At 41.4% G+C, this 144,179-nt stretch overlaps 2 protein-coding genes across 19 annotated transcripts; one reads left to right on the top strand and one right to left on the bottom strand.

The window, feature by feature from the left end:
* Positions 1-5,816: 5,816 nt before the first annotated feature.
* CCNQ (cyclin Q) lies at positions 5,817-14,190 on the top strand. 3 transcript variants are annotated; one of them, XM_081316197.1, is made up of 6 exons: positions 5,817-6,145; positions 7,528-7,640; positions 8,286-8,469; positions 10,393-10,525; positions 10,724-10,951; positions 13,730-14,190. In XM_081316197.1, exons 2-6 carry the CDS (start codon positions 7,553-7,555, stop codon positions 13,814-13,816), a joined length of 720 nt encoding a protein of 239 aa, XP_081172323.1. In that variant the 5' UTR covers positions 5,817-6,145; positions 7,528-7,552; the 3' UTR covers positions 13,817-14,190. The 3 variants fall into 3 exon arrangements, with proteins under 3 accessions (XP_081172323.1, XP_081172321.1, XP_081172322.1); XM_081316195.1 differs by having other exon boundaries at positions 5,817-6,182; XM_081316196.1 differs by having other exon boundaries at positions 5,817-6,228.
* A 13,647-nt stretch (positions 14,191-27,837) lies between these two features.
* Positions 27,838-115,775, bottom strand: ATP2B3 (ATPase plasma membrane Ca2+ transporting 3; the record flags this gene model as incomplete). Of its 16 annotated transcripts, XM_081321600.1 has the most annotated exons (21): positions 27,838-28,161; positions 38,920-39,006; positions 47,221-47,403; positions 47,996-48,103; positions 49,291-49,502; positions 50,712-50,925; positions 57,094-57,285; positions 65,125-65,231; positions 65,449-65,536; positions 66,783-66,962; positions 71,059-71,293; positions 73,358-73,599; positions 76,462-76,704; positions 78,140-78,354; positions 80,506-80,670; positions 84,154-84,195; positions 92,309-92,434; positions 96,853-96,978; positions 97,433-97,690; positions 100,830-101,027; positions 115,571-115,775. In XM_081321600.1, the coding sequence occupies 21 exons, from the start codon at positions 115,773-115,775 to the stop codon at positions 27,838-27,840; spliced, it is 3,750 nt and encodes a 1,249-aa protein (XP_081177726.1). The 16 variants fall into 16 exon arrangements, with proteins under 16 accessions (XP_081177726.1, XP_081177735.1, XP_081177734.1 ...); XM_081321609.1 differs by lacking the exon at positions 38,920-39,006; XM_081321608.1 differs by lacking the exons at positions 38,920-39,006; positions 84,154-84,195 and having other exon boundaries at positions 80,506-80,710; positions 92,286-92,434.
* Between the last annotated feature and the right edge of the window lie 28,404 nt (positions 115,776-144,179).

The following is a 144,179-nucleotide window of genomic DNA, read 5'->3' as shown; positions in this document are numbered from 1 at the left end:
TTAAGCATAACTTTACTAGCATGAGAAATGAGTGCAATGGTGCGATAGTTTGAACATTCTTTGGCACTGCCTTTCTTTGGAATTGGAATGTAAACTGATCTTTTCCAATCCTGTGGCCACTGTTGAGTTTTCCAAATTTGCTGGCAAATTGAGTGTAGCACTTTTACTGCATCGTCTTTTAAGATTTTGAATAGCTCAGCTGGAATACTGTCACCTCCACTAGCTTTGTTGTTGCTCAGCTTTTCTAAGGCCCACTTCACTTCACATTCTAGGATGTCTGGCTCGAGGTCAGTGACCACCTCATTGTGATTATCAGGGACGTTAAGCTCATTCTTGTATAGTTCTTCTGTGTAATTTTGCCATCTCTTCTTAATCTTTTCTGCCTCTGTTAGGTCCCTGCCATTTTGGTCCTTTATCATGCCCATTTTTGCATCTCTCCAATTTTCTTGAAAAGATCTCTGGTCCTCCCTATTCTATTGTTTTCTTCTATTTCTTTGCACTGTTCATTTAAGAAGGCATTTTTATCTCTTCTAGCTATTCTCTGGAATTCTGCATTCAATTGGGCGTATCTTTCTTTTTCTCCCTTGCCTTTTGCTTCCCTCCTTTCCTCAGCTATTTGCAAAGCTTCCTCAGACAGCCATTTTGCTTTCTTGCATTTCTTTTTCTTTGGGATGGTTTTGGTTGCTACCTCTTGTACAATGTTGCGAACCTCTGTCCATAGTTCTTCAGACACCCTGTCTATCAGATCTAATTCCTTAAATCTATTTGTCACCTCTACTGTATATTCAACAGGGATATGATTTAATTCATACCTGACTGGCCTGGTGCTTTTCCCTACTTTCTTCAGTTTAAGCCTAAACTTTGCAAGGAGAAGCTCATGATCTGAGCCACAGTCAGCTCCTGGTCTTGTTTTTACTGACTGTATAGAGCTTCTCCATCTTTGGCTGCAGAGCATATAGTCAATCTGATTTCTGTGTTGACCGTCTGGTGATGTCCATGTGTAGAGCCGTCTCTTGGGTTGTTGGAAAAGAGTGTTTGCTATGACCATCGTATTCTCTTGACAAAATTCTATCAGCCTGTGCCCTGCTTCATTTTGTACTCCAAGGCCAAACTTGCCTGTTATTCCGGTTATCTTTTGGCTTCCTACTTTAGCATTCCAATCCCCCATGATGATAAGGACATCATTTTTTGGTGTTAGTTCTATAAGGTGCTGTAGGGCTTCATAGAACTGGTCAATTTCATCCTCTTCAGCACCGGTGGTTGGGGCATAGACTTGGACTACTGTGATATTGAATGGTTTGCCTTGGATTCGAACTGAGATCATTCTGTCATTTTGAGGATTGTATCCCAGTATTGCTTTTCCTACTCTTTTATTGACTATGAAGGCTACTCCATTTCTTCTGAGGGATTCTTGCCCGCAGTAGTATACCTGATGGTCATCTGAATTAAATTCACCCATTCCTGTCCATTTTAGTTCGCTGATACCTAAGATGTCGATGTTCAGTCTTGTCATCTCTTGTTTGAGCACGTCCAGCTTTCCTTGATTCATGGATCTTACATTCCAGGTTCCTATGGAGAAAAAATCTTTACAGCATCGGACTTTCCTTTCACCACCAGACATATCCACAGCTGAGCGTCCTTTCGGCTTTGGCCCAGTCGCTTCATTCTTTCTGGCGCTACTAGTACTAGCCCTCTGCTCTTCCCCAGTAGCATATTGGACGCCTTCCGACCTGAGGGGCTCAACTTCCAGCGTCATATCGTTTTGCCTTTTGGTACTGTCCATAGGGTTTTCATGGCAAAAATACTGGAGTGGGTTGCCATTTCCTTCTCCAGTGGATCACGTTTTGTCAGAACTCTCTGCTATGACCTGTCCGTCTTGGGTGGCCCTGCACGGCATAGCTCATAGCTTCATTGAATTACGCAAGCCCCTTCGCCACGACAAGGCAGTAATCCATGAAGGGGATTCATGTTCTACTTCCCAGCAATCGTGTCCCACCAGAAAGGAAATATTTTTCTGAGAACATTCATACATTTACAAGCATTTTCTTGCTAAAATCTTCAAAAACAACAATAAAACTTCTACAAATAATAAGGTGGTCGCTTAGTAAAGTTTTAGATGTGTACGTAGGAAGTAGAAATGGGATGTTAAATTTGGGGAATTATTTTTTGAGAGGGTTTGGGCTAAAACCTGGCTGTTTTAAAGTATTTTAAGGCTCTTTCTGAGATGTAATTTGCAGAGTACTGTAGTAACCTGATGCCTTTTTGCCTGAAGAAAACTCCTTAAACAGATAGGAGGGATATGGAAGAGGAGCTGTTACTAGTTAGCATCGAACAACAGAGCTGCCAGCACATCCAGGAGTTTGAAAAAAGTGAGTTAATTCTAGAAATCAAGTCATGACTATTGCCTCCTCTTTTCCCTTCAGTTGAATTGTTTATGTGCCATCAAGTTGGTATCAGCTTTTAGCAGTCACATACCGGCAGATAAATTTTCTCAGGATGATCTGCCCTCAAACTTGCCCTTCAGTAATGCCCATCATTACTCACTGAGTTTATCCACCTTGTTGTTAAAACTCTTTATTCTCTTTCCTTCCACCCTTCCAGCATTATGGACTCTGCAAGGAAGCTGGGCCATTATATAATTTGTCCAAAATATGATAACTTGGATCTTGTTATTTTTGCCTTGAGTGAGATTTCCAGGTTTATTTGTTCAATGACCCTTTTGTTTGTTTTCTTGGCTATGATATTCTCATAAGTCTTCTCTAACACTAAAGTTTAACAGTGTAAATACCCTTTCTATTCAGCTTTTTCAAAGTCCAACTTTCACTTCTATGAAGTGTCACAGGATCATCATTGCCTGCACAATCCAGATCTTTGTACATGGAGACACATCCCAGCATCTGAATATCTTTTCCAGGGTCTAACAAGTGCTTGTCTGCAGCATATTTTTTTTATTAAAAAGTTTTACAGTACATTTTATTTTTAACAAAACAAAACCCCTCCCAACCCCCTCCCCTCTCCCCAACCCTCCCCAACACCTCCCTCCCTCCCCCTCCCCCCTCCCCGACTTCCCAGAGCTAAATACAGGGTATAAAAATACAAACAATCATGATCTACCTTATGCAAACAACAATAAGCTATTAAATCTATCACACTTTAACTCTTATAAAATAACTACAAGCAATATAAATATCACATCAATACTTATTCAAATGCTAAATGAAACTTTTTAGTCCCATATTTGTTCTGGATGTAATCAATCCACTTTTTCCACTCCATAATATAACGTTGTTGCAAATGGTCTTTCAAATACGCTGAGATCTTTGCCATTTCCGCCAGGTTGGAAACTTTTAGAGTCCATTCTTCTATAGTCGGCAGTTTCTGCAGCATATTTTTTGACTACTACTTCATTTACTGTTGATAGTCCAATATAAAGGCAGAAACCACTTCATTTTTGCCAGTTCTACAACTGGTTGCCTTATCTATTATTAATTTGGTCTTCTTTAGTTTCACTGTGTTCCTTGACTTCCATTACTAGAACTTGCCAATCATCTGCATTTTAAGTTATTAGAGCAGGGTCTTCAGCATAGCACAAATTACTGAGGTTTCTTCCTCGTGCCCATCTTCTTGCAGTCTACTCTCTCTTCAACTCTGTCATTGATCTGGTATGAATGAAACGGATGGCTTGCCAAGACAGACCTTGGCTGCCATTTCTATTTCCTGAGATGCTGCATGCAAATGCCAAGGCGGTGTGTTGAAGGAGACAAAGTGGATGGAAAGCAAAAAGCAAAAGCAGAAAGCTGGCTCAGTGATTCCTCACAAACACCTGCTGGATACCAGAGGAAAGATCACAGGCTGCTGGGGTTGGGAAGGAGGTTATCTTATTACATACTTTCAACCAGTGCTTTTTTTGTAAAAGAAAAAGGTGCCGGAACTCCGTTTTGGGCGTTGTATGACAAAAAAAGCCCTGCTTTCAACCAAGGAGAAACATTTTTAGGTCTGTCTTGTGTCATATGTATAGTGATTTGATATATCACTAGCAGTATATATTCAGAAATCTTCCTGTACCTTTACCCGAGGTAGTAAACTATTTCAGTCAATGAGTGCTCACAAAAAATGTCCCCCTCTATAAATGATCTGAAAGCAGAAAAATAGTATTATATCACATCCAATGCAAAGCAGGATGAAATGTAACACGCAGGACTATCGATTCGGATAGCCCTTTGGTTGATTCCCTTTTATTTGGATGTAACCAACATTTTGTTGCAGAAAATGTAGTGTGAATATTCTGTCTATCTGTCCATAGGGCAAAGGGAGTTAACAATAAAAGAGAAATAAAAACATTACCACTTAAAAAATATAACTCTTCATTACATCTGCTCATCCCATCAGATCTAGCAAGTCATGCTATGGATCCACCTGCAGGAAATGGTAGGCCTTGTCTGCCCTGGTGCCCAACTTTTGGAATATTCTCCTCCCCTCTGCACCCCGAAAGTGAGGAAACCTCCATCCCTACTTAATTTTCCTGAAGTCCTCAAGATGTAGTTATGTCATCTGGCCAGTGGGTCTTTAAGAGGATTGGTGAAATGTTGGAAGTGGCTTTCTGCTAATCTAATCTCGTGCGTAGGTTATGCTTTTAAAAACTTATTAATTGAATGCCTTTGGTATGCTTATAGTTTTTTTATATTTTTTTGCTGTATACCCACTGTTGTGTACTGGGTTCATTGCGCAGGAATGAAGACGAGGCGAGTGAGTTCAGCAAAGACCATGGTTTATTGCTTGCAGGATCTGAACTAGAAAACTGGGCTGCAGATGCAGCAATTTATACCCTGGCCCCTAGGTGGCCGCCAATAGGTTTGAAGCAACCTATTGCTGCCCTAGAGGCAACCAATAGCAGTGCTGGAGACTGGTTGTCTGAGGAGCTGGGAGCTGTTAGCCAGCTTCTCTGCTCAACAGCCTCCCAGCAATACCACTTGATGTAAACAAACAAGCCCAATACATTACACCAAGTTACTTTTTGGGTGATGGGTGGCTATATAAATTTGATAAAATACATAAATAAGGAACCATTAAAACTAATTCAAACTGGGGTCTTGACAAATGGTTAAGTGTAACTCACTAAAGAGTACAATCCACAGCTTAGTAACTATATATTTATTATTTTTGAAACAAATGTTCCCTTTATTAATCTCCAGCTGGCTACATGCAAACCGTAAAATATTTATGTCCAGATTAATGTCTTTCTGCTATTTCTAGCATTACTGAACTCCTTGCCAGGGATGATCTTCCTGTGGAATTCAGGCCCTTGCACTTTGGTGAAAGTGCATTTTAATCACTAACAAAAGCTATAAAAATGCACTAGTTGTAAGTTGTATTCACATAGTTAGGCTGTATTCACATACATTCACGTTTGCTTAAACAAGGTTGACTGGATAAGCATGGATTTCCCCAACATCCCATTCCAACTGTAACGCTGTTTGCACCATAGTTTTAAACACAATCAAGTAATGGTTTTTACTTCAGCGCGCGTGTATGTGTGAAAGCAGCCAGTTTTTACAACGCTGTTTCTAAGGAAATATTTTTACAATACTATTTATTTCCAATGCCTATGCTGCGAAAAGGAAAAAGAAAAAGTCCCGGAAAACAACAAGACCAAAACCAGCTTCCTCCATTGCTCGATTCCCTAGGCATCACGCACGCGCGAGAGTAGCGCGCCGAACGCAAGCCTTCGTACGAAGGAGCAGCGCCGGCTGCAGCGCGCGCCCTCTCAGGCCTTTCTCACGTGATGGTCCACGTGGGCGTATGGCTCGCTCGGCCGCCGCTTGTCTGTCACGGCGGGGAGGGAGGCTCCGTTTGGCGCCGCGTCCCAGGGGTGTCGGGGGTGGCCGTGCAGGCCGGCCCAACGCGAGCACCGGGAGGGAATTCCCTGACTTGGTTCTCTCAAGCGAGTGAAAGGGTAGCGAACAAAGGGCGGGGCGACCATGCCCGAGGGTGGTCCGGGAGAGGCTGACGACCGGGCACGAGGCGCCTAGTTGCCCGGGCACAGACTGAGCAGGAAGGGGCTCGGCGCCTGCTCGTGCTCTCTTCTCTACTCGTGCCCGGGGCTTTTCCGGGTGTCAAATCGTCCGTCCTGGTGGGCCGAGCGTAGGTGAGATCAAATGCAACCATTTCCTGCAGGTGGAGAGGTGGGTTGCAGTCAAGTTCACGACGTCGCGAAAGTTTCGACTTTTGGTGTGTGCGCGTATTGTTCAGATGTTGGGGATGCTCTGGAAAGGGGTGTGTGTGTGTGTAAAACCCTAGGGTGCTGTTCAGATGTTGGGGAGGGCGATGCTGATGAGTTCTGGCCCAATTGACTGTTCATTCTGGCTGAGAGTCATGGTAGTAGTGCATTTCAAAGACACGTGGAGGACCCCAGATTGAAGAACACCTCCACAGGATTGTTATAATTAGGCATAATCTGCCCCCCCCTCCAATAATTCATTCTCAGGATTTTGTAAATAATTAAAACACAATTACCTTTGTAGTATATTTATTGGTCTTTGAGTATACCTTTTAGAAGAGGAACTTATTATCGCTTATTGTGTATAATGCCTATAGTGTTATAGAGCTCATTTGATATATTTACCTTTGCTACCTGTGAAACAGCTATTAAATGATATATTCTTTCTGTGTTTCTCTTTTCATCTTCTCAAATTGTTACTGTTGGGGACCTATCCCCTTAAAAATTAACACTGCAATTTTTGTGTGCAGAACTAATAGCACAGTTGCAGTAGCCTTTAAATAAATGAATTGACTGCATCAATTCAGCCATTTTCTGCAATTTAGTCTGTTCTCCCCGAAAGAACAGATTAAAACTCCATTGATGGACTACAGTCTTACTTTTAGCCCACTTCTGCCAAAGATCTGTGTAAAACATATTGATGTACTATACACCCTTTCCCTTAAATGTAGATTCAAAGGAATATTGGGAGGTTTTCAGAGTCAGTATTTAAGTTTTAATATTTCACAGCCACAGTAGTGTTGAGAATGCTAGCTTTACAGTCCTTCCATCTTGGACAGCAGTTCCCAACCTTCTCTATACCCTGCACCCCTAGAATGCTTCTGATATATTCTCGCACCCCTTACAAAAGTTTGAAATAACGGCAACAAATTATACACATGCACTAATTTTGAAACTTCTAAACCCAAGTTTTCACGCCCCCTGGAATATCGTCTTGCACCCTCGGTTGGGGTCCCCTGTTCTAGGAGTTCTGTAGTGCTCCTGTTCCTGATTTCTATTTGGTTCTATAAGGAGATGGAAAGCTATGATCTTTACAGCCGGCCTTCAGTACACAGAAAATGTAACTTTTCCTAGATTGTCTTCACCCTGGAGTAGAAAACATGGGTAGCTGTTTGAGTTTCAGTTAAAAAGTGGAACCAAATAGAATATGGTTAATAGCAACTTGTGAGAGTTTTGTTTGTAGAGAGAATAATAGAAGTTCTGTAAAGGAAGAATGTTTCCTAAATTACCTGTTTCTCTTGCTTATGCAGATCTTCTTGAGATTAACCAACATTCATGAATCCTACTAGACTGCAGGAAACCAGCCAGCTATCTGCAAATGTCAGAATTCACTTCAAAGTCTGCAGGTTCATCATGGAAACAGGTGAGTGAACAGTTGCTATTGCTGATTAAAATACCTGCCTTCCTTGGCTAGTAGTGCCCAAATCCTGTGGAAAAAAAAGTTGCTGTATTGGGAGGAAGTGCCAATCTGTGAGGCACTTGGAGTTAGGGGGTCTTACTGGATAGATCTAAAGTCAAAGACAATGCAAGTTATTAGATTGGTTGGCTTCATGAAGTAGTGTGGAATAGATATGACTTTTACTTAGTTTTAATTATGTCTTATACTTGAGACATGCAGAAATTTCCAGTGTGTTTGCATTTATTTGTGAGAATTCTAGATTTCTGATGGAGGAACTGGATAAAAAAACTTGGGTTTGAACCTCTACAAATCCCATTTCCCCAGAATGTTAACTGTGTTGTTGAGGTGTGTTATTTCATATCCCACTAGGCCTCATGTCTCCCATTCCTAAACAGTAATACAATGAGAGTTCTGCAAGTAGGACAGATCTTACCAACTTCCATTAATTTCAGGGAGGTTTGTGTAGATGAACTTCTTGATGGCTTTTACATTACATTCTCTGCTTGTGGTCAGGTCATCTCTGAGTCAAGAAGTCATGTCTCAATTCTTTCTTCCTTATTCTTTTGGAAGAGCTGGAAATTCCTTTCTATATCTCTTTTCTGCTAACAGGTGTGAAGTTAGGCCTGTGCTCTGTCCCTATTGCTACTGCGTGCACCATTTATCACCGATTTTTTATGGAGGTGCCTCTGGAGTCATATGATCCTTACTTGGTAGCTATGGCTGCACTGTATCTGGCTGGGAAGGTAGAAGAACAGCATTTGCGGATAAGAGACATCATCAATGTGAGCCACAGGTAATAAGCATCGGGATCAAAATATGTAGTTACAAAAGACAGGCTGGATGTATGAGGAATAAGTAGCTGCTTAGAATCAGCAAAACCAACTTCCTGCAGCTTGGCATTTCCCATTGTAAAGAGAGCCTATACTACAGTAAAAGTAACTGCTGAATCAAGGAATGGGTAGCCAGGTGGACCTGGCACTTTTCAAAATGTGGAATTCCCAGTATTTGGTCATACTATTGCATTCCCCACATATTTGAAAGAAGAGCAGATTGAAGAAGATTGGCTTAGATAATAGGTCCATTTGCTTTAAATTAAAATGCACTTTATCCCTGATGAATCTGATACTTTAGCTTCAACTGTGCTAAGTCATCGTAATACACAAGACTTCCTTGTAAGATTCAGGAACCCCAAAAGACCTTGTGGATTAGAAAAAGATCACATCCATTCTTATATTGGTGAGATTTTCTCAGGAAGTCCATAAATAGAACAGGAAGATAGCACATGCTTTTCCACTTTGGGTCCTCCTGAACAATTGTTATTCTTTGCCTCTGAGCCCAGAGATCTAAACTATGAATATCATGTAAGCCAACTGTCTTTTCTGTATCTGTGATGTGAATTCCATAAGCTGTTTCAGGCTGTAAAAATATATCTACATTATGGTCATTAGGTAAACCTAAGTTTTAATATAGAATTTAGTGGGATTTGGCAGAATCTCCTAAACCTGCAGAGAGCTCAGACTCCTATTTAAAAAAAAAGTTAAGCTTGGACAGCCAAGTTTATGTTCATGAAGTAGGAGGCAGGGGTAACTTCAGTTGAACTTTCCAGTAACAATAGTCCTGGGAAAAAGTAGAAATTTTATGAAGAACCTGAAGTTTATCTGTCCAATCCCTCTCCACCCAATTAACTTTCCTTACCTAGATTCTAGATAAGGAAAGCAGAATTGGGCAAAACATTCTACATTGCAGGGCCAGCTTCAAACCTCTACTCAGTCATTATAATGTTGGGGAGTTTTGAGTCCATTGATTTACTCAACTGTTCTGGGAAAGATACAGTATGAGGAGAGGATTGCTATGCATATATGTTCTTCCTGGAGATGAAGGGGGATCTGAACCAAATGATTATGTTTGTAAATAGCTTCGGAGCCTTTTATGAATTCATGGAATAACGTTGTATGTTGAACTATAAGGTGGTGTGGCAGAGATGTTTCTTCTCTAGTGATAAGTAAAGCTGACCTTGAAGGGAAATTCTTTCCTGGCTTTATGGCATTTTCTTTCTTCTTTCTAATACAGGTAGTCCTCAACATACAACCTTGATGGAGCCTGCCCACTGCAGTCATATGTTGTAATGGTTGTAAAATGGGTTGGGCCATCTAACCAACCGAATTTTACAACATTTTTTGTGGCATTATTAAGTGAATGCAGCAGTCAGAAATGTCAAATTACTGGATGTGTGTGCTTTTTTTTTTGGCAAAACCGTCATAGAACGTGACCATATTGCTCAGTGTCTACGGTTGGGGTCATGTTACCGTGGAGGGGACCCAACTGTCAGAACGTTGTATTTCGGGTTGTAACTCCTCTTTTTCTGGTCTGTTGTAACTTCAAAGGGGGTCACAAGGTCGCTTTTATGAATTAGCTAAATAATGGTGTATGTTGAACTGTAAGATAATGTGGGAGAGATCATAAATCGTAAGTCGAGGACTACCTGTAATTATATATTATAGCAACAACTTCAGATCCATGATAATTTTCAAAAATAAATACATTGCTCTGTCAAGTAAAATTTATTCCTGTTGAAAATATCCTTCATAAATGAGACAACCTGTCAGAAAGCCATAGAGGATTGTAAGTTCACCATTAACTTGAGAGCTCAGAGGAAGGCCCAAGTCAGCTTACTTGCAAACAGAAACATTTCAGCGTTTTTCTTTACTCCTCTCAGGTACTTGCATCCTCGGAGTGACCCCCTGGAGCTGGACACACATTTCTGGGAGCTGAGAGACAGCATTGTCCAGTGTGAGCTGCTCATGCTACGTGTGCTCTGCTTCCGTGTCTCCTTCCAGCAACCCCATAAGGTCCAGGCTACATAGGAGGGACATAGGGTAGAAATGGTGTGCATGAAGTACATGGGAGGCAAGGGGTTAAGTCTTTACTTCTCTGCCTTTAGGCACTGAATGAATAGTCCTGTTACAAGAGAAGTTGGTGCCAGGTTCTTTTCTTCTCCTCCGCCATGTTTTCAATTATCCCTGACAGATGTCTTTTTCTTTATGCAGTACCTTCTCCATTTTTTACTGTCCCTGAAGCACTGGATGAACCGGCATAGTTGGGAGCGGACCCCGGTGGCAGCAGCAGCTTGGGCTCTGTTGCGGGACAGTTACCATGGACCCCTGTGCCTCCAGCACTCTCCACAGCATATTGCTGTGACCGTCCTTTACCTTGCTCTGCAGTGTTATGGAGTGGAAGTACCTGCTGATGCTGAAGCAGAGCGACCGTGGTGGCAGGTAAGAGAGACGGGGTGGGAAGTGAGCTTCTGTGTCCTTCAGCTGTAACTGGGTCAGGTTTTGGAGCTTGCCTGCGTGGGATTTTGTTTATATGATTGTTTGCTTATTTATTTAGCATCCTTGCTTCACAGCCTCTGAACTTTAAACTTAAATGTGGTAGTGCAGTTTCTTAGATATTAAGTCACTGCTATCACCTGCCCTGCACCAGAAGTGGAAAACCTCCCACTGATCTTCCAGCTGCTTCTTTAATCAGTCTATGTACAACTTTCCATATTAAGAGAAACTTTTGAAGCAGTGTACTAATATATCAAAATCAAAGCAAATATTAAACTACATAAAATCCTTACCTTACATATTTTTAAATCAGGTCACTTAGTAAAAAACAAAACTGTGGTCCTGCCTCTGGTATCTCTCAACCCAAGCCAGCTTTATTTAGGTTTAGGAAAAGCACACATGGAAAGGTACAAATTCCTCAATCCTGGTCTGTGCATTCTGGCTGTGTTCATATATCATACTTAGCTGTAGGTGGTTTCAAGCAAGTTAGCTTGAACAAACCCTAGGTTGCACTTAATGTGTATAATTGTGACATGGTTAGCTGAGAATGGAGAGTAGACCCATCCGAGAATTATCCAGGGTTTCAGATATTTCGGGAACCACACATTGAAAGCCAGAGGGCAACAGTACTGACATGGGCCGATTGTGTTTTCTGAAACTGTTCTAGTAACAAGCTAGGGATTCTTCTGCCTTCCTAGACACCCTGCTGTCCAGCAATCTCCCTGAGTTTCTATATCTCATTGTGGGGCTATCGTTAAACTGGCTCTTATGCAGGATAATTCAATTTCCGTGCGCTGAGGATGGGATCAGGAATAACTTGGGAGTTCATGGCTTCAGTGGCAATGAGATAAATAGTGCTGTGTCATGCTCAGTTTGCAGCTAGTTTCCTTTAGAGACCTCAGCAAGGGTGAAGGATTGATTAAAATGATCTACCCTGGACATTTTATTGATCTGCTCTAGTTTCCATCTCATACCTGAGGATTTTGTCAGCATTTGTGAGTAGTTTTGTTGCAAGTCTTGTCATTCTTTGAAATGTGAAGCTAATGAGGGCTTTGGACATGAATCCCAGCAAGACAGAATTGCTTTTCTACATAAACATTCACTGGCTTTGGATAGTGTTGCATTCCCTCTGATGAAGTAGACTGCAGCTTGGGAGTTCTCCTTCGATTCATGGTTCCTCCTAGAAGGTTAGGAAGAGCCTTTGCCCAGTTCCGACTGTTTTGCCAATTAAGGTGTCTGATCCTTTTTAGAGTGAAACCTTAGCATCTGTTACTCATGCCCTCATTATGGCAACATTGGATTACTGGAACTGTTCTCTATTTGGAGCCGTCTTTGATGACTACCTGGAAATTGCAGTTGGTACAGATTGTGGCAGCCCACACGTTAGCAAGTGAGGGCTGCTGTAGCAGAGTTAAATCTGTACTGTAGGTACTGCGATGGTTGCCGGTATGGTTTTGAGGACTTTCAAGAAGCTTGCCTTAACCTATAAAGCCACTCTTGTGGCTTGGGATCAGATCACAGATAGAATCTGTCTGTCCTGTGTGATCAGTTTGCAGGGGATGCTCTGGTCCCTGCTCCTGGGCAGGCTGAGGAGACAGGTTCTTGGATGGAAACGGGGTATCTTGGTGGTCTTTTCCTAGGTCTAGATATTTCAGGAAAACAGTGAAAATCTGGTTTTACTGTTGAGCGTTTGAGACAAGGCGATGTTAGTTGAACATGATGTTATTTCTCATAATGTTTTGAAATATGGAGGTTTTAACCTTATGTCAGCCAACCAGAGTTGTTGAAGTAAGTGAATTATAAATTATATAAGTATATAACCATAAATCATTAAGACATAACCTATAGCTTACAAATCACAATAGCTAAATGTACACACTATGCTAAGTCAAAACTTCAAAAAAAATGCTCACAATTGGGCATGCTGTTAGTTGAATAATAAAATTTTGAGTTGTGAAATGAGTTGAGGTACCCATAGCTGGGTTACATGTTTTTGTTTTTAAATGGCTAATGCAGCCATGGTACCTTTGAACTGAATTAAAACATACATGTATTCTATGGAGCAAATAACATCTATATGAGATGCGGAGCAATTTCAGCTAGCTAAATAGCATTGGGCAGGAAAGCTAATCTTCATCCTTTTCAGTGGTCCTAATCCATTTGTTTGCAAAAAACGTGAGAGAATCAAGCATAGACCTGCTTTAATTAAGATAATTGGGGCATATCCTTGCTTAGACTTAGTCTTGCCCCTGTGAAAACTGTAGAATCTCACAGATACAGATGAAGATGAATGTTAAGTTGTAAAACATGGGAAAATTCTGGGAATCGTAATATAAAAAACCCCAAAATTTAGCTTTGCAGATCCACCTTATATTTCAGGCATTGGAACTTCTTTGCAGGATAAGAATAAAAGCCAGTGCTTTGGTGATCAGTACGGAAGTTGGAAATAAAATGCAGTTGTTAATGGAATGGGCATTAATTGAGAGAAGCATAATTTTATGTGCTGTATTTGTACCCATTTCTTCTGTCCTTTTGCCAGTTGTGGTCAGATTGGATTTTTGCATTCTTCAAACCTCTCTTAGTTAGGGAAAGTATGCAAAATATATTCATCCCAATTGTTTATAGAGTACTTTATTTTCTGGAAAAATATTTTGCCCACTTGATCCTGCCTGGATTTTTTCCTGCTTTGCTAAATTTTTCCCCTCATTTTAATTTATGTTTTAGGTGTTCAGTGAAGATCTGTCCAAACCTGTCATGGACCAGATAGTCTTGGAACTGATACGGGTCTACACATTGGATGCAGAGATCTAAGTATACTGTGAAGAGAAAGACTTCCAGCTGAGAGTCTATACTGAATTGTCATGTTTCAAGCTGGGGTAATGGTGAAAGTATTACTGGTACTTGAAGGGATTGACGCCAGAAGTACACTCTCTTCTGTTGAGGCATCCCACTGAACAGCACTGGAGTTGAACAAGCGAAGCACCTTGATAGCGCTGAGAATCTCCTAACAGAATCACTTTCCAGTGGGGAGTTCATCTGTAACTAATTTTCCATCACTCACAAAAGAACAATGTTCTGAATGGAAGATTGTGGAATGAGGAAATGTGTGAAAAAGATTCGTCACCTATTTCAAGTAAAATGTGCTGGCAAGATTTTAACTTGTGTTTCTGGAATAGTCTCCCGAGCCTCAGTGCAGTCATTGTTTTGTGTCGACCTTCTTGTGAAATTATTTATTTATTAGATTTGTGTGCTGCCCATCTCATCTAGATGCAACTCTAGGTGGCCTACAAACATTAAAGAACAATATATAACAACAATAAAAATTACAGTTAAAAGATGGGGAGGAGGGGAGCATGACATACCTGGTGAGAGGTGGGATCTTCTCTTAATCTGATCGCCACATCCAGTATGGTGCAATCCCATTGGGGCCCCATGCCAACTAGGAGAGCCAGGTCTTCGGGCTCTTTTGGAAGGTCAGTAGGTTGGTTGCACATCTTGCCTCTGGCTGTATGAGTTTCAAAGGGCAGGAGCCACAGCAGAAAAGGCTCTTCTGGATCCTGCCAGCAAATATTCCTTAACTGACGGGGTCTGCAACATGCCCCTTTTGCCAGCATAAGTGGGGCGGGCCAAACCCATTGGAGTGAGACAGTTCCGCAGATACCCCGGATCCGTGCCCTGAAGGGCTTTAAAGGTGATAACTGTATCCAGAAGCCAACCAGCAGTCAATGCAGCTCATGTAACGGTTGTATAATGTGGGCACCCTAGGGGCCCCAAGAAATGGCTGCGCCGCAGAATTCTGCACCAGTTGTAGAGATGGGATCAAGAGATTTATTTATTTTTAAGGAAGGGGCAAACCAGGGTCTCTTAAAAGGCCCCAGGACATCCCTCCTCCGGGCTGTTGGCTTTCCAGCTGACAAGCCCATCATCTTAACCGCTGAGCCATCACACTGCCCATATCTTATGAAATACCTTTACTTTTTGCTTAGTTTGTGTTGGAGAGAGAATTTTGAAGGAAACACATCTTCAGTCAGATCCTGCAAAGCAGTTCTTCCGTACACCTTGTGGCCTTTCCCCCCCCCACCCCTGCATATTTATAGAGCCACAGATCTTGTACCTCATGTTATTTATCAGTGCTTGAACTCACCTGGCAATTACCATTCTGGAGGCTTTCACCAACTGGGAGGGACAAGGATATAATTGACAGGTGGTTGCACTGACAGCATCAGGGACCTTGTCCACTTCATCAGGTCCAACAGGATCAAACTTCCCAGATAAATGGGCAAGACTTTTTCCCCAGGCGTCTCATGGAGCAGCACCAGACAGGTTCCAACTGGTAATGAATCCAAGCAATAATTTTGTCTGTCGTGTTGAACAAATTCCTCTGTGAGGCCCTGGAGATGGCCCTTTCACATGCCCTCCTGCCCCAGGAGAGGCCAAGTGTTTCATAAACAGGGCCGCAGGGCAACACTGCAGATGCAATAAAGGCAGAGAAATGAAATAATATTTCACTGCTCTTACTGCCACAAGATATGCCTTAATAGCAGCTCTAAGTTGTGTCTGGTTGGAATCATTTACTTATTTATTTATTTTAATTCCATTTATATCCCGCCCTTCTCTGAAGACTCAGGGCGGCTTACAAGCTTAGCAGTAGCCTTCATTCTATGTATATGCCTGCTTGTTAGGGCTTTCACACACACCCCAAGCGGCATTATTACAAAGTCAGCTTAACTGCCCCCAACAATCTGGGTCCTCATTTTACCTCCCTCGGAAGGATGGAAGGCTGAGTCAACCTTGAATCATCCCTTGTTTATCACCAGTGGTGCTCTAGGCATCTCAACCCTTTTCAGAACCCGCAACTTCTCTGAACTATAGGGAGGATTGGGAGCGATGGGTCAAGAGTGGCTGTACAGGCACGATCCTGTACAGCTTCAGCCACCCTTTGATTCCAGAATGTTACTGGACCTTTTGCAGAACTGTGCAACAAAGCCCACAGGATATCCCTCAGTTCCCTCTGGAACCCATTCAGGTCCATCAGTTGCTGGGGCAGATTGCTTGAATGGGTCCGGTCTCCTTTAAAGAGAAAGTTCCTAACAGGACAATTAACCAGTGGAACAGCTTGCCTTGAGAAATCGTGGGTGCTCCATCACTGGACGTTTTTAAAAAGAGACTGGACAGTCACTTGTCTGAGATGGTTTAGGTAGGTTCTCCTGCTTGAGCAGGGGGTTGGACTAGAAGACCTCCAAGGTCCCTTCCAGCTCTATTTTATTCCTTTAGGGGAATGGCATAAAAGAATCTGAAGGACAGCAGGGCTTGATCTGATCATGACAAGGGGGAAAGGACTGGTCCACCAGGTCACGTTGCCATTGTTCTGACAAGAAAATAATGTCCAGCATGTGGCCTCTCTACTGCCTTGAGTTGGACCCAAGATGATCTGGGATAGCCCCATGGCTGCCATGATAGTCACTGAACAGGGCTGCTTCTGAGGCCGAGCCTAGGGATGGCAGATTGAAGTCCTCCAGGACCAGAAGCCCTGAGGAATGCCTCTGCCATCACTGAGAGGGCCTCCAGCCACTCAAGCAGGGAGGATGCTATGCAGCAAGGAGGCTGGTACAGTAGCAACACTCCCATTTAATTCTGTGAGCCCAGCTTCAGGAACAGTGTCTCACAGCCAGAAACCTGGAGAACAAGTTCCCTGAAGGCTAAATGAGATTCTCCTCCCCACCCCCCACCCCCCGCCCTGGGGTCTTGGCTTGTGCCAAACCCTAAACCCCTGGGCACGTTTCCATGAGGGGAACACCCTCCGCTTCAGAGCCAGCCAAGTCTGGGGATGCATGCCAGGTTGGCTTGTTCCTTCTCAGTAAGGTCTTAGATGAGGTGAGCCTTATTATTGACCAACTTGGCAACCTCGGGGCCTCCAAGGGTAAAAACACCACCAGCTTATTACTTATTTTACTTAACACAATTAAGGCACACCGGCAGCCAACTTAAAACATTTAAGGCACACCCTGCCGTCTAATTCAGTTTAGTCCCAACTTCTTTCATCTTTTGCTAGCAGTCCTTGATCATCACACTGTATGACCCTTAAAGGGATATTTTCAATTAGGCGGATGTGTGGCATATTAAAACAACAGCTAAATCCCATGTGTGTTGCAGTGGTATCTGACGGACCGTCTGATTCCATTGTTGCATTTTCTTCAGGTGTAGATTTAAAAAAAAAAATGGAAGGTTCATTGGACTGCTGTATTTTTGTGTTTCTGGGTCAAATGATACTGCATGTCGAGAAGAAGTCTGAACTGTTTGTAATCTATAGTTATTGAAAGAAGGAATTGGGGTGAGAAGTTGAAGATAAAAATCATCTTCTCATTTTTCTAGCTAATTGTGCAGAGGAGGTATGATTCATTCCAATTCTGTCTTGGTTTTTGGTTCTTGAATTTTCTGATTTGTGTTAAAGGCCTCTTTCTGATTATAAATTGACTCCCGTCTTTATGTAGTGTGATTGGAATACAGTTGGCCTACATGCTTAATAAAGAATATTCAATATCTCCAGGAAGGGTAGACTTGTGGAAGTCCATTAATCCTATCTCCTAATTTAGAGAAAGACTGATAATGCCATCTGGTGTTTTTAAAGTGTTAAGCAGAAATTGTCTATGTCCTTTTTTATGCTTTTCTCTGCAATGATAAGGCCTAACTAACGACATGCTTTTATTGGAGCTACCCTATAGAAAATCCTATAGAATTAATGCTATGATTGGAATAACTATTGGATTGGCCTGACTCACATGACTAATGGAACTCATTGGGTTCCAGAGGGAGCTTGGTTATTCTGGACAACCTGCTACTCGGTTCCACTGAAGCCTTGGCTGCATAGAATAGCAAAGTGTCAGTGGCTTTAGATTGGATCACTTCTGAACAGCTTCTCTGTACCCATGGTTTTCACCATTTTCTGCAGTATATGATGGAATTAAGGGAATTTAAGCAGGGTAAGAGATGACCAAAGTGTCGCGGGCAAAAGACAGGGAGCAAAGACAATTGGACACAGCTAGAGCCACTATTAAGGCCTAAAGGTAAAGGTAAAGGTTCCCCCACACACGCGTGCTAGTCATTTCCAACTCTAGGGGCTGGTGCTCATCTCTGTTTCAAAGCTGAAGAGCCAGCGTTTGTCCGAGGACGTCTCTGTGGTCATGTGGCTGGCATGACTAGACACCAAAGGCGCATGGAACGCTGTTACCTTCCCACCGTAGTGGTCCCTATTTTTCTACTTGCATTTTTACGTGCTTTTGAACTGCTAGGTTGGCAGAAGCTGGGACGAGTAACAGGCGCTCACTCTGTTATGCGGCACTCGGGATTCGACCCGCCAAACTGCCGACCTTCTGATCGACAAGCTCAGCGTCCTAACCCACTGAGCCACGGCGTCCCCATTAAGGCCTGCCTTGTAGCAATAAGGGTGACAAAATGTAAATACTTCTCTGCCCTTATTGTGTCTGCCGATAGTCGCCCATTAGCCCTGTTTCAGGCGATTCAGTCTCTTGAAGGGAACAATGCCAAAGTCCACCTAAAGGGTTGCTGTGAAGTCTAGGCTGCACATATATCTAGCAGACAAATTTGGTCACATTCACTGTATGTTGGACCCTTACCTTAGAGTCAATGGACGTGGTGGGGACTATGTCTTGCAAGTGATCTGCGAAGGGTTTGAGCCCTTGGAACCTGAAGAAGTGGACAGCGCTCCCTCAGCTGCTACTTCAGCCAGTTGTGTGTCAGAGCTGAGGCTCTCCTGGCTAATTAAGGCCTTGTGGAGGGAACGTGAGTAGGTCTGGGCAATAGTTAACTCTTTGAGAGAGGGACTGGTCCTGCTCTTGAAGAGGCAATGGTGTACCTCCTCCTCAAAGGACCTCTGAGTGCCATTTGATCATGGTATCGTTCCTGGCCATCTCTGGGAATTGGAGGTGGGCAGCACAGTATTGTGTTGGTTCCCCTCCTTTCTCCAGGGCCAGTTCCAATAAGTGTTGATAGAGGGAGAGAGATCCAGGCCATGGCCCCTTTGTGGTTACCTCAGGGCTCTTTTTTCTTTCCTATTGTATTTAAGATTTACATGAGCCACTGGGTGAGGTGATCGGTTGGTCTGTTCGATTTTCGTAAGGCCCTAAAAACGTGGCCGTGTTCCCATGCCTGGGGTGCTAAGGACTCTATATCCTGACTATATTGCTAACTGGTCAAGTATCTTGCTCTTATGTATATTTAATCTGGATGTTTTTAGTGTTTTTATTGTTTCAAAATGTTTTTAGTATTTTTGTTATATATTTGTTCAATGCTATTCATTCATTCAATTTTTATAGTAGGACATCTCAGCCAATAACTCTGGGCAGTTTATATATAAAAGCTGCCCAGAGTTATTGGCTAAGCTTTCCTACTATAGAAATTGAATGAATGAATGAATAGCATTGAATAAATATACCTCTCTAAACTTATTTTTCATTTTACTTTCATCTTTTAGACTGTTAGGAATTCAGTGTAAAATGTGGAATTCCTTAGCTGTTCACCTTTGAGGGAATACCGTAAGGTGCCAGAGCAAACTCAGAGGGCTATGGGATATTTTAAATGTTTGAGAAAAATCGCAATGTGCAACATCTGTTGGACATTGCAACTAATAACTTGAGATACTTCACAGTTTTGCTTAGGGGTTCCTTGAAAATATTACTGAGACTTTAAAGGCACCATAAAATAGAACACTGAGAAAATTTGGAAGCCTCTGGCATACATATCACATGAGCAGAACATTTTGTTTAACTGACCATTTTAATGTCAGAGGCTTAGATTTAACACCAGACAGGTCGGACTTGTTTAAAGTAAAATAATTCCTGCAAATCAGTTGCATCGTCTAGATCAGGGATGTCCAACCTTAGCCACTTTAAGACCTGTGGACTTCAACTCCCAAATTTTCCCTGGCTGGGGAATTCTGGGAGTTAAAGTCCACAAATCTTTAAAAATGGGCAAGGTTGGGATTCCTGACCTAGATTGAATCATTATCTCTTCAATATTTTAAGTAGCATCTTACAGAGAAAAAAAAGGGAATTTGTCTAGAAATCCTGACTCTGGTTACAGTTTTCACTTATGTAATAGTAGTACGGTAGCATTTTTCAAATGTGTGTGCATGATTTCCTTGCTGCAGTTAAGTCAATCATCTGAGGTAAGGAACTCAGTTCTGTCATGGGGACACCACTCACAGTCATGAATTTTAAAAAATATCCTCAACTTGAAGGAAACAAATAATGGAGCCAGAAAGCAGGAGATAGCTGGCAATCTTTCAACATTTCTTTTGTAGCAGCTGGGAAGAGAGTATACAAATTGCTGGTGGATATGCTAGCCGAATGAAGCTGACTGGGACAAGGGATTATAGAGTTTTTTTATGTTGTGTGAATACAATCACTTAGTAATAAACTTAGGTTTGGTCTTGCCCTTTTGGCCTTTGTTTTAACCAGGAGCTTCCAAATAGTGTCTGAAGTCTATAATCATGAGATAGTGAAATAAGTCTTCAGTATTTTGGGGATAATGGACAAAATGTGAATAAGGTGTTCCATACAATACACTGCATACTGTCCAAGCAGTTTGTACTCCATGTTTGTACGAACCAAAGGGTTCAGATTCTATGCCAAAGAAAAAACACTGTTCACTGTTAAGTATATCTTCTTAACCACAAGGACTAGAAACTTTTGTCATTCTAAACCAACATTGGGATTTGGGGGAAGTGAAGTCCAGGGCCTCCTTTCTCTAGAGTTGTGAGCAGTTTTCAGTGCCAGCAGATTACGGTAAGTTGGAGGGATTTTGAGAGAGAACTTGGTTCATGGCTTACTTTTCTAATTTGTGTACAAAGAACATTGTAAGAGTAAAAAAGGAGGTGAACAGCAAGCATGTCTTCTGGAATTCTTTCTAAGCCTTTATTTCTTCCGGGTCACTTCTGTACTTGTGTATGTTTGTGTTTCTGCTGCACCTCTTTCTATGTTTGTCTATTTGCTTGGATGAGGAAGCATGTGCCATTATGGGTCATGTGATTGGGGGAGTATTGGAATTCAACTTTACATGCACCAGCTTTCCATAGTATTAAATGTATTAATCACTGGGGATTTGAGAGGGGGGAGAAGGAAGGAGGGAGAGGGAGGGAGGGAGGAGAGGGGAGAAGATGCTGCCAATTTGATATTTTTTTCTTCTCAAAAATACTTTGTTTACTTCTTTCCATGAGACATGCCTCCAGTTGTTAGGCTGTATTTCTCCATCACTTCCCTTCTCACTCAGTTTGTTACTTTCTTCTGACTGAGGAATGGGCAGTTCAAAGTAGCTCCAGATTTGCCTCGTCTAATGGAACAGAGAACATTCGAGATACTTTCCTGCAGCTAAATTTAAAGAATTTGGGTTTTCCCAAATAAAGGTTTTAATTTTTTTTAACAAAAGAAGAATGTTTCAGCACCACAAAAATTTCTCTGTTTATACTTTCGTTCCACTGCATAAATTTAGGTCTTTCGAAGTTTTTCTGGAGGGCCTGTGATGAGTAAAAGGATACTCAGTTCAATTGTTTTTGTAATGGTTACAGTTTTGAGGTTTTAGAATTTTACATATTTTAGCTCCTGCCATGGACATTTTATATAAATGTTTGGATTGCTTGAAATTACTGTAAACTGTGGAATGGCAGGAATAGAAATAAATATATAATCTGTATCCAACAGGGACAAGAGAGAGGAGTTTAACAAACTATGTCTCTCATCCATCTTTTTTTTTTCTCTCTCCCTGGAATGTTTTCCCTCTTATACCCTGACCAAGTTCAATCTATTTTCCAATCATTTTGTTGTCTTTCTCTGTCATGCCACATTTGGCTTCCTTCTGTTCGATTTTCAGAGAATTGGCTGATGGACAGAGAGGCATATGAACAGATTTCTGAGCCCCCTTTCATAATTTCTATTTGGCATTGCACTGACTTGGAAAGAAAAAAAAGACTGTTGCTGTAATAGTTTTCTACAGAGGTTTAAGAATTTAGCATTTCTATAGTGCAATCTTGTAGGTGTTGGTTCAGTCCCACTTTCATTCGAATGGATTTCAGATAGATCTGTTTAGGATTGCACCATTAGTTTAGAAAAATAGTAGCAGGATTAGAACTTTAGAAAAATGAGAGAAAAGCTTAAATAGAGGAAAAAATGGGTTATACTTTTGAAACATTGTGAAGCTTCAGTTTGATCCAGTTTGATACTGAATAGTGGTGGATTTAGGGTAGAGAAACCCTAAGTCATGATATGTAATAGTTACCACACATTTCAATGGAAGACAATGCAACTTTTAAAAAGAACTAGGTAAATTCTTAGAGGCCAATTATTTCAGTTATTAGTAATGATGGTAAAGGGATTTTCCATATTTAGGTATACATTTGAGCACTATTTCTTGGTGACAGCCATGGGGCATCTGTCTGACTGTATCTTACTATGGAAAGGAAAGGATCCCCTGTGGATTTTACTCTGCTAGTTGTAACAATTATAGGGGCTCATCTCTGTTTCAAGGGCCATTGAACCAGCACTGTCTGAACATGTTTCTGCAGTCGTGTGGCCATTATGATATCACAGAGCACTGTTATCTTCCCACTGAAGTGGTACCTATTTGTCTACTCATATTTGCATGCTTTCAAACTGCTAGGTGGGCAGGAACTAGGCGAAGATGGAAGTTCATCCTGTTACACGATGCTTGGGTCTTGAACCCCGGCTGTTGGCTTTCCAGCTGACAAGCCCAGCATTTTAACTGCTGAGCCATCACGTTGCCCATATCTTATTATAAAATATCTTTAATTTTTGCCTAATTTGTGTTGGCGAGAAAATTTTGAAGGAGACTCATCTTCAATCAGATCCTGCAAAACAGTTCTTGTATACACTTTGTAGCCTTTTTCCCCCAGCCCTCCAAACATCCATACAACAGATCTTGTAGCTCATGTAATTCAGTTGCTGCGTTCATATTTCTTCTCTTAACAGAATAGCCAGATCTAGTTACTATGACTGCTATTCTGCTGCAAAGAAGCAGAGAATGTGTTGGCAATCTGAGTAAAATTGACTCAACTTGTAAAGAAAATATTCTACAAGTCAGCAACTCTTTAATTTCACCTTCTCTCTAGGAGTTGGGTAACAATGTATTAATGTAAGTCGTCCAGAGTCACCTTGAAGTGAGATGGGTGACAAATCAATCTAATAAATAAATAAATTAGAGATAGATATTAATGGAATCCTAATTAGGCTGCAGCTTGTCTCCTTGGAGCATCAGCTGTTATTTAGACATGGCCCACTGTTTCTGGTGCTTGCTTGTCTGTGCCAGTTGGCCATTCATGAATTCTGAAGCCCTTTGTTCCATCCATTTCTAAATTGATGTTTGCTAGAGTACGTGCACAAATGCAAACACACAGACCATATACATACATCCGTGCAAGCCACCAACTAGACTAGAATTTGGTGCGGAATTCAAAAATTGAGTTGGGAATTTGTTCCAGATGCACGACAGAACTTAAATGGAACTTTTCAGTCTTTCCATGAAAAAATAATCTATTGCCCCAGATTCTATAGTGATGGAGAATCATTTTGTGTCTGGTGCTCTTAAGTAGCTGGAACTCAGAAATGTTTAGTAATCTATTTTGGATTATGCAGAGATTTACCAGCAGATCCTAACTGTTTTCTTTCTGGATCTAAGGAGCTATACATAAATACATCATGCATTGAAAGGAGGGAACAGAGACGAAGAGGCATGATAGGAACAGATTCAGGTAATTTGGTAACACCTACTAGTTCATTGTTTGGCAGTTCATTATGCTCCAGAATTTCTGGTGTTGATCTTTCCTAGTCCTTCCTTTTGATGCCAAGGACTATGCCTGAGATTTTCAGCTTCTAAAGCTTGGCTCCGATATTGAATTACAGATAATCTGCATAAAGATTGCTATATGGAAATAAGAATAGGATGGAGCTAAGTGCAACAAAAGAGTGTTTTAAAAACTACTATAAGAAGTGATAGATTTTGTTCATGTGAGGCTCTTTTACTGAATGAGGCTAGCTTCCCCAAGTAATCTGACGGCTTTTGTAATAACCACGTCGATTTTAATAAAACCATTTCCTGGCTACTTCCAGCTTTATGTTTGTGGATTTTTTGCACGGTCTCTTCCATTAGAACAAATGTACAAGCACTGTTTTTTAAACTTATTTATTATTATTATTTTTTTAAAAAACCCTTCATCCTCTTCCCATTAGAATATGGTTTAGAAAAGAAATGTCCCCAACAAGAATGGATTCTTCTCCCCTCTTCCCCTTTGGAGTGAACGTCCTTTCCCTTCCCAAGTTGTGAACAAAACTTACTTGTAAATGGCTGGCAAATTTACAGCGACAAAGTGACCTTTTCTCTGAATATTTTTTTTTTAAATATTTATAATTGTTTCTATCAATAATATCTACAATATTGAATGAAAAGAAGCCCAGGTTGAGACAAAAGTGTTCCTTGGCTCCATTCCCCTTCCCTGAAACTAAATTATTTTAAGATTTTGGATTTTTTTTTATGAACATTCAGATGAGAAAAAAGAAGAAAAAAGCTTGCTTTTGTTATTTTTGTTCTTAGAAAGAAAAGACGGCAACAAAGATTTACAGATGGGTTTGGCATTTGCCCTTCCGAAGGAGGGATGGCTTCTCTGATAGTGCTGTAGCTGGTATTTTCAAGCAGGCTTGCCCTAGGAAATACAAAACATGTAACATATTGAATCATGATGAAGGGTCAGCTGTAATGTCATGGGTGGAGGAAGATGACACTGCCAGAGTTCTAGAGGTCTCACCTGTGCAGCCTAAGTCAAGCAGTCTGAGGATGTGTGTCCCTCACCCCTCTGTGGCCTGATTTCTGCCCAATCCACTTTTAACCACCAAGTACTGCTTGGTCATCATATCTGACTGAGAACCAGGAACACCTTTCAGGTGGCAGCTGGTGCCACTCCATGTTTGAAAACTATTAGTACTGAAGATTTTAGCAAACTTTCAGGTTGAAAGGATCTGGACCCTCATATTCATTTAAGACCATACATAATTATTGTCCCTGGCTAGAGCAACCTTTTACCTCTCGTGCAGCATTCTATTACCTACCATGACATCAACTTTTACTGTTAGTGTAGTTATTTTAGATTTGTATTGTTGGGGGGGAAATGCTGAAATCATGTTTAACCCAGTGCCCTTTTGGGGATAAAAATAATTGTATAGTTCTGTGTGACAAAATCCAATAAACTGGTACTCTCTTGACTTTTGATCAGAATATGGCCTAGTTCAGGAGTAGGCAACCTAGTTCAGGAGTAGGCAACCTCGGCTCTTTTATGACTCATGGACTTCAACTCCCAGAAGTCAGCTATGCTGACTCAGGAATTCTGGGAGTTGAAGTCCATGAGTCATAAAAGAGCCGAGGTTGCCTACCCTTGGCCTAGTTGATGCTGTGTGGTAATTTTCAGTATGTCTCTCCTTAACTGGCCTTACTTATATTACTGAAGCTTTTAATTGTGGTGGTCTTTACTGAACCACAAGTGGCCTTAGACAACTTGCTAATTTCCTCTCAGGCAGTACAGGATTATTGTAAAGTTAACATGGAATAATGATCCATATCAGGCTACTCAGAGCTCCTGGGAGAATATAAGTGAAGGGTTAATCTACTCAGAGGATGAGTATAACATATTCAGGAGCTATTTCTGTTCTCTTCAAAGTTGTCTTGAGCATTTGATACAGGAGATATAGAGGACTCATAATATGCACTCTTCCACACATTAGTATTGGCACTGGAAATTTTCCAAGGCAGCTTCCCTGAAATGGAGTTTATTTCAGTATTGCCTATGGATCACTACATCTGTTTTCCATAATGTTCCTCCATACCCTCTGTGAATATTGACTGTTGTATTTTGTCTTATTGGCAGGGTTTCCTTTTTTCCCCCTCTCCAAGATGCAGTTTGAATTTGCTTGATTGAGAGAATTGCTAAGGCTGAGTTCAGTTCCCCATATATAAAGAATTGGACCCAAGGCAAGTTTTGTCATGAAAGTTTAGAATCTCTTTAGAATATCAGAATTAGCACATACTGGCTGAAGGGAAATATCCTCCCAATCAGTGCAAAGAAGGCATTTCAAAGTCGTAGTAACTTAACTAGTCTCTGGAATAAGATACAATATAAAAGTAATTTTTAAAGTGGTAAGGTCAAGCTGCAGTGTGGAGGTGAGTAGCCATAATAAGCCATGCAGTCTTATGCAATCACTGCATGTATATTTTTCTAGGTTTCCTCACAACCATGAGGGTAGAAATCTTTGTGATGGTTCATTGGTGTTTTGAAAATTAAATGATTTTCAGAAATATAATTTTCTGACAAATCTATCAAATAATGCATGCTCTAATTTAGTGATCTTATGCAACAGGAAAGATGTTCTGTTCTTTCTCAGGAAGTGTAAACTTAATCTTCTTTTTGCACCCTAAATTCTCTGTACTGTTCAGTTATTGGGTGTTTGGTTAAATCACTACCTATAGGAAGCATATGGATTGTGAGCACTGGTTGGGGGAGGAAGAGAAGTGCCCCCCCCGAAAAGGGACTTCACTTTTAGTCACTTTTTGTGAAATTAGTTGAAAAGGCGCAAATTTGTGTCACTGCAATCACACCCTATTTTCAGTCACACTATATCTGCACTATCCAACCCCCCTCCCCCAAAAAATTCATTTTGGTTACTCAGTCATTGTTCCACAGTCAATTCCCCTCCTAACAGAAAGGAATCTTTTTCTTTTTCCTGGCAAATCCTGATATAAAATACAAGCTCCAGCAAACAATGTATTTTTTTCTTTTTTTAAAAAACAAAATTGCCCCAAACTGAAATTCCATTGGGGGAGGGGGAAGAAGAAAGGAGAGTTTGATAACAGGCATGCGTTATGGTTAGAAAATCCGTTAATACATCTGTTGGTTGGTTTGTGTGTGTGTGTGTATGTGTGTGTATGTATATATGTGTGTGTGTGTATGTATATATATATATATATATATATATATATATATATATATATATATATATATATATATATATATATATATATATATATATATATATATATATATATATATATCTCCATTATATATATATATATATATATATATATATATATATATATATATATATATATATATATATATATATATATATATATATATATATATATATATATATATATATATATATATATATATATATATATATATATCTCCATTATATATATATATATATATATATATATATATATATATATATATATATATATATATGGATAATAGTTGCCTAGATTATTCCTCTTTTTTTCCTTTTTTGTTTTGTTTTTGTTCCTTTGTCTGGTGCAAATATAGTTTCTTTTTTAAACATTGGGGGGAGAGGAGAAAAAAGAGGTCCCACAAGAAAAATCAAAGCAACCCCCCCAATTGTAGGATCATTGTGGGTTTGGTGAGTGTGGTTGCGTCCAAAAATACCCCAAAGAACAGATTAGAGAAATGGGTGGTTTTCCTGTACACTCTCTGGGACTCAGCCCAAACCTCTCGAGTGATTGAAGAAAACTGTTCTCCCCCTCCGTGGTTTGCTTTCCTTGCATTAAGTCAGCATGTCTCTGGTTGTCTGAGCCATCCAATGGCAGAAACCTTGTCCTTTTCCACTCCACTGAGTCAAGAGGTGAAGGGTTATCTCCTGTCGGCTTTCATCCTTCCTTAGCTAGCCTACCTCCCAGGAGGAGGAAATGGACACCTCTGTTGTGGACAAAGTCAATTCAACTGGCTGCATGGTAGGGTTGTGTTAGAGGGAGGTTTCCATGCTGTGGAGTGGGCTAACTGGGCTGCATGAGGAGGTAGGTGTCTTGCTGACATCGGTGCTAAGGTAGATGCCACTGTCAATGGCATTGTTGTTCTTGTTGGGAGATGGTGGGGGGCTGGCCCTGAAGTGCTGTCTTAGGGGACCCTCGCTCTCCTCCACGTCTGTATCATCAATGAGAGGAATGTTGTGGATGTAGTCGTTGATCAAGAACTCAGGCGTTGTCATGAAATTATGGATGGAGGTCTTGGTATCTGGCTTCTCCAGCCCTTCATAGAGTGAACTACGGAACGCTTTCACTACGCGGATCTGCAGAGAAGGCCAAAAGGAAGAAAAAGAGAATGAATGAAAGGTTGACTTAGAGCTGCCCGATGACAGGCCACTTTTGTGGATCTTGCTAATTGTCATCCTTTGCCATCTCAGCTTGATCTAGGAGAAGGCTGAAGAGATGGGATAGGAACCATTAATCCTAAATATAATTTCCAGCCACTAGACATAAGGCAGTGCTGATCAAGTGCTATCAGTGTTTCTCCACTTTGTTGCAAATATCTTAGGAAAGGGATTTTCTGCTCTGAGGGCAGGCTGACAGTACAAATATGCGTTAAATCTGCATCATTTTAATTGTGACTTTTCTGATATAATCCTGCAGGATTGTAGCTTAGTGATGGGACTAAAAATTTGTTAGAATTGCCTTCCCCATTTAAAGCATTGCAATTCCCTTGGGATAAGGAAAGACTATTAACCCAATATAAATATTGTGTCAACATGTGTGAAAAACTTTTTACTAAGGCTGCCAGCAACTGAAGAAATACTTGAAAGCTCTAAGGTTACCTACCTTCCAAAGATTATTATGAGCGAAGCTAAAACTACTAAGATAAGCTTATGAAACAGCTGCTGAGCCACGGGTGACAATTTAATACTGCCATGCCAGATTCTCAATACTGTGTTGTTACCCAGCCCTTTTGCCTCCTCTCCCTATTCTTGATGTTTGTCCAGCACCCCCTTTTTTATTGTCCATAGTTTGTCTTGGGTTAATCAGTATTGGTCCTGTGACAAATTGCTTAACGTCTAGCTGAGGAGAGTGGAGCCTTTGTTGGTCACAAGGAATAAAATAAAAATGGGTGCAGAACTTAAATGAATGAGACATGAATGGTAAAAACAGGCATAGGAAATGAGAGGAATATGTGCGCAACTAAATATTATGCTTAGTGACAATCTAGGAATTGTAGAAAACTGTTTGTATATGTGTGGTATGTGCTGGCAGTGGTAGTAGACATGAATTCAATCTAAATAAAGCAATGGGAATGAAAAATGAAGGATTTAACCTCATTCAGGAAACGTTTATGTTCTGGCTGAAGGATTGGGAATGGTATTTCATACTTGCTTGTGGCTTATTGTAAGCTGGTCTTACTTCCTCCATGCTGGTTTCTTTACAGTGAGCTGAACCTTGCTTTAAAATGGATGCCAGCATTTTAAAACATAGAGAAAGATCTAACCAAATGGTCACTAAGAGTCAAGCCTGACTTTCTCTGGCTTCTTTCATCAAAAGAAATGTATCTGCTGCTTCTTTTAAGGAAATACTGGGAAAATTTCACCCTACCTCCATCCCCGTGAACCTGATTGCCAGCTTACATCTTAAGACATTGTGGCTGTAGTGCTTCGTGAATAAATATCTCTGGGTGCTTTGCATATAGCATGGGTGTCATTATCTTATAATTTATGGTGGATTTTGGTGTGGAGAAGGAGGGACTTCTCTCATGCTTCTTGGATAAGACTAGCCCATTTGACGAATGCCCAGAAGATTGATGATGAAGAGGAGATACATAAATGTTGATTGGGTTGCATGCTTAATGGGGAGGAGAAAGATTGAGGCAATCCTAAGCAATTGCATGCATTTGACTATCTTCTTGCCACATCATGCTTGGGGACCAGGATCCAGCTCCTTTACCAAAATGATGAGTTGGGGAGAATCAACCTGCGAGAGTCTAAAAGAGAAAGGCAAAGCCCTCGAAAATTAGGAAAACAAAACAAATTACACACAAAACCAAATGAGGAACGAAACTCCCAAACTAAAGCAATTTGGAAGCATGCAGTAATGGCAAAAATGTGGGGTCAGATTCCCAAAGGCAATTTATAAGATAAATAATGGAGCAAGAAGGAACATGATGATGGGAAGATCCTTAATTATATCTCCTATTGTTGGAGAGAAATATGTGAATGTGTGTGTGTGTGTGAGAGAGAGAGAGAGAGACTGAGAGAGAGAGATATGAGAAAAGAAGGGAATAAATATAACATTTAATTCTAAAAGTATTCAACTGGTTGGCATCTCTATATGTATGTATGTGTGCAGGAGCGGGATGTTGCAGAGAGGAAAGGAGGCAGATTGTTATGCAATCCTGTAAACTGGAGAGACATTACCTTCAAGCTGGAATTCAACAGAGACTTTGGATCTCAAAGCTCACATTCCCTCAGCTTTAGCCAAAGGATCTTAGGAAATGGAAAGATATTCAGTTTACTTTGCACCATATTTGGAATGACTGTTTTGGCCTTTAGAGCCAGTTTAGTGTAGTGGTTAAGGCACCAGGCTAGAAACTAAAAGATGGTGAGTTCTAATCCTGCCTTAAGTATGCAGCCCAGCAGAGTGATTGTGGGCTAGTGGTGCTGAGATGAAAGTGATAGCGTTACAAGAATTCCAGCAATGCAATTCTTAACCAAGATACAACCAATATGTCTCCTAACAGATATTATGGGGGAGCCAGTCTGATGTAGCGGTTAATGTGTCAGGATAGAAAATGGAAGACTATGATTCTAGTCCTCTTTAGACACAAAAATGGCTGTGTGACCTTGGGCCAGCCACACATCCTCAGCCTAGGAATGAGGCAAGGGCAAACCACTTATGAAATCTTGCCAGGAAAATTTCAGGGACTTATCCAGGTAGCCACAAAGAGTCAACTGTGACTTAAAGGCACAAATAAATAAATAATTGGCTTTTAGTCCAGGCCTCAAATTAATCACAGAAAATTATTTTGATACCAAAATCATGTCAGCTTTGAATCGTAAGTGTCTTGCTAACTTCATAATTCCTTAATAGAGATTGCTGCTTCTGACAATATCTGCTAAACCATATTTGCTTTAATTCAGTTCAGTGCCTTGACCAGGTAGACTTTATATTCCACATTGTGAAGCTGGAAATAATCTGCTCTGTGATCTATTCCCAGTTTTCTGCACAGATATCATTAAAGTAAATTAGGACACTGATTAGTAAATTGTTCATTTCAAGAGGATTGGTATGAAGCGTCCACTGTTAACCTCTGGAAGGGGAGCCATTTTGATTTTCTGCCTAAACTCAAAATGGCTTCTTCCAATTTTATTTACCCTAAATATTATTGTTTGGTTTCCTTAATATTTCTTGTTTTCAAAACTGCTGACAGTTCCTTTAATCATACAATCTCTTTGAGGATGATGGAGAAGGGGTTATTTTAAGTACAAAAGGAAAAAATAGCTGGATATGACTTGACATCAAGTGTATTTGGATCTACAACTCAGAGGGCAAAAGGAGAGAGAAGCATCTGTCAGTTATTAATGATATGCTTCAGTTCTTCATTTTCAAAATGGGAAAGAGAAGTGCATGCTATTTATTTTGCAGAGGTATCTTGGTTTGCGAACCTGCATATATGCCACCTCAGCTAGGCCAGTCTCCATTTGGGAGTGGCTTTGGTATGATCTTGTTATATATTCCTTACCAAACTCAATAGATGGTTGATAGGCTACCCATTTGGGCTAAACATCTCAGTGTTTAGAAGTTAAGCTGAACTGAAGGAAACATGAAAGAATGCCCTTTTTTCACCCTTAAAATGACTGGAAGCATGAAATAATTGTTATTCTGGGGAGGGAGGGAAGGAGAAGAAACCAACCAAAATCAGCATTCCCCAGGTATCTGTTTATTTTTTGTTGTTGACATCATCAGGCTTGATCCCTAATCAAGCCATGGACCCCATGGGCAAGCTGACCTCTTGGAAAGAAGCATATGGTGCTGTGCAATGGAAGTGCATAATGGTTGACAGCTGCTGACACATACAGCAAAAAGCCCTGTGGGAGACTTCAAGGTGCGTGTGGCAAAAGCAGAGATGGGTGGAAGAGGTGGCTTTCATGCTGCAAGAAAGTCAGGGCAGGAAGTCCCAGGGAGACTTCAGAAAAGCGGAACGGCACAGACACACAGTGAAAACGCCTCCAGTTACAGCCGCAGGAGAGGAAGAGAAAAGAAAGACCCATGCATTGTTGCAACAGTACAGTAAACATTCGAGTATTGAGGCCCATCCTTGCTGTTTGGGGGAGGAGACGAGGGAAGAGGGGATAATGAGTTCATGCTCGGCCATAGGGCTCTCTGTCCATGCCTCACAGGCTTCCCTCCTGTCCCTGCAGTGGCCAGAAGCAAGTGGTAGGACACAAGAGAAAAGATGAGCCAGCAGGTTGAGGTGAAAAAGCACAAGGTGGTGATGGGGAAACCCTTTCAGGACATCTAATCTTCAGGCGCTCTCTACAATTGGCATTCAGTTCTTCAATATTACCCAGCACTGATGCTTTTAGAAAAACTGAGTGGAAGTGTTACCTTCTTCTCCTCATGTTTATGTCTCTGCTATAGAGGTAAACTGGTTTAATAGGCATTCCTTTCCAGGAAAACTAGTTTGGAGCCACCAGCTTTGCTTAATGTTCCCAAAGGGACAAAGATGTGTGGTGAAAGATCTATCTGTGTCTGCGTTGTTAACTAGCTGAAATTATAGATCTGGGTTTAAACAATTATGGGACTTTTGCATGAAGTTATGGCCCTTTTCTTAACCAGGGAAAAAAAAATCCTGTTCCCATCTCTCATTAAAAGCCAAAGGTCAATCTGCCACATTTTAGCTGTTAGGATCTAACATGATTCAGAAGTAGAACTGTGGGCAAATTAAAGAACAGGACTGTTGCAAACAGAGGTTGATTAATTTTGAATTCCTGAACCCAAAATGCGTGAGCTCATATCTGAAATAACAATTTTTTGCAAGCAATTTTTGCCTCACTCCAATTGCATGAGTTCATATTTCTCCTTTAGCTCAGATTCAAAAATAGCTGCCATTCCTCAGGAATAAATCAAAACCTGCGTGTGTCCAGTTCTTCCTTAAAATCCCTAAATTATAGGCAAAGATCCCTAAATGATACAGCTTGTCACTATTTTGAAGTGATAACTAGACTGTAACGACTGGATCTAGCAAATCTCTGGAATGGAGATAAGCTGAACACACATTTTTAGGAGTTGTTACAAGGCACTTCACCACTGAGCCAAATTTTATAGGAGGCATACGGGACATAAATTTCAGAAAACAGATATTTCTTCTTTACTATTACAGTGCTACAATATTTACATGTTTCAACTCTTGAAAAATGAAAAGAAGGTAAAGCTATTTAAGTATGGGAATCTGGCATGTTATTGCTTAAATTCTCATTACGGTTTTATTACCACACTCATAAACTTATCAGTGGATAATAATTATCAGTGGTTAAAATGATTGAAGATTAAGTGAGCAATCTTTCAGTGACAGGAGCTATACAGGTAGTCCTCGATTTACATCCACAATTGAGCCTAACATTTCTGTTGTTATGTGTAACATTTGTTAAGTGAGTTTTGGCTCATTTGATGATCTTTCTTGCCACAGTTGTTAAGTGAATAAATGTAGTTGATGAGTTAGTAACCCAACTGATAAGTGAATCTGGCATCCCCACTGATTTTGCTTGTCAGAAAGTCACAAAAGGTGATCACATGACCTTGGGACATAGCAACAGTCATAAATATGAACCTGTTGCCAAGCATCTGAATTTGAGGATACTGCAAAAATCGTAAATAAGAAAAATGCTCATAAGTCATATTTTTCAGTGTTGTAACTTTGAATAGTCACTAAATGAACTGTTGTAAGTTGAGGACTACCTGCACTTCAAAAACACCAAGGGGGTGAGAATAGAATTTCCAAGTGGTTTATATAGTTGTAGCTTTTGGTTTTGTGTTTTTCTTTTTTCGAGAGGTGCTCCTTTGGGGCACATATTAAGGTGAAATAAAAACTCAAACCCCATATTCACTATACCACTAGAAACCACTAAGCAGTTTCATCCCAATTTCTTAACAGTTTGGCTGCACAATTTCTTAAACTTCTGGAACTGCAAAAAAAAGGGGGGGCAAGGGAGATAAATTAGATCACTTTCTTTGGTATGTATCTCCAAATGAGGCCCTGTTGTGGAAAATGTGGCCTTGTGTAGAGAGAAGATTTCACAAATTATAAATTAGGGGTTCTGTTCCTGATGGAATTTGGGGAAACTCTGCCTAGGCTAGATCCTTTTGGTGCATATAGTGCTCAAAACCCCATGAATAAGCAAAAAGCAGCAGTGATGGGATGACTTAGGAGAAGAGAAAATAAATAAAGGAATTGTGGGTGGGAGGGAGTGTTTTGTTTTGTTTTTATTAAACATTAAAGGAAATTTCCAACTGGTATAGAGGTGGTTCCATCCATGACATCTTGGAAGCTGAAAAGCAAAAAGGAAGGGGAACTTCATAAGGGGAGGGGACCCAGTACAGGGACTAAGACAGGAGATTCATTTCAGGCTCCAGAGGGAAAAGATATTTTAAAATTCTGGTTACTATTAGGACAGCAGCTGTTGTGTCAGGTCAAAATAGTACCTTAATTTGACAAAGCTATAAGCCAAGGCTGTAGGTCTTATGGCTGCCTTTTTATTTTTTTGAATAGGTTTATATCTGCAGTTTACATATTGCAGTTGCAGTCTTCCAACTGAACACTGCTAGAGAAATAGTTAGCTTCCCCCTAACCTTTCTATGTAATTCCTTCAATTTATAATAACTTGATACTGCTTATTGATTAAATGAAAATGAACTCTGAACAACAAACAAATGATAATTCCTGGGTTTTTTAAATATATTTTTTGAAGAGATGGGGGATTTATGCTTAAATCATTCTTTGATCTTGCCAGTAAAGTGAATGCAATGGGAGAGCTAAGTTATTTCACCTATGTACACTTAAAGTGTGTATAACTCAGTTAACAAATGAAATTTCTCTAATGAAAGATATATTTATTCATTTGGATAATTTATGTAGCTGCCCCTCTCACAATAGTGACTTTGTTCACTGTGTTGGTGTGACTCCTATCACAGTCCACAGTCTATATAGGATTTAAAAGAGGGGATTTACTCTGCAATGAATAGACTCGTGCTGCCTCTGCCTTTCAAATTCATGGCTTCTGAAGGTTTCCAATTAAAATAAATCAGGCTTATGTGTTAAAATCTATAAAGGCTATGAAATAAACAAAGTCTAAAATACTAAACGTCTGCTAGAACCTAGCCCTACCCAAACCTGTAGGGTTATCAAGATTAAAGCTATTTGCAAATAAGTTCTGATTTGAGAAGTCTTGCCTGCTTCTTTCAGCAAGGAAAAACAGGCTTCATCTGTACTCTCAAAGAAGACTCTCTTTAAAGAGAGCCTTAAACAAAATTTCAGCAGAAACTGAGGAAAAAAAAGAAGAGGGAGAGGGAGGAAGGGAAGTAGCTGGAAGTCAGACCAGATTCTGCTTAAGTGATAAGAGTTCATTTTTTTCCTTCAGTTTTTTTTAAAAAATGGACTGAAATATTCTCAGATCCACTGAATGAACTTGTTTCTTTCTAGCAGGGCATGAGCAGCATACAGTATATGTTAAATGTGGTTCTGTTTTTATTTGGGTGGAAAAAGCTGGGCTTCCTAAGCACCAACATAGATAGATGAGATGGATAGATGATAGATAGATGATAGATAGATAGATAAAACAGATATAGATACGATAGATGATAGATAGATAGATAGAGCTATAGATGATATAGATAAGATATAGATACACTAGATAGATAGAGCTGTAGATCAGGGGTGTCAAACTCAATTTCATTGAGGGCCGCATCAGCATTGCGGTTGCCCTCAGGAGGCCAGGTGGGTGTGGCCAGGGTGGGCGTGGCCTACTGGCTGGACGTGGCTAGAGTGCGTATGGCCTACTGGGTGGGCGTGGCCAGCTCTACATCATTGGCATCAAGGGTGCCTATGGGGGCCTGGGCAGGAGTGGGACAGATCTGGGGGTCTCTGGCAGAAGGAGGGTCTCTGGGCCAGGGCCAAGGCAGTGGGGGCCGTTCCCTCACTGTTTCCAGGATGGCTTTGCGGGCTGCATGAAACCACTTCGCGGGCTGGATCCAGCCCCCGGGCCTTGTGTTTGACATGTCTGCTGTAGATGATACATAAGCTATAGATATAGATAGATAGATAGAGCTATAGATGATAGATAAGATATAGATTAGATAGATAGATAGATAGATAGATAGATAGATAGATAGATAGATAATAATACAGAAAAAAACCCAGAAAGAGAAGCAGAGATCCAGCTCTTATGCTGTCAGATTATAGAGGGGGAATTTATATGTGAGGCTGATATGCTTTGGCTGAGAGATAAAGTCAGATCTTAGGTGCCAAAATAGTGTTACTAGATAGGCCTGCTGGAAAGCTCTTTTTTTTGCTGAAACTGCAATGAAATAAAGCATTACACGGGGTCTTTGGCCTCAGAGGGCTTTCTTGGGAGAACATATTAATAAGAGTGCATTTGGACAGCGGAAGCTGCTAATTGGGCTTTCTGTTTCACAGACCAGAAATGTTTCAATCTATTCTGTGAGCCTGAAAAGATAAGATTCCCCTGTGGAATATTTAGGGAGGAGAAACCCATTTGCCATCCATAACATGGATTCCTAAAAAAAGAAATATAATCATCAGAAACAAAAAGAAAAAGGAACAAAAACAGACAACGGCATTTCCAAGATGCAGAAGGTGGGGAAAGATTCCCAAGGACATTACAGTGATGGATATCAATTGCCCAAAGAGCGACAGCAGCTCGCTGGAAGGGAGGAAAAAAGTTTAATATAAAGGCAGCCTTTAGAGAGACAGTAAGAGAAAGAGAGAGAAAGAGAGAGAGAGAGAGAGAGAGAGAGAGAGAGAGAGAGAGAGAGAGAGAGAGAGAGAGAGCTGCTAAAAGTGCAGCAAAGATGACAAGGCCATACTCGAAGGTTTACATTGTAGGTTATGCCCCCATTGAAAAGCAAGATCAGTGCATGTCATACCAAAAGGCACCATGAATCTACCACACCACACCACAATGCCGGCATGACCACCAGCATGGCTTTGACCGGTTAAAAGAAAAACCAAAATAAAAGAAATAATTGAAATATTCTAAACAAACCAACTTGCCAAGAATACCTGGGACCGGCAGCTGGAGAACAGGTGGCTTACCTTTGTGGATCTTTCATTGTTGTGCCAAAAAAAATGAGAAATAACTCTTTTCAAGTAGGCAAGGAAGAATTGGTACAGTTCCTGATGAACGATGGGGTGGGTGAGGGAACAGAAAAGGAGGATAAAAGGAGCAGGGGAACCATTTCTTTTCACCGACATACAGGGGAACTGATCCATGACATCACAGAGGTGCCTTCAAGAAAGACATTCTTGTCTTTCACTGAAGAGGTCCACTTTCCTGACTACCCATCCCCAGAATTCTTCCCTGCACTTATATCAATATTTTAGCCTTTTCCACAGGCACTTTTTAAAACTCTCGGATGTCCCACCCAAGGCAGCATCTCCATCTACAGAGCAGGCATTCTTTTTCTCAGAAGGTGATTGTCCTTTGTTCAGAAACTTCCTACAATTAGCCCCTTTTGTTAGATGGCTAGTATCTCCTTTGCAATTTCTTCCACCCTATCTGCTATGTAGATTACGAATCTGAACCAGTTTTTTGAACCCATTTCACTGTCAAGCATCCATCAGGGACCTTAGAACGTATTTTCACTTTAAGGTTGAATTAATGCTATTTGAATTGTCATGGCTTCAGACCAGAATTCTTTTAGAGATCTGCACTTTCTACTACTAACCTTCATTACTTTAGTTCATCTGCTCCATCGGAATGAGGGAGAATGCTGTTTCAGTTGTCTCTAGCGAAGATGTGCCCAGAAGCAGAGATTTATTACAGCTCTCCTATTTTCATTCCCCTACTCCCCAGAAAAAAAAACATTTGGAGCAAAATTATATAACTCCAGAGATTCTTTGGAGGCATGCCTATCTCTAAACCTGTTTTCATGGCAATTTAATGTGAAGCGTGGATGGCAAACTATATTTGAACTCTTGGAGCTGTCTTCATGAGAATCTGTTTTGGAGCAATTTTGGTTTTATTCTAAAGGGTGTTGCGGTTGCCTCCAAATTTCATCTAGACCAGAACTGCCTTGACTTTACTATTAGATCATTTCATCAGATCATTTCAGATTGAGGCAGGATTGGAATATAAAAATCTACTCCAAATGTTTTGTGCCCTGATCTGAAAGTTGCCCTTTTGCTCTCTCTGTGCCTCCCTCCCCATCTCTTACATGCAACAGCAAGTGACACACACCAAACAACACAATAAACACCAATCACTGTCAAAGTGCGTGGCTAGATTAAAAAATGAAATAAAAATGAGGCTGGATCCCCAGCTGGAATTGTTTTCCCTTGCTCCCGCTGATCTGAGCACGCGGTCCCTCCCCTGGCCCAGCCCCACCTCACCAGCTGGGGATCTGACTCCTCCAATCCATTAAAAACCAGCAGCCACGGAGAGAGAAAGTGAACGAGACGAGCAAACCAAGGAGAGAAGGGGGGTGCAGGTGGTTAAAGAAGGAGAGGCAAAGCGCAGAAATTGTATGGCTTTATACAAGTTGGAAATCCGGCATGGCTGAGACCGGACAGAGTAAAAACTGAAATAAATAATATTGCAACGGTGGCTGCAGCAACGCGGGACTGAGGGACGGGGGTGGGTGGATAGAGAGAAGGGAAGGGATATTGTAGGAGGGGCAGAAATAGAATGGGGTGGGGTGTTTTTTTTGTCTTGTTTTGCTTTTTTTTTTAAATCACAAGCAGTAAGAGGAAATCAAGACTCACTCCCGGCACCGGCGCTGGCATTGGCGGCGGAGAGAATTACGTGAGTGGGGGTAGAAATATTGGTTACATCGTGCAGTTGACTGAGGACGGAAGAGCGGCGTCGGACAGCCCCCTGAAAGGAGCCGCTTCTCTTGAAGGTGCTAACTACCTCCATCTGCAGGAGAGAAAATGAGATAGAAAATTTGGGTGGCAGCGGACAGTGGCTGCAATGGAACAGCCCGTGCCAGCCAAAATTGGCCATGCTGGGTATTTGGCCTCCTGCCAAAGACTGTTGATGCATTATGTGCCAGAGACCAGCTGGTGGGAGTTGGCACCACCCTGATGTTCTTTGATGGAGAAAGCAAGTTGCACCAGCAGAAGATCGAGGAAACTGGTCACCTGAAGGCTCCATTTCTGGATCATTTACACAAAGTACAAACCCACCATACGTTACCCCAGAATTGTTCAGGGGAAAACCAATCACTTGATAAAAAGTTGCCAACCCTCCTATTAAGCACAGCATACAAGGCACACCTCAACTGTCAGACTCACTGCCGGCAAGATGTGCTGAAGGACTTTTAAGATGAACAATAAAAACAATAATTCCACCTCTGAGTATCACCGGACAGCTTCAGGCAAGGAGAAAAGGTTATAAAACATTTCCAAAAATCTCAAATTGCTGTGTTTGAATTACTTTATAATTTTGGTCTTCAGAAACCCTTTCCTCCCCTTTCACCGGTATCTTTTTTTTAGTATGACTAAGGAATTACGTATTGAAGAGCAAACAATACAGAGTAGGTAAAAGTAAATTCAAATAAAATCAGTCTGGATTCCTTATAAAAGGGATGGCCAAGGATAGGAAGAAGCTTGAGCATCAACTTGGTTGTATCTCAGAGGATCTCAGTTTATCCTATATTAGTGTTATTCCTTCCTGTTTTCAAATTCAAAAGAAAAATGAAAAGCTATCAAGACAGATCTGTGCCCAGGGTTCCAGTGATAAGTCTGCATGAGTTCAATAAGCATTAAGAAAGATTCAACATCCAGAAATCCTTGAATTTTACAATTTCTCCATTCACAGTGATAGACCCTTGGATGGTATTGTGTTTAATTGTCTGACTCTTTCCAAGCATGGATTACTACAGTATATAAAAGGCTACACTTACAATGTGCACAACACTCTAACTTTTCCTACTTGTGAAAATACACACTTGCTGAGTCCAGTACATATTTTCACTTAAATATGATTGAAACTTCTCCTGAGGCCATGAACTCCATCCTACATGTTCTTCCAGGTACAGCAATAGATTGAACTGGCAGTTGAATTCTAATTTGTGCCTGAAAATAAAACAAGGTCTTCCATAACTTGTCCTGAATAGCTTAGGACAAGCTGAGTAGCACTCCCAGCTCTCTCTTCCCTGCTCACTATCTCTTCACTTCTGCCCTCAAAGCACCAATTTACTCTGCCTAATGATAAGACCAGCCCTATAACTAAACACTGAGATCTACTTCCCATGTATAGGAAAATAAAATCTAATCCTTCTCTTTTGTGATGTTTCCACAGTGTTTTCAAATAAACGTTTAATTTCAAAATTACCTGAAATAAACCTGAATAAGCATGTTAACTCAGAAGGCCTACTAAATACACTACTTGGTAAATAGCACGAACCTTCTGGGATCCAAAAATCGTTGCAGTGCAAGCTTTGTATAGTGTACAGTTATACAGTCACTTAGAAAATAAATAAGAGAAAAGATGAGGAAATAATAGGCCATGGTGTTGATACAGTAGAAAAAATATTCGATCTTGGTTCAAAATTAGGTTATGCAAGTATGGTTGCAAGCTTGGAGGAAAAGCAAAGTATTGTAAAATTATCAATATGAATAATAGTTAACCTGATATAACTGAAATCTTTTGCAGCTGAGCCCATCTTTATTACAGAATTGCAGAACTGGGAAAAGCTTAATTTGCTCCTCTCAGTTTAAGAAACTACTCCTTAATCCCAGAAATAATTCTAATGGGAATCCTGTATATACATGTGGATAAGCCCATCCACAGTTAAACTGATCCTCAAATTTTTAACCAAACTATTTTGAAAAAATGTGCCACTATGGATAAGTCTATTGTGAAAATTAAACATACATAAATTTTGAGGGTCAGCTTATTCACAGATAGGCTTGTATATATATCGGTGAATATATACAAGATATACAGGTACTTTTTAAAAGTTGAAGGGAAAGCCTACTCTATATACTTGCAGATAAGTCCATCTGCAGATAAACTGAACCCAATTTTGGGGGTGTATTTTGGCACCATATATTCCTTATCTGCGAGTATCATGTTTTCCCGAAAATAAGACCCAACTGGAAAATAAGATCTAGCATGAAATTTAAAGATGCTCATAATATAAGCACCACCCAAAAAATAAGCCCCAATTAAGATCGTCAGTCAGACGGACACATCTAGTACTGTATTTCCCTGAAAATAAGACCTAACTGGAAAATAAGCCCTAATGTGTCTTTTGGAGCAAAAATTAATATAATACCCAGTCTTATTTTTGGGGAAACACGGTATATATGCTATGTGGCCCACTAAGCAAAATGTGTGGTTTGGGCTTAGTATGAAACTAGGCAACCTGGTTAGTAAGCCATGTCTTATGACTTAGTATGATAAGTGAACCAGACATCCCCACAAGCAGGAAGCCTGCCCTGTCTTTCCCTAAACCAGGAAGACCATTCTGTCTGGAAATTCTGGAAAGTCCCAACTTATCTGAAGTGTGACAGAGAGGGATGGCCACATTACATCAGATAGTGCACAAGAGAAACCTGCAAAGATTTCAATAAAAGCTTAAAAGAAAACAAACCATCATGTGTTTTTGAAACCCATGATGCATTTTGTGTAGTTTAAAAAAGAAACCCCACGTTTAAATCTAGCTATTATATCTAATTCACACAGATGCGTTGGTTGTAATGTATACATGAAGTGTGTAATTGAACTTTTGGGCTTCACCATACAGTACAGTGAAACATTGCATAGTATTATTGGTGATAATTTATGTATATAAATACTGAGACAAACATTCCTTCTTATGCTGTAATATCAATTGTGAAAAATGAATGGACCAATCCTTTTGGTGATGTTTCTCTCTTATTTATGTCTGTATGTCAGATTCTTGTTCTTGGGTGATGAAAAGGACCTACTGCATCACACTAGTTTGGTTCACTCATTGTTCTAAGCCAAAATCAAGAAACCTGAGGATGGCGTAGTATGATGTATAGTCCCAGCCATTGTATAAGCATAAGCTGATTGTAACTGGGAATAACTGAGGAGGATATTAAATGGGTGGGCTTCTCTGTTAGCATTATTATCGAGACAAAGGAAAGTATGAGATCTTGGCATGCTAAGAAAGGGTAAATAAACCTGAAATAGATTGGTTGGAAAGATATATGTTCCTGTATATGTTTGTATCCGTGTGAAAAGGAAATGTGAAGGGGAAGAAGGAATTTAGAATCCACCTTTGTCACCTTGAAGCATGTCCATTGTCAGACTCTACCTTAAATTCTAAGCATGAATTTACACCCGTTTATTACATGTCTTCCCTCACTCCCTGCAAAAAAAAAAGAAAGAAAGAAAGAAAAAAGGAAGAAAGAAAGAAAAAGAAGAAGCAAATTTATGCATTCAGGATATTGATATATTCAGTGGGATCAGCACATAAAACTACCCCTGGAACTGTTATATTGGAAGGGTGTGTGTTATGTGTATACATGTATCCTCCCCACCCCCCACCCAAAAAAATTAGAGTAGAAGATCAGCATGTCAGAGGGAATGGCTCAGGAAAAACTGTTTCTTAATGTGCAAGGAAATTTTGGTGATGTTTCACATGAAAAAAATCTTCCAATGTGAATATGTAAATATTACTTGCAAGGGGACATTATGTAGTTCATAGAAAAGCTTCTTCATGTGAATTCTATTGAATTTATAAACGGGATGTATTATATCAAGGAACCCCAACTTATTGTTTTTAACAATGATCAGGTATGTCACAGAGGAAGAAATAGCTGGGAAGGGGAAAAGGTCTTTTCTTAGGGAACCATGCTTGGGGAGGAATTATTATTACCATTTCTATTGTTGTTGTTATTTACACATTATTGTTAATCCAAGATCATAGAAGTTCTCAAAAAAGAAAAGCTTATACGATATATTCTGTTACAAACACAATTGTGCTTGAGGAGAATTGCAGTCTCCTCATTCCATATAATTCATGACTACCAATAGTATTTGGACAGTATCACAAAATCGGCATGGCCCAAAGGGAACCTAGTTGAGTGGAATGAATGTTCCCTCTGTAAGATATGGCCTGCATCTATCCATGGTACAAACATACATTGACAGTTTCTTTTTATTCCACTGTGTCCCCGTGTAGCTCATCTTATTCCCAGCCCATGTGTGAAGTAGGATTAAGGTATATTTATTCTGACACAGATAGCCTCAAGGTGTCTAAAATTCATTAAGCTTTCCCACCCCTTACCTTGGAAGAAAGTGAGGTAATGGCAGAGACTGGGAATAGAGATAAGATAGGAATTAACAAAGGGCTGAGCAAATATCATGCCAGTATTGTTGTCTGCTGACTGGTACTGTAGATGGCTGAATAGCACATCAGAAATGCGGAAAGACCCATGAACTTACCAGGATGGCTTTTGCCAAATCACTCTTTGAGCTTCATTGCCCCAATTTTGCAATAGGAAAAATGTCACTTATATTGGCATATCCCAAAACCTCTTTATGAGGTCACAAGATGGTTAAATTCAGGGCTTTTTTGTCATAGAACGCTCAGAACGGAGTTCTGGCACCTTTTTTGGATGGAACCTTGTAGGGTAGGCAAGGCGGGTTGTATGACATGTGTGAGTTCCGGCACCTTTTTCTTTTACAAAAAAAGCACTGGTTAAATTAGACATATAGATCCAGATAAATCAGTCAGCTTGGGTCGAATGGAGATATAATATAGGTACTAACCAGTTTTGAATTCTTGATCTCCTGCTGGTGCAAATAATATGAGCAGGCAGAAGCAGGAACATTTCCAATTTGATACCAGTAGGTTTGGTGCAAGGCATTTTGAACTACAGAAACCTCTCTGCTCCCCTCTGCTTTGGTTAATCAGCCTTCTTGTTTTGACTCATATGTTTCAGATGGGTGTGGCACTATTGCTACAATTTACATCTCAAGGGGATGAAGTTGATTAAGTAGGCTGATATGAGGGGTCTGCACTGAAGTTCTTAGAATTAAAGGAACTGGGGGTTAAGCTTGCCTGAAATTTCTACACTCCATCCTGGAAGCCCTGGTTCTTACCCCGAGGGGGAAGATTGGGAGGGGAGCCGGATTCCTGGGTTCTGTCATGAAAGATGGGGCACATAGGCATCAGCGGTGGGATTCAAATATGTGAACAACTGGTTCTCTGTGTGGCTGTCCGGTTTGCTTCCGGAAGTCCATTCTGGTCTTGGGCAACAAAAAATTAGCTACCGGTTCTGCCAAAGTGCTGTGAACTGGCTGAATCACACCACTGATGGGCACCCTTCATCAGTGTAAGTTGATTAAGAGCTGTTGTTGGGGAAGGGTTGGAAGACATGATGCTTGAGTAGCAGTCATTTCATTTTAATCATTCAGCAGCAATTTTGATACATCACATGCTATTGGTCATTTCTCATCATGCTCCTGGCCAGGGAACTTCCTTGATCCAAGAGCATCAACTCTTAAGGCAGGAACATTTTTTTACATGCTAAAAGAAAAAAAAAGAGTTGCAACAAGGCACATGTCCCACCCCCTCTTTGAGGCAATGGGAGGCAATGGGAAGGGATGGGTGGGGAAAGGCTGCAACCAGAAAGCATGTAATTAGAACATAGAAGCCAGACATGGGTGTCTTTGGAATCATGCCGCTCACATGGACCACTGGTGACCACTCGAACCTGTGTACAAATACTATAAATAGCCTACCTTCAGATGAATTCTGTGTCCCACCCATCCTCCAGGGACCTTATCTTGTTGTAGGATTATAATTGCATTGAGTTTCCCCACAAATTTATGAGTGCAACCTTTATGTACCTGATAATCCTTGGTTTAATTTTTGTTTAAAAGGAACATATAATGCAGATCTTTATAAGCCCAGGTAAATCAAATTAATTACTAATTAATTAGAATTATTTTGGGGTGCTTCCAATCTGCAGGATTCTAAACTTATTCAGTCATTATTTTTCTGCTATAAATTATATGCTTAGTGGCAATTGATTTTTTACCTTCAGGCAGTACAATACTTGTATGTGGAGACATTTCAATTTTTTTCCAATCTACTAGAAGATGTAATTTAACTGTGTGAGTAATGGCCAATTTAAGTCACGTATTTATAAATTATTTTTAGCATGCTGACTGACACAATGTTTCAAGTTTATTGAATTATATTTTTTTTTAAAAAAAGAAAAGCTGAAATGGATTTTAGTCCAAATGTAAAGGCTAAAAATAAAATACTGCCAAAACAGCTATCTGAGAAGATAATAGTGAATAAAGCAGCATTAACTTCTGCACCCCAAGCATCACTGCACTCATCAAAGGCACACCTCTTTAAAAACAAGTGGGGAATTTGAGAGATTGTGCTGTTGTTCCACTCCTTACAAAAAGAATAAAATAACATTTCATGAATTTTCAAAAGAACATAAAAGAGGCATGAGAAAAATATACGACAGCAGGAATTTGATATAGATATTTGATAACTGCCCCATCTTCATCCCAGCTAGTAAAGTTCGACTCTATGAATTCCAAAATAAATATCAGTGGGGAAGCACCCTGAACAGAAGGATTTCCAATGGGGAGGAAGTGCTATCCTTTATATTTTACAGACCTACTTCTTTCCTTTAGTTGCTAGACTTTCCCCCCTTTTTTCTTTCTTTCAAAATGCCATTTCCTCTTAAATGGAGTGTGCTTTCGCTGCGTCAGACAAGTTACAAGTGCCAGATGGAGCATGCATCTAAACCCAGACTTCTTGTGGAAAAGTTGAGACATTTTGGAGTTTGTCTTACTGAAAGAGCAAAGCCCATGCTTACATTTTAATCCATTATATTGTATTCCATGAAGCTCATCATCACAAAAGGAAATACTGTGTATGCACGGAGATTTCTCCTGCTTCTGATTTGATACTCAGGGATTCTCTCAGGGATTCAACCAAAAGTTGATTAAGTGGCCAACTTTTTTTTTACCCAGAAGACAGTCAGGATATAACTATAATATTTTACCTTCCCCAATATTCTTTCATTTTCAACTGATAAACATAGATTTGTCTTTCATAATGCAAATATTTCTTTCTTAAAATCCATTTCAGCCAAAGAAAGAAGGACTTTGAAGGAGCCTAAACTCACTTCACTTTGTCTCACTACACTTGTGCAAGGAATATGCCCAATTCTGTCCTAGGTACTTATAGTGATACAAGCTGCAAACTGGGCTTCTTTCCAACAGTGGGTCTCCTTGTGAACTAACACACCAGCCTGCTGTTTGTGACATCCTGAACTTGCACATGAGCAAGGAGTGAAGTAACAGAATAAAGATTCAGCAGGCTTTTATGCATGATCCCTCAGCTCCAGTATCATCCTAGACATTTGGATCAAGCTCCCCCAAAAACAGATACAACATGCCATAACCAGCATTATATCTGGGGTGCTTTGGACAGTACATGTTACATAGCTCTTACCATTATCACCATATTTCTCCATGGAAATGGACAAGCCACATAGTGGGGCTTAATAACTGAGAGGTCAGAGCTAAGTCAGTTTGTTGCCATACTCATACTGGTTGTCCTTGGACAAGGCATCTTTTTCAGATTCTTTTCTCCATTTATCTTATGAGAAACGAGCAGGAGCTAGTTTCTGTACTGTAGAAATTACTACCACGAACTTTGCTGCAATTTTCCTTATTGGCACTGGTACGACAATGGCTGTGGTATTACTGTAACAATTGCTGTTACTGTCTGAGTTACGGATTTCCTTTTTTCTTTTTCTCGGACAATTTTTAAGTAGCTCAACAACAACGAAGAAACAAACAAACAAAATCACCATCCCATTTCTGCTTCTATACGCTGCCCCTGTTCATGCATCCAAGCACGGCATTCTTTAGTTTATTCTCTTGAAACAAGGCAGTGTGGAAATTAAGCCTGGCATTAAAGGTCTCTCTCTCTCTCTCCACCAGGCATGAGCATCAGGGTGAAACCACCATGTCCTGGGAAGGGGTAGGAGATAACCAGATGAAAGATCGGTCTTCAAGTCACCGCTAAAGCGAAGGAAGGATTGGGTAAGGGGGTGGGGAGGGAAGCACTGGTCAGAGTCAGAGGCAAGGAGGCTCCTCCTTACTGTCTCATACCTGGGTCTGGATGCGGTTGAGGCCACGGAACCACAAGATCTGGCCACGGCGCAGCTCCCGCTCAGCGTGGTCAATTTCCTCCTCATCCTCAGCCATTTCCTCATCTGTCATCTCATCCTTACCAGGACCATGTCCTGCTTCCTTCAGGCATTTAAGGTGGCTGGTAGGGATGGTGGCAATGACCTGCAGTGGGGGGAGTAAATCACCTAGGCTACTTTTCAGACTTTTCTCTGTAGAAGAAATCCACTGCTCAGTTTCAACATTTTTCAGGAAAAAAATAAATAGCAATAGGAATGGACCATGGGGCAACCCTAGACTGCTTAATGAAAACAACAGCTCAATAGGCCATGGATGTGGAAAAGACACATTCCATGCTAGGGGTAATTAGGAAGCACTCTAGGTTATACCACATTACAAAAACATACAGTTGTAATAAAGTCGTATAATAATTTTATGTAAATCTATAGGGCAAAGGGTGAAAAAGAGCAGCAACAGTTTTACAAGTCTGGAGCATCTTATCTATGGACAAATTTGAAATGTAAAACTTCCACTTGAAAAAAAAAGAAGGAAGGTGGGATAGATAAGTATGGGAGGAAAGAGAGAGGTATACAGTTCTGTAAATGGTGCAGCAAAAACGATTAGGAGAAGTTTTTCTTCTCTCCTGTTTCATATTTTTGGGGCATAAATCTGAAAACAAGACCTGGAAGGAAACACCAGTACAGATGGAGAAGTAAGGTAGAGCATATACCGGCATAAATGAAAATGATTTCCTTACCTGTCCCCAGACGAGTTCCCCGAAGCCCACAAAAAGACACCACAGCCATTGCTCTGCGTTCAGTGGAGAACAGCTGAATGGCTTTCCCCCAAACTGCACAATGACGATCTGTGGGATGGGGGTGGGGGGAAGAGAGGGATGGTAAGTTGATAGCCAACTTTTTAGTACTAGAAGAGGCTTGCCTGAACAGGACAGAAGGAAAATCAGGGTCATGTGCAGGACAAAGAACAGATCAGAACATATCCAGGATCTGAGGAACCAAATCCTCAGGTAAATGTAAGAAAAGGGATTGAAAACAAAGGTCCAAAGAGCCAAAATATTATGTGTTGCAGGGCAAGAAGCACCTGTGGTCTGAGGAGGATACCATAAAGCTCAGTGCAAGTAAAATCTCTGAGACAAACTGTCTAAATACAAATAATCCATGCATCCATTTCTTGCTCTAGTCTACCTAATGAGGCTGGTAGATGGCTGGATACATGGATGCTTGGATGCACAGATGGATGTTAAAGTTACTTTAATAGACATCGGGTGTAATAACAATCTTGCAAGTCTGGTTGTGCTGCCCCTCCTCCCACTTTTTATATTTACTGTGAGTCAAGAAAGCATTTGCCTGATTCTCTTCCCAATGTTATCTTGTTGCTTTGGGCTTAAAAAATGTCTCAGTGTCTGTCCAGATAACCATTTGTGCACTATTTCCATGATGATAATCTTTACTCTTTATACTATCCGTGTGTCTATACATAACTTGTATTTTAATATATTTATCTTTTGTCAACCTTACTTCTCCCTGTCTTTCCTGTCTTTCCTTCCAGTTGAAGTCCTCACTGTCAGGAGGCATATTTAGGGCAGTTATATGTCTACTTTGTCGATATGTGAAATGTGAAACCACGACCTACTGAAGCATGCAAAAACATTCACATTTCATACAGACACAGATCCAGACACAGAAAGATAGACAGACAGACACACACACACACACAGCTACTGAACTATTCATTTATAGTTATACATCAGCTTTCTTGACTAGCTACCCTTAAATGTGTTGGGATTAACTAGGATGGGAGCATTGACCATCCTGGTTAAGAATCGGAGAGTTGCCTGCTCAGCACTTCCAGGCTGTGGAAGTCCACAGAAAGAGGAAGTACACGCCTCTTTTGCATCTTTTTCTACTTCCATCCATATTTTAATAATAATAATAATAATAATAATAATAATAATAATAATAATAATAATAATAATAATAATAAAGTTGGAAGGGACCTTGGAGGTCACAACTGGTTGCAGCAAGCTTATACCTGTATGCCAAAGGTGCCCAAAACAATGCTGCAGAAGATGGGGTTGCCAAAAATGCCATCAAAGACATTGCGCTCTCCATGGATTTTGCGGGCATTGATCTCATTGAAGAGCTGCATCATGACAAAGGTGTTAAAGATGATGGTGTAATGCTCTGAGGGCGGAGAATGCAGGGGAGCATTGCGGCCACAGTCGATGTCAAATATAACCTCTCCTGCAGGTAAGGAAAGGGAGTAAAGCAATGCATCATGGACCGAGAATGCCCAATCCAACCAACCAAATTCATCTCTCCACCAAAGTTCCAGTTTGGCTTTCTACTGAATGGACAGGTAAGCTCCCACTCCATATTCACTCTTGCTGCTTATCTATCAGCCCCTCACGACAGATGACAAGCTGCCAGCTCAGGCATCCAAATCAATGTGTTGGGATTGGAATCCTAGATCTTCTTGCAGGATGCACAACTTCTTGTAGGAGGGATCTTACTTACTATAGCATGTAACAAAGGGGGATTCTCCCTCAACTCCTCCCTTTCCAGAGGGAAGAGCTTTGGTTCTCTTGGAAAGGGCAGGCAGTACTCCAGGAGAAAAGGAATGTGTAGGCGTGTGTTATGGTGGATGGGAGAGAAGGAACAACAAAGCTTTTCCTCCAGCTCTGATTAGAGTGGAATTTCCAGTTAACAGTTGAATCTAAAGGAATTTGATTCAAGCCCAGTCTATTCTTTAGAGAAATGGGGAAAAGGTTAGCTAAGAATTCTGCTAGGTTTAGTTTTTGTGAATTCTCATCATCATCTCTGGTATCCGTTGTTTCTATACAAGCTCAGTCGCTTAGGGCTTGGAACTTGGAACATTTTTGCATCAACTTTTTAACTTGGAATATCTTTACTGCTTCCTAGTTTAGAGGAGCAGCCTCTTCATCAGAGCTTACCCTGTTCCAGTAGCTCTTTCAAAATGCTGACTGTGGTTTTAGCAATACTCTGTTTTGAATCCCCCCCATTGCTAATTTTGTTAAAGTTTGAAAAGAATTTTTTATTTCTTGCTTCCCGCCCCCCAACTAAAGTTTGATTCTATTTATACCTTGTGAAGTTGATCTTTCCCCCCCTCAAAAATAGAGGACAGGTTACCTCATCTGTATGCCCTAATGCTACAGGACAAACAGGTGACTCTATTGAATTATTTTCCTCCCCTTTCTCTCATTTATTCCCTTTAAATTTGCCAAAAAAGTAGCACAGGTTGTAAAACTCTCCCTCACATGCCAAGAGCTAGGGATAAGATACCCCTGGAAGAGAGATGTGAATAGCCATAACTACTGAACTGCCATGATGAGGCAAAACTAGTCCACAGAAATCCAGAAAACGTCTGGGACAGTCAGTGGAGATCTCCAACCTTTTACCCTCTACTCTTCTATAGTTCACTTATAAACTCACCTACAAAGAGGAGAGTGAAGATGATAATGAGCTGGTACACAGCATGGCCCAAAATATTTTTCATCATGGTCCGGGATATGAGGGGTTTGTTGCGTCCATATGGCCTGCGCAGCAACAGGGCCTCAGTTGGGGGCTCGGTGGCAAGGGCCAAGGAAGCAAATGTGTCCATAATGAGGTTCACCCACAGCATCTGTACTGCCTTGAGAGGAGAATCCTTTAGGAGAAATCGAGAAGGAAAATTGTAACATCTCCTGGAAGTGAAGGAAGCATACACCCATCCACCTCCAGGCATACTAAGCATACTCTATCCACCTTAAGACATTATACCAATGGACTTGCTCAGACATGAACAAACTTTCTGTTGCTACCAACAATGGGTCAATTCACAAATCCAGGCTTTAAAAAAAAAAGTCAGTACTAGGCTTCTGCCTCCTTAAGTAACACCAGCTGCCTGCAATTAGTGCAGGTTCGCATCCCACCAGGCTCAAGGTTGACTCAGCCTTCCATCCTTCCGAGGTAGGTAAAATGAGGACCCAGATTGTTGGGGGCAATAAGCTGACTTTGTAATAATGCCGCTTGGGGTGTGTGTGTGTGAAAGCCCTAATAAGCAGGCATATACATAGAATGAAGGCTACTGCTAAGCTTGTAAGCCGCCCTGAGTCTTCGGAGAAGGGCGGGATATAAATGGAATTAAAATAAAAAAAAATAAACAATATTAGGTGAACATCATCAATATTTTCATCTATGTATCATCATAAGGGGCAATTCCAGGCAGAAGATCTCAAGAGAGACTGAGGCCTTGTGGGAGAGCAGCCATGCTACTCTATGGTAATCAGAATTCAGAAGGTATCTGGTAGCACCTTGGTTGGCTTGTAAGGCAAAAAAACTGCTGTCAGACTACTTTTGAATTCCAGCCTGGGTCTGTGCTTCAGCCAAGAGCTGAGCTTACGAATAGCTGCCTTGAAATCAAAAGGAGGAGGAGAAGGAATCCATCAAGAACGAAAGGACAAAACAAGACACGTCTTGCTTTCCTGAATTTACCTGTTGATGGACAGCTCCAAAGACTCGTCCTTGTGCTCCATTATTATTCTTTTATTTTAAACTGGATTGAATTGGATAGTCCCTTAAATAGAAGATGACAGTGAACAGAGTACTGTACTGTACAGTTTGGGATTAACTTGCAAGGTACAATTGACAGGTAGGGAGAAAGTTAACTCCTTTACCTGTGGTATCTCCTGCCTGTTATTTTCCTCTAGAAATCTCTGCAGTAGCGCTAAAATTAACAAGGAGTTGGGAACCGTGTGTCTGCCTTGAAGTGAGTCACTCTCACTCTACTCTGGAGATTTGTGAGATATACTGATATCAGAATATAAATCGTTGGGCTAGATTAGCCAGAGCTATGACCTGGTGTACAGATTTCAAATGTTTATTGATTCAGTCTGCTTTTCACAATCTAATTAGGATCTGATATTCTGGATTAAAAGAGGGATTCAGTACAACAACAGTGCAAACGAGAACGTCTCTACTTCAATGTTTGCAGAATGTTTCTGTCACTGTGTTAATAAGCAGATTATTTCCCTTTTTATGGGAGAAACAGGAGGATTGGGTGCAATGCCTATCCTTGTTAGCACAACCCTTGTGCTCCTTTCCTTGAGTGGTAGAGCAGAAGGGCTAAGGATGCTTTTGGGGGTGGGGGGAGGAGGAAGAAGAAGATAACTACTTAGATATGTCAGTGAAGACTCCATCATCCAGGTCAAAGGTATCTGAAAGGAATCATGGCAACTGAACCAAAATTGGTTAATCTAAGACATTTTGCTTGCCATCCAGGAAGCTTCATCAGTCAAAATAAAAAAAATAGGCAGTTTTTTTTTAAAAAAAAATATTTTTATTTTGACTGATGAAGCTTCCTGGATGGGAAGTGAAACATCTCAGGTTAACCAATTTTGGTCCAGTTGCCATGATTCAACTTTTTAGATGACTACCTAGAGTGTGGCAAATGATTGGGAAGAGTAGCCAACACACCCACTATTAATATTGGGGGCTGCTGGGGCTCATTCTGCTAATTCTAATATAGCATATTTTTTATCTTTTTAAAAAATGCTTTACAGTTAGATTAATAATATACATTAACAGATGTTCATCTAATTATTGTTGCACACACATACAAACACACACACTTTTCTTAAATGAAAAGGCAATAAATGCATTTAGTTCAGAGTCTAAAGTTATGAGAGGTACTACTAACTGGGAGGTAAGTGGATAATCCAGGATATCTCCAGAGGACACTGTGTGTGTATATGTATGTATGTATGTATGTTTGTGGATATACAGTATATATATCTTTGTACAACTACTAAGGCAACAGACAGTTATAGGAATGAAGTATGTATGTGTGTGTAAGGGTGTGTATGTGTGGGTCTCTGGGTGACTGTCAACCCCACTCTTGAATCCTCCCAGCACCCTAGTTCATTGCTATAAAAGAAATTGCTAAATTGAGGTGGAATTTGGGGTCAACCTCATTTTCAGTAAAATTTTACACATGACAGATGGAATCTTTCAAAAGTCATTTTCCATTCTGTTTAATACATGCCAACATGTTAAGAACTTTCTGAGCTCTGTGCCCTCCAGATTGCGTTAGAACTGCATGCTGGCTGGTGCCAGGCTCCTGGCTTCTGATTAAACCCAAATTAATTTCCTGTCCAAGCAAAATTCTCGCAGTCTCTTTGGCAAGATGTTCTGAGATGAAAGGGACAGGGTTGGAAGTATTCCAGTAACTCAACTATTTCCCAACATCCAACCACTTTGTATCCCAATAGATTAGTATGGAAAAGCCAGTTTGATGTAGTGGTTAACACCCTAGGTTAGACCATAAATTCTGAACCTGCCCTAGGTACAAAACTGGTCTGGTGATCTTAGGCTAGTCACTTACTCTTGTCTCTTAAGAAGGAAACAAGGACAAGCCACTTGTGAAAATCTTACCAAGAAAACTACAGGGTCTTGTCCAGGCAGTCACCAGGGGTCAACACTGACTTGAAGGCATGTGCGCGCGCACGTGCACACACACACACACACACAGACACACACACACGCACACACAGAGACACACGCACACACACACACACGCACACTCTCTCTCTCACACACACACACCATTATGTAGGAGTCCAAGTTTTAGTTTTGACTGTATTCCCATGAACCAGCAAACAGCCAGATCTTTTCACTGGTAAGGATGGAATTGCCAGGCGGCTCTTTCTGAAGCCTTCTTCTGAATCTTTATATCTGGGGACCGAATTTTGGGATTTGTCACACACCTGTACAGATACTCAATTGGAGAAAGCTATGACCAGTGGAGGAAATTTAGGAATCAAGTATCTGAAAAAAAAATCTGCTTTAATACCTGTATAGTTACAGTATGATAATGTTGGAAGGTCTTGTCCAGCTGCCCTCACCATTTGTTTAATTTTTTTTAAAATTTAAATTTATGAACAAGTAACAAATGATAATACTGTGGAGTATATATACAGGCAAAATACAAATAGCCTTATTTAATTAAATTATTTAGAATTCTGGACTTGGGTAGTAGACAGTCATTATGCCTGTGTTTAAACCAGATGAAATTAAAAAAAATCATCTTGTATTTTATCATCATACATCACTACCATCTTTTTAAGTTGGATTTTCCATTAGAGTGATTTTCTAGCATCTCTGCCATCATATAGAGTTATTCAGATCCTTTCCTGATTTCCAGGATCTTGCTACTATCTGTCTCACTGCAATCAGAAAGAAAACTATTAATTCTTTATATTTCAAAATGTTGCTTGGTTTACTAAAAAACAAACAAACCCAACATTCTGGTGAGGTCAGTTAAGGATAAAATGTATAGGTAGTTCTCGATTTACGACCATAATTGACCCCAAAATTTCTGTTGCCATTTGTTAATTGAGTTTTGCCCCATATTTTGACCTTTCTTGTCACAGTTGTTAAGTGAATCACTGCAGTAAGTGTTAAGTTAGTACAGGGGTGTCAAACTCAATTTCATTGAGGGCCACATCAGTATGGCAGTTGCCCTCAGGGGGCCGGGTGGGTATGGCCAGGGTGGGCGTGGCCTACTGGGTGGGTGTGGCCAGAGTGCATATGGCCTACTGGGTGGGCTTGGCCAGCTCTACCTCATTGGCATCAAGGGTGCCTATGGGGGCCTGGGCAGGAGTGGGACAGATCTGAGGGTCTCTGGCAGAAGGAGGGTCTCTGGGCCAGGGCCAAGGCAGTGGGGGCCGTTCCCTCACTGTTTCCAGGATGGCTTCGCAGGCCACATGAAACCACTTCGCGGGCCGGATCCGGCCCCCGGGCCTTGTGTTTGACATGTCTGAGTTAGTAACACAGATGTTTAATGAATTTGACTTCCCCATTGACTTTGCTTGTTAGAAGATCACAAAAGGTGATCACATGACCCCCCTTCCCCCCCGGGACACTGAAATTGTTATAAATATAAATCAATTGCCAAGCATCTGAATTTTTATCACGGGACCATGGGAATGCTGAAAAGGTTGTAAGTGTGAAAAACTTTTTTCAGTGCTGTTGTAACTTAACAAGCTGTTGTAAGTCAAGGACTATCTGTATCCTCTTTCTTTACATTTTCTACAACCTATTTTGCCCTTATCATCTGAGATCAGCTAGAGGACAACCTGAAAGAGACTGTGTTGAGTTTTTAATTTTCCCAGGCTTTCTTTTCAGTTTTATTTACATGTTGTCATGTTTTATTACTTATGTTTAAATAGGTTTTGTAAATTGCCCTGGAAACTTTACTGAAGGGTAGTATGGAAAGAAAGTGGAATATAAAATAAAATAAAATAGAGTCAAGCTTCATCACAAGTCTAATCAAAGCAGGGAAAGATGAAGGCTTTTTTTTACCCTTTTCATCTGTGCTTTAAGTTTCATGAGGACTATTTGACTCTACACTGTTGTGTGTTCCTCAATCCAGTATATAATCATTAAATGCACTGACTCAATAACACAAGTTGTGAATAATTGCAGCTGAAGCGTGTTTGACTGTAGGTGTAACCTAAACTTAAAAGAAAGAAATACATCTAAAAAAGAGTGAGAAGTAGCTGGTTTTTATATTCCTGCATGCATATTTCTTAGCTTGAAATGCTTTACTGACCATTTACTCAAGATTGTCATTTGCAGAAAATAGCAGATTGTGTGGCAATAAACCCCCCCCCACACACCTAATAATTTCATGTATCTATCACTGATTTTGTAGATTGAACCAAGATCCACTGATCAAGTCTTGGCACGATTTTAAGCTGATTTATCTAACTGCATTGTCCATTGCCTGTTTGTCAGACCCTATATGGCCCTTGACATCAGGGAATTTTACCATAGAGCAGTGTTTCTCAACCTTAAGGTGGGTTAAGATGGGTGGATTTCAACTGCCAGAATTCCCCCAGCAAGGTTACAAGAATGTATATCACAAAAGACATATGCACTTCCTTTTTAGAGTGGCTTTATAAGTCCCCCACCCTCAGCCAAATATGAGAATGTAGTTTCACAGTGTAAATGAAGACTCAATCATCCAGGCCAAAGGATCTAAAAAAGTTAAATCATGGCAACTCAACTAAAATTTATGAAACTGAGACATTACGCTACTCATCCAAATAACTTTTTCAGTCAAAATGAAAACAAAAATAGGTTAGGTACAGAGTCAAAGAGTTATTGGAATGTACCAACTCTTGCCATACCAACTCCAAGGGTTTCTCCCCAAAATGTGTTGCTGTTTCAATGTATTCTATTCTCATTGACTGGAACACTCCAAATGATGTTGCACAGAAGAATACTAAAACCTTGTTTTTGTCATCTCAGAGGGAAGATTAATGGATTTAAGTTACAGAAAGGCAAATTCCAGTATATAATCATTAAATGGACTGACCCAATAATACAAGTTGTGAGTAATTGGACAAATTTAATGAACAATTGGAAACCCTTCTTAGCAGTAAGAGAAGTTCAGTGGTGAAACTAATTACTCAGGGAGGTAATGGGACCTGCATGGGACAGCCCTCATTTGGAAATCTTTTTGTATTCTTGCGTGGAACAGAGTTCTGGACTACTTGGCTTAGTGGCTCCTTCTAAATTTATGGTTATAAATATTTTTACATTTTATCATGATTTGATGAAGGATTCTCTCTCCTTCTTTTAATCTATCTCATCTTTGAATATTTATTTTCTATTCAGTCATCTAAGACACACACTCACATACTTTTCCACCCTGGATGGGAGAAAGAGCTGGAACAGATAATTCCAAATGTCCCACTGTATATTTTTCCAATTTTTAGACCATCTAGGCCTTCCTCTTCCATTTACTGCTCCATCTTGCATTGCAGCCCACCTGGGTGATGCAAGCCCCAGTGAAGGCTACGATGACGGCCACCACATTGACAGTTAGCTGGAACTGCAGGAATTTGGAGATGCTGTCATAAACGTTGCGACCCCACATCACCGCCTTGACGATGCTGGAGAAATTGTCATCAGTCAGGATGATGTCAGAGGCCTCTTTCGCTACATCAGTGCCTGCTATGCCCTGAGGATGACAGAAAAGTAGATGGTTGGTACATTCTTCTTTTTGTGATGGGCAAAAAAAACCCTCTCTTTTTCTCTTAGGACTATAATGATCCCAACAGTTGTGTATTCTAATAGTATTTTCATTGATCTAATTCATCCATTGCTAACCCTATGCAAATTAAAACACACACATATTTATTTAGGTTTATTTATTGATTTTGTAGGGGACGCGGTGGCTCAGTGGGTTAGGATGCTGAGCTTGTCGATCAGAAGGTCGGCAGTTTGGCGGGTCGAATCCCGAGTGCCGCGTAACAGAGTGAGCGCCTGTTACTCGTCCCAGCTTCTGCCCACCTAGCAGTTCGAAAGCACGTAAAAATGCAAGTAGAAAAATAGGGACCACTACGGTGGGAAGGTAACAGCGTTCCGTGCGCCTTTGGCGTCTAGTCATGCCGGCCACATGACCACGGAGACGTCCTTGGACAAACGCTGGCTCTTCGGCTATGAAACGGAGATGAGCACCGGCCCCTAGAGTCGGAAACGACTAGCACGCATGTGCGGGGGAACCTTTACCTTTACCTATTGATTTTGTAGGCTGGAAATTTACATTATAACAGAACAATATTGCTCAAAGCAATAAAGCCAGGAGAGAAATCATAACAGAATCAAACTTTATAAGCTAGCATGTTTATCAAAATCTATTATTTTCTTGACAGAGCTCAAACTAGGTGCCTCCTAACAGTAAGGGGAGAAAATGGGAATGTACCTGGAGATTTCACTAGGCTGATTGTTTAATTAAAAAACTTGCAATCTCTTATTAGGACCAGCCCAAGCATTGGCTAGGTAGGGGGAGTAATTAACTCTGCACACCAGGTCAGGTATAAAGGGTAGTTCAATAAAACATGCACAAGTGCGTCAACCTCCGTCACTCAACACATGGGTAGTGATCTTGCCAATGTGAACTCCCTTTTATGAGGAGCAGGGACAAAATGATCACAATGTTTGGAGGCCAAAGTCTCTAGAACTGTGGTAGAGTTTTTGACTTGTTATGTACATCTAAATCAAGAACTGTCTGCTTAACATCAGCAGAGCTTTTTCTGGACCAAGACGAATAAGGTGTGGGTTGAGACTCTGCAGTGTAACATACTATTGGTTGTATGCTCCTTCCATTTGAGAAGGCAGCTAAGTTTGATTGGTCTTATAAAAGATACCTGCTAGAGATTCCCCACAAGTATTCCTGGGTATCCCTGATTCTTTTGATTTGATTTTGATTTTATTAAATTTATATGCCCCCTTCTACCTGAGGACTCAGGGCGGCTCACAACCATAAAAATTAAAAAAACATAAAGTATTTTTTTTAAAAAAGAATTAAACAATAGATACAATAAATACAAGACAATTTAACCCAGTAAAAAGCCTAATTAAAACCGTAGTCAGTCCAGGCCCACTTGTTGGAACAACCAGGTCTTCAGGTCACGGCGGAAGGACCAAAGGTCAGGGGCCGTCCGCAGCTCCGGGGGTAGTTCATTCCAGAGGGTCGGCACGCCCACAGAGAAGGCTCCGACGGCACTCTGAGGAGGCCGACTCTGTGGGAGCAAACCGGGCGATGGGAGGTTGACAATGGCAGCAGGTGGTCTCGCAAGTACCCTGGCCCTAAGCCATGTAGGGCTTTAAAGGTTATTACCAGCACCTTGAATCGCACTCGGAGGGTAACCAGAAGCCAATGCAGCTCGCGCAGGAGTGGTGTAACATGGGAGTACCGAGATACTCCCATAAGCACCCGCACGGCCGCATTTTGCACCAGTTGAAGACTCCGGGTGATCTTCAAGGGCAGCCCCATGTAGAGAGCATTGCAGTAATCCAGGCGAGAAGTGACGAGGGCATGGGTAACCGTGCATAGGGCATCTTGGTCCAAAAAGGGGTGCAACTGGCGCACCAGGCGAACCTGTGCGAAGGCCCCCCTGGTCACGGCCGTTAGATGATCTTCCAAATTAAGCATCCCCAAAGTCATTCCTTTTGACATTCTTTTTCTCTCCTCTGATCTCTCTACCGACGTACCCTCTTCCTTAGGAGAAATAAACATCAGCTTCTGATTTATTTATTGCTTTTCTTTCCTTATGTTATTTAGTAAACACCGTAGGAGGACAACTATATTAATGTACGGCAACTAAAAATCAGAAATTTGGTAGCACCTTTTCCAACTAAGAAATTTTATTAAAAAGAGTACATTTTTGTCAGCTATTTCATCAGAAGTGTGGAGTGGTTAAACAGATGTAGGATTTAAATAGGGGTGAAGCTTCCTTTCCTCCTCCCCCCCCCAATTTAAATTCTACATCAGTTTAGTTACTCCATTATTCTGATGAAGTGAGCTAGAGTTTATGAAAGTTGATTTTTTAAAATGTGTTAGTTGGAAAAGATACTACCAGAGTTCTCCTGATATATGTTTCGCCAGGAAGTTTCTAAATATTTAAGAGAAAAAAGATAAAATTGCATTATTTTCTGCAAGGCTAAGAAAGATAACTAGCTAGTCAGCCAGCCAGCCAGCCAGGAGAACTTGAATAAGAAGAGAAACAGGACCTTTGATAGAAATACACAGGTATGCATACACATACATTTGAATGTCTCAGGAACTGTAGGACCCAGTTCTGTGTTCTAGAGAGTAGCAACTCCAAAATGACTCTGGGTGACTTACAGTTTTAAAAGTATACATAAAAGGAAAATAAGAAAGCCTAGACAAAACCATACAAATAACCAAATAAGGCCAGGGGTCCCACTCTAACCCCAGATCTGGGAAGAGAGTCAGGTTGTCAGAAACCTAGAGAATATTTAAGGGTGGGACTCATATGTATTTCTGAGGTTATGATGTTCCAGAGGACAGGCACCAAAACAGAGAAGGCATGCATTTTAAATCCCACAAGATGACACTTAACTGAAAGAACTGGAATACGCCCACTTTGCCCAATTGCACTAAATAGATACAAATAACTAGGCCCTGTGCCATGAAGAGTCTTATAGGTGATGTGCAGCACCTTGAATTACACCTAGAAGCCAGCTGGTAATCAATGCAGCTCTTGAGGTAGTGATGACACACAGGTGTAGTGCACGCATCCATTTCCACCTGCACCACTTCATTTTGGACCAGCTACAGCTTCTGGATGGTGTTCAGGAAAACCGTGTGCATTGCAATAGCTCAACTGCAAGGTGGCCAGGCATGAGTGACCATCTGAAGGGTCTTCTGGTCAAAGAAAAGATGCAGCTCCAGGAGAACCCCCTCTCCCCAAGTTGCACAATAGTCTTGGATGGAGAAGTACAAGCCAAACCAAGATTAAAGATGAAAATAACTCAGACTTAGCCATTCACTCTTGTCAGGGTTGAGTCTGTTCCTCCTTATCCAGAGCCTCCAGACACAGGGACACTACATTGGCAGCTTCAACTGCACCACTCAAGTTAAGATGTACAATTGGGTATCACTGGCATAATGACAAATGCACTGTTATTGGTCAATGACTGAAATAAAGTTCCGAATTGACATCTGATTTCACCAATGGTTTCATGTAGATGTTAAACAGGAGAGCCGAGAGGGTTGAACCTGGAGACACCCCATAGGTGAGAGCTGCAGATATGACTTCCCCGTTCTTAGCACCAATAGGGAATGAAGGAAGTGAACAGCTAGTGCCTCCCACTCCCAACCCCCACAGGCAGTCTAGAACAGGGCTTTTCAACCTTTTCACCCATTGTACCACTTTTAGGATATGGCAACATCCGAGTACCACCAGTCGCCTAGCAAGGTGTCAAAAACTTGATGACCCCCCATCCCACAAGGAAAAAAGTGAAGTACAGGTACTCCTCGACTCACAACAGTTTGCTTAGTGACTGTTTGAAGTTACAATGGCACTCAAAAAAGTGCCCCCCAAGCCATAGCCGAGCAAGACACCTGCCTGCCCGGCGGCGCTCTTCCTCCTGTCCGAGGTTTTCATTGTTGTGAGCATTTCTGTTGAGGATTGGCAGTGGGGATGGGGTGGGGGTGTTTGGTTTTTATTCCCCCCGTCTGCTGGGTGGTTGTAGCAGATTTTGGTCACTTCACATGACCCTGGGACACTGTGACCGTCATAAATGTGAATCAGTTGCCAAGCATCTGAATGTAAATCACAAGAGCCTGGAGATGCTGCAACATTCCAGCTGATCGGCGCTTCTTCTGGCCTCAGCAGAAGCACCAGGATCAGCATTGAGCTCCGGCTGGAGCCTGGCATTGATCCTGGCACTTCCACTGAGCCCTGACAGCTCCAGCTGTTTCTCGCTCAGGCTTGTGCAGTGCTACCACCAGTTCAGCTCATTCCCCTCCCCTGCTACCACTTTTCTAGGATGGTCGCATACCACCTGCAAGGTGCCAATGTACCACAGGTGGTACCCGTACCACTGGTTGAAAAGCCCTGGTCTAGAAGAACACCATGCTTAATGGTGCTAAAAGCTGCTAAGAGATCAGCATTCACAACACCTATAAGTATAGTCACCTCCTAAGATATCTACCCCTGCATATCCCAGTTTCAATCATACCACCTTCCCTCTCCTCTCTCCCTCTCCCAAGTTCTCCATTCCCTTTGTTCCAGGTCCATGCCATTCTTATATACCCACCAACTCCCCTCACCCCACTCAAAACAAATTAAAGTCAACATTAAAACCCACATCCACTACCAATGCAGTCAGCCTGGTTCCTACCAAGCCTTCTTGACACCCCCCCACCAGCTGGTCTGTTTCTGGCATTGTGCAGCTACACAGCATCTGATTCTCAAGGGATACTTCTACAGTCCCACTAAATTGCCTAGCCCTGCTATATGGTAATTACAGAAATTCTATTTCCTTGAGTATTTGTCAAAGTGATCCTAGTATAAGATAGTTTTGAAAGTTTTCAACAGTTGCCACTAAAACACTTCAGGAATGTTTTTCATAGCCCCCCACCTGAAATGTTTCCATATCACTCTTTCTTCCTAATCTGATATGTTTTGTACTAATGAGTTGAGAATTCAGACAATTCTGCAAAAGGGAAAAAAAAGCCTACTGGCATTTTGGAGAATTTCTAGTCACTAAAGAAATCAGGACCAAATAATATAGCACAAAAAAGTCCGCATGTTTTTGCGTTTCCCCAAACATTTTTATCAGGCTAAGTGAAATGGGAAGAAAGACGCAGAGAAGAAAGATCTGCTGGGCAACTACACAAATTCTCCTTCATCATTCATCTTATGATCTCCTAAGGGCTTAATTTCCTGGAGCCTATTTGTCAAGTGAAAAGGTACAGTTGTTCAGTGGACTGGAAAATAAAGTGTTGTATGAAACTATTTCACCTCTCCAAAGAACAGCATAATATATACTTTAATATACTGCTTTAGGCATGAAAGCCAGCTGGGTGACTTTGGGCTAGTCATTCTCCCTCAGCCCAGCCCACTCCATAGGGTTGTTATGGTGTGGTAAATGGGAGGAGGAAGGAGTTTTATGTATATTTGCCACTTTGAGGTACTTATAAAGTAATAAAGGTGGGATTAAAAAAACTAATAAAAATTAAAGTTACTCCTGGCATTTTTACTGGGAATTCCTTTTCATGTACAAAATATACATGAATCCTATTTAAAGAGATTATTCTAAATCCCAGGAAAATAAACTAGTCTACAGGTGTTGATGACCTTTGGCACGATATTTCGCACTGATAGTTTAAATGCCCACTAAAAAAAAATCCCCCAATAAAAATAAATGTCTGCTAAAATTCCAATCTTGACCCCTTTCTGAGATACTATCAATTCACTTTCATAAGAGGGGAAGAAACAGTGTCATTATTGTTGTTTTGGCATACCAGGGATCAGATTTAGAAGATATCTATGTCTTTAGGAACATTGTCCATAGGGTCGCGATGGGTCGGACATGACTTCACAACTAACAACAACATGTCTTTACTGCTGATCCTGTCTAGGAGTGAGTTATAAATATATAATAACCAAAAAATAATAATAATTCCTGGAATAAGTTACTGCCTCCCAACTTCCTATTTATCACAGTTCTCAGTCAGCAGCCTTTTTGGAATCTTAAACAAATAAAAATGTTTGTACCTCTTTTTAGCTTAGAGATTTCAGTCAGAATTCCTAGAACTTACATGACGGTGTCACAGCATCAATGTATAGTCAATCAGGTCACAATATCATAAAGACAAATCAGAGTGGGGATGTTGATGTTTTGTTCTTGTATACAAATAAGGCAACTGGATGTTGATGTTTTGTTCTTGTATACAAATAAGGCAACTGTTTTCAACCCAGCCCTAAATGAAACTATCCTAAAGCATTGTTAGCATAGACTGCTAGCATGTGATATACAGTATGTACAAAGTTGTGACACAGTCAGCCTTAATTGTAAAGCTATCTTAACAGAATCTTGCAAGTATCAATTCTCCTGCCATCTCTTTTAAAACCTCAGAAGCTAGGGAGGGTTTTTTTCTGAGCCTCTTGTCCCTCCCAGTACCCAGCTATGGAGTCTCTTGTTTCCCATTATACCAAGGTCTTTTCACATACCATTAATCAACCAATGAAAAAGATCAAAAAGGTCTCAGAGAGCATTGGAATCTTGTTAATTCTGAATATATACACTCAGCACGCATGAGTAAAGTGGTAAATCTGGAACTACATAAGCTCATATTGACCATGAATAGACAGCCGTCAACAACTTTATATCCAATGAAGTATGTACTTCTATCCATACTTACCTGAGACTAAACTCAGTTGAAATCAGTGGTGCTCATTTCCCATAGAATTGGTTCAGCTGATAACATATTCTGACTTTTTAAAAAAAACTAAGTTCTTCAGCTGGTTGAAATAAACTTTTAGGGGTTTTTGCTAGATTTCTAAGTAATTTGCAAAGGAAGTTTGAAGTAGAAATCCCATGCAAGAAAAGAAACATCTCATAAACACTTGCCCTGTTTATTCTTTTGACTTCCTGTATGAATATCTGGCACAAAGAATAAGAAATTCTGAAATGCTTGTTATCAGCTCGCTTACTTGGCAGAGAAAGGAGGGACCAGCATTTATTTTGCAAATGACATCACAGCTCCTGATCTGAAAAAACAACAACTACAGAGCTACACTTTCCAATCTTTCCTCTTTCGTATTGCAGACTGGCTACTGCTTATCCAGAACTGTTTTGACGGTCAGTAGGAATGGGGTGCAATGGTGTCATTGAGCTCATAGTCATTAATGCTTTTTAACAGTTTCAGCTCCAAGTATTTGGTTGACATTCAAATTAGCTAATGGTTTCCCATGGCTGAGGGCCTTAAATTGGATTTAATCCATCTAATTCATAACTTTGGCATCAATGCTGATACAGAGTAGCAGGCTACATTGGATTTGGGCCCTCTCTCTTCAGTTCAAGGTCACCTGCTCATCTGCAAGGTCAAATCCTGAAGAAAAAAACCCCCTGCAAATCTGCAGAAATTGCTTATGCAAGCAACGTTAACTGATGTCTATGATGTCTCCCTGGCACCTCCCTCGCCCCCCTGGTCCCTCATGCAATTTGTATTCATTTCCATGAAAATGGCAATAAGCAGATAATCATACATACAGCGTTTGCTTGCTTTTTTTAAAAGGCAGACCACCTGTACCAAGCACAGGGGAGAGGAAGGACTGATGGCGGCCGGGCCAGCATTGAGTTAACTAGTACGTACATCTGTCATTGCAGCTGCGACGCCAGGAGGATGCTGGGCTCATCCCACAGATGAAGGACATGCTGTGAGCTCTCTTTTTATATTATGTTTGTCTTCACCCTAGTTCCCTGTGAAGTGGATGTCCCTGTGGACACAGGGGAGGGAATTCAGTTCAACTCCTCTTACCATGGCAAAGCCCACATCGGCCTTCTTGAGCGCAGGTCCATCGTTCGTTCCATCCCCAGTGACAGCGACTACCTGGCGCTGGTCCCCAATAGTGCTGTCAATGATGCCTTGAAGGTCAAGAATGTGAGTTAGCTAGTGGCGAGTGGGCTACCGTCCAAACACATCCCAGGGCTGTTTGCACCTTTAGGTGGACATGCTTTCAGAGACATTTTGGGCTGCATATCTGGAGTTTGATTTGGAACAGGTAAATAAATCCAAATCCTGGGAATTCTGGTCCCCACCACCCCATTTTGACCGAGGACGAAGAGATTGGTGGTATCTTACCTTTCACCAGGGTGTGCTTATCGGTAGGTGAGGATCGAGCCAGAACACGCAGCTTTGGCCAGATTTTATCAATACGTTCTTGTTCTATCTATAAACATAGAGAGGTAATATGTGTAGTTCAGTGGGTTAGGATGCTGAGCTTGTCAATCAGAAGATCGGCAGTTTGGCGGGTCAAATCCCGAGTGCTGCATTGCAGAGTTAGCGCCTGCTACTCGTCCCAGCTTCTGCCAACCTAGCAGTTCGAAAGCACGTAAAATGCAAGTAGAAAAATAGGGACCACTATGGTGGGAAGGTAACAGCATTCCGTGCGCCTTTGGTGTCTAGTCATGCCAGCCACATGACCACGGAGACATCCTTGGACAAGCACTGCCTCTTCGGCTTTGAAACGGAGATGAGCACTGGCCCCTAGAGTTGGAAACGACTAGCACGCATGTGCGGGGGAACCTTTACCTTTCATGTGTAGTACAAGAGAACAATAGGAAGTTGCCTTAGCTCATTTCTGCACTGTCAATTTATAGCACCTTCTGGAGCCATCCAACCATCATTAGCCAGAATAATGCAATCAGGCTTTATATCACTTTTAGGATGGCCGGGTAATACTCTGGAGGTGCTATAAGTGCTTGGTCTGGAAATTATGGCCATTCATTATATACGTTCTTTAGTTTTTGGCAATAGATCTTCCCCTGCCCTCCATACTCTCTGGATGGAGTGGACCTATTTTCTGCATACAAAGTTTGGGCTGTGGCCGTTCTCCAAACAGGGCTGAGACTTATGCAGTTTTTCCCAGTTTTGACACTCATCGTCATTTTTTGCCGATTACAGTATGGAAGGTAAGAAGAGTGACATCCTTTCTCATATGCTGTTGAATGACATAGGTCAGGGGTAGGCAACCTTAGTTCTTTTATGACTCATGGACTTCAACTCCCAGAATTCCTGAGCCAGCTTGGCTGGCTCAGGAATTCTGGGAGTTGAAGTCCATGAGTCATAAAAGAGCTGAGGTTTACCCCTGACATAGGTAGTCTAGGAATAGCTTGGCAATCAGTAAAAAGGAACAGAGCTTTCCCTCTGGTATGACAACTTTTTGTTTGTGGGGATTTTTTTTTAAAAGGTGAAGAGTGTTCAGAATGTTCCTAATGATTGGGGTTCATGAAAAACTGAGATGTGTTCAAATTGAAGGTCTCTTGTTTAGGGGGATCCTCTTCCTTATCTCCAAATGAACTTCCATTTGAGCAAGCCCTTTTAGGAGGAAAGCTACTATTTCAGAACTTATCTCCCTGACTTTGGAATTGCAGGAGTTGCACCTTTCCAAAAACTTAAAACAGCTTCTTTGATACCTCTCCCTTCTCGTTGCGGATCCTTCGGTTGAAGTCCTTTCCCTCCAGACACAAGAAGTCCTCCCCTGGTTGGATGATGCCACATTTGGCAGCAATAGCCCGAGCCGTGTTGATGTTGTCTCCTGTCACCATACGGACAGTGATGCCAGCACGCTGGCACTTGCGGATGGCTTCTGGCACCTGGAAAATGGACACATGGCATATCTAATTAAAGACATTGATTGCTTATAACATAGCGTGCTTCTTGGTTTTCCACCTCAGTATTAAATCTAATATCCAGATTGGGAATCTCAGCTTTAGATTTCCAAAACATAATCAGATTTCCTTGCTGGATTCATATCCAAAGTCATCAGTTAATCCCTCTTTCACCCCCAAAGCATCTAGCAAATGTGGGGAAAGTAGAAGCCAGGGGAAAAACCCCAAATCATAACCCCAGTCTTTTTCTTTAAAATAAAAGTGGACAGCTTCATCATACTTTTGCTTTTGTCATTCAGGTTGCTAAGACATATCTAAACATATATGCTGATCGCAAAGATGCTTTTTCACAAGGCAACTGGACTTCCTGGTTTTCCTTTTGAAGAGGTTTCACTTCTCATCCAAAAAGCCTTTTCAGCTCTGATTGGGGAATGGAAGGATTTATACTCCTTGCAGACAGCCGGTCATTTGTATTCTTTTAGAGCAGACATGTCAAACTCGTGATGTCATGTGACGGCAATAGGATGGGCGTGGCTTCTGGATGATGAGTCCGGCCCACGGGCCAGCAGTTTGACTCCGCTGTTTTAGAGAGTCGTTGAGGCACCTGGAGGTTTATCTGTGTCGTCAGGATCACCTGAGTCTGCAAGGAGTATAAATCCTTCCCCATCATCCAGTAGGAGCTGAAGAAGCTTCTGGGATGAGAAGTGAAACGTCTTCAGAGAAAGACAAGGAAGACCAGTTGCCTCGTGAAAAAGCATCTTTGGGATAACTATGACCTGGATGACTGAGAATCTCCATAGACATATATCCTAATATTATGTCACAGTTACAATGCTCAGTGCTCAGGAGGACACAATCCTGCATAGGAAAGATATCCTTCATCTTAAAAGGCCTAAGGCCAGATTTGTTGAAATTCATTGTCATTATACTGAGGATAAAAACAATCTATCTGTATATGTACATATTGAAAGAAAACTATTCATTGGCTTCACTGTATTTAATCATGTTGCCCATCCATGATGCAAAGCTTTATCTTATTTTCACACAAAATAACAAAAATACTTCTTTGCACAGGATAATTAAAATGTATGTCTTAGTTCTTTGTTTTCTGCACTAACATCCAAATATTTTATCATGTAAAGTACTTCATGTCTTTTAAAAAGCTGAAGCAATTATGCTTATTTTACTAGTGCTAGCAAAAGGGGGGGGGAGCTGTTATTTAGTGCAGAAACCCCAGTGGATCTAGCCAGAAGCTTCCCCAGCTTCTCTCTGGCTTCTAAAAATGCACTAGGCTTTGCCAAACTTGTCTTTGCAGCCAAAGGATTAAAAACATGATTCCCCCTTTTTCTATTTCTACACCAGGGCTTTTCAACCTTTTCACTCATTGTACCACTTTTAGGATATGGCAGTACCCAAGTACCACCAGTCACCTAGCAAAAACTTGATGACAAAAAAAAAAGGAAAAAAAGAGATGAAGTACAGGTAGTCCTTGACTTACAACAGTTTGCTTAGTGACTGTTCGAAGTTACAATGGCACTGAAAAAAGTGCCCCCCAAGCCACAGCCGAGCAAGACACCTGCCTGCCCACCTGGCAGTGCTCTTCTTCCTGTCCGAGGTTTTCAGTTGCCAAGTGTCTGAATATAAATCACAAGACCCTGGAGATGCTGCAACATTCCAGTTGATTGGCACTTCTTCTAGGCTCAGCAGAAGCGCCAGGATCAATGCTGCTTTCCAGCTGATTGGCGCTTCTTCAGGGCTCAGCAGAAGCACCAGGATCAGCGCCGAGCTCCAGCTGGAGCCTGGCACTGATCCTGGCATTTCCACTGAGCCCTGACAGCCCCGAAGAAGTACCGGTCAGCTGGAAAGCAGCACTGATCCTGGGGCTTCCGCTGAGCCCTGACAGCCCTGCAGCTCCAGCCGTCTCTCGCTCAGGCTTGTGCGGTGCTGCCACCGGTTCAGCTCATTTCCCTCCCCCGCTACCACTTTTCTAGAATGGTCACATACCACCTGCCAGGTGCCAATGTACCACAGGTGGTACCCGTACCACTGGTTGAAAAGCCCTGTTCTACACAACTCTGACTTTATCTATATTACAGAACTGAAGCAGCTCTCTGTGTTTGGCAAAATTCTCTTTGGATCCAAATCCACCAATCTATCCGCTAGGCTATAGTAGCTGCTGAAAGCAGAATAACATAATAACAGAGTTGGAAGAGACATTGGAGATTTTCTAGTTCAACCCTCTGCTCAAGCAGGAGACCCTATACCATCATTTTGCCATCATTTTAATCAGACTAGAGCTGGAAGGGACCTTGGAGGTCTTCTAGTCCAAGCCCCTGCTCAAACGGGAGACCCTATATAATTTGAGATAAGTGGCTGTTCAGTCTCTTCTCTGAAACACCCACAACTTCTGAAGGCAAAGCTCTTCCACTGGTTAATTGTCCTCACTGTTAGGAAGTGCTCCTTAATTCCAGGTGGCTTCTCTCAATTAGTTTCCATACATTGTTTCTTGTCCTGCCTTCTGGTGCTTTGCAAAAATAAGTTGACCCCCTTTTCTTTGTGGCAGCCCCTCAAATGCTGGAATACTGCTATCATATCACCCCTTGTCCTTCTTTTCTCTAGACTAGCCCTACCCGGTTCCTACAACCATGCTTCATATGTTTAGTCTCCAGGCTTTTAATCACGCTAGTTGCTCTTTTCTGCACATTTCCCAAAGTCTCGACCTCTTTTTTGTAATGTGGTGAGCAAATCTGGATGCAGTATTCTTACTAAGGTTTTATCAAGCAGTACTAATACTGTACTTCGTGAGATTTTGCCTCTGTTTATACAACCAAGGATTGTATTTAGCTTTTTTGGCTGCTGCCGCACACTGCTGGCTCATGTTTAAGTGAGCATCCACTAGAACTCCAAAGGTCCCTCATATCTTTGAGCCAGGTTTCACCTAATCTGTACTTTTATCTTTGGTTTTTCTTGCCTAGGTGTAAAACCTTGCTTTTCTCCACATTAAATTTCATTTGGTTGGATAGGGCCCATTGTTCAAGTCTGTCAAGATCTTATTAGCCAACAGAACCCATTGTTGTTGTTGTTAGTTGCGAAGTCGTGTCCGACCCATCGCGACCCTATGGACAATGTTCCTCCAGGCCTTCCTGTCCTCTACCATCTTCTGGAGTCCATTTAAGCTCACGCCTACTGCTTCAGTGACTCCATCCAGCCACCTCATTCTCTGTCATCCCCTTCTTCTATTGCCCTCAATCTTTCCCAGCATTAGGCTCTTCTCCAGCATTAGGCTCTTCTCACCTAATGAGAAGTCCTTCCTTCTCATTAGGTGGCCAAAGTATTTGAGTTTTAGCTTCAGCATCTGGCCTTCTAAAGAGCAGTCAGGGTTGATCTCCTCTAGGACTGACCGGTTTGATCGCCTTGCAGTCCAAGGGAGTTGCAGGAGTCTTCTCCAGCACCACAGTTCAAAGGCCTCAATTCTTTGGCGCTCAGCCTTTCTTATGGTCCAACTTTCACTGCCATACATTGCAACTGGGAAGACCATAGCCTTGACTATACGCACTTTTGTTGACAGGGTGATGTCTCTGCTTTTTAGTGTGCTGTCTAGATTTGCCATGGCTTTCCTCCCCAGGAGCAAGCGTCTTTTAATTTCTTGGCTACAGTCCCCATCTAACAGAACCCATAGCCCTGTCCTATTTCAGCTTTGATTTTTATTTATTTATTTATTTATTAAATTTTTATACCGCCCTTCTCCCAAAGGACTCAGGGCGGTGTACAGGGCAATAAATATTAAAAAACAAAGTACAAAAGTTAAAAAACAATTAAATAAGTATGCCCGATATATACAATAATTAAAACCATATTAAAAACCCAACCCCAAACGCATCAAACCAGGCCGGCTTTGATCAGTCATTGGGAAGAAATGGGGGATTGGAAGCCTAGAGTTGAATTCACCTGTCTCAACACCCCCCCCCAAACAAAACAATACAGAGCAATACAAAACAAAAAAAACCCACTAGGGTGGGACTAGGAAAGGGGCACAAAGGTAGGTTTGTTCCGAGAAAATCCACCTCTATCCAGCCATTACCTCTGGTCGCACAGGATCTTCAATCCCCACCACAGCAATGCAGGTCAGGTCTATCACAATATCATTCTCATTATCCCAGTCAGGCTCCTTCCCTGCTGGAAAGTCACGGTAGGCTATGCAGATAGTTCGCAGCCCATCACATGCCATGGGCTCAATCACTTTTTTTACCATTTCATCTCGGTCCCTGGGCCGGAAGACACGAAGCTCTCCATTGCTATTTAGAACATTTGTGCACCTGCGAGAGGGACGAACACACACACACACACATATATATACACACACACCAAATGGAGTTTATACAGAATCCTTTCTGCTTTGGTACCAGTTCTGCCATGCAAGGTATGCAATGACTCATTTATCCAGGTTGTTTACTAAAGACAGTAACTTTTCAAAATTGGTTCGTTTTGATAAAGAAAAAAAATGTTGTTCCTCTGAGCCACTATTGATTCCTGGTGACTACCTGGGATAGTTCCTGCAGTTTTCTGGGCAAGATTTTCTTTAGTGGTTTGCCCTTGCTTCTTTCCTAGGGCTCAGAAAGAGTGATTGGCCCAAGGTAACCCAGCTGCCTATTTTTTTGTGTAAGCTAGGAGGAGTTTCTAGCTTGAGGCTTTACCCACCATACCAAATTGACTCTTTTATAAAGAAATCTCTGCAAAAGGCTGTAATGGTAGCTAAAGACAGGTCAAGAGAAATGAAAACTCAGTTTAGGAATTCTGCTAATTCTGACTCCTGCGCTATGTCAGAGCTTCTCCAAGGGCCATCACCCTGACAGTTTTAATTAAGCCAGCATTGCCTCTGTTAACTTCATAATGCTCTGTTGCTTTCTTGTTTTCATGAAACACTGGTTTAATTTATTAAGGTTGGTCGCACCGTCAGCCAGATGTTTAAACTGGATTTCGAATTTTTGTCCACCTCTCGCATTCTTCCCAAGGACCTGGGATAGGCAGATGTCATTGTTTGATGGGGTTAGAGATATCTTCCTAGGATGTAAGCTGTTCCGACTAAAGCTGCCTTTTGCAATTGACTGATGATTTTATGATTGTGGTCGGTCACACAGTGCTTCTGTTTATGTATTTATTTTTTTTAATCAGATGTATATAGCTGCCCATCTCACCAAAGGCGGTCCACAGTGGGTTAAGCCACTTATAAAAACCAACGATATAAAGAAGTATAAAAAGCACATTAACAATACATATTATAAAAACAAAGATACAAACCCTAGGCAAAGAGGGAATAAAAATAGCCAGCTCAGTAATAGAGGCATCTAAGCATATATCTGGTTCCCTGGGAGCACCAGGGTTGATAATATAACCAGGTCTGGAGGGCATTCCAGAATATCAAAAAGGATGGAAGCAATCTAATTCTTGTTTTTTTGGGGGAGGGGTGGAGAATGTTTCATAAGTTAGATGCCACAGCAGAGAAGGCACATCTCTGGACCTCATCAAATGTAGGTCCCTAGCTGATGGTATGCGCAGCATGCCTTCTCTGGCAGATCTAATGTGGCAGGCTGATTTAACTGGGGAGAGGCAGTGCCTCAGATAGCCTGGTTCCATGAAAAAACAGAATCTTGAGCTGGACTCAAAAGCAAACTAGCAACCAATACAGCTCTCAGAACAGAGATGCAACATGCACTGTTCTAGGTGTGCATTTAACCACATTATTATTAACTACCATTGTAAGAGTTGAAGAGAGGGATGAAACTTATTTATAAGTTCCTGCTTCTCCTTCCTTCTTGCCTGATTTTTGAGGTCATCTAGTCCAACCCCCTGCTCAGGCAGGAAACCCTATACTATTTCAGACAAATGGCTGTCCTGTCTCTTCTTAAAAACTTCCAGTGTTGGAGCATTCAATTAATCCACTGATTAATTGTTCTAACTGTCAGAACATTTCTCCTTAGTTCTAGGCTGCTTCTCTCTTTTTCATTTTATTCATTGTTGATTATCTCCATTCCAAATGTATCCTCAGATGTGGTACATAGGTAGCTTTAGACAAGCTCTGGGCTAATAAACCCTACTAAATCTATTACTCAGATTTATTTAAACTTCTTTAGCCTGCTTCTCAGTTTAAAATAGTCTTTCTTTGGATTTCAATAGCATGCAGATAACAAGGTTGACTTTTCACAGTTGGGAGAATTCCTAGAAGAATGTATGGGAATGTTTCAAGATTGACATACAGAACCAAGTGCACATATAATTGGTGCAAGTTTCAGAATATGAGATAGTCTTGCCCATTTTAAGACGGTAGCCTTTATCTGTTTGAAAAAGTCCCTTTCACCATTTACAGTGCAGAGCAGACTCACTTTTTGAGGACAATTTCAGAAGCGCCTTTGCTGAAGAGGCGATAGCCACCATCCGGCATGCAAATGACGGTGCTCATAGATTTTCGGACAGAATTGAAAGTGTAAACCTTGTAGAGCTTCTCCTCAGGAATGTGCTCACGGACAGGCTGGTAGTCACGTCGCAGACCAAGCACAAAGGCCAGCAGTGCACATTCGGTCTTATTGCCCACCTGGCGTGGCAGACCCCCTTCTTTTTCTGGAGGCTGAAGCAGGTCAGAAAGAAGAAGCACCCAATTGAGTTCTTCTAATGTCATCACTTTTCTACCAAAAAGCGTGTGCATGGTATGTGTGTGTGTGTTTGTGTGTGTGTGTGTATGTGTATAGGTTGACTCAAATTCTTGGCTCCCAGAATTCTGGTTTGTAATAGGCTTTGAATCTAAGGCAGAGGTCCCCCAACCTTGGCCACTTTATGACTTGAGGACTTCAACTCCCAGAATTCCTCAGCCAGCCATGCTAGCTGAGGAATTTTGGGAGTTGAAGTCCACGTGTCATAAAGTGGCCACGGTTGGGAACCCCTGATCTAAGGCATATCTGTGCTATAGAAAAAAATGATGTAATAATTGCTCCTTCTGAGCAGGGAGCTTTTGGAAGTCTAGATCTCTTTAAAAGCTTTCCGTATTCTCATCCAGGATTGTTAAAGAAAGAACAAACTGTTAAAATGGCAGTTTGGTAGCCTATTTGGAATGTGATTCTGGACAGATACCCTTTCTGAAGAGACGGAACTCACAGAAGAGGTTAGGTTTCTTGATTATCAGGAACCCTCCCTAGACCACAGAGGTCAAACTTGATCGCATCACGTGACATATCTTGACATATTGCAATATATTATTGCCTTTGCAGAGCCGGGGTAGGCGTGGCGTGTGCGTGACTCATCTGGCCCACAGGCCACCAGTATGCCTAGACCCCTAGAGGTTGGTCCTCAGATGTTGCTGGTTTACAATTTCAGCAGCTTCTGTCAATACCATGAGTCATAAGGGATGATGAAAGTTTTAGTTCAGCAACGTCTGGAGGACCAGAGATTTATCATCCCACTCACTTTCCTCCAAGTTTTGCTGACTTCCTCCACTGGAGTTTGATTGGATCAGAAGGAAATTGGGCAACAATCTGCAGGCAGTAAGTCCCAGGACTAGAAATAATTTAGCAATGCTCATCCTTATGCCTTCAAACATGAAATCTTTTCTACATGTGCCCCAAGACTAGGAAAGGCTTCCTTTCAGCTGCATCCCAAGTAGTGTAATTCCAGAGTTAGTGGTCATATGTTCTCCTTAAATAGCAATGTAGCAGGACCTTTCTGTGGATGCTGCTGAATGGTGGCCTGATCCAGTAGCTCTCACAACTGGTCTGATTGTCAACTGGAGCTCATTAGAGCCTTCAAAGGAAATAAAAACAATAGCTAAGCTTACTTATCTAGGACAAACTGGAATTTGATGTAGTTCAGCCTCTCTTCTTCTAATTTCTGAACCAGAGATGCTATTCCATAGAGCAGGTGTGGTGACAGAGTAGGCGCATCTCTGAATCCCACCAGATGCCACGCCTGAGTGGTGGAGTACCAACTCAGTTAAATCTTGGTGTGGTGTGTGGGATGGAGGGTTTGTTGTCACTGTGTGTTGGGGGGAGAGAGCACGGGGGAGGCTCAGCTAATCTCAATGTACACATGTTGTACTTTGACAATAAAGGTTTATTATTATTATTATTATTATCTTGCTGGATGGTAATCCAAAGCATGCAGTTCAACTAATAATCAGGCTCTGTACCATGAAGCACTTTATAAGTAACAATCAGACCTGAAAGTCCATGTTATGTTACATGGACATAGCAAGGTGCTCCCATAACTGCTTGCACGACTGTATTTGGATCAGTGGTGAGGTGTCTTCAGGGGCAGCCCCACGCAGTCCCCACTTGGACTAGACAAGAGTTATCCAAGGCACAGCTGACAGCAAATAGAACCTTCCCAATGGAGAAATGGGGGCAATTGGCACACAATATAGATTTGTGCAAAGATTGCCACCTGCTCTGCAAGCAGGAGCTGAGTATCTAGGACAGGGGTGTCAAACTCAATTTCATTGAGGGCCGCATCAGCATTGTGGTTGCCCTCAGGGGGCCGGGTGGGTATGGCCAGGGTGGGCGTGGCCTACTGGGTGGGCGTGGCTAGAGTGCGTATGGCCTACTGGGTGGGCGTGGCCAGCTCTAAGTTGTTCGCATCATGGGTGCCTATGGGGGCCTGGGCAGGAGTGGGACAGATCTGAGGGTCTCTGGCAGGAGGAGGGTCTCTGGGCCAGGGCCAAGGCAGTGGGGGCCGTTCCCTCACTGTTTCCAGGATGGCTTTGCGGGCTGCATGAAACCACTTTGCGGGCCGGATCTGGCCCCCGGGCCTTGTGTTTGACATGTCTGATCTAGGAAGACCCCCAACCTGTATTTTAGTTGTACCTGGGGGAGGACCACACCTCCCAGAATTAAAGGTAGAAAACCTTCAGTTCCATTTTGCATGAATTCAGCTTTCTTTTCCTAAATGGCCAATCTGATTTTCTCCATATTCTTGAACTGTTGCAGGGATATTTAAGAAACCTGCCCTCTTCTGTGAGTTCCATCTCTCTGCGACTCCACCTGTTTTCCTGCTTGCCATTCAAAATATTAACCAGAGACCATCTTCCTCCACCTGGGCTTTTCTACAGAAACTTAGAGCACAGCTTCTTAGCATTCCAGCTGTTGGGGATTTTAGCTCTTCTTCATGTCTGCATTTTTTATTTATTGCTAATTGTTCCCAACTTAAATATCACTTCAAGTCAAATTACAGAGCTAGTTTTACACCAATGTTAGATGTTAGTCTTAGCCCCTTCCCATATCACCCTTATTTTTTTGAACATCTTTAGCCTGCTTATCATGTGCTGATTTATTTCACAGGCAGCTACGTTTCCCAAGACTGCAGCCAACATTGGTAATAATAATGGGAGTTATAGGTCGATAGCATCTTGAGGACCATAGATTCCCTAGTTACATAATAGTACTGCATTTCTAGCCCAATGTAGCCTTAGGAAGGAATCTCCCCCAAAGGGGCTGCTACTCACTAGTATCTTGGTGGTATAGGCACTGTTGATGGCAATGGCATGCACCAGCAGATCCAGTGTCTTGGATGTCAGGCTCCTGGGATCAGGTGTCTCCCTGTAGTGAGTGTCACCCATGTAGGACTGCACAACTGTCATGCGATTGGTGGTAAGGGTCCCTGTCTTGTCCGAGCAGATGGCTGTGGCATTGCCCATTGTCTCACAGGCGTCCAAATGCCGGACCAGGTTGTTGTCTTTCATCATTTTCTGTAGTCAAGAAAAGAGATTCAAACATTTCAGTTTATACATATTTTTCTCCAAAGGAGAAGATTGAGCAAATTAGGGCCCAGCATCCCACCCACTTGCATTCCTATAGTGTTCCAAGAATAGACGAGGGCAAGTTTTGAGTCTTTTTTGGGGGGAGGATTGGAGGATTTAAAGGACAAAATTCCTAGTGTATTCAGAGCCCCCCTTGAAAATCCTGATCCTCTCTAAGTGCCAAAATATACATTTGTACTCTTGGGCAGCCACTTCACGTTGTTATATTCAGTTGGTAATCAACTCTTCTAAGACGCTTGACTTCTGTAGATGCCATACCCTAAATCAGGGGTGTCAAACTCAATTTCATTGAGGGCCGCATCAGCATTGTGGTTGCCCTCAAGGGGCCGGGTGGGCGTGGCCTACTGGGTGGGCGTGGCTAGAGTGCGTATGGCCTACTGGGTGGGCGTGGCCAGCTCTACATCATTGGCTTCAAGGGTGCCTATGGGGGCCTGGACAGGAGTGGGACAGATCTGAGGGTCTCTGACAGAAGGAGGGTCTCTGGGCCAGGGCCAAGGCAGCGGGGGCCGTTCCCTCACTGTTTCCAGGATGGCTTCGTGGGCCACATGAAACCACTTTGCGGGCCGGATCCGGCCCCCGGGCCTTGTGTTTGACATGTCTGCCCTAAATAAAAAATAAAAATAAAATTCCTCTAAGTCAAAGATCTTTTTCACAGCCCATTCTGTATCTGGATGACTGATTATTGTTTCCTTCCTGAAGAATTTTCCAATTTGCTCTGTTACACTTCATGCTGTCACGTTCATTTCTACAACCTATCAAGATAATTTTGTTTTATTTGAATATTATTTCTGTTCTGTAAATGTTGGGCATCCCTGAAACTTTTGTCTCCTCTGCACATTTGATAAGCATCCGTTTAGCCTTTCCATCCCACTTATGAATCCAAAAATTAAAGATCATAAGATCCAGGAATGATATCTTATTCCAGTTGGATCAGAATCCAATAGAGAGCTAACCATTAATGACAATCTACCTAATTATCCTATTTCACCCATGCTTAAAGTAGCTTGCTGATCATTGAACCATGGATACTTCTTCAAAAGTTGGTATTCCTATAATTTATTAAGGAAATTATTGATTTAGAAAATGAATTAACCAGTAATCTGGTGAAAATAGCTCTTGACAAATGCATGCTGATTCTTAATCATGAGTGCATCATTTTCAAGGTGATGGATGATGATCTGCCTTGTGATCTAGTCTGCAAATCTTCTTAGATTTTCCTGCTAGGTTAACTTGCATCAGAGCTTCAAAGGGGGATGGCCATCAGAGTGCATTTATGGGAATAGATGACACCAAGAGCATAGCCAAGGGTCCAGCCGTGTATTTTAGAGAACACCAGTGAAGGCACTCAGGACATAATGCTCACCTTGACAGAGTAGGCCAAAGAGATAGTGACAGCCAGTGGCAAGCCTTCGGGCACAGCCACCACCAGGACGGTGACCCCGATAATAAAGAACTTGACGAAGTATTGCACGTAAACAGGAGTGCACTCGGCCAGCCACGTCTTTCCATCAATAACAAAGGTTTGAATGATGAAATACAGGACGAGGATAATGACTGTGATAGCTGACATCACCAGCCCTAGCAGGATTGGACGAAATTAAAAAAGAAGAAGAAGAAGAAGAAAAGAGACAGTCAGAGGTGACAGCAAGACCTGAATCTGTGAAATCACACACCCTGCAAATAAGCTTGCATCTTGAGAACATTTTGTATTAAAAGCCAGAATGTGAGAAGAAAAGTCCCCAAAGGGCTTTTGGCACAAGGCTCGGTCAATTCCACAAATTTTCATTGTTAAAATGTGAACTGATGTTGTTGCTATCTAAACAGCCTTCTCCAGGCTGATGGCCTCGGGATTATATCTCTTTTCACCAACATATGTCTCTAGAATAGGAATGAAACCTGTTAAAGAAGTTCAATCTTTAGGACAATCGATTGAGGGAGGCTACTCAAAGAAACAAAGCAAGTATGTAGAGAAAAGAGGAGCAATCTCATCCCCTTTCTACTATATTTGTAATGTGAACCTAAGGGAGTACTAGAGATTCATGGTAACATTATAACATTGTGTCTGTTTCCATCCCATAGAGATGGGAAATTCAGCTTCTCGGCAGCATCTGCTCGGCACCTTGACAAGGTTGATTCCACCAAAGGACCAGGTTTTAAGGGGATTTCCTCCCCTGCTCCCTACTATAGGGACAGACCTATTTAAGAGCAGGTGGCTTTTAATACCATAAATAATGGGAAACTGGGTACAAAGCCTTTGGGCATCAAAAGTTCCAGTTTAATCGGCAGAAAATGATCGACCAAACACTATGAATTTAGACACTCTATCTTCCTGAGTGCAAAGACTTACGTTTAATAAATAGTTTATTAATTGATTAGTCTTACAGTGGTATCAAGTAAAATAAAATAGGATAAAATACTAAACAAAAAATAGATTAAATACACTAATGAAACAGATACATGGCAAATACAAAGAATCAGCATTCAGATAAATACGTCACCTTTACACGATAGCCTTATTTGTTTGATATTACAGCTTCTTAGCTGAGCTGCCTTAACTATAACTTAGTAGTTCTGTCTTTCATAAGGACTAAGGCATGGCTGAGTCTTCGTGTACTGTACGCTTCTCTTGAAAGGCAGAGAGAAGGATGAATTAGGTTTCCCATGACCCCAAGTATGCTTTCAATGTCAGGGTTAGTTCATCTCTGGTAGGAGATATAGGAATATAGCCAGCCGTACCAACAGGCTGAAAAATAGCTTTTATCCGTGGGCTGTTAGGCTTTTAAATGGGACATAATCTTATGCAGAATTGTCTTGGGAGGCCGGTGTGTGGTGTAGTTGGTTCACATAGTGTGGTGGGATGGTGTTCTGTACCAGCCTGCTACCGGCCCTGCAGAAAAGGTAGGGACGACCCCTTTACAAATGGCAAGAGGCTGGAATTAAGCCTGCCAAATTTATTAACATAAAACAGAGCAAAACAAGACACGAACCATGAAACAGGAGCTATGAAACAGGAACTATTCAAGCGGTTGCCTTCAGCAAACCAGCCCTCCCACCCATTCCCCTTTTATACAGTTCAGGGCGTGGCTTCTCTCTGCCTCCTTCTGAGGTGCCCCATTGCCTTCCTCTGTTTACTCCTGATTGACTGCCTCCTGCGTCGGGTGTCCTTGAACAGGGCCAGCTGTGGGTCATCTTCATCCACGCTGTCAGGCTCACACAGCTGGGTCTCCGTCGTGACCAGGTGGGAGGGGCCTGGCTGAGGGCTCTCATCAGGAAGCTCTCCAACCCCCTCAGCAAGCTCTTCAACACCCCCCTCTTCCTCTGAGTCGTCCAACCCAACTGCCGAACCCACAGGCTGACCCTGAATCACAACAGATGGAGGGTTTGTTGTCACTGTGTGTTGGGGGGAGAGAGCACGGGGGGAGGCTCAGCTAATCTCAATGTACACATGTTGTACTTTGACAATAAAGGTTTATTATTATTATTATTATCCCTCTAAAACTGTTAAAACCGAATTAGAACATTGACAAGGAGTAACAATGGAGAAATAATTGATATGGAATCAATGAAAATCCTTGCCTGATTCATACACATTGCATAGCTGGCCTTCTCCCAGCCAAGGATATTCATTCATTCATTTATTAGCAATGGTGCTTCCAAGCTCACTTCCCTTTCCAAAGGGAAGTGTCCACCATTGCTGCAATGCAGCTGCTCCCCTCACTGCCCTCATACCTGCTTTCCCAATTTGAACAGCCAGTTTGGTGAGCTTCCCCTGCAAGACAGATTTCTCTTTTTTGGGCACACTGGTCTTCTTCTTCTCTCGCTCTTCCATCTCACCACCCTCGGCACTTTTCAGGGGCTGCATCTCCATGGCAACTGCCCCGTCCTGTTTTTTGGCTGCAGAGAGAAAGAAGCAAATATGGTTTCGCCAGAATTGCTGACTCTTTATTATCATTCTGCTACTATGCTTGCCCTTCTGTTTGTGTCTGTGCGTTTTACTTTTCTTCATCCAGTTTATAAACAACATCCTGGTATGCTACAAAAAAATAAAAATAAAATAAGGCAGATATTTCCTAGTATATTTATCTCCATAAAAAAAACTTGCTCATTGCCTGTAACTGAATTTATGTTTTGTACGAAGCCACTATGATGCTCAATTTTGGGTTAGCAAGATACGTGAAACTAGACATACCAGTAGCAGTTTATAAACCATGGTTTATGGTTTAAAGTGAAATGTGAATCCAGCCAATTGTAACTCAGTGAACAAAGTACTTTTTTTTAAAACTTAGGACTTAGCAAGAGGTTTGAACTCAGTCTTCTATTAAAGGCATAAAAGCAAGGCCATAATAAGTTGCTGTTCTTTTTGCAATTTTGCAACTATTGCCATAATCAAAATGGATATATTGGGTAAAGGAGAATTTGTCCAATGTTAGGGCTGCAGTAATTTTTCAAAATTACTTTTTACTGCAAGTTGCATGATTCATTCCTGGATTTTTATAAAGTTGTGTTCCCAGGCAACATCATACATCATTATAATAGTGCTGTGTTTTTCTATTCTGTGTTTTTTTTTCTGAATGTAGCAACTTGTTTAAGGGAAATGGTGTTATTGTAAAATATATTTTGATTGCTAATATTAAGAGTGACCTGGATTTATACACTACAAATGAGTTATGACTTTATTTGGTTTTGACTTATAACCTGTGGACTAAATCACCATGGCTTATTTAACTATCAGTAATTAAACCACTAAGGGACGCGGTGGCTCAGTGGGTTAGGACACTGAGCTTGTCGATCAGAAGGTCGGCAGTTTGGCGGGTCGAATCCCGAGTGCCGCGTAACAGAGTGAGCACCTGTTACTCGTCCCAGCTTCTGCCAACCTAGCAGTTCGAAAGCACGTAAAATGCAAGTAGAAAAATAGGGACCACTACGGTGGGAAGGTAACAGCGTTCCGTGCGCCTTTGGCGTCTAGTCATGCCGGCCACATGACCACGGAGACGTCCTCGGACAAGCGCTGGCTCTTCGGCTTTGAAACGGAGATGAGCACCGGCCCCTAGAGTCGGAAACGACTAGCACGCATGTGCGGGGGAACCTTTACCTTTACCTTTAATTAAACCACTGCTCTTCCTCTATTTCACCTACACCCATGCACATAGCAGTTATCAAACAAAAGTGCCATCCTTCCCATGTCTATGGAGATTCTCAGTCATCCAGGTCATGGTTGTCCCAAAGATGCTTTTCCAAGAGGCAACTGGACTTTCTTTATTTTTCCTTGAAGACATTTCACTTCTCTTCCAAGAAGCTTCTTCAGTTCTGATTTCAGTCAGAACTGAAGAAACGTCTTGGATGAGAAATGAAATGTCTTCAAGAGAAAGCAAAAAAATAAATAAATCCTGATGCCTCTTGAAAAAGTGCCTTTGGGACATCATTCCCATGCATTCTTTTCATGGAAATTCTTCCAATATATAGAACACATCTTTATAACCAACTTAGCTTGTTTTAACTGCAATGATTTTCCCAGTGAGCTCTAGAAATGTAAGTTCCAGAGAGAGAAAAAGAGATTTTCAACAAACATTAGGACCCGTTACAGAAAAGCCATTCAGCTGCCATGGACGAACAAAACTTATTTTCATGATAGGTCCAGAAATTTTGCATCTCAGGTGGGACATACTGTTCTCTGATTCATTCAATGCTTACTGAACCTAGAGAAATACAATATACAAACATATATTGAAGAAGACACTCATCTCTTTTAAGGCTGAATAGCCATTACTTTCCAATGCTTTAACAGGAGTTTTGCTAACACTGTGTTTTGCACAAGATGCTTATTTTTTCAAACAGTCATATTGCATTTTATTCTTCCTTGGAAAGAAGCTCTTTTGACAGGCCTACTGCCAAAAAGGCTCAATGTTGAAAAAGTTCAACATGCAGTTCAAAGTCCAGCAAATATAATATAGTATAGCATCTAGTATAGCATCTTAATAGCATATATCCTGTTTTTCTGCTGATATTACAGAGAATGTTGGTTAATCAAAGCAACTCTTTTATTGTCTGGTAGATGGAACCAGATTTCTTTTAGCTTGGAAATGAAGAGAAAATAGAATCTGACTAAAACATTTGCATGACTCTAGTTCTAGGTTGTAAACTGCTAGAAAATCCAGGTTTAAGTGAGGTCTCTTATTAAACTCTGTATGTTAGATCAAGTGGGGATGTGGGCATCCAGATGTTGAAATCCAGTCTTTATTAGCTATGGTGAGCATGACCAGTGGCTGAAAAGAATAGGATGCATTGAGGTCTTATCTACTAATCTAACCTAAGTGCATTATTCAATATCAATTTCCACTTCAAAACCTCAACATCCACCATGTTTCTTTTTCTTTTTAAAATTTCTGTGCTTTGCTTAACCAGAAGTGTTTTATTTAAATCTGAAGACTAAATTCACAGTCAATCAAATATCAATTGCTACTATGCCCTAGAATCCTAGGGTTCAACAGCACCCTCTAAAGATGTAATTCAAACACCTGAAGTTAACTATATATTATGACCCTAAATAAAAGCTAGTTTGCTGTATTTTGTTTGGTCCTAGTACTGGATGATTGACATGTTCTTGGAAGAGCTAAAAGACAGGTCAAAATGATACATATTTATTCCTACAGTTCCTAGGAAATGAACTGAACTTGATAGCATTTAATTAACTAATGGGTTGTAGAGGTTCTCTGAGTTTCATTTTCCATGTGCAGACTTTTATAATCCATCTAGGTAACATCTTCAGGGCTATAATCTTGGAGAAATAGAGTTTGTTGTGGAATATATAGATGCTTAATAGGCCATGAAACAATTTGCAAAATAAAAAACAGGAAATATAAACAAAATAAATAAATAGACAAGCTCTAAATATCTTGATCTCAGATCATCAAGTCTAGTCTTGTTACTATTGGAGAAAATGTTTTATTTTATTTATTTATTTATTTATTTATTTGTTTGTTTTTATATACCGCCCTTCTCCCGAGGGACTCAGGGCGGTGTACAGAGTAAGGTAGGTATACAGATTGAACAATAGAGAAAAACAATAGTAAAAACAACTGAGACCCCAAGAGCTATCAGGCCAGGCCGGACTGCTGGAACAGGTAAGTTTTTAAATCGCGCCGGAAGGTGCGGAGGTCGGGGGCCATCCGGATTTCGGTAGGCAAGCAGTTCCAGAGGGCTGGCGCACCCACTGAGAATGCCCTCCCCCTGGGGGCCATCAGCCGACATTCCTTATGGTATAACTAAAAAAATATTGAGGTAGACTATCAAGCTCTGGAGAATGTTATGTCTTTCTGATATTGCTGGCACCTCCAACTAAATGTAGGCACTCAGGAGATACGATGGGGAAAGATTTACCTTTGTTTTGATTATTCTCCACTGCCCCATCCTGCTGCTTCCCTACAACAGAAAAAGGGAACGACAAACACAGGACACTTGAGAACAGACAACACAGCACCAGTACAACGTGCACACACGCACACACAAACACACACACTCAAACACACATACATACTATGCAGAGCCTGGATCATGATAAAGCTCCTCCCACTATGCCCTGTAGGTTATGGTCAATCTTTTCCAATCTGATCGCCACCAATTATATTGGTTTGCAGCTTCCATTATTGTAAACCAACAGCCAATGGCTGGATGGATAGGGCAGGGATTGTAGTCCCACATTTGGAGAACACATGGCTGAGGATCATTAGTGCAGGCGCAAGCAACATATAGCTGTAACTAGAAGAAATGAGCCTAATCTGGTGTCTTTAATCTACTGCTTTGTCGGACTGAACTATATCTATTGAAAAGAGTGGGGATAATTTTAAGTTCCTGTAAAAAAAAGAAAAAGGGTGGAATCTCAACTGATTTCAAGGATAAGATGCTCAAACAGGCTAAGTGAAAACATAGTATAGGATTTGCAGAACTGGGAGAAATGTAAATATAGCAATGAACATAGAGAGATCTATTGGTGTTTAAAGTGGAATGTACTAAAAAAGAAGAAGAAGAAACAGCTTTTCTACCAAAGAATGTTCTCCTTGACAAAACTAAGCCAAGCAAGGTTGTCCCAGCATGACTTTTAAAAAGATGATAGAAGTCTTCTTCATAAATCACAGCTGACCATGTAGTGACAGCATCACTACAAAATATCTGATTGTCTCCATCTCTCTGCCTTGTTGCTTCTCACTCTCTTCTTTGACCTCTTTTTGCCCAGAACAAGAGAAGGCCTGGTCTCCTCATCCTTGATGCACTTTGTTCTGTACCAGCCTGCTACCGGCCCTGCAGAAAAGGCAGGGACAACCCCTTTTACAAGAAGGCAAGAGGCTGGAACTAAGCCTACCAAATTTATGGATACAAAAGCAAACAAGACACGAACCATGAAACAGGAGCTATTCAAGCGGTTGCCTTCAGCAAACCAGCCCTCCCACGCATTCCCCTTTTATACAGTTCAGGGCGTGGCTTCCCTCTGCCTCCTTCCGAGGTGCCCCATTGCCTTCCTCTGTTTACTCCTGATTGACTGCCTCCTGCGTCGGGCGTCCTTGAACAGGGCCAGCTGTGGGTCATCTTCATCCATGCTGTCAGGCTCACACAGCTGGGTCTCCGTCGTGACCAGGTGGGAGGGGCCTGGCTGAGGGCTCTGCGGAGCCTCAAAGCCATCATCAGCAAGCTCTTCAACACCCCCTTCCTCCTCCTCTGAGTCATCCGACCCAACTGCCGAACCCACAGGCTGACCCTGAATCACAACACACTTATTGGCTTCCTGCTCTAAGGTACCAGATGTCCCACTTTCTAGAAGATGGGTGTTTATTGGAATGGATCCTGTCCTAGAAAAGCTGTTCAGCCTGAGTTTATTTTAACAGGCCAAAAAAGAAGAGTGAACACATTTCTTGAAGTTCTTCATCAACTGTTAGAATACGAGATATATTATACATTTATTTTCCCTTTATCCAGAAGAAGTGAAACTCTTTCTCTTTTTTAGTGTTGTATAAGCAGCACCTGTAATTTATTGTACCCTCCCGGTGATGGTTAGGATTAAAACTCAGGGAAGACTATAAAAACAACCTGTAGAATGAGCAGACAAGTCCAGATAATTACTGAGAGGAACAGCAGGAGCTGGGTTGAGTCCAAAATGCATTATTATGGTTGTCCAGAAAGCCAGCTAGATACTTAGACTGGATTTGATATTTTCCTCCACCTATTGCCTATTATTATTATTATTATCTGTTCACAATAATGTAAAGTCACAGCTGCTAGTTCCCTAGCTGGTATTGGCCTTCTTATGTAACAGGTTCTTCCCAAGAACCCAGAATGTCGTAATGTGACAGCATACTCTATGTGTGAATCTAAACAGTGTGGCCTTTTACTATTGAAAGATGGAAATGTTGTCAATGTGCTGATTTTCTAAGTGCCATCCAAATTTTTTTGGAATGCACCCAGCGTGCTAATAACCACTGGCTGGTTTATGTCATCATCTTTCAATTTTGAGTTTTGATACTTAGTGATCTTCTCCAATTCTTTGCCTTCTGTTCTATATTCCCTGGTGTTGCCAGATCAATTATCCACTTCCTTCTTTTCAACAACAATTATACTAAAATTTATCAGCTGCCCAACTGTAGTGGTGGTGTGCATGTCACTGTTATAGACTTAAGTGAAATATGTGATGCCTGATGAATGCATCCCTTTCTATGTAGAAGAACCATCATTAAAAGAACATGCAAGAACATGCACAGATTTCCATCAGGGATGGAATGTTTTGCTTGCAATTAGGTTTTCAGGAGGCAGGGCTTTTTTTCTCATAGAACGCACCTTTTTTTGATGGAACTTTGTAGGGTAGGCAAGGCGGGTTGTAGGACATGTGTGAGTTCCGGCACCTTTTTCTTTTATAAAAAAAGCACTGTCAGGAGGTAACAAGGAGTATTTCTTTCAGCTCCTGCTTGTCATCTCCCTGGAATACTGGGAGACTATACTACATGAAGGGACGCAGTGGCTCAGTGGGTTAGGACGCTGAGCTTGTCGACCAGATGGTCGGCAGTTTGGCGGGTCAAATCCCGAGTGCCGTGTAACAGAGTGAGCGCCTGTTACTCGTCCCAGCTTCTGCCAACCTAGCAGTTCGAAAGCACGTAAAAATGCAAGTAGAAAAATAGGGACCACCACGGTGGGAAGGTAACAGCGTTCCGTGCGCCTTTGGCGTCTAGTCATGCCGGCCACATGACCATGGAGATGTCTTCGCACAAGCGCTGGCTCTTCGGCTTTGAAACGGAGATGAGCACCAGCCCCTAGAGTCGGAAACGACTAGCACACATGTGCGGGGGAACCTTTACCTTTTTATACTACATGAGTATTTGATATGAACCAATAAGTTTCTTCCTGTGTTCTTGTGGATGCTCATAACTGGCTTGTGTGGATGATTATGCATTATTTGGATACTGAGAGATATAGCAGTGCACACATATCTCCTATACTCTCCATGCTGGTAACCTTTGATCTGGCCTTGAGAAGGGAATCAGTGAAAGAAGGGATCCAGCACAGAGAGGATGCTGGAAAGGGAAGGCACAACAGGGGCCAAAATTAGTGGGACTCAGGGAAGACAGAAGCAACATTAATATGACAACTGGAGTGGCAGCTATTGTGAGGGGCAGGCCTGGCCATGGAATGTTGTATTCTGGGGCAATACAACATTGCCCACTTTGTGCCAAGGTACCTTCCTGCCTCAACAGTATAGGCATCTGCAAGTATGAAAGGAGATTCACAGATCAATTCTTCCAACAAATGGCGCAGGTGCTGATATATTCTATCCAGTGGCCCTAGTATTCTCCCTTCAAGCTGCTGCTGCTGCTGATGTTATCCATTCAGTCATGTCCGACTCTTGGCAATTCTATGGGCCAGGTCTCCACATCTTCTGATCTAGCACTACTTCTTTGAGTCGTTCTGTGCTCTGGCTTGTGTCAGCTTTGATAGTATCCAGCCAGCAAGGTCTGGTTTTCTTTTACCATTATCTCTTCCAAACATAACTGCTTTCTCCAGTGAATTTCCCCATGTGACATGGACAAAATAAGTGAGGCACAGTTTTGTACTTTTGTCTTCCAGTGACGTGTCTGGGGTTACGTGCTCCAGTACTTGCTTGCTGGTCATCCTTGCCATGCCAGGAATACACAGGAGCCTTCTCCAGCACCACAGCTCAAATGAATCGATTTTCTTCCTGTCTTTCTCTTTTTCAGGTCCAAGTTTAACAACCATAGGTAGCTATGGGGGACACATTAGAGTGGACTAAGGTACATTTCATTGCCAGGATGATGTCCTTGCTTTTCCATAATCGGCTCATGTACAGTACATTATTGCTGCATGACCCAGTGCAAACCGACTTTTTATTTCTGGGCTGCATTCACTGCTTTGAATGATCTGCAATCCTAGGAAAATGAATTTTTCCATGCATTCTATCTCCTCACTGTTAATTTTTATTTTGATGTTTCCATTCTTTGCAGGGGTCATGAGGTTGGTCTTTTTGATGTTCAGAAATAGACCAAAATTCTCACTTTCTTTTTTGATTTTCCTGATGAGATGTTTCTGAGATGACAGAGGTATCATCCTTCAAGATGAACCAACACCAAATACTGCAGAGCTACTTTTACTTGAAGAAGGAGGAAGGAGGAGGAGAGAGGGGGAAGGGAGTGGGGAGGAGGAGGAGGAGGAGGAAGGGGAGGAGGAGGAGAAGCAGAAGCAGCAGAAGCAGAAACAAGAAGCAGAAGCAGAGACAAGAGGAAGGAGGAGGAGGAGGAGGAGGAGGAGGAGATTTTTTTTTATTGAAATATGCATGGTGGCTAGAAAAAAAACGGTGGAGAGAGACGGGAGATAATAGGAAAAGAGAAGACTATTGGTAAAGACATTTGCTTAGATTGTTGAGCCAGAACCAATCAATTAGGATAATTGCTGATTTCTACTTAGTTTTCTCTGATGCTGAGTTGTTAATAGATAATTTGTAGGCTACAGTGTAAGGAGAATGGCCACAGACAATGACTAAACTGATGGCCAACTTCAGCTAACAACTGCTAAAAACTCTGCTGGCTTAGGGATGACCTTAAGCAGAAGCTGGATGGGGAGGTGCTATCCTGCCAATTCTCATGGATTTCTTAGCAACTTTTGATACCATAACTGAGTTTGAAGGGTATTGTTTTGAGATCTTTCTTGCCCAGAATGGTCATGGGAGAAAACAGCCATCCCATACAAACATATGAAACTGCTGGGGAGTTTTGAAGTGGGTGTCAACAGTGTGCTGATGATCTCCAACTCTACTTTTGCTTAAGATGATGCTATTATAAACAATTTCCCTACTCTGTCAAAAATGCAGAGAAAAACAGGAGTGAGGTTTCTGCTCTGCCAGATATATGATATTATTATTATTATTATTATTATTATTATTATTATTATTATTATTATTATTATTATTATTATTATTATTATTATTATTATTATTAATTTTACTTGTATACCGCCCTTCTCCCGAAGGACTCAAGGCGGTGAACAGGGCAATACATGTTAAAAAGACAGAATACAAAAATTAAAAAAGATTAAACAAGTGCCCAGAACTCTTAGATAGATTAAAACGCATTTAAAAGTAATAAAAACCCGACCCCCTCCCATTAGGCCAGGCCAGCTTGTTCAAAAAGATACGTCTTTAGATATCTTAGTTTCAACATCAGAGCCCTCCAAGACAGCCAATACGTCAGTCTTCAGTCCACATTTATTAACATATTAGTGAAACAATGGATAATTATTCTGGCATTAAACACTCATCATGGCTGATGTTAACGATGGATGATATTGCATCATTTTGGATGCAGTCACTTAGCCCTTGAATTAATGCATTATGCTAATTATTAATGCATTATGACAGTGGGACAATTTGCCATTGTATTTAAATTGACTGTGGTGGGTACCTAAAGGCAAAGTGTACGTAGGATAGGATTCACAAATGATTTCACGTCCAGATTCTGACCAAAGGTATGTCTGCTAACTTATAAATAACTAACTAGAGTAAAGTCACTACAGTATAATATGCATCTTCTGACAATGACCTGGCAATAGGGAATGTTAGGAAGACATGCAGGTAGTAAAATGATAAAACAGGAAGCCAACGTATTATGGAGAGAGATTGTTAAAAAAGTATTGTGAGTTTTATTGGGTGACAGTGATTGGCTAACATAGTTTTTGACTGAGATATTGGCAATGCTTCAGCCAGCAGAAGTTTTAGATTGACATAAATGGCTTTTTGTAAAAAAAAAATATGGAAGTGTTGTAGAAACCATCAGGGACTGCGAACAAATTATTCTATTTATTAGTTAAGCAAATTTACATGGTTACACAACTCACACACAAGAACTCTGAGAGGCTTACAACAATAGAAACCCACCATATAAAACCCCCAAACTTCCTATTAGATGAGTTAATAACAAAATAAAGTAATTATTTAAGATGCCATTTATTTAAAATCCCTTTGCTACGAAGAATTTGGTACTACTATCCCCTTAGCTCAATTGTTCTTTGAATAGGGGTTAATTGTGTTGTAGTAGATTTTTTAGGGCCAGCAGTAAAGCAATACAATTTTGAACATAATTAACAAGCTAACACAGAATTAAGTTGCTTATTATTCAGATGGAATAAAAAAAGGGAAATTAGGGAGAATGGGACACTTTTCTCTTGCACCGTTTTTTTCTTTTCTTTGAACACCAGCTATTTATTTTACACTGATAGGGAAAGAAGCTGCAGCAGTTTTTCTAATTTCTTAGAGAGTTAACATGGTTAATAAGTCCTGCTATATGGAAGCAACAACAACGAAGCAAATACCAGTGTTAGATGTTTAGTGCCAGCCATGGCAGTTCCCCAAAAAGGTCATCAGATGGAAGCAAAGAGGCTTCTTTGCTTCCACTGATGAGTCAGGGGTCCCAGATCCCTACATCCCCATTGGCGAGAGAGTTTTATGGTTAGGGAGGGGCTGAGACCCCCCATAAATACCTCTGCTCAAGGGGCTGCCTCTCTCTTCAGTTTTGTTCTTCTTCTGTTCCAGTTATGCTATGCTAGCTTGCTTTCTTTTCTTTTGTTCTCTCTCACATGCAGGCATGAATGCCTTCATGCCAAGTAATTCTTTCTCTCTAATCTATCATTGAATAAAGCTTCATATGATTGCATCTCTGCATGATGCCTTTTACTTGGAAGCACCTTAACGATCCATCGACCTCGTGAGACCATCCCACAACCAGAGCTTTGAGTTGTGCCCAGTTCCTTACTGAGGCAGATTCCTAAAAATGATGAACCACATAATTCAACATGCTGAGTCAAACTTCAGCACTATTCATCCAAGCGTACTGACTCAAATGTTATTGCACAAGTAGTGCCCTTTCAGTGTTCTCCCAACTGTGTGGGGGTCACTTTTCTGTATATTGCTGAGAGAATATTTCAAATAAACTGATAACATGGGTGAATGGCTTGCCCGAGCAATGCCTATGACTGGTTGAGATGGATTCTTTATACCTTCTCCCAATTGCATAGGGAGAAGAAGAGGACAAAGCAAGAGTCAGAATGCAGTGCAGGGACTTCCCTGGCAAGTAAGGAGAAGAAAGGCTTGTGAAGCCAAGGAAGGAAGGAATGGTGAGAGCAGAAAAGATGAGTGGATTCCTAACACTGAATGAGACATCTCTGGAAAAGAACGGGATCCAATTAAAAGAAGGTAAGGTAGAGTGAGATGATAAAACAGCTTTACCAAAATGGCCTTTCCCCCAACCTAGTGCCTTTGAAACTATAGCTACAAAAATGTCCAGCCAGGATTCTCTTGAGAATTTCAGAATTATAGTACTAATCGTAGGGAACATTGTGCTGGGAAAATAGCTGTATGGAAAAGTCCTACTGAGCAAGCATTGAGCAATGGTTCCAGAATATTTATTCTACCTCAGATAATTCAGAACAGTGTTTTTCAACCTGGACAGCTTTAAGGTGCATGGACATATTGGCCAGGGAATTTGGGGGATTGAGGTCCAAACATCTTAAAATTGCCAAGATTGAGAAGTACTGCTCCAGAGTATGACCAATCTACTCTGTGCAAACATCTCCCATAAACATCTCTTCCAACTCTAGCAAACTCTACCTATCATGCAGACTACCTGACTGAAGTAGCCCAGACAGCGCTATTTGGGAATGCTGGTTAGGCTGGGGAGTAAAATGGTTACCAAAAGGTTCAGAAGGGACCTCAGGGGCACATCCATAGCCTTGGTTGATAACAAAGGGAAGCAAGCAATACTCAAGAGGAGGGCGTCATCTTTGTGCCAGTTATGCAGAAACTATAAATACCTTCCGCAAATGCTGGATGGTTTTGGAAGGTGTTTTATGTGGAGCAGCTCTGAAATGCACCTTGATGCCCTAGCTTCAGCCAACAAGAGCTGATGGGAGCATGAAGACTGGCATGCAGTACAATGGATCCAGAGCTATGCCAGGGAAGAGCTTACCTGGACCAGAGAGCAAAGCTTACCTTTTTTCTCTTTCTTTTCCTCCTCTTCCCCACCAGCACCCAGCAAAGTAAAGATGATCCCAGTCTGTGAGTTGACTCCAACAGCAGTGATAACCATCCGCCCAGAGCCTTCCATGACGTGGGTGCCTAAATCAAAAGAAAAGTCAGAGGACTACTAAATGGAAATGTTAGGAACCCAAGAACTAGACCTTCTGGATTCATTTACAAGGTGAGCTACTCTGGAAAAGGTACTGAGTTATTTGACATCTACTGATGGCGTGATTTGCAAAACATTAGCAGAAGGTTCTCATAGGGCTGTGCAGTACTTGGGACCTGAAGGGGGGGGGGAAAGTGTTTTGGAGCCCCTGTCGCAACTCTTAAAAGCAGATGAGAATTTTTTCCCAGAATTTGTTTGTTTGTTTATTTCTATCCTTTATTACTTGCTGCCTTTATTATTTTTACAAAGAGCTCCAGGCAGCAAACATATCCAACACTTCTTTCTCCTTTTTCCCCCTCCCCCAACAATAACCCTGTGAGGTGAGTTGGGCTGAGAGAGTGACTGGCCCAAAGTCATGCCTGAAGGAGGACTAGAACTCACAGTGTCCTAGTTTCTAGCCTGGTGCTTTAACCAGGCTAGACCGAACTGAATTGCTTGGCTGTAGCAACACATTGGGAAAAGAGACATTTGGATGAAGGAATTACTGATGGGTGCTCACCAGAACTAATATGCTGCAGTTGATAGATCTCAACATTCTAGTAAATGACAGTAATGACACAACAGTGTTGATTTTGGAAATCTGAAATCTGCTGCTGTAAGCTGCTGGTTGTCAGCCTGGGTCTTAAAGAGATCTATGCTTCCTCCTGAAGAGTTAAACATAATGTAAGACTAATTCCTCTCAAAAAAACATTGGAACTTTCTACGAGATCTGCCACCCTAGGGAACTACTGGATGATTCTTTAAATTATTTAGGAAACCTGGTGGCGCAGTGGTTAGAATGCAGTATTGCAGACTAACTCTGCCCCCTTCCAAGAGTTTGACTGTGACCAGCTAAAGGTTGATTCAACCTTCCATCCTTCTGAGGTGGGTAAAATGAGGACCTGGGTTGTTGGGGGCAGTATGGTAACTCTGTAAACTGCTTAGAGAGTACTGCAAGGCACTCTGGAGCGGCATATAAGTCTAGTGCTTTTGCTATTGCTGTTGAGTACACGGTTTCAGTTCGAGAGGAACTTGAGAGGCCTGGCTACCACTCTATGACTGGTTTCAGATAAATCACTAGAGGAGCTAAAATCATGTTAGGTGTTTTGTGTTTCAGTATCTTGAAAGATCTTAGCAGCTGCTCAGTCATATCATTTGAAACAGGCCATCACATTAAGCCACAGCAATTACACATTGTTATGTACTGGGCTCATTAGTAATACCATGTGGGTTGCTGGAGCAGCTAACGGAAGGGACCCTGGAGGTCATCTAGTCCAACCCCCTGCTCAGGCAGGAAACCTTATACCATTTCAGGCAAATGGCTGTCCAGTCTCTTCTTAAAAACCTCCAGTGTTGGAGCATTCACCACTTCTGGAGGCAGGTTGTTCCACTGGTTAATTGTTCTAACTGTCAGGAAGTTTTTCCTTAGTTCTAGGTTGCTTCTCTCCTTGACTAGTTTCCATCCGTTGCTTCTTGTCCTGCTTTCAGGTGCTTTGGAGAATAGCTTGACTCCCTCTTCTTTATGGTAGCCCCTGAGATATTGGAGCACTGCTATCATGTCACCCCTCACTCTTCTCTTCATTAAACTACACATACCCAATTCCAGCAACCATTCCCTATTGTGTTTTAGCCTCCAGCCCCCTAATCATCTTTGTTGCTCTTCTCTGTACCCTTTCTAGAGTCTCGACATCTTTTTTACATCGTGGTGACCAAAACTGGATGCTTCAAACCTATTGGCTGCCACCTAGGGGCTAGACTATATATTGCAGCTAGTTGCAGCCATTTCCCCAGTTCTGACTCTGCACGAAATAAACCATGAGTTTCCTGTATTCAGTTGTCTCGTCTTCATTCCTGCGCCAAAGACCCTGCTACACAACACACATTATTAGGCTGGAATTTAGGATTTACTGTATCTGAACCAGATTTGCCCCATTAGATCACGCCCTGAGATCATCTTGACCATATAATGAAGCACACTGCTGTTTAGTGTAGATATTACTAATTAAGGCTCAGCCCCCAAAGTGATAAAATAGAGGTAAAGCATTTCCCAAAATATCGGGAATGCCTTAGCACCAGAATGATGTACTCCTTTTTGAAAACAAAGGAATATAGCTGGTGGGCATCACCTGAAATGCATTGAGTTTTATCTCCATACAGCTCATCTATCTCATGTGGCCCCTGCTTCTTTGGAGCTGACTCAGTCCTTGGATTGTTCCTTAGCAAGTAATTAAACCTCTTTGACATTTGCTCCAGAGCTGAGAGATTCGATATGAAGATGTACCTCTTGGCTTAGTTTAAACTTTTCTTGTGGCATCTTGCTTTTAAAAGCTCCATATTTCTAATCAGTGTCAGTAACCTGTATAATATGATTCATCCCAGTAATTCATCCAAATGTGATCTGGCTGTGAGCAGAAAACAAAAGATTAATGGGCTTTGGCTGTTCCATGCCTGTGGGGTATGGGACCTTTGGATTTTTTGGGGGGGGAAAGGACTTGGAGTTGGAAGATGTAAGGCCAAGAGATTGTAACTTTTCTGCTGTTATATCATTTGAACTGTCTGCAGAGCCCAAATGCAGGTACTGCAGATATATTCTCTGTGGGCGCGCCAGACCTGTGGAACCACTTGCCGGTTGAGCTCCGGATGGCCCCCGACCTTCGGTCCTTCCGGCGGGATATAAAACTTATTTATTTGAGCAATCCGGCCTGGTCTGATGGGTTTGGGGTTGGGTTTTTAAAATGGTTTTAACTATTGTATATATCGGGCATAAATTATTTAATCGTTTTTTTAACTTTTGTACTTTGTTTTTTAATATTTATTGCCCTGTACACCGCCCTGAGTCCTTCGGGAGAAGGGCGGTATAAAAATTTAATAAATAAATAAAAATAAATAAATATTTAACTCTTAGAACAGCCTCACAGGGCCCAGAAGCCTCTGAAGAATTTGGAACCCAGTGTGAAAAATAGAAATGAGCATCCTTCCACCATTCCTGTGTTCCTGTTAAGATTAAGACTCGATAGGCTTCCCTCACTTTGTGCCAAGCTTGATGTTCCCTGAAAACCTCTCATAAAAATGAATTTTCAGAAAGCAAGATACTGTCCCCCCCAGGGGAAAAAAGGCTGTGTGGGATATGGTGCCAAATTCTATAACCAAAATGCATCAACAAATGTGCTCATAAAGTTTTAGAGGGCGGAAAGGGTGTTTTGAAGGAAAATGTTCAAGCAGTTTCAGTGGGAAAAACCTTGACATATTTCCAGACCTTTGGAACAAATTTATGCTGGTGCAAATCGCATCTTGGACAAAAATGATAAATCACATAATAGCACATGTGCAGAAAGCAAGGGAAACCTATTCAGATACGTCAAACTTGCGATGTCACGTGATGTCGCGCGACATATTGGAACTTTTCCCCCATTGCTGGCAATGGGGTGGGCATGGTTTTGCCATGATGTGTCCAGCCTGCGGGCTGGCAGTTTGATACCCCTGCATGATAGGTCCTGACATCCTTTAAATGCTACAAGAGGTCCTAGAGGAGATATGCAGGAGTTACTTACAGAAAGGAATAGATATATTTTCTTCACCTTATTTTTTACATATAGAGCAGTAGATTTGATATATATATATTTATATGGTTATATTATTATGTTGCTACTCAGTTTTGAAGTAGTCTCATACTTAACCTTTGTTTTTAAAAAAGGTTAACTGTAATGGTTTTTGAAGACATACATATTGTGACTTTGAATTGGTTTTAACTCTTGACAAGTTCCTTTAGTTCTCTTGGCATGGATTTTCGGGAGTGGTTTGCCATTGCAAACTTCCTAGGGCTAAGGGACAGTGACTAGCCCAAAGCCACCCAGAAGACTTTGTGCCTAAGGCAGAACTAGAACTCCCAACTTCTAGCCCAGTGCCTTACCTGCCAAATCCTACTGTCTCAGGTGACTATATTAAGCCAAAGTTGTAATGGAATATATGGATGACTTTGGGGAAAGAGAAGAGATGCTGCTTAGGAAACAATTGGATAAGAGTGGTAGGAGCCCACAGTTGCATAATGTCAGAGAAAGAAACTTAGGAAAGACTGGCCTTAGTTAAGAGTGGAGGTGGGTAGTTTGTGTCCTTAGACTTGTAAGGTTCTGTTAAAGTTAATGTAGCTTTCCTGTAAGGTAGAATTAGTTCATCTTGTCATGTTTTTTGTCTGGTTGATCTAGGACAGGGGTAGGCAACCTTGGCTCATTTATGACTTGTGGACTTTAACTCCCAGAATTCCTGAGCCACCCATGCTGGCTGAGGAATTCTGGGTGTTGAAGTCCACGAGTCATAAAAGAGCCGAGGTTGCCTACCCCTGATTCTAGGAGGACTGTCAGATGTCCCTCACCTGATAGCAACATGGGATCTTTGTCCGCTGATTTGCGTACATGATCTGACTCTCCCGTCAAGGAGCTCTCATCTATCTTGAGATCATTCCCCTGAATAAGCGCTCCGTCGGCAGGAAGCAGGTCACCTAGGAGGGAAGAGAAAGAGGTTAAGCAATTAACTCTGTCAACAAACGCTGGTGGCCTACAATCTTATGGCCTTTTTATCTACAATGGATGTCACATAGAGCTACCCATTTTGCTTCCTTAATTACTAAAAGGGGAATAAGCATGCTTGCTATTTGATAAACAGCGATACACAGTGCTTCTTAGTGCTTCCAGAATTTCAGTGGGAATTTTTTTAAAAAAAAAGATATGCGTGCTTGCAATAATTATATTTCTGGAATTAAGTGTTAAAGAAGTACAACAAAATAGAGGTGAAGACAGCAGTGCACACATATTTGCCACTGCCATTTTATTGGAAGTGAACGAGGGAAAGAACACTTTTATCTAAATCCTGGATGGATGGGAAAAATGGCGTAGGTTTCTATTGTGTAGGTTGTTTGAAATGAACACAGAACAATTCTTTGCATTCTCTCTTACCATATTTGATCTGGGCGATGTCTCCCACCACCAGCTCAGCCACGGGAATTTGGACCTGTTGCCCATTGCGGATGACAGTGAATTTCTGTTCCTGTTCTATGCGGCTTTGCAGACCTCGGAACTGCTTCTCCTTGCTCCAGTCGTTGAATGCTGTGACCAGCACTACGCAGATCACTGACAGTAGGATGGCAACACCTTCAATCCAGCCAGCTTCTGACTCACCCTCATCCTCTCCGCCCCCAGACACGTTCCCGCAGACTGGAAGGAGGAAAAAAAGAAAGCGTTGGTTTGCTCCTATTACTCTGATCACACATCACTTCTCCTTAAATCAGGAAGAGGTGCCATGATTCTATCAGCCACAATATCTGGGGCTGCAGGTAATTAGAAGTCCAACTGTCTGTTTCTACAATTCAGCAACTTTAAGATGTGTGGACATCAACTCTCAGGATTCCCCAGCCATCATGTTGGCTGGGGAATTCTGGGAGTTGAAGTCCAAACATCTTGGTGTAGACAGCGCCTACCTCCTTCTTACAGTCGTCTCTCCTTCTTCAGTAGCTACAGATCTGTATGTTTTTACTTGTGGTTCTTACTTGTGTGTACTGTGCACTGTGGACAGCGCTTAATTTTATTGTGAGATACACAGTGACAATAAAGATATCCTATATCCTATCCTATCCTATCCTATCCTATCCTATCCTATCCTATCCTATCCTATCCTATCCTATCCTATCCTATCCTATCCCAGGGGTCAGCAACCTGAAACAGTGAAAGAGCCACTCGGAACCGGTTCCCTCACAAAAGGAAAAACTGGGAGCCGCAAAAAAATGTGTGTGCATGCGCGTACAAGTGCGCATGCACAGAACAGGGTTTGACTGAAGAGTGGAGCCAAGGCGAGATATGCACCTACCCTGCATATTTGAATTGATTGGTTGAACTTTTTTAGTCCCACTTTTTTTTTACTACACATAGCAGAGGACTGGGAGCCGCAAGAGATGGCTGAAAGAGCCGCATGCGGCTCCGGAGCCGCGGGTTGCAGACCTGTGTCCTATCCTATCCTATTCTATTCTATTAGATTCCCTAGGAGTGAGCCAACAACTATAAAGATTGCTGATTTTACCACTTAATATTCCAGTATTAATAGGCCTAAGTCTCATACAACTGTCAAGATGAGATGCCATAAATATAAATATTATTAACCTCATTGTTTTGTCTGTTGATCCATACAGACCATTGCAAAATTGCCTAGAACTGGATGATTTCTGCTATCTGCTTCAAATGGATTGAGGGAGAAGTTGGAATTTAATATTTACCTATTAAACTCATTAATAGGTAAGTAAATTGCTAAGCACATTGGTTTGTGCTTAAAATTGTAAGCCGCCCTGAGTCTTCGGAGAAGGGTGGGATATAAATGGGATTTTAAAAAAATGGATGGTAACAGAATTAAACTAACCTGAACACCCTGATTTTGCCTGGGTAAAACTGGTAAAATAAGTCTCAATTTCAGAGTGTTGTTGTAGACTCCCACTTGCACAATCCCTTTTGCATAGTAAAAAGGTAAAGGTTCCCCCGCACATGTGTGTTGGTCGTTTCCAATGCTAGGGGCCAGTGCTCATCTCTGTGTCAAAGCCGAAGAGCCAGCGCTTGTCCGAGGACGTCTCCGTGGTCATGTGGCCGGCATGACTAGACGCCAAAGGTGCATGGAATGCTGTTACCTTCCCACCGTAGTGGTCCCTATTTTTCTACTTGCATTTTTACGTGCTTTCGAACTGCTAGGTTGGCAGAAGCTGGGACGAGTAACAGGCGCTCACTCTGTTACACGGCCCTCGGGATTCGATCCGCCAAATTGCCGACCTTCTGATCGACAAGCTCAGCATCCTAACCCACTGAGCCACTGCGTCCCTCTCTTTTGCAAAGTATAAGCATACAAATATAAGTAAAAAGATGAAGCAGCCTAGCAGACATAGGGATGAGCCAGCATGAAGAAATTTGATAAAGTTGGGCAGACTAATATGCAGAATCAATGTCTCTTGGCTCTCCCAGTTGATCTACAAAGGAAGATGGATCTACCATCTTAGGACAAGGCTTTGATGTCATAGCCATATAATTACTACAATTGTTCCCCTCCCATAGCGAGGCTAGCAAGAAATCATGCTAGCCTAAATCTTGTTGCCCTTACAAACTGTATTCTAATGGCCATGATTGGTGGTTTCCTTGATGTAAATCCCAGCCCTATCCATGTTGTATACTTACTGTACATCCTCCAAAATTAGTACTTACAAAGTTCTGATTTATCTCATATATTGTGGTGCTTTCCTCCCCCCCATTCCTATTATAAAAGGTAAAGGTAAAGGTTCCCCCGCACATGCGTGCTAGTCGTTTCCGACTCTAGGGGCCGGTGCTCATCTCCGTTTCAAAGCCGAAGAGCCAGCACTTGTCCGAGGACATCTCCGTGGTCATGTGGCCGGCATGACTAGACGCCAAAGGCGCACAGAAAGCTGTTACCTTCCCACGGGAGTGGTCCCTATTTTTCTACTTGCATTTTTACGTGCTTTCAAACTGCTAGGTTGGCAGAAGCTGGGACGAGTAACAGGCGCTCACTCTGTTACGCGGCACTCGGGATTCAACCCGCCAAACTGCCGACCTTCCGATCGACAAGCTCAGCGTCCTAAGTCCTTGAAACTATGGGCTGACTGGCTGACTGGCTGACCCATGTATCATTAGGTGGCAGCAAAGAAAGTTTTGTATCCCTTGGCTGCCATCTGCATTGAGGTGCTCATCAGTTTCAGGAAATTGACTTTCTAGGTCCATCAAGGACCTTCCATGGTTCCTCTACAAATTAGGGAGTATCTCCTTTGAAGGGAGTTTGCCTGCTCAATCAAGAAGACATCCTTCAGGTTTCCTGCTTCAAGAGCTGAGAAGAGTAAGAGGCCAAGTTTTCTCAATGGCTGTCATGTCCGTTTGGAACAATTTCTCCCCCACTGCTAAAATTTGGACAGCCCCAACTTTGGATAGGTTTTAGAAGATGATCAAATGAATGCTGTTCTTTTGAGCATTCAGAATCCAAACACTGTCTGATGTACTAATGTCTTAAGTGTTGATGATGGGTCAAATGCTGCTGCTGTTGTTATGGCTATTTTATGGTTTTGATGAGGAGCTTTTGATTTACTTTAGGGATCTGTCTTGTGAATTGCCCTTGGTTGTGTGATAAGAATGGTATATAAATACTCTAATCAAACAGTTTCTGTTACTGGTTGGCCATGGGCCATTGTGGGAGGTTTCAATAGTGGCACTTAGTTATATTTTCCCATAATGCCCCAGAGCAATGTTCCACAATTTCTTGAAATGAGGAACTCCATGTGTGGATGTCATGGCAGAGATGGCAGGGATCCAATCTTACCTTCACTTTCTTCACCCGGTGGAGCATAAAAAGATAGTCCCAAAGAGATGATGGCAGCAATTTCCAGAATGATTAGGGTCACATCCTGAAGTGCCTCCCACACTAACTGCAGGAAGGTCTTGGGCTTCTTTGGGGGTATAAAATTCTGTCCATAGATCTGTCTTCTTTTTTCCAGATCAGCTGTGTTATCGGAGAGACCTGGGGTCAAAAGAGAGAATGGTAAGAATGAAGCAGCAAGTCTGTGTGACAGGCTAGAGAATGTCAATGTACCAGGAGAAAAATGTGTTAATCAGCTTTCCCAACTTGTTACCTCAGGAGCAAGGCCAAAATGTCCATTGTCCCCAGCCATAGGTTACGAGGTGGGGGAAGGCTGTTCTGTTCCCAACATCCAAACATTCTCCAGACATTCTATTACCACCTAGGTTTATGCTTTTAATGTTTTAAGTGGATTTCTGCAGATGAAGGGAAGGGTTTAGGTATGCACTCAGAAACCAACCTCAGATAATCCTAGCTCTTGCCTGGCAATTAAAATTACGGTTCCTATGTAGGTGCTCTCTTGCTTGGGGATTGCTGGATGATTTCCAATATGGAAAACAGTGGTATAAAACTGCTTAAATCATGATCTGTGATGAAGTGACCAACGCCATGAGAACAGGAGGGTAAGCTACGTTCATTTATTTATTTAGATTGATATCTAATTTATACAGATGGTCATTGACTTATGACCACAATTGACCCATTTTTTTGTTAAGCAAGACAGTTGTTAAGTGAGTCTTGCCCCATTTCACAATTTTTCTTGCCATGTTTGTTAACACTAGAATTGTTAACTTAGTAACATAGTTCTGGTGTTTCCAAGTGTTTCTGGCTTCCCCATTGAACTGGGATGTAGATTTGAACTTGGATGTCCTGATGTCAGTCCAACACTTTTAAGCCCTAAGGAACAAACTAAAAGAAGGAAAGTAAAGCTTTAAGTCTAAAGAAGGCTTCTTAGTAAATGGCTTTGCCCGATTAAAAATCAACAAGAGATGCTCTACATTCTTACAGTGTTCAGTTACGGCTTTGAGGACAAATCCTGTATATTCAATCAGTTTCAGTGTAGGCCCTTAATGGGGGGGGAGAAAGATTCTTCCTTCCACTGCAGAACTGCAAGGGAAAAGCAACACATTTCTGCTTTCTATTATCCCGCCCTCCCAACTTAAAATCTGATTCAGAGGAATAGGAGAACTAGGATAGTTAATGCTTTTCTGGAATTCTGGATTTCATCAGGACAAAGCAAGAATAAACTCTGACTTTTAGAGAGTCACTGAAGCCCATTTATTGTAAAATAGATTTGGTCACAGTGGTCATTTTCAGCATGCACCAGACACAACGACTTAGTCCAAACGTGGAGCCTGGTATTATTTTCCTCCCATGACTTCATCAGCTTGGTCTGGATCACAAATCACCAATGACAAGTAGTTTTACCATCAGGGTAAGCGGTGGGGGTGCTGACAGTGTTCTAGGCCCCACTCTGCAGAATGATTAGGAGAGCCTGTTGTGATTCAGGGTCAGCCTGTGGGTTCGGCAGTTGGGTCGGACGACTCAGAGGAGGAGGGGGGTGTTGAAGAGCTTGCTGAGGGGGTTGAAGATCTTGCTGATGAGAGCCCTCAGCCAGGCCCCTCCCACCTGGTCACGACGGAGACCCAGCTGTGTGAGCCTGACAGCGTGGATGAAGATGACCCACAGCTGGCCCTGTTCAAGGACGCCCGACGCAGGAGGCAGTCAATCAGGAGTAAACAGAGGAAGGCAATGGGGCACCTCGGAAGGAGGCAGAGAGAAGCCACGCCCTGAACTGTATAAAAGGGGAATGCGTGGGAGGGCTGGTTTGCTGAAGGCAACCGCTTGATTAGTTCCTGTTTCATAGCTCCTGTTTCATGGTTGGTGTCTTGTTTTGCTGTTTTATGTTAATAAATTTGGCAGGCTTAATTCCAGCCTCTTGCCGTTTGTAAAGGGGTTGTCCCTGCCTTTTCTGCAGGGCCGGTAGCAGGCTGGTACAGAACAGAGCCCTCCCCCAGAGGGAGTGTGGCTTCTATTGTGTTTGGAAGAAAATAAACGAAAATACAAGGTCATCTAAAACAGCCTCTCAATAAAACTATTAAGTCCAGAGTATAAATCTGTGTAAACTGCATCCTGGCCTACATAGATCATGTTTGTAAAGGAAGTCTAATACATGTTTACTATATCCTCCTCAGCACAATTCGCACCTAAATATTTCTTTTTTTTTTTGTTTTCGAACTCCTTCCTAGCCAGGGGTGCTGCTAGGTTGGGTGTATTGGTTTCACCAAATCAAAACTATACAAAAGACCCTTCCCCTCTTCGTGAGGAGAAGTCCGGAAGGGAACTGAAAAACTTCTCATTCAAAACACGGTCAGCCTGATCATATCTGATCAAGTAAGGGTAAGATTTCAGAGTCTACCAATAGAATGATCAGGAGCACCATATTGTAAAATGAGGCAGGGCAGGTTTGCCCCAGATTGAGCTGCTATCCCCTCAGCTTCCTTCTTTGCAAAGTTAGGGCAGCAGCCCACCCCAGCCTCCTCTAGGAAGCTATGAACGTCAAGACAGAAACCAATGGGTGTAGGCTGGCACTTCAAAGACAGCAGTGAAGGAGGAGGACTTCACCCCAGGCTGGGATTCAGTAGCTCCTGGGAGATGAAAGGGCCAACTGGTTGGCACTGCAGGTGTCTTCTCTTCCTTTGCTTACCTTTCCTTAGCTTTGTTAGGTCCTTGTTAAATATTAAAAATGCCAGAGAGCCAGGCAAACAGCAGGAATGACAGCCCGGAGTTTGCTCTCAAATGCCCTTAACAGCTGGCCCTGGGGTGCCAGAGCACTGCCTCTGCTTTTCAAGACAAGGAGGCAACAGAGCAGCAGTTCAAATTACAGAGGCTGGGTACTCTGGATGCTAAGAAATACGTATTTTGGTTAATTAAAAAAAAAACCCTAAGGTGTTATTTTTAGTCAGGCTGGCAAGCTGATTTGGGTGAGCTTAAGGGTGTTAGCTCAGCCCAGTAAGCCCTCTAATATCTGAAAGGAATAATAATAATGGAATGGACAAAAATACAATCTGGCAATGGTTTACAACTTGATCATTAAAAAAAAAGAAACTGAAGGCTTAACAACTGGCAAAGGCTTACAACTGGAACATTAAAAAAAGAAAGTAAAGGCTGTTCAAACTAATGCAATCAAGGTCAGAATTAAAAAAAATCAAATGATTCAAAATGCAAATTGTGCAAAGAAGCAGAAGAACCAGTAGATCATATACTCAGCTCATGCAAGTAGATTGCACAAATTGCTTATAAACAATAACATAACAGAATTGCCAAAATGATTTACTAGAACATCTATAAAAATTATCATGTGCCAGCGATGAAAAATTGGTGGGCGTACAAAGTTGAGAAAGTAGTTGAAAATAAATTTAACAAATTAAAATTTTGTGAGATTTCTGAACAACAAACTGATAAAATGTTTGCTCATAACACATCAGATTTAACTGTGGAAGAAAGTGTGGATAATTGAGGTGGCAATACCAGGGGATACTAGAATTGAACACAAAGAACTGGAGAAGATCACAAAGTGTGAAGATCTGAAAGATTATGGCATAAACTGGAAGTTGTGGTCCCAAATGGTTATCGGCATATTGAGTGTCAGACCCAGAAAAATTTGGATGACACTTAGAAATAGTGCATTGAATTTGCAGGAATATTATACTGATATATTACAACTTTTTAGGTTCTTGGAAAAGTATCAGAAGGTCAATACTAGCTAAAGAACTGGGAGCTATGATGTCACATTGTTGTATATATAAAAGTAATAATAGTGTATTTTCCCGGTTTGGTTTGGTTTAAGAAATTATATTAAACATAAACTGTTAAGTGTTAATCAGTTCTTTCCTAAATCTGATATATAGGTTGAAATAATTTGATTTTGGACACTGGGTGGCAGGCAATACTTCCTAAATGCACTCTAATAGTTATAGAAACTTGTGGACACAAATTCTTATTTTTAAAAAAAGAAAAGCTATCTGCTAAGAATATGATACATATAATTTGCAATATGCTTGTCACCTTTTATTACTTAAAGACTGTATTTACATAATCAGATTAGTTAAAGATCCATCAATTTTGCTCGCACTTTTTACTCTTGGAGAATATTAACCTTGGTAAGTTTTTGTTATTATTATTTTTGTGGTTGAGAATGTCTTGTGAGGCTCATTCACTTGGTCAGTTTAAAGCTCAGTGAATTGTGCAAACCCTGAAAGAGGGTTAATTGTTTAACTAGGTTCAGTGTGATGCATGCACACAGCCACAAAGGAACTATTTCTCTCATTTAGTAAAATTTCACAGGATATTATAATGTGTAGATGCAATTTCTTTTTGCCTTCTAGGCTTACCAGTTGACTACCAAAAATCAAACCTGGCTTGTTCCCCTGTGGTCTTAATATTTGGTTCAGGTGAAACAAGTAGAAGCAGAAACTTTTCCCAACATGGTGGTGATGATAATATAATTTATTAAAGGTGTATGCTCCTGAATTGCTCCAACTCCTGACAGCTTACAAGATGAATGATAATAAAAAGTTCATTTGGCAAGAAGATAAATAATTTTGCTCACTATTGTCTGTAAAGAAGCTGCTGGATTAAGACACAGAATTTAAAAAAAGTAGCACCATGGATGCCAGGATTCTCAAAGGAATTAAAGTACCTCAGTCTTTTGGGATCAGATGTTAATAATTAGGAAAAAAATATGGTGGAATGTTATCCAATGTTTTGATGAGCAGATCCATTTGTAAGAGTGTTTTCTACCAGCCACAAATCATTTACCTCCCAAAATGTAAACTAAGGAGATAAAAGGATTTGTCCAAAGTGAGACCCAATGGTTATCAAAATGCCAAAATACAGATCCATTCTTTTGACTGCTGTTTTCTGTTCTAACACACATTCCACAGAAGGACAGTGGAGGATATAAGAGATACAAAACGCCTGACTGAATACAGAATAGAAGCTGAGTATGAACTTCAGAAGCCCAGGGACTAGTAATCCCCCCAGAGGCCCAATATGTTAAAGATGAAACATCTCTAGCAAATACAATCAGACAAAACATTCATGCCACACACACCAAAGCCAGATGAAAAACCAAGCACATCACACAGACTCATACGCCACAGGACCTACTGCATTTTGAAACAAGATGCAAACATAGACATAGCACAGGCAAAATTTCTCCTCCAACTCTGGCACTCTTCCAAAAATTGCATCCCCCATTGTTATTCTTGGAGCCTGGAGACATGACAGGCAATAAAAAGAGCATATAAGGTCGGTGCTTCCTAATGAAATGTTTTTGAGAACTAGCATTACTATTAGTTAAATCAGGAAGGGCAAATGGCCCAACAGAAAGCAAGAAGTCCCAAAGCTGCTTTTTCACAAGGCAACTGGACTTTCTTGTTTTTCTTTGAAGACGTTTCGTTTCTCATCCAAGAATGTTCTTCAGTTCTGACTGGATGGTGGGGAGTTGAAGAAGCTTCTTGGTTGAGAAGCAAAACGTCTTCAAAGAAAAACAAGAAAGTCCAGTTGCCTTGTAAAAAAGCACCTTTGGGATAACTATGACCTGGATGACTGAGAATCTCCATAGACAGAAGCCAAGAAGATTGTCTTCAAGCTTATGGGTTTCACCGATTTGTTCTACAACCCAGCATTTTCTCACTTTGTATTGATGTCACCTCTTGCTTGACAAACATATAGATTGTATACTCATTTGCATGGACTGATCTCCTATTTTTTTTTCTCATAGATCTTGGTGATTTTATAAACGAGAGTGGTCAATTAATCATCACCTCAGAAATGGATAGCCTTTGGTGCTCTCCCTTCACATAGAGCACTAACTTTGAACTGACTGGGAATGGACAGTCCATCCAGTATAGAAATATTTGCCCAGAGTAGAGATGGGCAAGGGACGTGGTGGCTCAGTGGGTTAGGACGCTGAGCTTGTCGATCAGAAGGTTGGCAGTTTGGCGGGTTGAATCCCGAGTGCCGCGTAACAGAGTGAGCGCCTGTTACTCGTCCCAGCTTCTGCCCACCTAGCAGTTCGAAAGCACGTAAAAATTCAAGTAGAAAAATAGGGAGCACTATGGTAGGAAGGTAACAGCGTTCCGTGCGCCTTTGGCGTCTAGTCATGCCGGCCACATGACCACGGAGACGTCCTCGGACAACCGCTGGCTCTTCGGCTATGAAACGGAGATGAGCACCGGCCCCTAGAGTCGGAAACGACTAGCACGCATGTGCGGGGGAACCTTTACCTTTACCTTAGAGATGGGCAACTTTTTGGACAGTCCATCAAGGGTACCAATTCCAAGGGAATGGGACCATTTTATTTTATTTTATTTCAAAATACACTCACTGTATTCACACTTGCATGTGTATGTTTCATGCAGGTTTAAAACCCATTCTGTAGAATATTTAAATGTTCTATTATACTTTATTCTGCCTGTTCATAATTTTTTTTTGTGTAATCAATTTTATCCCTCCAAAAACCTGTAAGTATGATTCTTTGATGCAACTTTTAGCAACTGAATCTGACCCCTGGCTGGGAGACAACTTGTGCCTTCACAAAATAGAGGAATGCCCTCTGTATAATATGCCTCCAACTGATAATAATATTACAGTCCTAAACATGCTTAAAAGGAAAACACTTCAACACAATGTGCTTTTCTTCTGAAACAAAAACCTAAGCAGTATCGTTATTGTTTCCCGCAAAACAATAATTACTCTAACACCCTTCTTGTATACATTACATTACACTGGATTCAAAGCATTTGATCTACACTTTTGCAAAACTCTGTTCCTATAGGGTGAGCCTACAGAAAATGCTCAGAAACATAATTTCAGTTTCTTCCGTGGATCAGCAGTAGTTAATTAGTTATGGTTCAGAAGGATCTCCGACAGTCTTTTGAACTTTCGTCTTCCTTGAAAAGGTGAATCTTTCCTGCCTTAGAATCCTGCCCTTCAGTCATTTTTCTGGTCCTCCCTACCTTCAGAACAGCGGCTTTTTCAACTTGAGAAACAGGATTGGGAAGAACCAGTGGGAGGAAAGATGATGACAGTTTTTTGGCAGGTTGGTATAGTTTCAGGGCCTTTCCACCACCAAGTTCTAGTGCTCTCCGCCCACCCCTGAGTCAGCAGAAATCTATACAAGCACGGAGTTGGCTGTCTTCCTTGCCAATCTTTATTCTACTCCATTGTCTGTTTCCAATAACTTTAGCCATCTGTCTTCCCCAAGATAATTAATGGAGACAAAGACCTAGTTCTATAGAGAAATCTATAACGCTGGAAAAAAGTGGAGAGAAGAGGAGAAGACAATCACCAGCAGCAAAATAGATGGACTAAAAAACAGGGGTAGTGGTTGTGTTGTTAAGATCTGAGCCAAGCTGGGGATAGATCACTCTGGAGAAGATTTATCTATGTGATTGCTAAGAGTCAACACCTACCTGATGATGTATAATCAGAAAATCAAAGCTTACGAGTTTTTATAGGACTCAAGGCTGCCCTCGGATGGTGTCCGAATAAGGCAAAACATAACTTTAACATTAGTACAGTTAAGAATAACTCGACTGCCTTGCTCATGGACTGGGAATAAATTGAAGGCCATGCCAGGAGGAAAGAAAGATGTCATCGGGGCATATTAGATAAAAGTGGGGACATGGCCTCAGGCATCTAGCACAGTGGTCCCCAACCTTTGTAGGTTGGCGGCCTGGTGGAGGGAAGGGGAACCAGGCTGCACGAATGTGTATGTGTGTGTGCATTGCTCAACTTAGGCGAGCAGAGAGCTCATGCACATGCGTGCATGTGCCACAGCTCAACTTATGCAACTTATGCCGGCCCACTGCATGCGCAACTCGAGTTGCGCATGCATGTGCACACCGGCCCAACACCCGCGGGGCCAAGTTCCAAATAGGCCGTGGCCCAATATTGGGCCACAGTTTGGGGGTTGGGAACCCCTGATCTAGCACATTGACCTGGGTTTAGTAGGGAATAGGGAAGGAATGTAATCTGTCAAAAGTCAGAATCCTTCTCAAAGATCCTTCTTCCAGTAAAAGATCTTACAGGAATCCAACACAAGGGACCTGAGGATGATCCATTGTAACCAACGTATGACATGGTTGAGGAACTAGACAGTCAAGCTTATTGAACCTCATGGTAAAGGCCTTGGTCAGATTAGATCAGATCAGATCAGAATTTAGCTCCAGTTTATTGTCCCTTGTCCAGCCAGTTAACACATAGAAAAAAGAGACAATATTAGTCCAGGCAATTTATCATGAAATTTAAAACAAGCGCAACAACAGCATCATCCGAAATTCCACCTCCAAACAAATAGGTATACAGTATGAGCTGTGGGTCACCACTAAGGTGCCCTGTCAGAGACAGCCCTCAAATTCAGGGCCGAGAAAACTCAGTAAAATTGCTAATGCATGGGAGGAAGGAAGGAATAGAAAGACAAAAAAGAAGGCAAGTGATGGAAAGGAGAAAAGGACAGGAGTGGCGTGGGACAGCATGTTTGCCGAGTGGCAAGGGTACAGACACAAGAAATATGGATCATCCAGCAATGCTTGTTGGTTTTGTTTTGTGCCAGTGAGAGCCATGAAGATCAATTTTTGCCTTGGGTTCTGTGTCTCGATGGATCATCTAACCCCTTTTGCATCCTGGTTGTTCTTTGGTTGCTTTTTCTTCCTATCCTGTGCTGTGCTCTTTCCTTCCTTCCTTCCTTCCTTCCTTCCTTCCTTCCTTCCTTCCTTCCTTCCTTCCTTCCTTCCTTCCTTCCTTCCTTCCTTCCTTCCTTCCAGCACTTGCCTGCTTCCCCTCCTCCCTTCCCTTCTGAGTGCGATGGGAAAAAGCCTGCATCTCCCTGCAGCAGAGAATGAACCAGCCTTGGCTGCAGCAACCTCAAGGACAATTCAAGGAGAAAGCAGCAAAGGGAGAGGTGGAGGTAGGCAGGCAGACAGAATGGGTCTGCTTTGAATTCCCTGATGCTTTCCTGGAGCACTGTTGCCTTCCCACATTTGGAAACCCAGATTGTTTTATATGGAGAGCAAATCAGGGAAGAGAAGCCCTTGGTTTATCTGCCCTTTTAGAAGGAACAGAAACATCCGCATCTCAAGATGCAGACAATGGTTAGGAAAGACACTACTTCAGTCTGTCCAAACCTCAGGAATCTGTGGGACCTCAAGGACATCATTCCTCACTTCCCTCCTGCACACACATACTCCGGAAAAAAAGGAAATAATTATCCTCAAAATAATTGGTTCCTTGTTGCTAAATGTTGCTACATTCCTATGTAGTTACTTATTATCAAGGGGGAAGGGGAAGTACAATACCCATGCTTAGAGACACCACTTCTTAGGATTCAACCTTTCCATCCCGACATTATGCGTCAGAAGGCCTTGGCTTACATTAAGCCTAACAAAGCACCACACCGAGAATGGCAAAGCAATGAATTGGGGAAAGAGAGAGTCCTTCAGATCATCTGATCCCAACGTCAAGACCAAGTGGGCCTTGAAACTCTGTGGTGTTTCAGGTGCTCCCAGCATCTGCTGCCCGAGGCGGTTGCTTCGCTCTCCTAAGTTGCTGCAGGGTCCAAAGAGCGCCAGCAGCTCTAGTGCTCTTTGTCCATCTAGTCCAGCACTGTTTGCCTCTGCAAGCAGACAGTGATATCTTTGGGCCTGTATGCAGAATTGGCAGGGCTTTTTTCCTCATAGAACCCTCAGAACGGAGTTCCGGCACCTTTTTTGGATGGAACCTTGTAGGGTAGGCAAGGCGGGTTGTATGACATGTGTGAGTTCCGGCACCTTTTTCTTTTACAAAAAAAGCACTGAGAATTGGAATATAGAACTCAGACTGAATCAGTTGTATAATGACCCTTTGGAATATAATGTTACTAGATGTATGTTCTTGCTCTATCTCCTATGTGGCTCCTTGGGAGTAGAACCCTTTTTTTATTTTATTTTGCCAATCTGGGCTGGGTAATGACTAATTGGTTATAGAGTTTACACCCTGAAGGGATCAAAGGATATATTATTTCCCACCTGTAAATTCATAGTTAGCTTAGAATGTCAGGATTTGGGCTCAACCTATATATCAAAGCTACAGGGTTTCCTTTTAAGTCTGTAATGATTTCACATTATTGTCCATGTTTTCCTTTCTCGTCGGGTTTCCTTGTCAGGTGTAAAACAAAATATATATTTTTGAATTTGGGATCTGCTTACAGTAGTACATGTTCAAACTGTTATTGATCAATATCTCTTAAGGTCTACACAACCTTTTGGTTCTTGCTCTAGGCTTCCTTGGGTGCAAGAGACCAGTGATTCAATATAACTAACTATGGAATCAATAAAATAATTCTTTGGATCCTTGCCAGTTGTTGGTGCTTGAGGGTGTGTTTTTCAACGCATCCTAGAATAGGACACTAATCCTACTCCTGATTGCTCCCTTTCAGTTTTAACCGATTACGTCTGGTCTTCCGTAAGTAAGACAACTCTCACTAAAGAGAAACCAATAGCCTTCTCCAAGCTGGCCCCTCTCACCTTCATAATCTAAACAATGTTCAGCATTTGGCCGAACTTTATCTGGGTTTGGGACTAAGGTTCTAGCCTGGTAATTCTGGGATGGAAGAATACTAGGGCTGTATAATTGTGAGGGATGGTGCTTATGGGGAGGGAAGCAGTGTGATGGATTACAGTAAAGCAGAAATTTCCCAGGAAGGAGGGAACATATTCCAGAATGGAAAACAAGACAAGAGCCAACACAGCCCGGATGTGGACAGGAGTCAGAGGAAGATAGTACGAACAGCCATTCCCTAGAATCTCCCAGGGGATATCCGGTAGGGTGAGAGTAATAAAGCTTTAGTCTGGCATGATTCTGTCTATTATGTGTAGGACAATACAGAACTGAACCCTGGTTTGGTTGTTCTATGTTATTCTTGGGCTAAGCCTGACGACAATAGACTGGGAAGTCAAAAAAGCATCCCAGAAGAAGGCAGTGGCAAGTCACTTCTATATTGTTGTCCAGACAATTGTGTCCATGAATTCATCAAGAGTTGAGCTCAACTTGAAGGAAATATTCTTTTCTTTGGGAAAGTATTGGATTTAATCGAACAAGAACACTGATATCTTAAATCTTGCACCACACACCAGGAAATTGGAGAAATATATGGATGCATTATATATAATAAAACCATACTTGTAATTTCTTTGCGAAAAAGATTTTTTCCCTTCCACCCTTGAGCAAAAAATTTGGGCACATGATGTATCACTGCCATTACCAGGAGAAGAAAATTTCAAAAACCTTTTGGAAAACAGCTAAAGAAAATAGAGTCAAGGGGGGAAATGTTGACTCTACCATCCTTAGACAGGTTGCCATGACTTGCATCAAGAATGCCTAAAATCTATAGCTCAGAACTCCTACAATCTCTGCCCTTGTGATACTTAGCCTGAGAATACCAGTGGGCAATTTTTAGGCAATTGAGCTATAGTACACAACCATATAATTGACCAGTTCTGCTTACACAACTTGATTACAACCTTGATTAGATATTATATGACTGGTGATCCTACAGAAATGGGCAGACTAAGATTTTCATTTTACAGAGGGAATTAAAATTCATTTTGCCTGGGTGTCCATGTGATGTTAGGTTTAAGAGAAGCCTTAGACACTTTTTTGCCCCTGCTGAGAAAATTATGTCGCAGTTTCTTGGAACTTCAAGGACTGTCATAGTTATTCACCACTGCTTGGAAACACAATTTTCTTTTCTTGCTCTAGTCACCTGAAGGAAGAGTCACAACTAGATGGGCATTAAAATGTGTGAATCTGATACTTGTATCAGAGCTCCATGAAATGGAATATTTAAAAAGGCATCCAGTAGGGCAGCCCAAAGCCAGAACCCCTGTTGGGTTGTTACTTTTCCCTGGGGATGAACCGGAGTGAAGGAAAAGGAGCTGTTTTGTTCAACCATCAGGGAAGAACACAAAGCACTGGGTCAAACCACCTCTAGAAGAGTTAAGCCGTCTATCTTCCACGGATCACTAAACCAAGCCCTTCTGAATTTTGCAAGCTTTAGTCTGTATAAACTCCAGCCAAGCAGCATAATTCTTGCTATGTCAAGGGAATCAAAACCAGAAGATTTAGGTTAATATAGATTGATCTGTCTCCACTACTCTATTCATAATAGTGTGAAATTGGACAATCTTGGTAAATCTTTCCTTCAGTTCCTTTAGGCACCTAAGCATACTAACTAAAAAGTATGCTCATAACTCTTATGAGCAAATATGCATAGAATTGCATGGTTAGTCATGGATTCTGGCCTTTTATTTTGCTTTAACAATACCTCGCATCAGAAGAGAATATTTTTCCTGTCAGGAATGTAAGAAATTTCCTGTACTAAGTTACATCTTTACACCCATCTGACCAAGTTTGGACTATCACACTTGAGCTATCATTAAGATGTTAGCAGTGGTTAGCAAAACCTCTAGTTCTTTGCTGACATATGGCAGTCATCTAGGTTTCTGCAACCCAGCTATAGTAACCATATGTTGGAGCATGGTGGCCAACCAAATGCTCCCAGCCAATCTCTAAACCGAGCATAAAGCCACTGAAACCCACCTTGCCTGTCCTGCTGGAATTCACATATAGTTATAATGAAGGATAGTTATAGTCTGAAATTCCTCCAACATGACTTTTAAAGCTATCCAATCTGGAGACAAGCTTTGCAGCTTTTCTAGTGGTTGGATTCCACAGTGCAACGATGTTCTGGGTGCAGAAGGACATCTTTTAGTTTAGCTTGAACCTCCCACCCAACAGCTTTCCTGGAAAAGCCTTGTGCTGCTACAGTCACTTTTGTGGTTGTTGCTATTATCACCCAAGTGGTGAGATGGCACGCTTCGCCAAGAGTGCCACTTGTTAAAGTGATTTGGAGTTTTTCCCAAGTAATCTGAGTACAGCAAGAAAATAAAACTCTAGGGGGAACATGGTCCAAATGAGTTGTGGCCAACCATCTAAGACTCGGAGATGCATTCTGATGTTTAATGGATAATTGAGGACTTTGGGGGAATAGCAGTGATGCAATGTCATCACCAGGGAGACTGGCACTAGATTTTTCAGCTCCCTCTCCTCCCACTTTTTAAGAAGAAGTAAGAAAAGTGCATTCTGTGGAAAATTGTGCTGCTGTTGTTATCTGTGATTGCTGTCAGACTTTGATAGGGTAATCTCAAGTGCGGGGATGGGCTTTGGAGGCTGGGAACAAAAGGACCCAGAGGACTACAGTAGATTGCCCACCTTCGATCTAAATAAAAACTACTGGGAAAATATACAGGGTAGCTAGGTTATTGGACTTTCTCCTTTGATCTAGCAGTCTGTAGCTTTGGAAGGAAGGAAAATTAAATGGCTTTGTTCCTTTCTCTGACAAAGGCTCCTAACACAGACATCCAGCTCCCTCACATGTATAGCACTCCAGTTATTTTATTTCAGAACAGGATTGCACAAAACACTTGGCAGATTTAGGCAATACGTAATCACACCCTTCACACATTTTCAGAAGCCTCAAACTGCTTCCTTTTAATCATGTTCACCCTCCCACCCAAGTCTCTGGAGGCTGTTGCTAGAAATGATGACAAATAAATGATATAGGCAGACACTAACTATCTTGACAAAGTTCCCCCTTGGCCACTTAGGAATAAGTGATTTAATTATATTTCTGCGTCAGGTGCCAGGACCTGATATTTTAAGTATGTTTAGCATCCAATTACTGAAAATATAATTAATTCTTATCCAATTAGACAGACAGACAGAGAGACAGATAGACAGAGATAGGAAGGGAGGGGGAGAGAGTGAGAGAGAGAGAGAGAGAGAGAGAGAGAGAGAGAGAGAGAGAGAGAGAGAGAGAGAGAGAGAGAGAGAGAGAGAGAGAGAGAGAGAGAGAGAGAGAAAGAGAGAGAGAGATTGACTTTGTTTTGAAGGGGGTTTCAGTAGTGTCACAACATAAATGCAGATATGTATGCTCCTAAATAAATATTGCTGCTAAACTCAGTAGGTCTGATTAATTTGTTAAGGAAGTAATGTTTAATTCTTGGGATAACAGTAGACTATTTAGATGCTAGTGCTAGTTCTTAGTGGGTTAATGGGTTAGTGTAGAACTTAGATATGTGTAATTGACTTTGAGATGGTTGGTTACACTGAATAGGTCATAGAACAATTTTAATGTAAGCATTTTAAATGAAAGGAATGGCTACATTTTAGCAAGTTTCCATTGTGATATTGAGACTACAGGTATAAAGAGAGGTTGACGCACACTCGAATAGTAACAACAATGAGGATAATTTGAGATTATCGAAAGGGATGTACATGAAGAACGGTAGACTTTGGATGTAAACATTTTGTAAAGGACCCTCATAAGATGATAAAATTTATTATTTTGCATTCCTTAAAATGTGCAAGCCAATCCTCTGGCAATTCTTGTTATATAGTAATGCATGTTACTTCCTTTATTTCATGCCACTGATGTCCCTTAGACACCAATGATTATGCATGCTTTCCCTTGCTTCCATCCGTAGTGGGTACTAGGGAAGCCCCTATTTATTCTGCTGCCTGTGTTTCTGGGTCCTGCTCCCAAATCCTGACATGATGATCTCACTGATTAGGAGCCTGCCCAGTCATTTATCTGGTACCTTCAGTGGGGGAAGTCTTGAGTCTTCTGCAGAGCCCGTGGACATCAGTGTAGGTCTCCTGGACTTTCTGGAGAGCTTCAGCCCCACGCAGCTCCATAAGGGAGCGCAGCTCCGACAGGGTGCAGCCAAAACCACCTGCATGGTTCATTTCTTGCCGCTGGTTTTTGGGATAGAAATCCACAGAGCTGTTGGCCATGTCTCCCATGTTGGACGTGAGCCACAGCCGAGCTGGGTACACTGGGCAGAGGTGTGGGGGATGAAGAGTAGACTTGAGCTAGATTAGTCTGGCAGACGGAATGGAAAACCTGTGTGGAGGGGAACGGAGAAAGCATACATTGGCTAGGAAGAAAAGATTGTCTCTGCAAAGAATGTCATCCATTCCCTCTGTTTCCTGGTTGCAAATTCTTCTCGCTTACCTGCTCAGTCCCGGCTGTCTCCTGGATTCATTCTATAGAGCCTCAGGGGTGGGGCCACAAGGTTTTCTAGAGGCCAGCCAGCCAGGGGGCCAAGCCATGGAAGAAGTAGAGAGGAAGGCCTTCTTAGAGCTTGGCACAAAAGGTGTTCCTGCTGCCCAAAGGAAACCTGTTAGAAAAGCAACAGTGTAGTTAAGCTCCTGCCACTCATTCAGGTCAGTAAAGCATGAAGCTCTCAAGTCAACCAATGTCTGCAGTGACACATAGAAATAAGTAAGGAATGTATACCTTCCATCAGCACAACGGTTACACTAGTCTTAAAGGCTAATTCCCCCAAATAGGCTTGGCCAGGGCATGTATGTCTTTCTTTCTGTGTGAGAAGTTTAAAGAAGTATAACAGGTGCCTTTAAGTATCTCTAAGACTTCATGTGCCTTCCCCTCCCCCCACCCGCCTAAATAATTTTGGGGGAATCCACAGATCTGCAAAAATGGATGTTGGTGGCCCACATGAAGTCCATGGGCCACACATTTTGCACCCCTGCACTAAGCCCTAATGTGGTATGTTTAATTTTAACTCAGCTTGTTTTATGAAGTTTAACATTAATGTTTGCCAATCAACATTTTATGGTTTAATTCAATCATTGTGCCTCAGTAAAGAACTATGATTAAAATATAGCATGGTGTAGTATGGTGTGCAATTTTTTCGGGAGATAGGGCGGCATATAAGTCCCAAAAATAAATAAATAAATAAATAAAATACATTGCTCTCTATCAAGCTTCCTTAATCTTTCCTTGTTAACCAGATTTAATTTGTTGATATTCTTTAAAATGCTATTTTCCCAGGAAGAGCTTATAAATCCAAAGGGCCTGAATAAATGTTGATATATTGTAAAAGACAGCAAGATAAAAAGAGCAAAGTTGTTATATAACTATAAGTAGTGTTTGGAATCAAGAGATTAACTGTAAACTACTTTGCATATCGCAGGGACGCGGTGGCTCAGTGGGTTAGGATGCTGAGCTCGTCGATCAGAAGATCAGCAGTTTGGCGGGTCAAATCCTGAGTGCCGCGTAGCAGAGTGAGTGCCTGTTACTCATCCCAGCTTCTGCCAACCTAGCAGTTTGAAAGCACGTAAAAAATGCAAGTAGAAAAATAGGGACCACCACGGTGGAAAGGTAACAGTGTTCCATGCGCCTTTGGCGTCTAGTCATGCCGGCCACATGACCACGGAGACGTCCTTGGACAAGCACTGGCTCTTCAGCTTTGAAACGGAGATGAGCACCGGTCCCTAGAGTTGGAAACGACTAGCACGCATGTGCGGGGGAACCTTTACCTTTACCTTTTACTTTGCATATCATTCAAACCCTCCATTGCCTTTTTAAATATATTGATAAAAGTAGGATACAAATTTACCAGATTAATAAATCAAAGCTTTAAGCATTTGAATCAACCAATAAAAAGAAATTCCTTAATATTCTTTCTAACATACCATTAAAAGGATATAAGAATGTAATACGTAATACAACCATACACATGCACACATACATGCACACATAAATAAATAAATGAACTATCCTGCATCAGGGTTTTATTAAAGAGCAAAACTGATCACAGGAATTTTCTTACATTCAAATAATAGAGGTGGAATAAGTGCTTATTTCTAGATCAGACTGGCAAATGTGTGTAAAGAAAAAATGGGATGTCTGCAGAGTTCAGGCTGTAATTTGAATTAATCTCCAACTAAAGAAACAGGTCTCATGTTTGAATATGAAAGGCAAACAAAGCCTACAGTTTTCACATACGTAAATCTGTGAGTTTCAGGAGAAAAAGAAAGCAGAGTCCTAATTTTTAAGGGATCTGCATGAAATTGGTAAATTTACCTTAGGGCGCTATAGCGTTTCAGATTCTAATTTTAAAAAGTGCTTTGGAACATGGAGATGTTTAGACTTTTAGAATTCCTTAAAACAGCTGTATCTTTTCCAGTGGCTCTATGCCTGCCCTCCATTTGACTTTTAGAAACAAATTTGAAGTGTTCCTCAGTCCTAATTATATAAGTAAAGGTAAAGGTAAAGGTTCCCCCGCATGTGCGTGCTAGTCGTTTCTGACTCTAGGGGCCGGTGCTCATCTCCGTTTCAAAGCCGAAGAGCCAGCGCTTGTCCGAGGACGTCTCCGTGGTCACGTGGCCGGCATGACTAGGCGCCAAAGGCGCACGGAACGCTGTTACCTTCCCACCGTAGTGGTCCCTATTTTTCTACTTGCATTTTTACGTGCTTTCGAACTGCTAGGTTGGCAGAAGCTGGGACGAGTAACAGGCGCTCACTCTGCTACGCGGCACTCGGGATTCGACCCGCCAAACTGCCGACCTTCTGATCGACAAGCTCAGCTTCCTAACCCACTGAGCCACCGCATCCCTTTATTATATAAGTATGTATTTATTTATTTTATTTATTTATTAGTTGAATTTATATACCGCCCTATTCCCGAAGGACTCAGGGCGGTTCACAGGGCAGTTAAAACAGTACAAAAAGAGAATAAAATGGAATTAAATTAGTACAAGCCCACAATTAATAATAACAATAAAAATTAAAATTTTAAAATTAATTTAATGTATGAGTATGTTTCCCAAGTGCTCTATATGCAACACAAACACAGGACAGCTCTCAGTGAGTAATGGATGTAAACCTGAATCAGTACTGAGGAACCCACCAAATCAGCCAATGTTGCAAATAAATTTTCATATGTGAGGATAAGGGTATCACAGAGGGAGAGTTGGTAGGTATAATATAAGAATATATAGGCTTTAAGATGTATGGTGATCATACTGAATGATTCATGAGTAGTAAATTTAATGAATGCTAACATATCTAGGTTCAACAAGTAACCCTATAATTATGGCTTCTAAATACTTCAAAGTTCATGAATTTCTAAGACTCAAATACATTCTGCTCTGTTTATTAATTGCTTTTATGTAATTCATTCCATATATATAATCTGCAACATTTTGAGATCAGAAAGAGGGAATGGAATATTTGAACAATCAGATGTTTGACTTCCAGTGTTGTCTTCTTGTCTTCAAAAACAACATGTCAAGTCAGTTCCTCCTATACAACCTATTGTTTTCTCTTCCTCCTGAAGGTACCCCTGGAAGGGGTACATCAACCTCTACTAGGAGAGAATAAGCTCTGGACCCAGCATAATAACATGAAGATAGTGATTCCCAATTATTTCCTTTATGTGAGTTGCTTTACATGCATGTGACTTCTTGGTGGTGCCCATGGATACTTCAAAATTAAATGTACTTTTAAAATTAAAATGGTCAATATTTTCTAAGATATCCAACTTTCAGGAGAAAGTTGCTCTGCTATCTGAAATATTGTGAAATTTCAAGCTAATCTCTTGCAAAAATGTAAATGAAAATGCCAATATTTTACAAGATTTCAACCAAAAACACTGGCTGAACCAAGAACATCTTTCAAAATTTGGTAGCACTTGGGGAAATGTAGTGGAATTGAAACTCAGGACCACCTGCAGTATCTTCAAGGACCACCAGTGGTCCTCCAAGCACAGGCAGAAAACAGATTGTACTGTACAGCAAGTTATTGTCAAAGCAATGGAGCTGTCCAAGGTCCTGAAAAAGACATTTCAGCCAATTTTCTGTTTCAATATATTCAGACAAGTGGCTAATACATGGTAGTATCCATGCTCACATTTTTCCCATGATTTATTATCTGCTCTGGTCCATAATCTATACAAGTGTAATATTATATCACAGTCCAGTAGAAAATTCCCTGCTTATTCTTGAAGTTACTTTGCTATCTATTGTAAGGTATTTTGTGTTGATACCATGTCTCTGTATTGCACTCTTAATCTTTATTTTAAGAGGGATGCTTTAGAAAAAGTTTAGGATACAGGTTTGTAAATAGATTCCTCTCTCATATTGAACTTGCTTGTACTGTTCAGTAATCATGTCAGTGAAAAAAACCCTGACACCATTCTTTCCCTTATTTATGTCCAAAAGAGACTGATTTTGTAGTCAAATGTGCAATTTATTATTTGCTTTTAGGAGTACGCCAATCATTAATGCTTTTGATATTATCAATTATACAAACTGGGTTTCATTTGTCAATGATAGAATTAAAAGTTTAGAGTTGTTTTGGCTCTATAGCTCTGGCTCATTGTGGCATCATAGATTTATTTCATTTCAACAAGGAGAATTTCTGAATTCACAAACTATCAAACTGTTCCCTGTGTATTCATTATAATTTTGCAAGGACTGATAATTAAGGTGATCCTTAGTAGTAAAGTAGTTGATTACTTTGTGGTTCACTGTGTTGTGTGAATGCAGCCAAATTGTAGTTTTAAAAATGTTTCTAAAAACTTCTGTTGAGTGAAACAGGACGTTCCTTCCAAATAGATGCTTCTGTGCCAACTTAATTTTCTTATCCACTGGAATCAGCTTGGAATGCCAAATTACCATGCGGGAGCTATGCAACTATGCAGCTAATTAAGGAATCTCAAAAAGAGTTTGAAACCACCAAGACATCATATAACCACTGTCTTTAGAAGTTGAGACTCACAGAAAGCCCTAATTAGTATGATCTAATCCATGGGTAGCCTAAACTGGATCCAAACCATAAACCAGAGAAATCCAACACATATTTGATCCATCCTATTACATGAAGAATTTCCCTCATTTTACTTATATACTTAAGTTGCCATAAGGAAGCAAGAGGAGTGTGATCCTATGCATGCATTATGCATCTGTGTAATGCAATCACTTAGCTGAGGCCACTTCAATGGAACTTGGATTATTGGTCTCACCACCTAATTAGCTCAATGTTCAAAGGGGCCCAATGAATTGATTCCAAAGTCATGCCTAAAGAGTGAGACACAGATATACTAAGATTACGATTCCCAGAATTGCAAGGAAATGTAGGAGAGGCTAGATTAAGATTGTATTATCTTATCCCAAAACATGATAGTCATGATCATTTGGCAGAAATCCTCCCTAACTTTCTTCAAGCAATATGGAAACAGAGATACAAATATATTGATTAGAATAATTCAAATCAATTCAAATCAATTTCCTATCCTTAACTGGTCTTGAAAAAGCTAAGGAGGTTCCGTCCTAGTTGTTCACCAAGAAATCCCAATGCTGAAGGCTATAAAGAGAGGTTGAAAAACTATGCCAGAAGAAAGCAATGATAAACAAACTTCCCAACTGCTGACAAGAACCTACATAGACATGTCCAGTGCTTTTTTTGTAAAAGAAAAAGGTGCTGGAACTCCCACATGTCATACAACCTGCCTTGCCTACCCTACAAGGTTCCATCCAAAAAAGGTGCCGGAACTCCGTTCTGAGCGTTCTATGAGGAAAAAAGCCCTGGACATGTCCATAAAGACAAAATCATTGGGAATCAAGCTCAGCTAGAAGTAAACTTTACATGTATTCTGAAAGTCTTTATCCCGCAAATATGTCCTGTCAGCTAGCTTAGAACTTTTGCTGATAGTCAGATATAAATATTTAAAAACAGGCAACAATATGATTCCATGCATGCCTGTTAGAGAGGAACTTGTTTTTAAATATTTAGGAAGCACAAAACAGCCTACCTGAAATAACAAGTCACAAAATACATGTGCAGGATTTTTCTTGTGGACTGCTAATTTTTACAGATCTACATATCTGCATATGCACAAACATACACTTACATATACAAACTGAGGAGTTTTAGTGCCTTTTCACTGGAACTGAAATCTCTTACAATCTCTTACAAGGGCAAGTTTAAAATCCTTCATTCCTTTGCATCACTTTAACAAAGCCTTCTTTTAAAAGAGGCACACCTAGATATTATAGTTACTAACAATTCACATCAATAAACAGTCACACTTTTGATCTAGGAAAATGGCATTATTAATGCACAATTTGCATAACAGGTTGATAATTATTGTGAGGGCAAATGCAAAGAGAAATAAGGCAGTCTCTTTGGCGTAAGTACTTTTTAATATAAAATACAGGGACGCGGTGGGTCAGTGGGTTAGGACACTGAGCTTGTCGATCGGAAGGTCGGCAGTTTGGCGGGTCGAATCCCGAGTGCCGCGTAACAGAGTGAGTGCCTGTTACCCATCCCAGCTTCTGCCAACCTAGCAGTTCGAAAGCACGTAAAAATGCAAGTAGATAAATAGGGACCACTACGGTGGGAAGGTAACAGCATTCTGTGCGCCTTTGGCGTCTAGTCATGCCGGCCACATGACCACGGAGACGTCCTCGGACAAGCGCTGGCTCTTCGGCTTTGAAACGGAGATGAGCACCGCCCCCCCTAGAGTCAGAAATGACTAGCACGCATGTGTGGGGGAACCTTTACCTTTACCCAGTGCTTTTTTTTAAAAAAAAAAAAAGGTGCCGGAACTCACACGTCATACAACCCGCCTTGCCTACCCTACAAGGTTCCATCCAAAAAAGGTGCTGGAACTCCGTTCTGAGCGTTCTATGACAAAAAAAGCCCTGCCTTTACCTAATATAAAATACAAAAGAAAATAGTGGGAAGAGGGAGAAGGAAAGGAAAAAGTGTAGGGCAAAGGGAAAAAAGAAAGAAAAGGCATTGGCTTCTGACTCCGTTTGATGCAGTAGAATAAGACAATAGCATAAAACCTCAACTTTTTACTGTTACATAGTAATATGAACTAGCCATTTCTATAATAACAAACCTATTAATTGGTAAAATCCCAAATAAAATTTTCATTTTTTTCCACCTCAAGCACAAAGTCCAGAAGTGGTTTCAAGTCTATTTGAGAACCTAAAAAACCTGCAATGCTTCAGGTCCAAGACGAAATACCTTGAAGAAGGCCACAAATAGAAAATGCTTCTAGACTGTGTGCTCAAGACAGAAAAATAATGAAATTATGACTTTGGGATTTACCGATTAGATAAATGTGTTGTTATAGACATCTCTAGTATATACTAAGTACCATAAAAAGTAAAAAGTTAAGGCTTCATTTTTATTATTTTTATTCTACCGCGCTGAAAAAAGTTGGAAATTAATGCATTTTCTTTCTTCTTTTGTTCCCCTTACCCCACACTTCTCCTTCCCCCCTCTTTTTCCTTCACCATAGGAGGTGAAAGTAAAAGGCCTCTTCTGTTTTTCTTCCAGGAATAAGCGTGTAAAAAAAATACTTGCATAAAACCTGGGATTTCTATCTAGGGGTTGTGGTTTATCAGCTATGAATTTGTTTGGTCCCTCTTTAAATCTATTTGCTTAGCAGCAATCAAAAAAAAACTTCTACTCTCTGTCCTAAAACTCTTCGTCATCAATTTTGTTTCATGGGATGAGCCTGAGTATTACTGTTAGGAAAGAACTCCCTCTAGTAATCATAGCAATAGGAGAAGGAGGGCAGGCAAAGAGATAATATATGCCACTATTTCCCCACACACTATGTTCTAAGATTATTTTATACCTCAGGCAAGGCAAAAACCATTTTGCTATCTGAGTAGTCAAATCAAGAACTAAGCTGCTTGATAAACATATTGATATATGGATGTGGCATTTCACAGTTCCAAAACAACATATAAAGCCAGCCTTCCCATTTCTGTTGGGAACACAAAACCCAGAATTCCTGAGACTAGATTGTGGTCAGACAGTTTAAAGTCTGTTCACCACCATGCTGCAAGAAGACTCGATAATCAGAGTCCATAGGAAAAGAGGATGTCTTTAGAATGGCGAAGTATTTTACCTCTGTAAATCATTTGGGGAGGCTATTCCCTACAATGGATAAATGAATACACCCACCAAAATCTCAATGCTTAGTCCAATCAATTGGCTGTTTCTCCCCCTTTGGCCACGAGAATGGCCACACAGATGACACGGGAGATTTCTTTACATATGATTCTGGAGACAGAAGGTCATCCCTTGTTATGATGAAGGCAGTCAGAGTTATGATGTCTCTGAAAACTAAGATAGGTGTTAGGAAATCTTCCTTTTATCTATTAAACAAAACCATTTAAAGCACTTGATCTTTGCAGCAACTGGGATATCTCATGGGCATATATTCCATAGGACAGTGTGTGTTATTTTCATTTTTCCATATTGGGGTTGAAAATATATATTAAGTACTTCGTAGATTCAGCAGTGGCTATGTAAAAATAATCATAGGATCATCAATAAGAACTGCAATAGTAATAAATATATAGTAGTGGTTGCAATAACCCACCGAAAGGAAAGTTAGAGGCTTCAGCTATAAAGTGGATATACAATTTGTTGGAAAGTTATATTTAAACTTGTTGTATGTAATAGCTCTGTCCAGAATAACAAATAGGAAAATTGATAAACTCTTATTGGACCAACTTGCTTACTCAAACACAACTAGAATTTTGTCCAACAAATAAATGTATGTCATATCAGCTTCCTTGGAAACAGTGTCAACAACCCCCCCCCCCCATTAGAATGGAACAAGTGAATTCTATAGAAGCTCTTAGGACTGCTTGCCACTTGTTAATAACATGGAAGAAAGAATCAGATCTGATTTTTGGGATGATACAAAATATATAGAAATTGCAATCAATTATGGAGGACATACATCCTTTAAAAATGATTTTGTTCTATTAAAATATTCAGCTGAAAGCAGTTAAATAAAATAATGAACAGAAAATCAATCATAAACTCTAAGAGAGCAGAAAGAAATGCAATCAGAATTAATGACCATGACTTTGGGGAGAACAGCAGCCATCTGATTCTATATCTTCTCTTTACAAAAACAGCAGAATCTTATGGCACCTTTAGGGTTAATGTATTCACTATTACATAACCTATTTATGCAACAATATTAAATTTGTTGGTCTATAGGGTGACACTGGACTCCAGTGTTCTGCTGCAATAGATCAAAACAAAGAGCCTATATACTGTGCAACCTAGGTGCCCTATGATTACATTACTTTAAAAATTATAGGAGAAATACTGGTTAATATTCTGCTATTGACCCAGCATCATTGCACATTGATCATTGAGAGGACTGGCTTAAAATACTTTTCCCCAACGTATATTATTTGCTAGCATTGATTGAAGTGGGTGTGTGTATGTGGAGGGAGCACTCTGACTGTCATATGATCTCCTGGTAAATATTGCATGGTGTTTTTTAAATTTAGATTTTATCTGAGAGAAGGTGGCATAAAATATATTTTCAAGGGAGGCAAATATATCAATATGATTTTTAATAACCCTTGAAAGAGCCACAAAAAGTCAGTTGTTGTTGTTATCATCCTTTGGCAAAGGAAACAGCAAGCTATCATACAGTATTCAAGGAAAAAAGAACATTTAAACTGGGTGTTTCTCAGCTTGACTCAGGTACACTGAGTAAAGCTTTAAATGCATTTCTATATGAGATAGGTTTCTGCAGTGGCGTAGCGTGGGTTGTCAGCACCCGGGGCAATTTGCGCCCCCTAACCCGGTGACGTCATGGCACCGCCGAAAAGACGTGCCCCGCAGTGGCGTAGACTTTCCAAGAAGAGTCGCGCGCATGCGGGATGCTTCCAGGTCCCTCTCGAGGGCGGCTGGGCGGGGCTCCGACCTGCAAGAGCCGCTGCATTCAAGCTCGCACGTGAGCCCCGCTAAATAAAGCCACGCATGCGCACGAAGCTAGGCCAGCCGGCCGGCGGGTCCGTCTTCGCTCGGCCAAGCCTGCCGGGGCGCCTGGGGGGGCGCTTGCGGTTGGCCTGAGCCTGGGCGGAGAGTTGGGCGCTTCTATTTATTTTATTCAGTTTATGTGGCCGCCCATCTCACCTGCCGGACTCGTTTCGCTTTGCAAGAAAGAGCAGCTCGAGAGCGGAGCCAAGCCGACTCTGTGCAGCCCTTGGGGCTCCCTGAGCAGCTCAGTGCGAGCGCGCCCCCCCAGATGTTGCGCCCGGTGCGGCCGGCCCCCCCTGCACCCCCCACGCTACGCCACTGGGTTTCTGGCAGATGCAACTTTGCACTTCACTTTGAATATCTGTAATAAAGTCATGCCACTGAAATTTTGTTCTCCTAATCTTAAAAGATCTCCAAAGGAGTTTTGTTCTATGATTGAATGGTCACTTCTGCATTTTAGGTTGCAAATTTTTAAATGAGATTTATATTTGCAAACTTTTAATGAGCTTCTGGTGCCATACTTCTCAAAAATCCTGTGATTAGAATAACTATCAATACAGGTAGTCCTTGACTTACAACCCTTCATTTAATAACTCCTTGAAGTTACAATGGCACTTTAAAAAGTGACTTATGACTGTTTTTCACATTTATGACTGTGGTCACATGATCAAAATTTCAGACACTTGGCAACTAGCATGTATTTGTGATGGTTGCAATGTCCCAGGATCATGTGATCATCTTTTGAGACCATTTGACAAGCAAAGTTAATGGGGACGTCAGATTCAGTTAACAACTGTTTTACTAACTTAACAACTGCAGTATTTCACTTAACAATGAGGGCAAGAAAGGTTGTAAAATGGGACAAAACACACTTAACTGCTGTCTTGCTTAGCAATGGAAATTTTGGGCTCAATTCTGGCCATAAGCCGAGGACTACCAGTACAGCGTAGATAGAGCAGACTCCTGGAATTCAGTTAAGAAGTCCGGGGCCCAATATTGTGCTAAGAAAGTGCTGGTCATTATAGGTCACTCTAGCCTTCCGTGCAAGGAAACTTTCTTTACAAAAGAAGAGCAATTATGATTAATGCAACAATTGCATCACTGTGAATTGACCAAAATCATAACAATTGTTTGCATTTCTGCAAATTGTGCTGCTATTCAGAATGAAAAGGGAAGGAAAAGAGAAAAAGAAGAAAAGAAAAGAAAAGAAGAAAAGAAAAGAAAAGAAAAGAAAAGAAAAGAAAAGAAAAGAAAAGAAAAGAAAAGAAAAAAAGGATAGGCTGTTTCTCTTTCAACCGGTTAACAATTTAGCATCCCTTTTCCTAGTCTATCTTCCCCCAAGGAATTTTCTTGCATCAAGATTCATCCTATCCCTTTGCCACCTTTAGAATAACCTCACAAGAACCTTATTGCAGTAGGTTATTTTTATTTATTTATTTTATTTTTATTCCATTTATATCCTGCCCTACTCCGAAGACTCAGGGCGGCTTACAAGCTTAGCAGTAGCCTTCATTCTATGTATATGCCTGCTTGTTAGGGCTTTCACACCACCACCCCAAGCGGCATTATTACAAAGTCAGCTTAATTGCCCCCAACAATCTGGGTCCTCATTTTAAGCTTAGAATTAAAGTTACTAAGCAAAATTCAAGGAAACTGATTCTGGATTTTGGACTAGTCTGTCTGGTCATCAAAGCACATTTCAGAATCAATTGCATTCTTCCAGAGATTTTCTAAATTTAAACTGGCATCCCTGCTTATCCTGCTTATGCACCACCATTATCGCAGTGGCGAGGAGCATCTATTTCCTTCTAAACCGTATCCGTAATTTTCCCTCTTGCTGCTTGCCCTCTCATCATTTTGTTACATCTCTAACCTGACAGTGCTTTGGCTAAGAGAGACTGACTTTGCTCATTTTCTTTCACCCTGGCAAGGTGTTTTGCTAATAATAGCACTGTTCAAGATTAAAAGCATCTTAGTCAAAAGTTGGCTTTGACGCTATGGGACAAAAGTCAGTTCTGTCCTCTTCTATCTCTGGCATCTCCGCATTCTTGGCTGTAAATAAAGAGGACCAGACCAAAAAGCACAACAGCATCTGGAAAATTCAAGGGGATTGGGGGAATCTGTCCCAGTGTCTCTTTTGGCCAGCTGATTATTGCAAGCTGATTTTTAGTCTTTCAAATCCAGTCTATGAAGCTTTCCTTAGAGCAGGGGTGTCAAACTCAATTTCATTGAGGGCCGCATCAGCATTGCAGTTGCCCTCAGGGGGCCGGGTGGGTATGGCCAGGGTGGGCGTGGCCTACTGGGTGGGCGTGGCTAGAGTGCATATGGCCTACTGGGTGAGCGTGGCCAGCTCTACATTGTTCGCATCAAGGGTGCCTACGGGGGCCTGGGCAGGAGTGGGACAGATCTGAGGGTCTCTGGCAGAAGGAGGGTCTCTGGGCAAGGCAGTGGGGGCCGTTCCCTCACTGTTTCCAGGATGGCTTCGCGGGCCACATGAAACCACTTCGCGGGCCGGATCTGGTCCCCAGGCCTTGTGTTTGACATGTCTGCCTTAGAGAATAGACACAGACTGATGTAAAATCCCCTCCCCACCTTAATGCACAGCATAGATTCCATTTTTTCAGCAATTACATCCTCTGCCTAATTTTTTCTCTACAAATCTTTACAGCTACTTTTACTCCATACAAAGGAAAGGGTTTGGGAAACAGATCAGATCCATTTAGTTATTCGGGTGCAGATTTCACAGTCATTGGGATTTGATTTCTCAACTGGTCATGTTTGGATTTCTTAAAAGTAATCCCTCTTAAACTGATTTCACTCTATTTGGAAAGTGGATTTAACCAGGGAAAAAGTATTCTTGTATATGCACAAAGGGCCATGACGAATTTGATTCAACCATCTGATGTGGAAATTTAATTAGATTCAGTGATTTGATTAAATAGCTATTTAATTGGATTTCTGAACAGAATGCAAATGCAAGGCAGTTTGGAATTTTAAAAATAGAGGAAAATATGATACCTTTGACCTTTAAGAGTATTAGTTTTGAGTTGGGTTCAGAGAAGAATGGGAAAGGTGTTTGTGGTGCCTCTCCTTCCATAACCCTCAATTTAAGAGACTTCCTTTCACTCCAGATTTATTTAAGCCCAGTTTAAAACTTTCAGAAGGTTCCCCCTGTTGAGCTCCATGAACATATAATCTGGATGGCATTCAGTTTGGGAAAATAGACCTTTCTTAAGGCCTGCTAAAACTAAGGTCTAAGCCTGCAAGAAAGACAGCACTTTAATGAATATTGAATAATAATAATAATAATAATAATAATAATAATAATAATAATAATAATAATAATAATAATAATAATAATAATAATAATAATAATAATAATAATAAGAAGAAGAAGAAGAAGAAGAAGAAGAAGAAGAAGAAGAAGAAGAAGAAGAAGAAGTAGTAGTAGTTGTTGGAAGGGACCTTGGAGGTCATCTAGTCCAACCCCCTGCTCAGGCAGGAAACCCTATACCATTTCATACAAATGGCTGTCCAGTCTCTTCTTAAAAACCTCCAGTGTTGGAGCATTCACCACATCTGGAGGCAGGCTGTTCCACTGACTAATTGTTCTAACTGTCAGGAAGTTTCTCCTTAGTTCTAGGTTGCTTCTCTCCTTGACTAGTTTCCATCCATTGCTTCTTGTCCTGCTTTCAGGTGCTTTGGAGAATAGCTTGACTCCCTCTTCTTTGTGGTAGCCCCTGAGATATTGGAACACTGCTATCATGTCACCCCTGACCCTTCTCTTCGTTAAACTACGCATACCCAATTCCAGCAACCGTTCCCTATATGTTTTAGCCTCCAGTCCCCCAATCATCTTTGTTGTTCTTCTCTGTACCCTTTCTAGAGTCTCAACATCTTTTTTACATCGTGGTGACCAAAACTGGATGCAGTATTCCAAGTGTGGCCTTACCAAAGCATTGTAAAGTGGTATTAGTACTTCACTTGATCTTGATTCTATCCCTCTGTTAATGCATCCTAGCACTGTGTTGGCTTTTTTGGCAGCTGCAGTACACTGCTGGCTCATATTGAAGTGATTGTCCACTAGGACTCTGAGATCCCTCTCACAGTTACTACTATTGAGCAAGGTACCACCTATACCATACCTGTGCATTTGATTTTTCCTGCCTAAATGTAGAACCTTACTTTTTTCACCATTGAATTTCATTTTGTTAGATAGCACCCAGCGTTTGTGTCTGTCCAGATCCTCCTGTATCTTAAGCCTATCTTCTGGAGTATTGGCTATTCCTGCCAGCTTGGTGTCATCTGCAAATTTGATGAGTTCCCCATCTATCCCCTCATCCAAATCACTGATGAAGATGTTGAAGAGCACTGGGTCCAGAACAGAGCCCTGGGGCACCCCACTACACACTTGCTTCCATGTAGGTGCCTGTCAGCCAGCTACGAATCCATCTGGTGGTGATGCTATCTAACCCACATTTTTCTATCTTATCAAGTAGTAGGTTGTGATCTACTTTATCAAATGCCTTACTGAAGTCCAAGTAAATTATATCTACAGCATTCCTCTGGTCCACTAATTTTGTCACTTGGTCAAAGAATGCAATAAGATTTGTCTGGCATGATCTGTTTTTGACAAACCCATGTTGGCTTTTAGTGATGACTTTGTTTGCATCAAGGTGTTCGCTGATTTGTTGTTTGATTATCTTTTCCAGAATCTTCCCAGGTATTGAGGTCAGGGTGATAGGTCTGTAATTTCCTGGATCCATTTTTTTCTCTTTTTTGAAGATGGGAACTACATCAGCTCTCTTCCAGTCCTCTGGTAGTTCCCCAGTGCTCCAGGATCTTTGAAAAATATAGTTGAGTGGTTCTGAAATCACATCTGCCAGTTCCTTGAGAACCTTGGGGTGTAATCCATCTGGTCCTGGTGATTTGAACTTGTCTAGGCTGGACAGGTGCTCACTTACCATTTTCTTGCCTATCTTAACTTGGATTTCTATTCTGTTTTTTATGGCACTGTTTTGGGTAGGTTGGACTGTTTTTTTCCCTTTGTGTAAAGACAGATTCAAAAAATGAGTTAAATAGTTCTGTTTTCTCCCTGTTGCTTGTCACCTTCTTGCCACTTTCCCCCACTAATGGACCAATCATTTCCTTAACTTTTTTCTTGTTTTTTATATGTTGAAAGAAGCTTTTTTTGTTATTTTTGACTTTGGTCGCAAGCCTTAGCTCATTTTCAGCCTTAGCTCTCACTTTCTCTTTGCAGGCTCGGGCTATTTGCTGATATTCTGCCTTAGTTATGTGCCCCTCTTTCCACTTCTTATACTTGTCCTTTTTATCTTTCAAGTTATCAGAGTTCTTTATGCTGGTTTCTTTTGAGAGCTGTTATTTTTCTTCTTTCTAGTTCCTTTAGCACTTCTATCAGCCTTCAAGGTGGACCAAGTGACTGAAAGGGAGGGAAGACGAAAGCAATGCCTAATTCAACGGTGACACTGAGAAGCTTGTCGCTGAGCTGCACAAGGCTTTAAATATTTATTTATACTTTAGAAGAAAAACCCTCCAGCCTAAGAAAAACACCTGAAGTATATGGAACAAGGACTCCTTCTGGTTGCCACTGTATCACCAATACAGTAAAAATAAGAGGAAGCTCCACACTCAGTCAAAGCATAGTTCTGTATTACAGTAGGTTGCCTAGATGGAGCAGCAAAACTCCTGTTTTCAGACAGGATTTTTAAAGCCTCGCCTAGATTTGCTCAGCTTCTGGCTCTCAAGGCTGGTGTCCCAACAGCATTCTGTTTTGTTCATTCTATTCTGTTATCAGGTGCTAATAATCAGGACCACACATGTTAAGTTTCAGTTAAGAAGTTTTATTGTGCATGCCTATACACATGAAATAGGGACACAGTGGCTCAGTGGGTTAGGACGCTGAGCTTGTTGATCAGAAGGTTGGCAGTTTGGCAGGTCGAATCCCGAGTGCCGCGTAGCAGAGTGAGCGCCTGTTACTCGTCCCAGCTTCTGCTAACCTAGCAGTTCGAAAGCACGTAAAAATGCAAGTAGAAAAATAGGGACCACTCCGGTGGGAAGGTAACAGCATTCCGTGCGCCTTTGGCGTCTACTCATGCCAGCCACATGACCACGGAGACGTCCTCGGACAAGCGCTGGCTCTTTGGCTTTGAAACGGAGATGAGCACCAGCCCCTAGAGTTGGAAACGACTAGCACGCATGTGCGGGGGAACCTTTACCTTTTTATACACATAAATCTAATCAACTAGCATTCAGCATTAAATTGGCACTAGATAAGAGTCAATGGAATTCAAGGAGGGGGGATTAGACTTGGATTGCTTCTGGAAATCTAACAACTCTAGATTAATTCCTCTCTTGATTCTGCCCCCAGGCTCCTTCTCTTCTCTTCTCTTCTCTTCTCTTCTCTTCTCTTCTCTTCTCTTCTCTTCTCTTCTCTTCTCTTCTCTTCTCTTCTCTTCTCTTCCATTCCATTCCATTCCATTCCATTCCATTCCATTCCATTCCATTATATGGTCTAGTCTAGTCTACTTAGTCTAAAATTTTAGTTATTAAATTGGGGGAGGGGCTTCCAAATGATCAAAGACAGGAAACAGGAGGGACCTGGACTTTCTCCATAGTGCAGGGCCTAAGAGGTCAATCTTGGGCTGATGGCTTTATAATGTATTAATGTAATTCTGTGAACCAACTGAGGGGCTTTAAAAACTATTGCTGCACATATTTGGCTGCCACAACCTGTTTTCTTTCTTCTTGACTCTCCTATCCCAATCAATTCCTATTTTTATTCAAAATGCATTAGCTTAATTTAGAGAACTTCAAATTGCACTGAAGTGCATCATGTGATACTTATTCCTTTTTTTTTTTTTTGGTTCTTTTTACTTTCGGCAGACCGCATTAGTATTTCAAGTTCATTTCACTCTAGGAGATAGCGGGAGTTAAAACCATGGAAACCCCTGGTGAGAATGTGGAGGGAGCAACCTGAGTGGTCTTCTTGAGGCTCCTGCTCATGGGCTAAATCAGCCCAGTCAGCAAGGAAGTCTGCTGCAGAGTCTGCCCAGCTGAAGAAGGGCACCCAAGTCCTGGATGTCATTGTCCTATCCAGAAAACATAGGCCAAGTACTCTCCCATTCTTTCACAGGGAAGATATTATTGCATGTAGAAGAACAACAGGCTGGAAAAGTCGTAGCCTTCTGGCTCTTGTGCTATTTTTATCAGCAGGGAGTGTCCCACCAGCAGCCCGAAGCTGGAAAACTGAGAAAAAGGGTCACTCCCTGTCTCCAGCAACTGCACAAACCAACCATCCAAATAGTTACTGTACCTCCTGGATCTTTCTTCAACCATTGTTTTAATCTGGCGGCAAATGTCTGCTAATAAAAAAATGTTTGAAAAACCAGCAATGCTCCAGTTAAAGGTGCTGTCCTCAAGGAGATTCCTCCCTCTGTGAGTGGCAGCCCCATCAGGTCCGTCTTCAGAGCACAGAGCCCTTCAGAGACTTCAGAAGATTGGACTCTGCCTTGCTGTTCCTCATTAAGGCATGAGGCAAGGAGTGATGAGTGACAGCCGTGGCCTGCACTGAGCCAGGATGAGAAAGAGCGATTGGCCTGAATCGTCGATTACTCTGTGTGATCAGCCAAGTACAACCTGGAAGCTTATGAACGCACACCCCTTAACAGAAATTCCCCAAAGGCCTTCGAGGAGGAAGGGCATTAATATGGGCCCCTTACCTTTCAAGGCCTTCTGTTCAGAGAACTCCTCTCCCTCCCTGACAGTTAGAACAATTAACCAGTGGAACAACCTGCCTCCAGAGGTGGTGAATGCTCCAACACTGGAGGTTTTTAAGAAGAGACTGGACAGCCATTTGCCTGAAATGGTATAGGGTTTCCTGCCTGAGCAGGGGGTTGGACTAGATGACCTCCAAGGTCCCTTCCAACTTTATTATTATTATTATTATTATTATTATTATTATTATTATTATTATTATTATTATTATTATTATTATTACATTGGCAAATATACTTACATATGCACCCCTGACACAGCAGCAAATAACATGCCCTGCCTCTGAGGAAAACCTACAGCACAATAAATATGGCTGCTATACTGCCTTTTGGGTTGGCCCTCACTCCACTTTCTCTTTAAAACAGGCCATACAGCTTTAACGCGATCTGTTCTCCTTATTCTAGTTTTTACAGTTGATAAAATATATTTTGTTCGTTCCACATCATCCCAAGCCAGGCAGCAATTTAGACCTCCCTCGTTCCCTTTGAGCTGCCTCTGTGATATTTGCTTTGGGGCAGGGGTGCCTGTATGTTTTACAGATATGTGCAAAAAGGAAGCGCAGAGGAAATCAAACCGTTTTGCAGCTTGGAACGCACCTCTGCTCCTGCTTCAGATTCCAACACAGAGCAGTCCTGAACTGAGCCTCAAGGAGTAGCCTTTCACCCAATCACCTTTCCCCACCTAAACTGCAGGGTGGATCTGCTTCCCTTTATCTGTTCCTTCCATGTCGTTTTCCTCAAGACAGCTCCGTCTCTCTGTTTTAGTTTTGATACCCATCAGCTACAATCAGCATGGTGTATGGCTAAGGAAGAGCCTTGGTGGAGCAGTGGGCTAATGCCTCCTCAAGTAACACCAGCTGCCTGCAATTATTGCAGGTTCGCATCCCACCAGGCTCAAGGTTGACTCAGCCTTCCATCCTTCCGAGGTAGGTAAAATGAGGACCCAGATTGTTGGGGGCAATTAAGCTGACTTTGTAATAATGCTGCTTGGGGGGGGGTGAAAGCCCTAATAAACAGGCATATACACAGAATGAAGGCTATTGCTAAGCACAGTGATTTGTGCTTTAAATTGTAAGCCGCCCTGAGTCTTCGGAGAAGGGCGGGATATAAATGGGATTTTAAAAAAAAAGATGAGTGACATAATTCAAGTTAAGGAACACCATCCTAGTGGAATGATTTCCCAGAATATATTGCAGACACCGGAAGGAGACTCCCAGGGGTCAGGGAAATATCTCCAATACTTAGCTACTGGTGTTAAAGAGGAGTAACCATCCTATGGTAAGCCAGCATCTCTGATGAAATCTTGAAGATTGCCAAAACTGCCAGAGGCTGAGATCTGTGTGAGTTTCCAACTCATTCTGCTTTTGCCTTCTTTGTTCTCAGATCAACAAAGACAAATCTATTGTTGGCTTTTTTTTTCTTCTGGAACATCAACATTGCCAGAGGAGATACTATCTCATGGAGAATTTGCAATATACTTTTCTATTCCTTCAGTTCATATTTGGGTTCCAGATCATATAGGGTTACTATAGCTCTAAAGTGGGACATATGGCATTTTGGTCTAATGGTTAAGGTGCCAGACTAGAAGCCAAGAGACTGGAAGCCAAATGGGTGGTTTTGAGGCGGTCACTCTTCTCTCAGCTCAACTCGCCTCACGGAGTTGTTGTGGGGAAAATAGGAGAAAAAAAGCATTGTGTGTGTTCGCTGCTTTAAGTTATTTATAAAAAATAATAAAGGCAGAAAATAAACGAACAAATACATTTTACTTTTGTAGGTTGTTGAATGCCCTGAGAAAAGTCTTGTTCTTTTCCAGAACGTGTCAAGCCTCAATAAATATAGTCACTTTTGAAAAGGGTTTCTTCCCCGATCATTTTCTTAGGATGAAGATAAGACAAAATAGCCTTTCTGAGACCAATCAAGCCAGGAAAAAGCAAGGAAGAAAGACATAAGCAGCAAAGTCACTTACACAACTGCTCAGCTGGAGCCTAGCCATTGCTGAAGCAACATCTCTCACACTATTCTTCACGCTGGACAGCTCCCCAGCTAATCTGAACTGCTTTATCCTCAACCAACTGGACATTCTTGATAAAACAAGAGTTGATACTTCAGCAGGCTCAATAGAAACAGGACGGTACAAAAAAAACAACACTCAATTGAAACAATCTATTTTTTTTGGCTGTTTATTCTTGAAAATATTCATGAATTTAAATGTTACTAATAGACCATTTGTGCCCAGCCTTTTGCTGGAATGTACATGGCAGTCTTGCAAGGTTAAAATGTTCATACAGATTTTGTTTGTGTGGCAGTCCAGATTATCACAATTAACAGGCTGCAGAAACATTGTCATATGATGCTGCACAGGGGCTGGTGGATTGTATTTAGCCCTGGAGTAGGTTTGCCAGATCCCAACATATGCACTGAGGCTGATGAAATAGGATTGGTGTCTGAAGAACGAGGCCTTCCATTTGTTGTTGAACTACAACTCCCAGCATCCCTTAGCATTAGCCACTTTACCTCAGGCTGCTAAGAGTTGTAATTCAGCAACATCTGGAAGGCCGAAAATTCCATCAATTGCCCATGCATGGAAATGGGTCTGCCTAGTGATTCTGGAGGGGAATTTAAATGACGTGAATATGAGGCAGGGAAGAGTTGATAGCAAAAGCTTTCATTAAGAACAGGTATACTGAACTTTTATTCTTTCTGTTGGAGACCCTGAGAAGCAGAAAGCTATACATTCTGAGATGTTCAAGAATCTGTCAAATCTGTATTTAAGATAATTTGAGCTAAAATAGAAGCTCGCATTGTAAGATGGAACCTATATAAATTTGGGGTGCTACCCAAAAGGAGGCCTTTTCAGGGCTTGAGAAACTGTCCTTCAGAAAAGCTCACCTAAATCTTACCTCTTCTATTTTTCTAGTCCTTTTCTATTTTTTTTTCAAATTTTCAAGATGCATTTTTCAAACTATTATTTTAATTTGCCCTGATGATTTGTACAATTCATACAATTACACTCTTCTATGTCTTCACATTTAATTTTTCTTTTGTTGTGGCTTTGATTGGTATAGATCAGGTATAGATATATTGGTATAGATCAGCATAGCTGACTCAGGAATTCTGGGAGTTGAAGTCCATGAGTCATAAAAGAGTCAAGGTTGCCTATCCCTGGTATAGATCCTTGGCTATAGAATGGTACTTTAAAAAGAAAAACCTAAACCAATCACCAATCACTTCATAACTTAAGTGATAAAGCTATATAAAAGCTATACAAAAGCCCGTAACAGCCATCACCAAACCACTGATCTCCAGGTGTCTTTGGCAATTCCAAGCACGCCTGGTCAGCTATGGGTGACAGGAGCTATGCAAGCTGTCCAGGCTCAAGAGGAGCCATAGTTCCTCATACATGCGATGCTGCTGGGCTAAACGGACTCCAGAAATAGTCTGGGAAGGCCCCCTGATTATTTGCCTGCTGGCCCACCTGCTCCACCCCACTGTGGACACTGGGAGTCCTGGCCATATTTAGCAACAGTCAGCAGGAAATTCCGCTCTTCTGTTTTATTGCTGAGGCTCAATTTCCTTTGCACTTTGCTTCTCAGAAGCTTGTAAAAATAATTATGCAAAGAAGAAAAACCTCTGGCTCAAGCTGAGTCCTGAGGACTCCCCAAATTCATCCCAAGAGCATGCTCCATCTGCAGCAGAGGAAAGGAAGGCTCTCAAGATTGAATGCCTTTTGGAATTAAAATGCTCTGACAGGTGTAGCTGGCTAGAGGGTCATTCTGATCAGAGCCTGGCAGCAGGACATGATGCTAAGAAGCTGGGAAGAAGAGGAAGCCTAAAATAAGGCAAGGTTAGTTGAAGGATCAAGCCATTAATCTCTCTCTTTCTCCATCTCTCTCTCTCTCTCTCTCTCTCTCTCTCTCTCTCTCTCTCTCTCTCTCTCTCTCTCTCTCTCTCTCTCTCTCTCTCTCTCATATTTATCTTCCAACCTTTCTTCTAATGGAACCTGCAGGTTTCTCCCCCACTTCACAACACTCCCATGATTCAGATTAGGGTAGAACGAGAATGCTTGGCCCATGGCCATGCCAACAGCTTCTGAACTGAATAAGGACCTGATTCCACCCTAGACTAGCATGCGATACCTCAACCAACCAGGGCTTCTGTTGCCTAGAGATTTAGGAACATGCTGCACACTGCTGATCCAGCCTCCTCTTTCATGATACTGCTTGGTTAAGAAAGGATTTATTTCAGATTGGTACAAAATGAGCTCCCACAGCAGTTCAAATGCATGTTTTTTATGGGGCAATGGAAGAAGTAATTAGGCACCTGCCAAGGTTAATATGTCTGCAAGGAACACTCCTCCACCCCCACCCACCCCCACTTCCATGGTACTTCCTGGTCCTGCCACTCTTGTTGACTTTAGTTCCCTGATGCGTTTAAGCAAAAAAGCATTGGACCGGGTGGCAAAACAGAGCAACAGCATCAGTTCTCTCTCTCTCCCCCCCACCACCCCCTTTTTTCTTATGGAAGTTGTGTGGGTTGGGCTGAAAAGAGAGGGCAAAGCAGTGGCAGCAGTGACAGTGACAAAATGAAGGGATACCACCCACTAAAAGCTCTCTACCTAGCAACCTACTGGAATCTGGGGCCTAAGTGATAACAATATCACTATCTCAGGTCCAGGCAATCTCTGGCATTCTAGCAATTGCTGAATTACAACTTGAGGCTGCCTTCACCGTTAGCAACACTTTCTACCAATTGTAGGAACAGTATTTTGGAAGCACCTGATGGGCCACTAATTGCCTACTCTTGGGGGATTCCATAATCAAAACAGTGAAGAGCTTCCTCATTAGTTGTTGCCCTTTGACTCACCTTTATCAAATCTCTGTATGAAATGAACCAGGCAGTGCTCTTGAACCTGGCCACTGGAAATGGGTTGAAAAGCTACAATAAATATATACTGTGCCAAGACCTTCTTCCCCCAAAGCCAGCATCCTTCACTAAGGTTTTCCATGCATGTCCATCAGCCATTTCCCATCTATAGTCTTGCTATTTTTAAGAATTCAGGCAGGGGGTCTGTAATGGAGAAGGAAGGATTCTGTGGAATACAACTCCGTTTTCATGCCAAAAAGCCTCTTCTCCAAAGAAGCTATCAAGTTAGAATAAAACATTATTTCAGAAATTGATCCTTTACCAGCTCCTTTCATCTTCAGGGAAAGGGTAAATTAAGTATCCTTATGTTGCTTCAAACTCAAGTTCAATCTCTCAGCAACTACCGTAATTCAGAAATAATTAAATATACAATCACCAAAACCATAGGTCTGGGATCAATATGTGTCCTCTTCTTTTAAGACAGTCCTCTGTTTAAGAGGGCTGAAAGCCAACTAAGAGTAAGAGCCATGGTGGAGCAGTGGTTGGAATGCAGTATTGCAGGCTAACTCTGCCCACAGCCAGCAGTTCAGTCCTGATGGGGCCCAAAGTTGCCTCAGCCTTCCACCCTTCCAAGGTTGGTAAAAAGAGGACCTGGATTGTTGGGGGTAATATGCTGATTCTGTAAACCACTCAGAGAGGGCTGTAAAGTACTGTGGAGTGACATATAAGTGCTGTTGCTAGTGCTGTTTGAAATGCAGCCTAGTCCAAATCTGATTTTAAAACCAATGCAATAGGACAGCACCAGTCAATCAGCAGCTGCAACAGAGAGTAGATGGAGGTCATATGGCTATTTGCTTTCCAGTATGGAAAGATATAGTATATTCCTATTTAAACTGCAGCAATTATGTCCAGACGTACACGTATCCTGATGAATATCTTATGCATATTTCATGCAATTTCATGCTGTCCTTAGTTCTTTATTTGATGAGGCATCTCTTCTTGCACATAGGTGGCCTCCCTGAAGAATTGCTCATTGTCAGCTAGATAGAAAAACAAAGCATTCCAGCATGTTCTGAAGATCATTTTGAAGGCTCTTCTCTAATACAGTAATAACCTGCAGGTCATGGCTGGCCTTTTTACAGCATTGTCTGCAGAGATCCAGAACAGCCAGCCCTGTAATATCCCCCAACTTGGCACCCTCCAAATATGATGAGATTAAAATCCTCAAACTGCCCAGGGGTTGCCAAACCCCCCAAGATATCCAGAGCATAGGAAATAATACTGGGTTGATATCTTAGAACCCTTGGATAATAGAGGTTCAGTGGAGAGGCATAACGTCTAGTCTAGCCTTATGCGATAAATAGAGCATTCACAACAGCTGAAATATATTTCCCTGCCAACGCCATCCATTTTAAGGATAAGGCTTCTACAAGAAGGGCTCTCCCAGAAACAAATAAACAGCTGGGTGTTTCTGAAAGTGGGACAGCTGGCAGTTTCAGGAGCCCAGGCATTAGGACCAGAAGTCTCTGGAGGGAAGGAAGCTTCAAGCTGCCAGCTCTTTCTGCAGCACGGCAAAGTCAGGCTGCAGGTATTTATTTATTTATATTTTATAAATAAATTGCCCATCTGACAAGAAATGATTCTGGGTGGAATACAACAATCAAATAAAACAAATAATACATAAAAAATCATTATAAAATATCAAACCATCATTATTAAACATTGAAATATACCAGCCACGAGGCACAGAAAGAATGAATATATATATATATACATATATATATATATGTTTTCTGAGGTTTTCGCGGGTGTTTGTATGTGGATCTTTGGTTATTCGGGTTTTTCCCCGCGTAGAACTAAAGGTGTAGGCGCAACGTTTCAAACAGCCACATGCTTCTCCCAGAAGAAGGAAGCTAAAGCCACCAGCCTGATGATGACGGATGGGATTCCGTCGAAACGTTGCGCCTACACCTTTAGTTCTACGCGGGGAAAAACCCGAATAACCAAAGATCCATATATATATATATATATATATATATATATATATGTATGTATGTATGTATGTATGTATGTATGTATGTATATGTATATGTGTGTGTGTATATATATATATATATATATATATATATATATATATATATATATATATATATATATATATATATATATATATATATATATATATATATATATATATATATATATATATATATATATATATATATATATATATATATATATATATATATATATATATATATATATATATATATATATATATATATATATATAATCAAATTCATATGTTCACCCATCTCACTAGAACTGGAAGAATTTACTTCCAGCAAATAAAGATATCTGTAATATATGTTTCCCTACAGCATAATTTTAATTGTCTTCAGTTTTAACTCAGAAAGAGCTATCAAATAGTGGAGCCAGAGTGCATGCATATTAAAGTTTGACACCTAGTTTGGCAAATTCCTTACTTAACCTTCATTTGGGGAGCTCTGTTTATTGGCCAGATATGTCTTGCAACACCCCTGCATTCTAGAAACCCCCAAAATAACTCTAATATCTTGGTTGCATCCCCAAATAACTCAGGAAAGATGGAATTGCCCCATATGCCTTATCTCCTACTAGTATTATCTGTCAGAAGAATGCATGGAAGGGGTTCATAAAAGAAAAGGTGAACCCATCCGGATAAGAGAAAAAGTCTATGGATGTTGTTCACTAATTTTGGAAGGCTGGGCCATCCTGCTAGGTATCCAGAACCATTCCTTCTGTACTCTCTCTTCATCTCTCCTAGTAGTGCACAGTAACTGCCAGGACTAATAGCTTTTGCCAGAGGGGCTCTGTCTGATCTCTTGAAAAAATGTTCGAAACTTCAGGTAAACGTCAAAGCACTGATTGTCCCATCCCTAAAGGAAAGTAAAATGTCCTCCTCCTTTTAAGACAATTTTAAGAAAGATAGATTCATGACTGCCACTTAGATTCACTATGCTGCTTGGATTCCACCAGTGTTGTGTGGCTCTTAGTTTTTTCTTTTCTTTTTGCTGTTCCAGCATCTTTGAACAGTGATGACGATTCCTGAGATGGTTCTGTTTTGTTCCTCCAGAGTCCAGACCATCCACAGGCATCATTATTCGAATTGGAGAAAGTGTTGAAGCTACAGTGATGCTGCCTGAAAAATATTAATGAAGCTAGCTTCAAAAGACCACCCAAACATGCATTAAAAGAGGTATGGAGTGGGGAAGAGGAGGAGAGTATAGTTTGTTACATTTCATATTGTGAATCTAATCATTGTGATAGGCCATTTTTTTCATCTGATGCCTGAGTTCACACTTCATGTTCCATTATGAAGTTGCTAGTCCTAGATCTCATTAATTTGGCGGCTAATTGACAGTCTCAAAAGTTTTTAGCCTTTTAAAAATGTTTGCACCTGCACTGACATGCTGAGTTGCATGATGGTGGCTGAAAATGATGCCTCTCCTATTATATTGCTTTTCTTGTTGAACAGTAAAATGTGTTATCCTCATTGGTGGTAGGGAGACTATGACAAATGTGCTAATTGACTGATGATTTTTCCAATGAAATATAGCCATTCCTCCTTCACCCTCCATCACAGGCATTAGGAGTCTGTGACTGATGAAAGTTGGCCTGGTCACATTAACATACTGTACCTCTCCCAATTTGTATGGGGGAAAACAGAATAGACACCACATCTTTTTGTCAGCTTAAGCAGGAAAAACTGATTGTTTTGAAGTATACGAAGATATGCGAAGTTTAAGCCTGGTTATTATTGTGCAAGAACTTGGGGTTTGCCAGGGCATTCTTGTAGTGATGCAAGTGGAAAGCCCAGAATGTAACCTGCTTCAGTTGTGGAGGGCTGGATTGTGGACAGCTAGAGGTCAAGCCTTGGAAAAGGGCAAATTAAAGCCAGATACATCATCTAAAAATAACAACCATCCTTCCCCTTTCTCAAGAGTGTGGCTCTGGACTGCAGTCCAAGGACCCATCAAACTGAATCAGCAGGAGGTTTCCAATGTCACCAGGTGGTCTGACTACATTTTGAAAGACATGAGGGTCAATACAATACGGGAGCTTCCTACAGACTCCTCAGGAGGAAAGATTCATAGAAAGAGGCATAGATTAGACCCAAATTAGCTAAGGGCCTCTCTCTGCCAATCTGGATGCGAACACTGAAAAATAGTAAAAGTGGTCAACAAGAGTACCTCTATTTACACTGGAGAGTATTTCATGGAAGAATTCTGGAACCACCACTTCATTGACTTAAGTGACCCAGGAGCTTTTAGTTCCCAGTATCCTGCGAGTCCCTTGGACTGCAAGGCGATCAAACCGGTCAGTCCTAGAGGAGATCAACACTGACTGCTCTTTAGAAGGCCAGATCCTGAAGCTAAAACTCAAATACTTTGGCCACCTAATGAGAAGGAAGGACTCACTGGAGAAGAGCCTAATGCTGGGAAAGATTGAGGGCAATAGAAGAAGGGGACGACAGAGAATGAGGTGGCTGGATGGAGTCACTGAAGCAGTAGGCGTGAGCTTAAATGGACTCCAGAAGATGGTAGAGGACAGGAAGGCCTGGAGGAACGTTGTCCATAGGGTCGCGATGGGTCGGACACGACTTCGCAACTAACAACAACAACAATGCTCCATATACATATTTAAGCTCCCCTGCCACCAATTTTAAGTCCTGTGTAGCTCTTCCCCAAAGCATCTTCCTTGCCCTCAACGCCTGTCCCTTGCTTACTGGCAAAGCTGGGTATTGAACCTAGGGTTTAATGCTCCCTGCCATTTGTCTCTTGTTGTCAAATCTGCTTATTGATCTCATACACTTTTCAATCTATTCTCTTCTTCGGATTGTTTTGTTCTTGCCCCACAGGAGCATCAATCAACCAGTGAGTAGTACCAAGGACAGCGCCCAGCAGAGAACAGCCCTTTCCACCTCTTCCATCAGCTCTTATTCTCAGTAAATTGGCTGGCTCTTCCTTCCACAGTAGCGGATCCATGGTGCACGTAGCAAGATTCTGTTTTGTGTCACTGCTAATCCACAGTCCTTCTTGTCCACTCTTTACCCTCAGGCTGAGAAATCTGTGGCTTTTCAAATCTATTCCAGCATCCCTCCCCAAACACTACATAGGATGGGGCTGATTGGAAATGGAATCCTAAAAAGCTCTAAGTACTGAACCTCAGTTATAGCTTCTTGCACCAAAATAAATCTTTGCTATATTGAACAATTTGTCTTTCACTGTGTCTGGCCAAGAGAAATGGGAAAGTTGGAAAAGGAGGAGTGACTTAAACCTCTCTTCCCCATACAGGTCATTATTTAGCCCTTGAGTGGTTCCAGAAGGTGCTGGGAAGGGCAATATAATCTCAAGGCCTGGCTTCTAATGGAACCATTAGCTGTTGTTAGATTGAGAGCAGATACTTGGTGGAAGGCCAGAACAGCTTAATGCACTGACTCTGGTGCCCAAAGAAGACAAAAGGGCATCCCATCAGAGAGTAGAAGACCGAGAGATCGGAAAGGGGATAGGGAATTACATAGACTTTCAAGTTTAAGGCTATCGTAGGTGCAACCATCAGATGTTCCCATCCAGATGGCCATAGAGGATTAGCATTTTCTGTACCTCTTTGCTGATTGTTGAATTTTTGTGTGTCTCAGATATGGTAGCTTTATTCCAGCTCAGATCTATTTTCTCGCTGCTATTCACGAGGATTTATCTGAGTTTAATTGAAACCCAGTGGCCCCTCAACTTCACTGACTTAGCTTCATCAAGACTGCTACTTAAGCTTCAAGTAGGAATACTATTAGGCAAGCTGGCTAGTCATTCAGAAGATGCCTGAGCTCTCACATCCATCTCTCCCATCATTTGTGGTGGAGCTCACACAAAACCACAGATAGCTGAGGCT

This window comes from Vipera berus (assembly GCF_964194415.1).
Source record: "Vipera berus genome assembly, chromosome: 2".
In the NCBI taxonomy this organism is placed as follows: domain Eukaryota; kingdom Metazoa; phylum Chordata; class Lepidosauria; order Squamata; family Viperidae; genus Vipera; species Vipera berus.
Note: the sequence above shows the minus strand (reverse complement) of the source record. Positions and strands in the feature narration are given on the sequence as shown.

Excerpts from the sequence above, each read along its gene's own strand:
- CCNQ (XM_081316197.1), top strand. The coding sequence starts at position 7,553 with ATGAATCCTACTAGACTGCAGGAAACCAGCCAGCTATCTGCAAATGTC. Across the intron at positions 7,641-8,285 it reads CAGGTTCATCATGGAAACAG|GTGTGAAGTTAGGCCTGTGC; the intron begins GTGAGTGAACAG and ends TTCTGCTAACAG. Across the intron at positions 10,952-13,729 it reads CAGAGCGACCGTGGTGGCAG|GTGTTCAGTGAAGATCTGTC; the intron begins GTAAGAGAGACG and ends TTTATGTTTTAG.